Below are 102,780 nucleotides of genomic sequence, written 5' to 3' on the forward strand. Positions count from 1 at the left end.
GGTGCACTCTGCACGCGCTCAGGAACAGTGCTTTCCAGATGTTCCCAGAGCCAAGCAGGGAAAAGGCCTCATTGCAGATTGTCCAATGGGAAAGGAGTGCACTCTGCATGTGCTCAGAAGTCCTCTTCGCGGATTCCAAGGGAAAGATAGGGACCACCACCCGTCTCCTTACCTTCCCCCCTCCCATCCCCCATCCGCCTGCCCGCTGCTGGGGAAACAGAGCAATGGGTGTGGGCGGAGCCAAAGTCGGCGGGGCGGGGCGATTGGGTGGAGCTGCTGGCTCTGACTAGCGCTGTCCTCTGGGCTGGTTGCAGACCGCGCTCGGCTCCGTCGTTCGCTTGCTGTCGCCGCCGCCGCCATCCGGGCAGCCTCTATCTCCCGAAGGGACTCGGGAGCGATGGGCCCGGCGCTGCTGCTCGCGCTGCTTTCGAGCCTCGGAGCCGCCAAGGTAGGAGATGCGAATTCCAACGCGTTGACTGAGTCCGACACGCAGGCTGGCCGTGCGAAACGCGATTGCCCCGAGCGATGCACATCTGCGATCAAGGGAGCCAAAGATAGAGGGGGGGAATTGGTTACACGTCAAGTAGCCCATACTTTGGTGGTAGGCTAATGGGTGATTTCTCTTTTGTTTCCCTCCATCATTTTGTTTTTTTTTTTGGGGGGGGGTGTTAGTAGTCATCCCTAGTTTGTGGCTTGGCTTCCTTACTTGAGTCGTCTGTCAGCCTCTTTGTGGCGCATCTGTATTCCTGCTTCTCTTAACACGCCTCTGTCCAGATTGCCAGGATTTGATCTGGGGGATTCTGGGGGAATCAACGGTAGCGAAATAAAGTGGAGCAACGCTTGACCGTCTGTAAACCACCAAGTCCCCAATTCAGAGCTGGGCTCATCAGAAGTCTCAACCAAGGGACACTTGCGTGTTGTGATGGGTTGACTGAAGTCCTGATTTTTCAGAGGAAGCAGGAATTATGGAAGACCAGGTGTCAGTCTACATACAAGACCCTTCTTCCAGCAATTTCAAACTGCAAAGGACATCTGGCTGCACTTCTGTGTGTATGAGAGTGTGTGCGTGCGTGCGTGCATGGACATTTGTCGTAGGAAAGTAGAAAGCACCGTGAATCATGCATGTCTATTTTTCACCCACCTACCCAGCGAAGTCACTGTTGTGCAAGTGATTCACACATGTGCCTTCGGGAAGCAGTTGTGTTATGTTTCACAGGACTGCTGAGTGTGGGGTACTTGCGGGTGGGAGGATAAGCAAGGTTTGCAAATTGTCTGTGTGGCTGTGGCCAGGACTGAATTGTGTGTGTGGGGGGGGGGGTGGTGTTTGCAAAAGAATGGTGCAAAGCACTATGTGTGCAAAAAAAGTGAGCCTTTATTTATTAATGTGTTTGATTTCTATAGTTGCTCATCTCAACAAGTGACTCTTAAAGGGTGCAAAATGTGAGTACATCTGACTTTTATAGAAGGGGCGTGACAGGTGACTATGTAAAAAGCATTGTGTCCTGACACCTATGTTTCCCTGATAAGGGTAAGGTGTCCAGGTGTGCTCACAGAAAGGTGCCTGTTGTTTTAAATGAAAGGTGCAGCACGGAATACATATGTGGGATGGAGGAGCAAGAAGACATGTTCTGCGATGCCGTCATGGATGCTTTATGTAAGCACCAAGTCCCTTGCCACCATCCCTGCTCCTGGCATCATGACTGATTCATCATTGCCTGGGGGTGGGGTGGGGGGACCAGGGTGGCTGAAAGCAAAGGCAGAGCTAAGTAAGATGCTGAGCAAAACATCAGCTTGATGCGTGGAGGGCTGACTATTAACCTGAAAGGTCATGGTTTAATTTAACCATGCAATTCTTTGATGCGTTGATTTATCCAAGATTTCCTAATTTCCCTCCTGCGGGTGGGTGTGTGACTAACCCTGCAGGAGGACTGCAGAGTCTCTTTGGCGTCCTCACAGATTTCTATATAGTTCTCTGCAGAGATGCCTGACTGTCTTTTTTTGGGAAAAGAACTTCCTTCCCCATTCTCCCAGATGCTCTCTGCCCTGATTTTCGTTCTCTTCAACCATGCTGTGCTGAGGCTCAGGTTAATTTTTCTCATTTTAAAAACGGGTAGCTGTTTAGCTACAAATAGCTAAATGGAGCAGGACGTTTCTTTTATTTTCAAAGGTCTGGAGGGTTTGTCATAACTTCCGAAGAATCTAATCAGACTTACTCTACAGAAAAGTGGGCTACTGAATATAGAAAGGAAGATGATAGGAATGATGAATGGGAATTACAATAATGAAGATGCTGAGAGGAGCGTCTGTTTTTCGTAGAATCATACTGATATAGTTTGAGTGGAATCAGGCTTATATGTTTCAACATACTGTAGTTTACATGTGTTTGTGGGCATGTGTTGTATGTGTATGTAGAGAGAACAAATAGTTAATAAGATTAAGCTCTGTCTCTCTCTCTTTCTCTGTTTCTCTCTGTTTCTCTCTCTTATTGTATTTGTATTTTTTAAAGTCTTGATAACATCAACAGAACTTCAGTTATAGGGTTGCTTATAAATTGTATAATAAATAGACAATGCACCTCAGTCAGTGACAGTCAGTCTTCATTACAATGACCAATTAAAAATGATTAAAAGAGCCTCGGTGGTGCAGCGGACTAAAGTGCTGTTAAGTGCTAGCACTTAGCTGCCAGCTGCCTGCAATTAGTGCAAGTTCGAATCTCACCAGGCTCAAGGTTGACTCAGCCTTCCATCCTTTCGAGGTAGGTAAATTGAGGACCCGGATTGTGGGGGCAATAAGCCAACTTTGTATAGAACAACACCGCTTGGGGGGCGGGGGGGCGAAAGCCCTAATAAGCAAGTATATACAAAAAAGTATGCAGGCTATTGCTATAATGCATTGTAAGCCGCCCTGAGTCTACGGAGAAGGGCAGCATATAAATTGGACTAATTAATTAATTAACAAAAATTAGCTTTTGCCATAGAAATACTTACTGTTATTTTCAGTGGCACAAATAGAAACTCCTTTCTCCTCAATGCTTTGGCATTTGAGAGAGAAACAAAAGCATTGCAAATAGCTTCTGTTTTGTATTTCTGTGACTATGTTACTATGTGAAGTCATTTCTGTGATTGTATGTCACTACAAATGTTAGAATAAGCCAACTATTATCTATTATGCATCGGGGGGGGATGAGTTTGATCTTGAGGTGTCTGTATATCAATGATTTTATTCATCCATGCAGCCATCCTTCTATTTATTTATTTAAAATTAAATAAATGTGGTTCCATTTTCCAGTGATTACTTGCAAGTCCTCCTGCTAGGGTCTAACTGCTAGCTCACGGTCTAACCTACTTCAAGAGAATAAAATAACTGTGGAATCTCATGCCATTCTAAGCTCCCTGGAGAAGGATAGAATTAAAATTCATGTGTATATATAACAAAGATAAAAATACCAATTTATTTTAACAAGCAAGTTAAATGCTCTTCTCTGGTGAAATCAATAAGATTTAAAAGAGCTTTCCTATGATCAGATTGAAGCTTACCTTTATTTTTAATTAAACTTTTTGTGTGCTGAGCTACTTATACTTTGATGGGGGTGTTTTCTGTTGTTTTATATTGATGTGTAGTGAATCCATTGCCAAAGACCCAGCTCCAAGTCCACAGCAGGAATGATCTAATTATCTCCTTCCCTGCCTGGCCCCAGCCTAATTACTGTCTGTCCATATTTATTCACTTCCTGTCAATCATCTTCCCTGTTTCTTGCAGCCTCTGCCCACCACAGGCAGCTCCCATGGAGGGATGAATCACAACCTGTCAGGGGGGGGCCGGCGGTTGCGCCGTGAGCTTCAGGGGGCACCATATGAAGCTGTGGAGACCGCCTTGGCCAATGAAGTGTATTACCCGGAACTGGTTCAGCTGGCTGCCCTTGAAAGGGCCCTGTCGACTCCAGGTAACCAGCTACAAGATGATCACTTTGCCCAGGCCTTGGAACGAGCGTTGGCTTCTTCCGGGAACCAGCTGGCTGATGAGCGAATGGCCCAGGCCCTTGAAAGAGCGGTGTCCCCACCTAGCAACCAGTTCCAGCCAGACAAGCACCTGGCACGTGCTTTGCAGCGCCTCCTTCAGGATGGGCATCGCCGGGACCAGGAATCTGTCTACCTGGCAAATCTGCTGAGGCTGTGGGATGAAGCCAAGGGGGCAACCTTGTACCCTGAGTACGATGAGACTGGCTTGGCAGGTGGCTCCTCTCCACCCAGAGCGCTGCCGAATCGTTATTGGGCCCCCGAAGGAGGATTCGAACCCCAAGAAGAGCTGGGCGCAGAGGAGGAAGCTGCTGGAGAGGTGGACCCCGAGATGCTGAGGTAGACAGAGATGAAAAAATATCAGGGTTTGCTTTGAATAAGGATTTAACTCTCAAATGTTCAGATTGCAGCCATTGAGCTATAGAACATAGAGTGGGATGTGCCTCTGAGCCTGTGTCAATTCATTTTTCGCTGTTGAGTAAAATCAGGCCACTCTTGTACCTTAATTGAATCAAACTTTTTAAAAGAAAACAAAATGGTTGTTTGATAATCTTTCAGGGAGTAGTTCACAAAGGAAGCACAAATAACACGAAAGAGGAATTTTTCAGATTTGCAGCTCCTCCTCCTGCACTGAGAACCATCCACACTCTGGAATAAATGTTTAAGAGAGGGAGTTGCTGCAGAGGGAAGAAAGGAGCACTATTGTAATTCTTCTCACGCCCTGCATTCTTTGAAAATTTTCCTGATAATAATAATAATTATGATCATTATTTCATCAATAGAAAGGTACTTTGAACCAATAGGATATATTTGTTTGTTTGTTTGTTTGTTTATTAAACATTTATACAGCTGCCCAACTCATGCCCAGTGACTCCGGACAGCATACAACATTAAAAAATTAGATTCATTCAGTTATGATTGCATTCAGGTTTATTATTTTTTGCTTAGACCTGTGACGTTTTGCTTTTGACGGCTAAATCTCCTGTCTGGGTTAGTCCCATGATTTTCTATGCAGCAAAAGATTCTGTGAGACCTCCTGGGGCAAAAAGATGGCAAGAGCTGCAATTAAGGCACAAGCCATGTTTTGTGAGAGCTGGTCCAATACAACTGGTCTTGTGCTTTTGGAGCTCCCTAAGTTGGAAAAGACTACACATGAGAAGTGTAACAATCTCTCCAGAGAAAAATCAGGCTTGGGCAGTGGGTTCATGGGTCCAACTGACTGTAGGAACTGCAGGGAGCAGCCCCTCTCAATTTCAGCTCACAATAAAGGTATCACTGAAAAGCTGGCCGGTTTGGCCCTTTGCACACATTCAGACATTTCCACCCATGCTGGTCCTCTCCATTATTAAGCTCCAGCTACATTGCAGATAACCACACCATACTAATCGAGAGATGCCTCTTCACTGATGTCACCAGTGTGATTTGGAGAAGGGAAGGCTTGGTGCCCAGCGATCCCATGTTCAGTTCTCTGTCTGAATGCATCAGCTTAACAGGGAAAGGATCTACGCCCCCAATCCTCAGTTTACATATAGATTTTCCTAGATTCTGTTCTTGGGAAGGGAAGAGTTGGGACCTGTGTCTTCTTTTACATGGGGAATTGTAACAGCTTTTGAAATGGAGGTGGGAAACCTTCTAATGCGTTAAGAGTTTTGCTTGGCTCAGAATGAAGTGTGAACATGGCTGTTGTAGTTTGTAAGCCATGGTTTAAGAATATGCAGGAGCCCAGCCATCATAGCCCTTTTAATAAAAGCCATGTTTAATAAATCATAGCTTAGTATGAACTGAGTCTGCAAATCAATACCTGAGTCTGTTTCCTGCAAAAGGTGCTTGCAGATTAAAATGGTGGCGTGGTAAGTGGAGTGGTAAGCCCCCAATTCTATCTTTCTCTGTCCTTTTCAGGTATCTGATTGGCAGGATCCTGTCAGGAGCAAGCAACCTGCCTTCACAGCGCCTCCCACTGGCTCCCCGACGCCTGCGTCGTGCCATTTTTGATGGAGGAGACCTCCCCGAACCCCCCAATCTACTGCGGGTCAAGCGTCTTGGTGGGGAGAGTGGGGACGAGCTGCAGCGAGTCAAGCGGACAGAAGGAGAAGGGGTGGGTGGGAGACGGAGTATGAGTGGGGGCACCCAGAGGCTTCGGTATCTCTCTGAATAATGAGAATCGGTTTCTGTGAAAAGAAACACTGGGGAGCCCCTCCCTTTGAATGTCAATGGACTGTGAGTGACACCTCGTGTTCTTTCCTGCCTCTGTCCTACCTGTGACCCCAAAATACTGGGAAAGAAGGGGGATAACCTTGGACTGGGATCCCCAAATCCCAATTATGTTCTATAAAGTGTGTGCAGGGGACGGCCGCTTTTCTCTTCACTGACCTTCTCAGTGCCCTGATGGAAAGGTCTTTTCAGCTAAGGAGATGGTTTTTCACTGATGGCTAGTTCCTACTTCCCTCCAAAGCCAGAGCTAGGTATCACCATCCTCATCCTTCTCACATCTTGGCTTTTTTTAAAAAAAATTGTGGCTTAAACAAATCTCCAACTCCCCCCACCCAACTTCCAACTGCCTTAATATTCCTCCTTCATTGATGCTGCCTCTCACCCCTCCCTCCCTATTTCCACCTGCTTGTTTCTGTCTGGTTTGTAAGACCCCTTGTGTTCAAACCTCGTTGGCCTACATAAACACCAACGCTGCCCTTGCTGATTTGTTGCCATGTTCAATCATGCTTGTGGCCAGAGTTTTAATGTTGATTAATTACTGAATAAAAAGTCCCACCAGGTATTTTATTGTAGTAGTAGTCTTGTGTTGTCCTGTGGAAATTTTTGGGAAACCTTGGCTGTGGCCCTCAGAACTCCTCCAGAATTTGCCATGAAATTTATAGAATGATGACGACATACATGGGGAGGCATCATATTCCTTATATTTAGTTAATTAACCTTCACATGTTTTAGTTTCAGCTGGCTCCCATCTTTCTACTCTAAAGGTCAAGGGTAACTAAGTTTGAAAGAAGTTGGGCATCCAGGACTGGGTGAAGATAGACCATTATCTTTAGCTCCATTTGGGGTCCTAAATCCATCAGTATTAGAAATAAGTTGATTGAACCAGACAGTAAATCTAATCAAATCATCAACCTAAAAGTTACTTTCATATTTTAAGTTTTCCAGACACTACTGTTTATTGGGTTCTTCAATGAAGAAAAGCCACAGAAGAAAACAAAAATCCTTACACTAGAACTTGACGCTAAATCTAGGAAGACTTAGAGGGTACTATTAGAAGAAAGAGGTTGGTGCTGTATGAACAGTCTACCTCTGGGCTTTCAAAAGTCAAGAATCTTCAAAAACAATGATTTCCATGTCAAACTATATTGGTATTCTACTAGTAGATACTTGCCTTAAGCAAACAAGAAGTTCTGACAAGAGAAGTGATGATCAATCCACAGGGCACCACGAGTTTTATCTTTGTAAGCCTCTGGGAGTCCCTGAGAGTGAGTTGGGCAGCCCTATACATAAAGAGAACTTTGTTCTCTTCCAGATGTCATATTGAATGAGGAGTTCAATACAACTTGAAAATCACAGAGTCTTCTCCTGGAGGGACACACCTTCTCCTCAATTCTTTTCATGTCATAGAGGACTCTGACAACAAACAATTTCAGGAATTGGATACTTTTGGGGAACTAGGTCTTTTTTCATTTTCAACTGTATTTTCCGCCAAAGGCCTCAGGGAGTATGGCAGTCTTGATAGACCTGAAACACTCTCCTTCGTTTCATTTTGGAGCGGGGGGGGGGGGGACTTGGAGATTATTTTAAATACTAAAGTTTAAACTGGCTAATTTAGAGCCGAGGTGGTGCAGTGGTTAGAGTGCAGTACTGCAGGCTACTTCAGCTGACTGCTAGCTGCAGTTCAGCAGTTCAAATCTCACAAGCTCAAGGTTGACTCAGCCTTCCATCCTTCCGAGGTGGGTAAAATGAGGGCCCAGATTGTTGGGGGCAATATGCTGACTGTGTAAACTGCTTAGAGAGGGCTGTAAAAACACTATGAAGCGGTATATACTGTAAGTCTAAGTGCTATTGCTATTACTAATGTCTTTACCTCCTGTCATTTCCTGCTGAACATCATTTGGAAATCACCCAACTTGCTGGCAAATTTTGACTGTGTTTACATTTTTGACATATAAAAATCTAGAATTAGGAGGCCACATATTGTCTGTGAGCCTTTTGCTGTCCAGCCCTGAATGAGAGAAAAGGATTATGCAAACAATTTCAAAAAGTCATGAAAGATACTGATAAGACACCATAACATTAGCGTTTTCTAAAATTTATTGCAATGGGTACAGCAAAACCATGACATATCCAACTCTGAAGAATGTTTGCTGGTTGGGATCAATCTGGAGTCAGCGCTGAAGTCACACCTAAGCACGTACCACAAGCAGAAAAGGAGAAAATGATAAGATACTTTCTGAAAACTGTGATGCCCAAGGCATTTTGGGGCTTTGAAGCAAAGTCCAGCTTCTCTACTCACTCCCTCTAAAATAGCACTAAAACCCATTTAAAAACACTTATAAACCCTAAAAAGATTACATTATGAGGGAGGGAGGGAGGAAGGGAGGGAGGGAGGGAGGAAGGAAGGAAGGAAGGAAGGAAGGAAGGAAGGAAGGAAGGAAGGAACTTGTGGGGTACAAAATGATGGGCAATCACCCAGTCAGATAAAAGTGTTTCACTCATTTCCTGAAGTGTTTCTGAAGATAATTGTACTTTTTCTTTTTTTAAAAAAAGTGTTAGGCCTGATGTTTTGTCCTCTCCCTTGGTTGTCATGTGCGCACATGCGTGCAAGTCCTTCACAATGCATGTACATTGAAGAAGAAAGGGAATATTGAAAAGCTGGGAGTTTCAGCTTTGTCTTTTCTGACATTGTTTCTCAATTTACAGGCAAATGGTAAACCAGCAGTCTCCAGCTGAGGGCCCTCCAGATGCACTGACTTTAACTGCCATCATGGTTGAGCGATAATTAACCTTGCAGTCCAAGGAGTTTTGCTGGCTCTTTGAAGCTTTACGCACCAATCAGTCATGTGAGCTTCCCACAGCAGGGCTTGTGAGCAGAGCACTCTGCAAACTTGAGAGATGCCATCATGTTCTCTAACCTTAAGCCTTTTTTTGGCAGACTTAGCAACATTTTAAATTGGAACAAAATTGTGCCATTTTAATTTCCTATAATTGTCCTGACATGTCAGTCTGTAGTAAAATGGAAGATTAAAGGCCAGCAATTGGTGTTTGTCTCTATGTGAATTTCTCATTTATCATTCAAATGAGCCTTAAATAGTATACAAATGTATGTATATATGTTTGAGTAAGCCTCACTAACCTGCTGATATCAATTTTGGAGATATATTTAGGATTATCGTATCTGGGCTGCAAAAGATCAAAGAGAGGCAGAAAGCTCCAATTCTTCATTTCTATCAAATAATCGTCTGGATTTTTTTTTCCAGCCCAGCTTTATTAGTTCTAACATATCTCACAAATCAAGGCTAATACAAGCCCACCCTGAACAAATTAGTCTGGCCTTCCCATTGTAGTCAAAAGGGAGGCAGGTGAGACAAATACTTTGCCATTTGCTCAAACCATTTAGTCACAAGAACAGAATATTTTCGTATCTCTTCCAAAGACTAGCATAAATTGAAGAAGGCCCAGATTTTGCAGCTCCCAGTTTTTTAGGGAGTCTCTGCACAGAATTTGTATTCCTTGAGAACAAGCGGGGTTTTTTAAAAAAATCATTTTGCACATGTAAGACAAAGGGAGGGATATTTGTAAGATGCAAGAAAGAATGCACTTCATTCACATCACGGTCTGAACACCAGTGGCAGGACAGTTTCAATCCAAATTGCATTTGGGAGTCTCATTGCCTGTAACTAAGCAACGGCTCACGTGGCTGCCAGTCCTGCCTCTCATGCGGCTGGCTTTGTCGAAGCATTCGTTGGCTCCATTTGTTACCCAAGACAGAAGAGGCACAAGATGTGCCCATGCTTACCTCTTCCCTCTCGGGGTGGTGTGTAACCCGCAGGCAAGAGAGCGTCCTGCCTGTTTCCCAGCACAAAAGCGAGGGTGGCCAGAACCAACGCATCAGCGATGCCCAGCAAAGCGAGAGTAAAGGCCCAGTGGATCGAGCAGGTACCCAGGGTGTAGCTCCTGGCCTGGGGCCCACACAGAGCCCTCACCTCTGGCGCCCCCCAGCCATCTGGGAAGACCAGGCAGCCAAGAGCCTGACAAGTTGCTGCGAGACAGAGAGATGGGCAGACAAAGAAGAAAGAGGGGGGTGAGACAGAATTAACAGAGTCCATACAGACCAGTGGTGGATTGATACCGGTTCGCCCCGGTTCGTGTGAACTGGTAGTAGTGGCGACGGGAGGCTCCGCCCACCCACCCAGAAATCATCAAATACGCTCTGCGCATGCAAACCGGTAGCAAAGGTAAGTGAAATCCACCACTGATACAGACACTTGCTGTGGAATACAAACCCACTGACTTTTTCCAGGCTTGATATCCTCCTCCCAGTTCACACGGCAAGAAAAGAAGGAATGCTTTATGCAAAAATGAAAACGCAGTCAGCTCTAGAGCAGGAGAAGGTTGGTTTCCACTCAGGGGTGATCCCCAAGTTTGTTTGGGGTTGAACGGCCTCCCACAATCAGCCATGGAGACGAAACATGACAATGAAGCTTCCACTGGGATTGCTAGCCTCTTCCTGCTTCTGCACTGAACCTGGAAGTGAGAGTTTTCTTTTGCAAAAATGAGTCTCAAACTCTCTCTTTTTTGGAAGCACATTTCCCACCGATAGGCATAAAGGAGAGAGAAGGTGTCCAAATAAGTCTCCCCCCCCGGCTTGCATCCACGGTGGCTCTAACCTCATTAGCACGCTGCAGATTTCTATTTTAGTTTCTACATTGTTCACCCCTCCCCCAGCCTGGCCTAGCCAAAATCAGGTGAAATTTCACCATGTCTGCTGTCAAGGTAACTGGGGCAGCTTCATATTTGATAGTTCTCTTCTGCTCTTTTGACAAATAAATCAGCAGGCAGTATGATTGCTGACTGGGTGAGTGTAAATGACCCTAATGACCCATTTAATGACAGTTGGAACTGGCAACTCAGTCGTTAAGTGAAACTGTCACTGATTGCAACTGCGACTACCCTAAAGATCTTACTTCAACTGTCCTTTTCTTTACAGATCTGGGAAGGTCATAACGTGCGGATTGGCCACAAAGTTTCTGTACTAATAATAACTGCAAATGGTCGCTAAATGAGGCAGGACTCGATGCCTACTCTTTTGCATCAGAACCCCAGGGTGGGGAAAAAAGCAGTTTGGTTGAAAGCAGGTATCCTCCAACTTTGCAGTGCCGTGACTCCTAAAAGCAATAAATGAATGACAGTGCCACAAATACAATAACCTACCGGTATTTCATTTGATTTGAGGTTGTGCAAGAAAGAAACATACCATTTACTGCACTTTAATTATCAGGTTTTAAACTCTATATGAAAACTGTGGTAGAACTTTGCAACTTAATAATATAAAACATTTTTATTGCAAGTCAATAATACTCCCCTATCACATTTACAACCATATTTTGAACAAAGTTTGGCATAATTCCTGAAATCTGGATTTTATTTCTGAAAAAGACCTTCCTGCTGTACATTCCACATTTATCTCGGGTTTATGTTTGAAATGAAATAGCAAAGCCCAATTTTGCTTATACAGGCAGTGAGAAAATATGTTTTAACACTGTTCCTTCTTGGTGTGCACAAGCCCATCAAACTTGCTCTTGACCCCATAAGGAGTTGTTACCAACAGTTTGAAAAACCTGGTTTACAGAGTTGCCAAAGGTGCTACTTGCATGCCGTGTGAGCTCTGAGGTACTTTTTCCAGTCTGAATCTGAATTAATGCATGACCTTATCCACATAGAACTCATATCTTCTCTCCCAAGGTTGTATTTGAAAGGTAACAAAAATGATCATTTACAAGAGCTCTTAGATCACCAGGAATTTTTGTTTCACACAGAAAATTCAAGATAATTGGCTTCAACCTGTGGAAGTTTCTATCCCAGCATTTCCAAGTTAAAGGGGTCCATTGAAGATGCTTTCTAAAGGGCCCACAATTCTGAAGCCAGTGGGGAGAGATAAGAACTGGTTGTTTTTCAATTTGATCGGCCCCAACATGTTTTGGCATTTCAGAATAACAGAGTTGGAATGGACCATGGAAGTCCTCCAGTCCAAGCCCCTGCTCAAGCAAGAAACCCTATACCATTTCAAACAAATGGTTGTTCAATCTCCTTAAAAATCTCCAGTGTTGGAGCACCCACAACTTCCGGACACTGAGGGTACTGGACAGTGGTGGGTTGCCCCCGGTTCAGATCGGTTCTATAGAACCGGTAGTAAAACTGGAGGGAAGCTCCGCCCACTGACCCCGACGTCATCAGAACGCTTCTGCGCATGCGCCCCGTTGCGAATCTGTAGTAAAGGTGAGTAGAACCCACCCCTAGTACTGGAGGTTTTTACAAAGAGATTGGACAATCATTTGTCTGAAATGATATCAACATCTATGGCACTATCCTCCTACTAATTAATAAATGACACTGTCCTTCAAGAACTTATCCTACTGTACCCTAATTGAAAGGAATGAGACCTGCAGAAGAGAACTACATTCACTCAGGACTCCTGGGTTCATAATTCAACTGCCAAGTTAGTATCGGGGTAAAATCCAGCAGGTTTTGACAGGTTCTGGAGAACTGGTAGCGGAAATTTTGAGTAGTTCAGAGAACCAGCAAATACCACCTCTGGCTGGCCCCAGAGTGGGGTGGGAATGGAGATTTTGCAATATCCTTCCCCCAGGAGTGGGGAGGGAATGGGGATTTTGCAGTATCCTTCCCTTGCCATGCCTATTAAGCCACACCCACCAAGGCACGCCCACAGAACTGGTAGTAAAAAAATTTGGATTTCACCACTGGTTAGCATTCATTTCTAAACCAAGCCAGCAGCCTTTATTGCCACAAAGAATGATTGAAAAGAGGTGGGCAGCGACTGCCAAACACAACAACCCTTCCCCAGCCCTGCATGTTTTCTACATCCTTCTATAATCTATACTATTACACAAATAAATCGGGGCACACCCCACAAAAAAGTGAATACAACACAAAACAAATAAAATGTACATTCGCACAACTCGGACCAGTTTCAGAGTTTAGCTTGTTTAGACTGGTGTCTGGGTTACCTGGACGCAGAACTAACTTTTGCTTCACACTGTGCCTTACTCATGGATTGTATTCCACTTTCTCTGACTTGGTAACTCCAAAGCCTGGTAATTGGAATCACCTTCATTCTCAAAGCTCAGTGCCTGGAGGCTGTGCGGATCTGGATGGGGAGGAACAGGCTCAAGCTCAACCCTTCCAAGACTGAGTGGCTGTGGCTCCCGGCATCCCAATATAGTCAGTTGACTCCATCACTGACTATTGGGGGCGAGTCCTTGGCCCCCACAGAAAGGGCTCGCAATCTGGGAGTCCTCCTGGATATGCAGCTGTCCTTGGAGGAACATCTGACAGCTGTAACCAGGGGGACCTTTTATCAGGTTCACCTGATTCGCCAGTTGTGGCCCTTTCTTGATCGGGATTCCCTGTGCACAGTCACTCACGCCCTCGTCACCTCTCGCCTTGACTACTGCAATGCTCTCTACATGGGGCTCCCCTTGAGGGGCACCCGGAGGCTCCAGCTGGTCCAGAATGCAGCAGCGCGGGTAGTGATGGGAGCAGCATGGCGCTCCCATGTAACACCACTCCTGCGCAAGCTGCACTGGCTCCCGGTGGTCTTCCGGGCGCGCTTCAAGGTTTTGGTTATCACCTTTAAAGCGCTCCATGGCATAGGGCCTAGCTATCTTCGAGACCGCCTGCTGCTACTGACGACCTCCCAGCGACCCGTGCGCTCCCACAGAGAGGGCCTCCTCAGGGTGCCATCAGCCAAACAATGTAGGCTGGTGACCCCCAGGGGGAGAGCCTTCTCTGTGGGGGCACCTACCCTCTGGAATCAGTTGCCCCCAGAGATAAGGAGAATCCAAGACCTCAGTGCCTTCCGCCGTGCCCTTAAAACCCACTTTTTCCAGCAAGCCGGGCTGGCTTAGGAAGAAATTTTTTAAATTTTTAAATGTTTAATTGGTTTGTGGTTTTTTAAATTTTTGGGCCAAATTTATAGAGATTTTAATTGTTTTTAATATTTGTATTTCATGTTTTTAATTCTGGCTGTGCACCGCCCTGAGTCCTCAGGGAGAAGGGCGGTATATAAATTGAAAATAATAAAAATAAAATAAAATAAAATAAAATAAAATAAAATAAAATAAAATAAAATAAAATAAAATAAAATAAAATAAAATAAAATAAAATAAAATAAAATAAAATAAAATAAAATAAAAAGAAAAGCTGCTATTGCTGATCAGACCAGAAGAAGAGTTTTGCCACTTAAGATTCTCTAAGGTGAAAGGCCAGGTGTGCAGTGTAGCTTGATGGAGATAGGATCCCTGATAGTGAAGGACCTGCAGGCTCACTCAGGTATAAAAAAAAAACCCAAACAATTTTCTCTCATTGCAGCAAGTGAAGAACAATCAGCATACTCAGGGACACTGGTGGAAGGGAAACATAACCTTTGCATCTGAACATTCCTGTTTATTCTGAATGAAGCCTGCATGGTCTTGTCTGAATTTGACTGTTTCTATCCTCAACAAGAAGAGACCAAACTTTGTGTTTTACAAATTCAGTTACTAAGTTTACAGCGTGGCTTGTGTGAGACTTGAGCTTTGGCAGCATCTCCTTTTGGAGGTTCTTTCTCTATCCCACACTCCCTTCCCTCCCTCCTTCCAAGTTTCTTCCTTGTCTTTTCCAAAATGACAGCCCGACCTGGATTCTCTTACCTGCTGAAAGCTGCTGCCAGGCGCACACCTTGTAGACGGTCCCTGCACTGCAGACCCAGAAAAGACCCAGGGAGGCCACACTGCCCATCACCAACACCAGGGCCATCAGGACGAAGACAGCAGCTGCTTTGAAAGATGGGATGGGGGTTAGGGTGACCAGCGATCCCTCACACTCGAGGACCCCGTCCTGCTCCGTGCAGACTTGGTAGAGGCCGAAGGAGCCCACGGCGCTCACGCTGGGGTCGGAGAGGGCCCCGGAGATTGGCAGCTGGTAGGTGAGAGGTGCTGTCTGCACCCATGCTGGCTGGATAAGCACCACCACCTCCAAGATGCCAAAGCATAAGCTACAGCCAGCCCAGAGCGCGCCCACTGCCCTGGCATTGCGCACAAAATCGGTCTGGTAGAGGGCTGCTGCTTCTCGGGCTGCCAACATGGTCCACACGTCTCCTTTGAGGGACCTGCTGCAAGTGTTCTTCTGCAAGAAGTGTTTTTCTTTTCCTTTCTCCAGGGAGCCAAATCCTACAAGAGCATTCACGCCTGAAGCCAGTTGATGCACCCCTTTCTCTGGCCACTCTCCTTTCCTTTGCTCAACTCCTCCTCCTTCGGGGAAAAAAACCTCTGCATACCTCAGCTCCAGCAGCTCCACTTCTCCATTGAGTTGCTCAGGTTCTCCACCCCTGGAATCTGGCAGCAGAGTTGTGTCCCGTCCCCCTCACCGTCCCCCGTTCCTCGTAGGGATCTCCTGGGGTGATGATTGCTAAGCTCTTTTCCTCTGCAGTCTCGGCACTCCTCGGCTGATGGTGATGGAGGAAGGGGGGAGCAGTGCTACGTTGCCTCCTTCTCCAAGATTGGCTTCCTTCTTTTTCTGGGTGCTGTGAGGGGGAGGGGGGCAGGGAATTGGTTTCTTTTCCTTGCCAAGCTCATCACTCTCTACACTGCTTCTTACTTCTCCTGCCCGGGAGACAGAAGCAGCCACTTGGCCAAATGCCCACTGGCCTTGCCCCTTCCTCTCCCTCTATCTTTCTGAGCAACAGCCACTAGGAAGGAGTCGGACTGGATTCAGAGCATTTGCTGTCCAATCTTCCACACGAGAGAATGGATGCCGAGGCTCACCAGTTCTCCACTACTAAATTGTGCCGTGGCTTGATAGAACTGGAAAAAGAGATGAAGGAAAGACGAAGGGGACTTGGGTGGTGGTGGGGGGGTAGAAACAAGGCTCCCTTTCTCCTATTCGCCCCAGGCATGAGTTATAGGGATGCAAATGCCAGGGAAGGGATTAGAGCTTCCAGTAGGAGGCAGCAAGCACCTTTAAATAAAATAGGCAAGTGATTGGTGCAGGCCATTGCTATCCAGAACTGCTATATGTCAGTTTGTTGAAGCGGTGATTATCCTTGCCTGGACTATACCACTTCATACTCACTGTTTGTGCGATACGTCACATAGAGGGGGAATAAGGGAGATGGGTGGCAGCTCAGCCATCTGCTGCTCTGCTCTGAAAGAGCATTCAGCCAAGCCTTCTGCCACCTGCACTGATATATAGATAGATAGATAGATAGATAGATAGATAGATAGATAGATAGATAGATAGATAGATAGATAGATAGATAGATATACAGGCATATATGCCAATATAGACTTACCCACTGCAGTGAGAACTATACCTGGAAGACTGGCTGCTCATCTACCTTGCAACTTTCTTCTGCCAGAAATTCAGGAGTAATGAGATGAGCAGCATCTTTCTGTTTCTTTCATTTGCAACGTAGAGAGGATATGATAATTCTTAAATACTTTAGAGGATTTTTAAATGCATTTCTGAGAAATGCTTGGAATGCTTAAAGCTCCCTGTACAATGAATTTGAGTGAGTGTTACGTGTCAACGGAACAGGAGCATAAACAAGGCGCCCGAGAAACATACACGCTCAAGAAAAACTCAAGGTTTGCTGAATTAAAGAAAACTATCACTGTTATGGGAGCAAAGCTTTCCCTCCAAACAGACCAATAAGGACTAGGGCCACTCGTAGCTGCAGTCTGCCAAGTGCCATCTTGCTCAGCCCACCAGCATCCAAGATACCCTTACTAGACTGTGTTTTCTCAAAAAAAACAGGAACTCTACGAGCTATGGCAACCGAGAAGAGCGAAGAGAGGAACACCGGGATCAGGAGGCAAGTAAATATTGAGAAGGATAAAAGGAAAGTAAATGCTTTTGTTAACATTAGTTGGATGGGATCAGACCAAAAGGGGAGATTCAGGAATGGAAATGTCTGCAGACACCTGGGAAGAAAATGGGTAGAGATTGGGGAGGGATGAGGAATTTAAAAACAAGCAACAGAAAAAGCTATCTATGAAGAAAAAAATGTTCAGAGAAGTGATTGTACAGTATATAAAAGTGAGCAGCCTGTGCGGCCTTCAGAGAAAAATGGCACCCCTAAATTACATAGAATCCACTTACTTTTTCCACTGGCCATTTATCTTTATCTCTATCCCCACCCCAATTATCCTAGCAATCTATTGGTTGTCTGCTGCCATTAGCAGAAAGTAGACCCTCAGCAGACCATACATCAGCTGGCAGGAAAACAGATGACGGATAATGCTTGTCAGCATATCAGAAAATGCTGGGGCAGGCTGCCAAACAAATCATGACTATCAACGTTTGTAATGTTTTGTCTCACATCATAAATGAATAGATTAAACAGATCCAACGAATAGCCCAGCATTATAGGCCACAAAGGAAGGGAACAAGGGAAAGGGACTGATGCTTCCCAAATATTCGATGGATGTCATGTGGCTGCTGTTGTTTTTGTTAGCATTTGTCTCACAAAGTTGCAGAGCCTCATAGTTTTTGTACCCTGCTCTCCTACTTCTTAACAGCATAGCTATCAATACCTGATATGACAAAGGAGTTTTGTTTCTCAGCCAACTTGCTGCAGTCTGATATGGATCAGAGTGGAGAGGGCGTAACTAGCTCAAAATCAGTCAAGTGGCTTCTGTGACTAAGGCAAGATTAGAACCCGGGTTTCCTCCCTCTTAATTCAGTACTGTGGCCAATATACCAGCCAGGTCTCTCCTTATTGGGCCTACAGTCTCATACTGTACTTTTTGAAATGCGTACCTGTTATAAGAAATTGTGCGGAAGTAGGTACTGGCAGAAAGTGAAGGACAGTATAAACTTAGCTGCAAGCTGGGCCGAATCCTGGGATGAGGACAGATCAGTCCCACCCTCAAAAGTTTAACACCGCACCTCTCTCTTCTCCAAGATCCCTCTAAATACAGAGCCATCCCGAAATACACACACATATACAATTGCAGAGACGCCCTTTATTTGAATTAGAAAGAGTACAAATCAAGCAGAGGAACATACATTTTTTTTTCAGTGAAAGCTTACAATCCAACTAAATGTTCTCCAAGTTTCAATATCAACCCCATAATACCCATATCCCCTCCCCTAAACCACCAGGGCCGGCCCTGGAAAACGATGCACCCTCATGTGGAAGTTGGTGCTTTTTCAAACACAGTGACACCCCCCCCCCCATCTTTTTTCTTGCCACCCTCCCTCATTAACTCTTTTCAACAAATACCCTCTTCCTCCATCAGTTTTCAGGACAGGAAGCAAATTGATCCTCTCCACATAGATGCTTTGGACATGCCCTTCAACCCAAATAACATAATCAATTAAGGACAATGGAAGCTGTAAACCAAAACACATGAACAGCACCACACTGGCTGCTCTTATTTAAAGGCTGTGTGTGTTTACCAGTTCCCAAATAATTCCCTCCCCCCTCCTGATCACTATTTATCTTGACAGAAGAGAAGCTTGAAGGCTTTCCTCTTGTACATCCCACCCTCACAGCCCCACCACCTGGAAAGTGGTCAGGGAATCCAACCCAATCTTTCCCCAGTCATTTGCCGATGACCCCTAAGGAAGACCACCCTGCTGCTTGCTTAATAAGCCAACTACACCAAGTTATTTCCATTAAAGCTATCAAAGCCCAATTCTCACATTCTCTTTTGCCACAGGCCATTCTTATCTGCAGAAAACAACCTGCACATAAATGCAAAGGCTGCCATAGTGGTTGAAATAATGCCATTCTAGAAGTGTCATGACTCATCATAACCAGTGGTTTGGCCGTCGTGCCTCAGGTTAACCTGCTTCGTGTGGAAAGTGAGGTTTCCCTTTTTCTCTTTTACCCATACATGCATATACATCGTGTGAACCTGGTCTTAAAATTACAACACAGGTCCTTAACAAAGACAGATTAACATCTGGGCTGGTCACTCATCACATCCTACTCTAATCTCAAAGGAAAACTCTCTCATTCACTCCAATGTCTTGCAGATTATTTGAAAATCGACACAGGCTTTTCCCAACTGAGCAAGAAATCAGTGCAACACAGAGGAGAGAGATGAGTTAGAGGAATATACAGTAATATGGAGAGGAAATGCAGTCTTGGGCAATCAGACCAGTGGTGGGTTGCCCCCGATATGGTAGTAAAACCGGCGGGAGGCTCCACCCACCGACCTGGACATCATCATAGGTGATCTGCGCATGCGCAGAAGCACACACACACTCCCAATGTGAACCGGTAGTAAAGGTAAGTAGAACCCACCCCTGAATCAGACACTGGAAAAGTGAGTCCCTTGCAACTTTAGTAAAAAAGAATTGGCACGGTATCTCTTCAGCATTGAAGAAAGCAAAGTACTTCTGATTAGAAGCAAAGATATCCTTAGTGCGCCAACATTTGATTATTCCTCTTCGTGGATTGGACCAGAAGAGGATGTGGTCTTTTTTTGTCCTAGTGGAAGCAGTGAGGGTGCTGATGGATGATTTATGGCTGCTGGTGGTATTGCAATTGATGGTTGCTGGCTATTTTTGGCACAAAGAGCCCTTTTAAGAAGCCTCGGATTCACTTCAGTGAGGTCAAACGATGGTTGATTGTGCTGAGTTCAATCTTAGGACTTCCCTCTGGACAAAGTCACTTTAGGAAGGCAGGTGCATGTCCATGCCAAACTTCAGCCTGTGAGCCTGGCACTTGGCTTCAAGAAGGACCTGAAGAAAAAGAAACTCACACTGAACATCAGTACTTGGATTTGGCCACCCAAAAACACCCTGTGTTTTTTCCTTTTTAGTGAGACTAATGTAACTGCCTTACGTTGGTAAAACCGAAAGACAGAACTGTATATTGGTGAGAGTTCTGAATTTAGACAAGAAGGGCTATTATATTTTAATTCTTTTTTTATTAATCCTTTTTCATATATATGTCCCAAGAGAGTTAGTAAACCTGAATTCAAAACCCATTCTAGCCTCACCTCCCTACCCAACCTTGCTCCCCATATACATTAACCTGGGGACAACTGAAAGCAGCTTCCTTTATTCTCCTCCCCAGAAGGAATTGAGAAATATTGTTTTCCGTTTTTTCCTTTTCCCTCAACACAATGTACGGAAGCAACTTTTCCCTTGAATTACAGAACCCAGGCAGAAGAGATTTATTCTTTTCTTCCGCAGCAGCCATTTTTTCAAATTCTGATTCTTGCACTGTGATAAATAAAATCCTATGCTGTGCCCCATATTGTGTGGCCCTCAGCACTTTGGATTTGTTGGCATGAAGAAGTTTTACTCAGCTGTTCAGTTTGTCCACAATTCTTTCATCAACATCATATCTGTAATTTACCCCAAGTAACAAATGATACAATTGCCAGTAAAAGGAAATCCATTCCACACCAGCCATTTGCTTCATGCTTTCTTACAAGAAGGTAAGCTGCTTTGCCATTTGTATGAAAGTAATGGGGGGGGGAATGCCTTTCTCCTAACAGAGTAAGGTCTCCTATAGACATTAGTGGATATTTATTTGTTTATTCATTAACTCTATATCCAGCCTTTCATTCAAGGCAATACGCATAATTATTTTCCTCCTCTTATATGACCGTGAGATAGACTCACACTCTCTCTCTCTCTCTCTCTCTCTCTCTCTCTCTCTCTCTCTCTCTCTCTCTCTCTCTCTCTCTCTCTCACACACACACACACACACACACACACACACACACACACACAATGGTTAAACTTCTGTGACTGAGAGTGAACTATTTTCCCTACTTGTGGTCTAACTTCAATGTCCTTAAAATGATTATCAATCTAAAAAACAATCTAAAGGTTTCCCTAATCAAGTGTTTTGCTGATGTGCTGGCTGGGGATGATAGGGTTTATAGTCCAACATGTCCCAAAACACAAAACTGGAAGGGAACTGAAAAAACTATGTGATATACGGTTGGGCTATTTTGCAAACTTAGTGAAGTCTGATGAACACTGTCTGACAAGTTGGGGGCTGGAGAGTTGCCTGCCAAGCATCCATGATACATTGACTAAAACACTGTCTCTCAAAACACTTTCCTGGTCCTGGTGTTATAATCCAAACTCTTCTGGAGCACACCTGAGTTGAAAAGGTTCCTCTAAATCACGCTTCATAATTACTTCCTGTGCTTCCCACCACCCACATGCAATAAAATACGATAAACTCCTGTATATCTGCCAATCTTGAGATGGCCAAAGGAAGAAGAAAAGGTTGCATTTCTCTGATCTGATCTCAGATGTGCAGTTCAATATTCAATTTGGGGAGGAGGAGAAAAAGGAGGAGGAGGAGATGGAGAAGGAGGAGTTACAACTCACTGGGTGATGGATATAGGCTTGGCAGTCATAGCACCAGGCAGAGAGATCTGCAAAGCTAAGCACCAGCGGATGCCCAGATTCCTTATTGTGATCCAGCATATGTTGATTAATGTAGCGTCCACAACAGACCTGAAACAAATAGAATATTTCAGGAGGGCAGGGCTGAAACATTAAACATGATCTCCGCCCAGAAACATTTTATTGGGGAGATGGGCAGCACATAAATTTAATCAATCAATCAATCAAATGATCTCAACTCATCAATTTCCTTAAAGGCATACCCCCCCCCCCACCACCACCACCAAAGCAAATGGAGCATATTACAAAGAAAGTAACGGTGGAGAACCAACTCTGTTGTTATTTCATTCAAGCAGTCAAACTGTAAGATGTTAGGAAGCAGGTCAATGAAACGCCTAAAATAGCTCCTGGCCAAGAACACATGGAGGAACGTCTCCTTGCCTGCCACAGAGACAATGAGCCCCTGAGCCAGAGCTCAAAACTAGCAACTCCAGAAGGAAATATTATTGGAGTACAAAGAGCCACACCTTATAACATGAGCAATCGGTGCACGGTCAGCTCTCTTTTATTTTTTTTTACTCCACAGAGCTCTCGAAGTTGGTGTGAGTTTCTGCCAATTTGGATGGGAAACTTTTAAGAAACAGATATCATGCGCCCTCAGAGACTTAACAACATGTAAGTTGTCTGTTAAAACATGTTGTTGTAACAAACATGTTTTAGGCAGGTAGTTCGGAGAACCGATAGCGATGGCGGCACGAGGCTCCGCCCACCCACCCAGTTATCATTACTTCCTGGTTTTAACCAGGAAGTAACCTGTTTTTTATCCTCTGCGCATATGCAGAAGGGTTTGCGCATGTACAGAGGGTCCAAGCGCGCATGTGACACAGCACGTGCACTTCCGAACCGGTAGAGAAGATAAGTAGATTTCACCCCTGCTCTAACCCCAAAGCTGCACTTTCAGGACTGGTATCCTTACCTTATAGCACACCAGACAAACCCAGTTCTCCATCTCGCTGCCACATTCTGCACAAGGCTCCCACACATTCAAGCCCACAGGAGGCACAGGCAGCACTGAGCTGAGGTGGGGGCACCAGGGTAAAGGAGTCGTGACATAAAAGAGCCCCTGGAAAGAGATAGCAGAAGAATTCCTTTATCCTGACATCTAGCCTCGAGGTTGTCCCTTCTGAGCCTTGACTTTTTCTCTTCAAGTTAGACTCCCCGCTTCCCCTGTTCTGAAACTTTTGCTAAACTCAGAAATTCCCTGTTGTGCATCTTCAGCTCCCTGGGCTGTTAAATAATCCCCAGGCACTTCTACCACCCTCCTTTCTTGTCTCAGTGCTTTTAATTCAGAAACTGATTGGATTTGAGAGAGTTTGCAAGTACTGTTCAAGGACCACTTCTTCTATTGCCTCTGTCCTGGTTCTGAAGTCAGCTTTAATTCTAGAACTAGCAACACAGATTCTCTGTTCTAAAACTCCTTGCGCATCACAGGAGCATTCCTGAAATCTTTGCTGGTGTACATATGGAGTAATAGCACATCCATGTAAAATCACTTCCACTCTATAGAGACTCCTCCGTCTCTAGTTGAAAGTCTCAAGGCTTTTCCAGTGAGGCTCCAAGCCAAAGGTGCCGTTCACTCTTCCTTAGGCCACTGACATGCTACTGCAGCTCTCTCAGACACAACTTTCTCTAGACTCAAGAAATCTAATCCTGATCTCTTCCCCAATAACCTTTTCCCTTCCCAATACTCACACTGCCAGCCACATCATCCCCAAACTGCTCATCAAAGGAAGAACAACCCCCTGCTGCTTCATCCAACAGGACAACCTCAACATTCATTGGGCGGTGATGCTGAAAGTAAGAGGGGAAAAAGAGATGGATGGTTGAGATGATATGAGGTAATATTTTTCAGAAGCCCTTAAAATGTAGTTATTTAATAGCAGAGTTGCAGCTTCCCTATCTATTTTTCTGTTTAGGGCTTGTTTTGTGGCATGTAAAAGGGCAATGAGAATGTCAACCCTGAAGCTGGCCTGGTTGAAGCCATCTTGCAGCTTCAGTGCCGCCACACTGGAGCTGAGGGATAGGGAGGCGGGATTAGAGATAGCTGGGGTCGTGTAGTCAAAATAAAATACTTTCTCTTGGGAACCAAGGACGTTCTCATATCTGGCCGGAGGAAGGAGGAGTGATGTCATCAGACCACCGGACAGTGACTTGATTAGACCATGTGACTGATTGTTTGGGGTTGAGGGAAAAACGTTTACTTTTAATTAGGTGAAAAACCGCAGGACTCTTCAGAGCCGGTTTTCCCCAGATCTGTGCCAATATGATATTTTCAATAAAGCAGTTCTTTAAGGAATCTACTTGCATTAGAGTTTTGCTTGATATGGAACTATTACTTGGAACCCTGACAGGGAAGCAGGGAAAAGGGGCTTAGTTATCTCTTCCCCAATAGTTTAAATATTTCAATTGGGTTGAGCAGCTTTTAACCATCTGAATTCTGAAATGAGCTGCCTTTGTTTAAAGACTTATCATCTAAATCAACTTTACTTCCTTTAAATGTGGTCTTCCATTCTCCCAAACAGCATCACCACAAAATGCTGGCTGTTAGGTAGTAAAGTGAATTGTAGTCTAACCCAGCAATCTCCAACCTTTCTGGCTCCATGGATTGGCAGCAGAGGTGGTGGCTGGAGGGGGGGGGGGTAGGGGTAGGTGGGAAAGGATGGTTTTGCGCATGCAACCTAGCTCCTGTGCATGCGCAAATGAAACTTCACATGCTCGCCCGCTGCTTGCGGACCGGAGGTTGGGGATCCTGGCCTAATATATGCATGAGATTCTCAAGCGAATGCTACTTAAAATCAGATGTTATTTCTTTTAAAATAAGAGAATCGCTGACATGGAAGTTAGACAAATTGGGGGAAATGGAAACAAGAGCTTCCTATGCAGGGAAGGGGAGGAGGAGGAATAAATCAGAGATGCAGAGTAGTTTGGTGCATTCGTCTGAGTCCGTTAGGTTAATTCTGAGCTCTTCAGACAAGGAGGAGGGTGAGCATTCCCAGTGCTAACTCTCTTTCTCTTCAACATGAAGCAACACAAGAAGATTGGCTCATTCCTAAACCAATTCTCAGCACAATCACTGGAGAGGCCAAGAAGCCTGAGCTGGAACACACCTGGACTCAATGCAGTCTTTCACACAATAGCAATAGCACTTAAGACTTATGTACCGCTTCACAGTGCTTTACAGCCCTCTCTAAGCAGTTTACAGAGTCAGCACATTGCCCCCCAACAATTTTGCGACCTCGGAAGGATGGAAGGCTGAGTCAACCATGAGCCGGTGGGGATTGAACTCCTGGCAGTCGGCAGAATTAGCCTGCAAGACTGCATTCTAACCATTGCGTCACCATGACCCAAGCTCCCAATTGCTTTGCAACAGCCGTAGCTTCATGTGAAATACTAGCAGATGTGAAAAGTATTCCCTAAAAGAAAAGAACAGCTTGGAAAACCCATGATGTGTAATGAAAAAAAGCTGCGGTACTCACTTTTTTTTTTTTATTGAAAAAGTTTTTCAAATACAAATTTTTCCCCCTTTCCCACCCCTCCTCCCTAGCCCCCCCTCACCCTCCCCTCCCACTGTGGCTTCTTCAAAGTAAAACCCAAATTCATAACAGATTATATAATACTTTACCATTCCCTTACTCCATCCCCCATATGCTGACCCTTTCTTTCTAATAATATTATTATATCCCCCTTATACTATACATTTCAAAATAACAGTCTACTATAACATTATATAATAACTCCTAATTTAGTATAATAATATTATTATATCCCCCAGTTTAGCAATTTCTACTCATAATCTACTGTTTCTCCTCCCCCATACATATATCACTTAAATCAAATCTTTTTTATATATTAATATAACATTTCAAAGCAACCTTCCACTATAAAACTATATAATAAATCCTAATTTAACATTTATTCAACTCATAGTCTGCCCATTTCCTCCACCCCCATAAATATATCTCCTAACTCAAATCTTTTACATATATTCATATCTAAACATAATATCCCTTTTCTTCAACTAAACAGTCAATAAGCTAACCTATCTCCACCCACTTTCCTACAGGACTACCGTACATAATAATTCTTAATATCTTTATTCTTCTGCCCACACCACTAAAAAGTATTCCCTTATGTAAATAAAATCCTCAAATGATTTTAAGCTTGTAGTCCATATAATATCTTCTGTAGTGTCTTTCAACTGGATTGTTAACTCCATCACCCATATTAGGGTAACATCACATCCTAATTCCAACAGTATGTTCGGTATCTTCAGTTACCATCTGCCCCCATCAACAATAGATGTCTTGATATATAAAAAACAACCACCCGAGTGACTTTATATTTGTATTCCATATAGTGTCTATAATAGTGTCTTTCATCTAGATTATTAATTCCAACCACCGTAATAGGGTAGCAACCAGATCTTCTGCGTGCCTCAATCTCATAACTCTCTTGCCTTGTAGCTCAGCATAAACGTAGTACATTTATCAAAGAATCCAGAATAGATAGTTCCAATCCACTCAGTTTAAGGCCCTTTTCACATCCCAAAAGTACAACACTGCAGAAGTCTGACACTCTCCTCAGGATAATATAAATCAATACTTTGCCTCAACTATCTTTTCATATATTCAATCATCTCTTAGATAACTGGCATTACACTGTTGTTTAGTTTAAAAGTTTTTGTTTTTGTTTTTGTAAGACCTGCTTCTTCTTTTCTTGGCTTTTTGTGAGTTAGATCTCCATCCTGATTTCCTTTCTATAAGTTGTGTATCAACTATTTGGTTTTCATGCTGATCTGTAACTTGATCTTGTTGGTTTTGCTTTTGTGGTTTAAATCTCCACTCTGGTTTCTTTTCTATAAGTTGTTTGTCAACTGATTGATTTCTATACTGGTCTGTAACTTGATAAATCATCACATTAGCATCCAAAGCCGCCTCTAAAGGAGAATCCAGAAGCGGCTCATCTACAAAGACCTCTGTAACTTGTGCAGTACTCACTTTTTTGTCAGGAGCCATCACTTCACCAGAGAAGCCCTCTGCCGATACCCCTTCCTTTGGTGCATCCTCTGCTGCATCCTTGGTGCATCCTTCCTTAGGGGATCCACCGACTTTTGGCTGAGCTTCCTCATCCACTGGACTAGAATCAGGAGAGAGAGAACTCGAAGCCGTTTCGGCCTCTTCCATGAGATTGTCTTCTAGCTGGAGGGAGCCCAAGCCCACCACAGCATCATCTATCGCTTCCGCTACAGGTTGAGCTACAGGGTTTTGGAGCAACTCCTGAGGGGCTTGTTCAGGAATCTCATTTGGAATGGGAGTTTCCTTCCCAGCCCGAGTCCTAGGCTTCTCCCACAGAGTGGCAGGCACTGGGGAGGAAAAATAAAAGTCGCCTTTCAGATGCTTAGTTAAAATGATGGGAATGGAAAAGGTGAGAACGTGAATTCACGGTGTTACTAAATGGGCAGGCACTCAATACAACTCCGATCTCCCTTTATTTGCGCACTTATTCCCCTGTGTTTTCCCCAACTTCATCCTATTCCCCTTGTCCAAATTCTTACATCAGGCCTCTCCCACTCCCTCCCTAGCTTTCTTTGCCCTGTTCTGCTGCAGCCCATCCCTGTGTCAGTGCTTTTGTAGGAAAGGGCCTTTTGCGACATCAGCAGGAATTCAACCAATCTCTTATCACTTTTTTCCTACACTGTGTAGTTGCTAGGCACCCTCAAACATCAAGTTGAAAAGCCTTGATGCTACTACTAATGGCTGTGAAGATCAAATGTATTTTAATGCAGGGGTCCCCAACCCTGAGCCACTCCTCAGCGTTAGCATCACCACTTTAGCTCCATCTCAGATCAGGCATGGATTCTCACAGAAGCATGAACCCTACGGTAAATTGCGCATGCGAGGGATCTCGGTTGTGCGCTCCTCCCCCCTCCTCCCCTGGTCCGTGGAAAAATTTTCTACCACAAAACAGATCCCCAGATCAAAAAAAGGTGGGGACTGTTATTTTAATGGATTCGCCCACTTTTGTCACTTCTTAGGAGTTTAGGCTCCTTGCATGTTTCTCCAAGGGCAGATGTGTTCAGTCCCACTGGATTGAGCTGAAAGCAACTATATAAATAATGTAGTCTAACTCTCTACTCACGATAGCAAACACCTGACCATCCAGCTCCCTATGAAAATTAACTTTTGTGGCCTCTTGTCTTCAGAGGATTCATTCTTTTTGCCTTCTCTTTGAACACTATTTATGTGATCTTCACCTTGATGAGCCTTAAAAGGAGGAAGGCTGGCTTCCAGTCCTTTTACCTTCCTCTCCAGCAAAGAGACAAGTCCGTAGGTGTAAAAAGCAAGCTCTTCTGATAAGAAGACAAATGCCCTGCAAAGTCATACAACTGCACCTTCTTCCTTTTGGCAGAATCTGAGTTTCTTCTTTCCCCTCCTAAATTGCCTCCAAAACTTCCCTCTTCTGATTTGCTATGTCCCTCTGTCTAAAGAGCATCATTTGAGAATAAGCTCCTCGCTACGAAATTACTCCACCCACTAGCTGGTTGCCTGATCAGGAAGTCTGCTATAGCTGTAAGCTTCCATACCTCTTATTTAGACTGTGTGGAAAACAAGGACGCACACAACCTCTCAGCCAAAAAACTACACAAAGCTCACCCAATCAGCCTGCTCTGCAATTCACAGGCTCCCTTGCAAAACTCAATTGCTCTTGTTGCCTACCTGTGGCTCATTCCGCACAAGACTGTGGCACATTCCCATTTTAGAAGTGTCCCAAATGCATGATTCAATAGTAGTAGCCTCTTATGGAATAGAAGTGGGGGCAAGCTAAGAAATACTGACACTACAGCTTCACAGCAAGAGGTAAATTGCGGATTCTGTTTTGGTGTACAGCCACTAGGCTGTAGCAGTTGTTATGAAGTGCATCAGCCCAGACAGAACAGAGATACTTTAGATAAAAAGAGAATTATTCACCTTCCAGTCGGAGGCTTGCCCAATATTTGCGGTGCATAGCAGTGACACGGGCCAAGGACTGCAGGGCACTCAGATGGGGGGGCTTTAGGCGTCCGAGTGGGGGTGGAGGATCCCCCAGAAGGCTGCGCGTGCACATGGTCATGGACTCTGAGATAGATTCTAGGTTGTAGCCACCCTGAAGGGAAAAAAAAAATACAATTACTCTGATGTCAAAGTAATTGGTACCAGCCTACATGCAGGTTGGTGTGCAAGAGCAGAGCTGCTACTGTAAAAATTCTTCACTGCAATCTCAAACAGAAACAGCAAGCTTCTAGTCTTCAAGTCTATGCTTCCAGACAGCAAAAGCAACTCAGCCTCTCCAGGGAACATAAGCTACCAATCACACTTGGGGGCTTCAACTTAACACCAAGTCTGGTCTATTGGTGAAGGATGGAAGATTTTGGAATGAGGAAAAGAAGGAAGAACGGTAATTAACATAGGGCTTGAGCACTCACAATTCACAGACAGGTAATCCTGGCTTAACCAACACTTCTTCAGCAATTGTTCACGTTACAAGAGCACTGAGTGAAGGGGACTCATAACTGCATGAAGTTTGCCTAACGATGGCAACTGGGACCGCCAGAACTACCATCGTAAGCTGGTGCAGTCACGTGATGTCGCGCCTTCTGACTGCATCACTTAGCCATGGAGGTTCCTTGTCCCAATTACTGTTGGTAAATGAGGACCGCCGATACTATACATATTACTGTCAGTTGGATGACCTCTGTAGACACATTGGCAACTCTGAGAACATATTGTGGGCCTTCTCATAAAAAGAGTTTCACCAGAGTTAGCAACTGTGCTGGCCGTTATGGCCAGACTCTACGCTCCAATTTAACAGATGAGAAGCTTGTGGGGATGCTGCTTCCTGGTAGCTTCTGCAGCTTTCCAGGATATTCTCTCCCTCTTTAGTTAATCTTTGTTGTCTCAGCAGGTCCCCTCCTTCCAAATAAAGCACAGTGTGATAAGTCATTGTGCTTTTTCCTTGATCAGAAACCTTCTGGAGCCCACATGGAGCCCAAAGGCGTTCTTGCAAACAATGCTGACATGAGAGCCTGGTGCTTTATAGCTTGCTGGCTTCTGCTTCATTTAAAATGATAGCAAATAAAAAAGTTAATGTCACTCTGTGTACCTACCCACACTCAAAACTAGCTCCCGGAGCTCTGCCAGATAATAAAGACAGACTTCTGACCTACCTCAAGGACAACAGCAACTTTCCCTCCTGCCAAACCCAAGAGGAGGTGGGTCATATGGGCGTAGCATTCTGGGGTCACGAGACACCCCCCCAATGGGTCACCTCGAGCAGCATCAAAACCAGCCGACACCAGGACTAGCTCCGGGTTGAACTAGAAAAAAAAAACACACATGCTGACTGAACCTTCCGCTTTTCCTGCTAAATCCCTTTGTCCGGCTTTTGTACCACTGGAGGCCAGGTGCATGCATCTTTGTTCTCTTCAGATACTGTGATCCCAGAATCCTCAAACATAAGCCAGGATGGGTTGGGTTCTTGAGAACTGTAACCCAACCTACCTAGTGGTTACCCAGTTATCTTAGCCAAATGGAACATGCCTACAACCTCTGGATCAGTGGCAAGGAATCTCAATGTCTGCATTTCCCTGCAAAAGACCGTTCGGGCTCTAAATGCCTTGGATATCTCAGTAGAAAGTTTTAATTGTTGCTTTTATTGTACACCACCCAAAGTTACTTGTGTGAGGTGGGTGAGCATATACATTTGATTAAATAAATAAATAACGCTACTTCCCCCCCCCCCATTGTTTTCTCTCTCTTTTAATAACTATTTAATAATAGTTAATAGATGGCATCCAATAACTGCCGTCATGGCACCATTCGAGCCACTCCTAAATTTCCCATCATGAATATTCAGTGCCTACCTCATAGCTAACAGGCATGATAATCTGATGGAAGGCAGCCAGATATTCAGAGTCTCCCATCCGGGAACAGTTCCAAGGCACATTAAGGGTGAAGCCTTCCCCAGGTCCCACACCCACTCGGTCATAATCTGCATCCTCAGAAGTGGGGAAGAAAGTGCCATTGTCGTACCGATGGAGGGAGATGTACAAAACACTAGAAAGGAAGGGAAAGGAAAGGTGATCAGAAAAGAAAGTGCAGAGGCAAAGGCCTTGCTCCTCCTAATCAAGATGTGGAGAACTGCAGATCACAATTACATATTTTGGCTTCTCAGACTTGCTGGTTCCATTCTCCCTTCTTTCCCTTTCTCACTCTCATTAAAACCTTGAGCAATTCATAGGACAATGGCTTCAAGGAATTGGAGGACAATGTCTGCCTTGTCTTGTCTTACTTTATCATATTATCTTGTCTGTCTGTCTCTCTATCATCTACCTACCTACCTACCTACCTACCTACCTACCTACCTACATCATCTATCTATCTATCATCTATCTATCTATCTATCTATCTATCTATCTATCTATCTATCTATCTATCTATCATCTATCTATCATCTATCTCCCTCCGTCCATCCATCCATCCATCTATCTACCTATCTATCTATCTTAAGGAGAATTACATCTCTTGAGTATTTGCTGCCTATGATCAAAACAAAGCTGATATCTGATGTTACTTTAAGTAACACTAATCTTTTTGTTCCAGCAGCTGGTTATCCCAGTTCCTTAGTCAGAGAGATGCCATTTTTGATGGCCTTCTAGATACTGCAGTGGCAACCAGGGAGGGGGGAAGAAGAAAGATAAGTCCTAGAAGGGCCCAGCTACTCTCTGCTAGCAATGAAAAAAAAAGGTTTAACTATTTTGGATTGTACATATGGCAGGGAGAAACAATAGAGAGACAGTTTGGGAATTAAACTAAATCGTTCTAACACAGCACTGACTGATCTTCAGATGAGACACTACTTCTCTTGCTAGGTATGTCTTGTGAACACAATCACAGACCAGATTTTTATGTTAACAGGAGAATTGAACGTATAGCCTTTCCATACAGAAATCTATTACTAGTTTCCTCCCAAAAGTTATCTTTATTTCAACTGCCAAAGTTAAAAGCCAGAAGATCAGAAGATCCTTTTTATTTGATAATAGGGCGCTAGAAACCCTTGTCAAATTTTTGCAATTTAACCCTCTATTCCTGTTTGGAGACATGCCATCATGGTATGGCTATATTTCTGGAATTTTATAAGGAAGGATGGAGGCTTTTTCAGCCAAACAATTCTACATGTATTTAAAACTAAAAAACGATGAGGAGTCTCTTTTCAGTCTGAGCATGCATCAAAATTAATGCAAGCACCACAAGCGTGTTTAATTTTATCCTTTATTTTAGTTTGAGCATAGGGAGAAATTGGTTTCAGGGTCCAATTTCCCTTCCCTGTTTTAATATACTTGAATTATTTCATATCTCAAAAAAAGGAAACATTTTGATTATGAAACAGGGGTGAGCGGGAAGGAGTGTTACTGCAGAATATTTTAAAATGTCCCCCTTTGGTAAAAACTGATCCTTAACAGTGACCTCTAGCTGAGCAGGGGAAAAAGAACCCTGATTCCCTAGTCTATATAGGGTATAACATCACTATTTCTTCAAATGGGGAGAAATTATAGACAGCACCTGGGATCATCTTCAAATATGTGCTGTGTTCCATTGCCATGGTGAACATCCCAGTCTAGTATCATAACCCTGAGAAATAAAACCAAAATTAGATCAGTAAATCAAACTCCCTGGTTCAGTTCAGTTAAAATATATGTTAACTGTTATGGAGCTCCCAGAATTACAATCCCCACTCCCATGAGACCTCTTGGGGAAGAAAATTAAAGGACTAAATCTGCTTTAATTAGTCAAAAAAACCTGTCATGTTCTTATTGAGTATATTCACCTCAACCGCCTCTGGGCCAGGCGCTGGGCATAGCGTGCTGCCAAAGCCACCGAATTGAAGAAGCAGAAGCCACAGGCAGTATCTGATTCTGCATGGTGTCCAGGCGGGCGGACAATAGCCACAGCATTATGAGTCTAAGGACCCAGAAAAAGAAACAACAGATCAGTGGTGCTGTACTGAAAATTCAGGAGAGCAATGGGACCTGTGCAGAGAATTTCTGAGAAGCTAAAAAGAGATCTACAGAACATGCCACTTGCTAGAGGCGGGCCTGTTCAAAGGCCTTAGGAAAGCAACTGGATAAAAAGATATCATTTGCAGCAGATTGACTGAATTAATTGCTGCTCACTCTCTGCCCTGGCATTTACCTTCCCAGACAGCACAGCCTCTACTGCACTGAATGCGGATCCGGCCGCCAGCCGGGCACACTCATAGGAGCTGGCACAGATGTAGACAGAATTGTACTCGTCACCCTGGCGATGCAGGTCACGGGGTTTCATGGTGGCTGTGGACTTCAATGTCTCCACATAAGGCAGGCTGCAGAGAGGAGGAGGAGAAGTGGCAATGAAGCAGCCTTTCTCAACTGGATGCAGGTTAAACAGGTTGGGCTTCAACCCCTAAAAGTCTGTTAGCAGATCTAGCTGTGGAGCTAAAACCCAATGCCTCTAGAGGGCATCTGATTGGAGAACACTGTAATGTGGACTACACTCCTTCTTTATATTTAAAAGAAGAAGAAGAGGAAGAGGAAGAGGAAGAGGAAGAGGAAGAAGAAGAAGAAGAAGAAGAAGAAGAAGAGGAGGAGGAGGAGGAAGGAAGAAGGAGGAGGAGGAAGTGAAGCTTCAGGCATCATCAATGGGCACCACTCCCAACCCTGCTTTGTGAGATCTCCCATTCCTCTCCTTGTTGTTGAAAAGGCTGTTGGAATGGAACTCATCAGAACCTGTGGCACATTTGTAGCTCTTCTTCAGAGGCAAGACGGGCTGGGAGCCGATAGCACCTTTCTGTCAGATGCAGCTCCCTGTGGCGCTGGAAGATCCTGGATACTCTCTGAGGCAGCTCTGGATGTTGGCTACGAAAGAAAGGTAAGAAACGAAGAATGGCAGAAAGTCACGATTCCTAAGGAACATTTTTATATGGGGGAATCCTCTGCCCTTCCAAGGACAGAGTCACACTAGATTTCAAATCTGCTTGGAGGCCATGTGGCTGAATCATTTGATAATATCATTTGATATTTTTGGTTTTTGGTGAATATCTTAGAAAAGCATAGCCCTTAAAGTCTGTGTTTCCAAAAATAATTAGATGTTCCCTTGAAAGAAACTCAAGTCAAAAGCAGGGTTATCAGCTATGGTGACTTAGTGGGGAACTGGTGCTTAGGTGTGTTCAAAAACTTTCTCTTTACCAGCTGATTCATGGGGTTGTATTTTATTCTACTACACTAGCTGAAGCAAAACCACATGTATGCATTATACATAGAGAGGGGATGGAAACATTCAACAAACCTAAACGATATCTGAAATTCTTACCTGTCCCACATATTGTAATGCTCCATCATCTTCTCATCGTAGACTAGCCCCGTGCAAGAAGGGGGCTGAGGCTGTATCAGTTCAGCTGCTGACCTGGAGAGGGGATCAGCTACAGAGAGAGGGCTGGCTGGTGGCCAAGCTACGCTGAGCTTGCCATCCTCCTGGGGCACATCAGCACCTGAATTGTGTGGAAGAGGCAGAGAAAGATCCCGTGAGTGTCCTAAGCAGTCCCGATTATCTGACAGTCAATCAGAGTGGAAAGGAATTGAGAGTAAAGATGCCTCCCCCACCCCCCAGACTACTTGCTTTTGAGGAATGGGAAAAAGAGAGCTACATTCACTCACTGATCCTCCGTAGGTTCTTCCAATACTTGCTATGAATTGCAATGGTCTGAGACACTGAGCTGAGAGCACTGACGGGAGGAAAAGAAGATGCTTTAATCAGACTGCTGCTCAGAGGAGAGAGGGTTGGATTTGATCCAACACGTTGATTATAAAAGCATCCGGCAGCAGGGAGCTGTGGGTCAATATCATTTTTACCTGCTACATGGGAGGGAAGGTGATTCCATCAGCGGACAGGGATCTCCTAGAAGAGTCTTAAGGGCCATGCAGGTTCCCTCAGCCAAAGACTGGAGATTGTACCCACCCTGTGAAAGGAGAGGAGCTAGGTGGCTTCCTTAAGAGACAGCCCAACCCTATCCCCAGTCCAAAAGCGGAAAGTCACCCACCTCCAGAGATAAAACCAGCTTGCCTCCAGCCAGTGACTTTAACAGGTGTGTCAGGTGAGCAAAGCATGCTGGAGTGGCAGCCATCTCCCCCTAGAACGGGCAAAGATTGATCAATTTCACTCTCCTGAGTCACTCTTGGAAAAAGGAGCAAGGCATGAATCAGGGAGGGGATAAGGTAAAGGTAAAGGTTTCCCTCGCACATATGTGCTAGTCATTCCTGACTCTAGGGGGCGGTGCTCATCTCTGTTTCAAAGCCGAAGAGCCAGCACTGTCCAAAGATGTCTCCGTGGTCATGTGGCTGGCATGACTGTGCACGGAACACTGTTACCTTCTCACCAAAGGTGGTCCCTATTTTTCTACTTGCAATTTTAATGTGCTTTAGAACTGCTAGGTTGGCAGAAGCTGGGACAAGTAACGGGAGCTCACCCCATTAGGTGGCACTAGGGATTCGAACCGCTGAACTGCCGACCTTTCAATCGACAAGCTCAGCGTCTTAGCCACTGAGCCACCGCGTCCCTAGGGAGGGGATACATTAAATTAAATGGGGGGAAAAAACCGAGGCATTATCAGACAGATTATTTCTATTGCAGCAGTCTCCTGGAAGCATCTCTAAGGCTGTGACAAGAGAAATGGGAATGTAAAAGTCCTTGTTCCTCAAGGTTGGTGGAGCTGTTTCTGCATTGACTAATTGAAGCTCTAGGGCTACAGAGAAATATCTTAGATCTGTCCTTGCCACCGGCAGTCCCACACTTCAAAGTCCTCTTTCTAAGTCAGGTAAGTCCAGCCCTCGTTCTCAGTAAACCACCTGTGGCTTCAGGGATGGTCTAAGGTGGGCAGCCAGCTTAATCATCTACTTCACTGAATTATTCATCAAAGCTACCATCAATTACCTTACCATACATAAAGTTAAAGGCATGATTAGTTGTACAACCTTGTTTTTACTTCTCTTACAACAACCTGGAGGTTTTACAAGCAGGACAGGGGATTAAACATTGTCAACCCCCCCCACTTCCAAAAATATTAGCCATTAATCATTCTTTCTTTTTCTTGCAGAATTGGTCAAGCATGTTTATCAAGAAGGCAGCTAAGTGAGTTTTGTCCTATTTTACGACCTTTCTTGCCACAGTTGTTAAGTGAATCACTGCAGTTGTTAAGTTAGTAACACAGTTGTTAAGTGAACCTGGTTTTCCCATTGACTTTGCTTTGTCAGGAGGTCACAAAAGGGGCTCACATGACCCTGCGACACGGCAACTGTCGTAATATGAGTCAGTTGCCAAACACCTGCATTTTGATCACGTGACTCTGGGGATGCGGCAACGGTCGCAAAGGTGTGAAAAACGGTCATGTCACTTTTTCAGTGTTGACGTAAGTTCGAATGGTCATTAAATGAGTTGTTGTAAGTCGAGGATTTCCTGTACTTGCCTACTGACGCCTGATGCAAATATGTAAGTTGTGGCAAGTGTTTGAAGTTGCCACTGAATTGCAATTTTAATCCGATGAAGGGGAATTTATTAAAAACACAAAGAATAATCAAATTAATGACTGAATTATTTTTTTATTGAATTTCAATTAACGTTAGTATTTTCTTACTTCTTGCCTAGTCTATTTCTTTACCCTAGATCTCCACAGTCCCTGGTTCCCAAAAGGTTGCCTATCCCTGCTCCAGAATGTAATTGTGACTTTAATCTAGGGTACCAGGAAGAAAATAGATTGTAACATCTAAAAATTGCTGAGGAACGCTCTGGAGGGAGCAAAAAAAAAAACACAAAACCTTACCTTAGGGTCACCAATTACAGCATCAAAACCAGCAGCGACCAGGACTATCTGGGGTTGGAACTGCAAAGAAAGTACAATAGAGCCAGAATAAATTATCCAATTGGAACAAAAACCAGGAAATTCCCAGAGTTCAAGAACAAGACTGGGGAGTATGCTAAGGATTGTTTGCTTTGTGATACTTTTATATAGAACAATGTTCACTGGCATGCTACTTTATTTTTGTATTATGACATGACAGAGAATGAAGCTGCTTTAGAGGACTGCAGTGGACAGGGGAGAAGGAAAGGGAGGAGAGGAAAATGCTGACTTCACCGAATTTCTGCTCCATGAAGCAAGAAGAAAAATTTTGCAAAGGACTCGGGCAGACCATACAACTCAAATAGATGACAATGCCATCCCCAAATTTATACAGGCTGCAAATGAGCTGTCAGCCAGAAGAACAGAATGCCACAAAAAAAGAGATTTTCAACTGAAGTTGCATGGGCATCTCTCAAAGATTCTCTGATGGATCCTGCACTGAGCAGAAGGCTGGACCAGATGACCTCTAGATACGTTCCAACTCTATAATTCTACAAATTTCACACAAACAAGTCCCAATTCTGCACAATCTCACCTGTGTTTCAATTAAAGCAGAAAATCAAGATCATTTTTTAAAATTAAATTTCTACACCACCCATCTCATCTAAGTGACCCTGGATGGTTTACAACATTGGATTGAATACAACAATATAACAAGAGAAAGAGGAAGGCATGAAGGTCAAGACCAGCTCTTGAATATTGTACTAACAATGTTAAATAGCATGCCATCCAACAAAGGATTAAGAAATGCTTCCATCAGCATTTCCTATTGTATGAGCCTGGATTACAACAAGCTGTTTATAATCCTCGACTACTTTTGTGGACAATTATAACTATACAAATAAAAATAAAAATAAATAAATAAATAAATCAAGAAATCAAGAAATAGATTGGATTGTCCATACTTTCAAAATGCTATATGCCTCATTCCTTACCTCTAAGGCCACCGGTAGTAGGACATGTAAAAAGGCAGAGAGGTAGTCAGCATCCCTCATTCCTGTCTAAAGCGATAGAAAAAACATCAAAGGAGTTTAAAGCAAATCCCCAAGAAATATCTTTATATGCACACATACAGCATGGTCACTCTATCTAAGATAGCAGCTATTGTTGATGTAACAGAGGAACAGTAAGGAAGGTCATAAACGTTGATGGATCTGATATTACGTACGCTAAAAGAAATCAGATCCAAAACCTCTACTTGTTTGTTTTGACATAGTGTGATGTGTAAATCCACCTTAAGAAAAAACCAAGCTGTAATCTGTAGTCATGGTTTGTAATAGATTTCTGAATCTGAGCTCATTTCTAGATTCTAAAACACAGTGGATGGATTCATGAACTACACTGGGGTAGGTGTGTCAAATTTGCGTCGTCACATTGTCGTATTGTGACTTCCCCCTTCGCTAAAACGGGGTGGGCGTGGCCAGCGCATGATGCATCCAGCCCACGGGCCGCAAGTTTGACACCCTGGAACTACACTAAACCCCAACAATGTAAGTGTTCTGAAGTTGGTTTACCACAATGAAAAAGCACACTGTATTTGTGAATGAAAGCTTGACGGTTTATCATTCAGTGTGAACCCAACCAAGATTTATTCAAGAACAAGGTCCGGAATGATATGTGAATTTGATTTATTAGGTCTATAAAAAGCTGAGTAGCACTGGAAGCCTATACTAACAGGTCCTCATACCAGTGGCTACTGCAAAGGGAAAAGGCCATTTCCAAGCAACTGCAGAGAGTGGGGAGCCTTTTCTCATCTGAAGCCTACCTCACAGCCTAAAAAAGCTACAATATGAATGTAGATCCACATGCAACTTTGATTCCCTCTTGTAACTAGGCTACTATATATACTAGCAAAGTTAGGGATCTGTCTATTTGTAAAAGATGTTCAGCTCCCCCCATTTTTTGCCCCAGCAGCCAGGAGAGTCATTTGGGATACTGAAACCATATTCGATAGCTAGCCAAATGGCTCTATTTGTAACTGCTCTCAAGAAAAACAGGGCAACATGCAAGCAACTTTAGCCAGAATGGAGAACTGCTAAATTATCACTCCCGGCAATCACAGCCTACTGTGTCCCTACTCTTCCCTACCTGGTTCCAGGGCACGTTGATGTTGTATCCCTCTCCCCGACCTCTGCCCACTGCGTGACTGTCAGATTCTGGAAGGTGGGGCCAGAAATTCCCTCCTTCGTAGCGATGGATGGAGAAATAAAGGACGCTAGGAAAAGCAGTCACGGCAGATTCAGCAGTGAAGAGAAACAAAGCCACTAGCCAAGCCCCAGCCCTCTGAACCCAATCTGGGTGCAGCCTGTATTTAACCCCAAACTGATTTGCTCTGCTTTTGCCAGCTCTCCTCATCCACTATAGAATGTCCCAAGATCTCCAGTTAAATAAAGCTCATCCCTTGATTGGGCACCTGGGATTCTCCTCAAAGAGGTATTGAAGGCCTTGCCCGTGGTGCACATCCCAGTCAACGATAAGCACCCTGGAAGAGAAAGAAATGTAAATGTAATGAACGAAAAAGGAAGTACATGAAAGGCAGCATCTGAAAAAATATGCTAGCATCAATCCGGTTGCTAGCATCTCTTCAAGGAGTCATGGGAACTGTAGTCCTACGGTGGTTGGGAGACAACTCCGCTTTCTCATTAAACTACTATTCCCAGGATTCCTTATAAAAGCAGTGATACTGTCATGACCAATGATACAGGCATGGATTTCACTACTTTAAGTTCTAGGCGGGGCAGTAACAGAATAGAAATGATAGTTTAGTAAATGTTCAATGGAAGACCAAAATGGATTGTAACTGGGTATTGAGACACATCCTCCAAAAATTGAGGTGTGTGGAATGACTATGACTAGTTGTTCAAATATCTAACACTTTGTATTGATTCAGCATCTTGGCTTATCCTCAATCAATCAATCCACATAATGTAGAGGAATGGAAGAACATTGGCTCATGCTTGTGGCAAATTGTCCAGAGGTGGGTTCTACTTACCTCTGCTACTGGTTCGCAACGGGAACGCGCATGCGCGCGCTTGCTTTGCTCGCTCGCACACGCTTCTGCACATGCACAGAAACTTCTGCACATGCACAGATTGTTCATGATGATGTCCGGGCGGGTGGGCGGAGCCTCCTGCCACCATTACTACCGGTTTGCAAGAACCGGACCGAACTGGGAGCAACCCACCACTGAAACTGTCCAACAATCAGCCTTAACTGTTATCTCTCCTCTTCATAGCTACTCACCGCTCCACCCCCAATTTCTGTCGGGCATATTGTGCTGCAATGCCAATGTTGTTGAACATGCAGTAGCCATTCATCTTGCTGCGGTGAGCATGGTGTCCTGGAGGCCTGAAACCCAAAAGATACAGTGGCTCAATGTAGAATTAGATAATCATAGCCCAGCCATCGAGGAAAAAAGAAAAGTGTGCCTAAATGTTAATGTGACTACAGTGCACATTCAATTATCAATTTTGTACCTTTTGCTCTGAATGCTAAAGAAAGCATGCTTGGGCCATCATTCCCATACGTTTTTAAGGACATAAAGTTCAAAAATTGTGAGGAGTCACTCTGGCTACTTTCATATAAGGTTCTTACAATACTGTGTAAGTGAAAATGTTCTCATATGAAAAAAATTACAGAGATTAAGGTATGACTTCTTTTTGATTCAATCATTATTTTCCTCACATCTTCTCACATTTTCATTAAGAGAGGAAGACAGCGACACAATACTTTGGTTGTTAATTCTAAGATGGGTGAATTCCATCACGTATTTTCCTTCTGGATCGGCTGGACTATCACATCCATCCTCCATAAACAAGCACATGTATACACACAAAGTCAAGACATTGACAATCCTGCCTTTACAAATATTCCTCCATTTACAACCACAACTGGGCCCAGAATCTTGGCTGTTGACTGAAGTGGTCATTGAGATGCCACATAACCACTTTGCTTAACGACCACAATTCCATTACTCCCTGCTGCGGTCATTAAGCATCCCCTCCAAAGGGGAAAATGTTTGCGAACGCCAGTGCTGTGAGGTTTTTAGAATGCTGGCATTCACCAGCATTTTCACCAGATTTGAGGTCCATTCCTCAAGCATACAGGAGGATTTCCCCTCTCCTGCATGGAAGGGGAAATCCCTCGGCTTGCCAGGGGAATGAACCTCAAATCCAATACCTGTTCTGCTTGCAACCTTCTCTGTCAGCTTCCCTGCTGACTTTCTGGACAAACAAGCACAGAACATTGCAAATGATAATTACATGATCGCAAAGCACTTAACAATCACTCATAAACATAAATATGTTACCAAGTGTCTGAAATGGGATTATGTGACCGGAGGGGCAGAAACACAATATTTTACAACGTCTAGAAGTACTTTACATTCTGATGCTGTGGTGACGATAAAGGGTTGTTAAATGACCGGCTGTAAGTCAAAGACTACCTAAACTGGGTTATCAGCTAGGAATATTGCCCTCATTTTTCTCTTCCATCTGCTTTACTGTAGTTTTACCCTGTTGCTATTTAATGCAACCTTCACCACGTGAGGCCCTCTGGATGTGAACTGGTTCCCAGAATGGCCTAGCCAGTATGGTCAACCAGATTCTGAGAGTTAAATCCAACACATCTGGAAGGCAGCGGATTAGAAAGTCTGTTTTGTAGATAAGGGAAATCTCTTCTCTACTGGCTAGCGGGCAAGAAATAAGAAGATAACAAATACAAGTTATGTTTCTGGGCTTGTTGTGTACACAAACCACTGTGAGAATGTGCCCCTTCCCTCACTGCCAAGGGAGCTATCAAATGGTAGATATACCATCTGACAGGCATGGCAAAGGGCACTGCATTACTGTTTTGAGTCAAGCAAAAATGAAAATAATAATCTATTTGCACCTTACCTGACCACAGCTAGACCATTACGGAGTTCTCCAGACCACACTTTCTCCACGAGTTGCAAGACAGAACCAGCAGCAAGGCAGGCACAGCGGTAGAAATTCTTTGGCAGGAATTGAAAATCAGGTTAGCAAAGCCTACTACAGTATCAGGGTTTCTCCTGATGCAGAAGAACAGATGGAATCCCATTAAATTGCTTGTTTTTAGCTCCACCCCCACCCCCCCCTCAGAAAAAGCAAAACAAAACAGGACATGGATAGATGTGTTCGTCTGGAGGTGCAAAGAAAAAAGAAATCCAAGAAGCCCCAAATCCAACAGCAAGTTATATTTAATAATGTATAATTAGTTATGGAAGAAATTATAGGATCTGAATAATTTATTGTTCTAGCTACTAAACTAAATTTTTTGATTCCAGAAATGGGTTTTAAACGCACTCCCTTCCCTCTTTAAGTAACGTCAGAGGAAAAATTATCTAGAATGGAGAACTTTATTTACAAGTATCAGAAAATATATAGCAATGGAGAAAAAAAATATAAGATATGGAAAATCTTACAATATCATTTATATTTCCCCCTGTTCTCAGATCTCTCTTCCCCAAAACTGTGATGCCTTATTTCTGGAGAATTTCACCCCACGTGCTCATTTCTCCAAGAATCCTCCATAAGAAGATGCCAGAACATGACTGCAACACATTGTTCCATCAGATGTGCTGCTATGCAAAGTATTTATACAGTATAAATTCTACCCATTACCTTGGTTTTGCCTCTTGGATATTAGGTAAGTATATGTGTAACACAGCCTTAGAATGAGTGACATTCCCCAATTCAGTGCTGTTTGCAGTTCAGAAAAAAATCACTAGAAGTTTCCAAAGAGTACAGCCTGCCAACTCTGCACCAAGTATTATAGTTACAAACGGTAGACATTTCTGCCTTTAAACATAACTCTGAAGATACTCACTGGATGCAGGTAAACAGAATCAAAGGTATCTGCCAGAGACCTTAACTCAGTCTCACTCATTGTTTCAGTCGATTTCATGAGGGTCAAGTATTCTTGACTGTTAAGAAAGAGATATTCACGTGTTCAGCTGCAGCTCAGTCACTGCCTCCCCACCCCTCAGCTCTGCCACAACTCCAAGATTTGCTTTCACCTGTGAGCCAAGAGGATCTCTTTCTCAGAAATTTCTCGGCCCTGCAAGGAGAGATAAGAATAAAGATATTTCATTCTCTACTGATTGCTTATCACATGTCCATTCCCTGACTTCTTCAAGGACCTCAGGACATGTTGTAGATGTCTAACTCATCTCTCTCCAAATATTGATTCTATAAGCTGGGGTAGGAAACTTTTTGGTGGCTAGGGGCACCAAATGGTTTGAGGAGACATTATTAGGTGGGCTGATGATTCAAATGCGGGCAACCACTGCCAGATCATAGCCTTTCCTATCGGTTTGGGGGTTTTTTTGGGAGGGGGAGTGGGGAGATCAGGCTAAGGTTTTGCTAGATACTGAATTTAATTTATTTATTTAAAATGCCTTATCTGTTAGGGGAACCTGGCTATTTTTATGCTTCCCACCTCACAATAAAGAGAGAAATAAAGCTCAGAGGACTAAAAAAAAAAAAGGAGTTGGGTAGAGCCACAGGTTGCCTACTTCTCCTCTAATTACTGCATCACTGCAATGTATCCTGAACCTGTCCACAAATTCTTGCTTGTTCTCATCTGCTCCCTCTCTTACCGTCACTGGGACACAGCGTTCCAACAGTTCATACTGAAGTAATTTGTCCCGAATGGTCACCAGTCGCTCCGGGCACTCTGGGAAACTAGAAAAAAAAAAGACAACAAAGGGCACATGTAGAGACAGATCAACAACTCATTAACTCAAGAGGCAAATAATGGAGTTGAGATGGTTTGGAGAAGAAAGAAACAAAGGTGGGCTGGCATTCTTTCTCCAGAACCCATTCTTTATCTGGATAATTCAGGAATGCAGCAAAACAAGCAAGAAGGGAGAAGGAGAAGGAAGTGTGAACTATGGTTGTAGTGGGAGAATGGCAGAGGGCATTTAAACCATTGTAATAGGTATCATCATAACAGGTGGAGCAGAATTAAGGGCTGAGAACAGGAGGAAATAAAGTGGAAGGGAGACAGTAGGGCTACAAAAGTTAGTGCTAGGGAGCAGAGGCCACATTCTGGAAATCATCTGGGAATGCTTGTGAGAGCAAAGTCCTTTGAATCTGCATAATTGTGCAAAAGATGATAATTTACAGAGGATCTGGAAGTTCGCACACAAAATTAACAGGGCTGAATTTTCTACAATGAAAGTTTCTAGACCCATGATGGCGAACCTATGGCACGCGTGCCACTGAGCCATATCTGTGGGCACGTGAGCGTTGCCCTAGTTCAGCTCCAGCACGCATGCGTGCCCCAGCCACCTGATTTTCAGCCCTTCTGGGCCCAATGGAAGTTAGGAAACGGGCTGTTTCCAGCCTCCTGAGGGCCTTCGGGGGGGGGAAGGCAGTTTTCACCCTCCCCAGGCTCCTAGAAAGCCTCTGGAGCCTGGGGAGGGCAAAAAACGGGCCTACCAGGCCCACTGTGCCAAAAGCGGGGGAGTGCGGGGGGGGTCCACACACATATGTGCGGGGGGGCAGGGGGCATTGAATTATGGGTGTGGGCACACATGCACGCAAACCCCCTGAGCTCCCCCCACTTTTGGCACACTATGGCAAAAAGGTTAGCCATCACTGTTCTAGACCATATGGTAAAGATGCACTGTTTTGGGAATGTCCTGAAGCCAAGTATATAGCTATTTCTCTATGACTTCTACGGATAAGACCTTCTACACACTTGGCTGAGAAGCTAGCTCTGCTCTTTTCACCCTTCTCTTCCTCAAAACAACTAAAGAACTGTAGAATCGGGTTCATCTGCTGCTCATGCAGCACTTACACCAACACATTTTCCTTCAGAGGCAGAAGAATAAGACAGCTCAGAGTTTCTGGGCGGTTTACTGGAGGCAACGTCGAACAATCCTAGCAGAAGAATCCTGACAATTCTGAAGGACAACATATTGGGAGAAACTGCTCTGTAGAATTTCTGCGCTCTTGTCAAGCCCAACCACAGGCATTGGATTTGTTAAAACGCCTGGAAAAACTCCCTCCTAAAACTGACCTAGCTAGGCATATTTTCAAAGTGTGGTCCAAACAACATGCAAAATCTGCTGTGGCCTTTGAGCCAAAAGAAGTTGTGTGTGTGTGCCTATTATAGCTGCTGTGAAGCAGGGACATTATTTATTCATTTAGAAAATTTATATTGCCCCCTACTCGCACATGGCAACTCAAGATGGTTTACAAGGATATAAAAACACAGTACAAAAATAAAAATAATAAAAAAGAAAAACAATAAAATAATAAGCATTAGCTAAGCAATCCCAAGCAATACTGACAGACTCTTCATATATTGATAGTGCTGTCTTTTTTAGATTCTCCATGGAAATAGAATTTTGGAACTAGGCATGAAATCAAAAGACTAAAAAAAATCACTAAACAAAACTGAAATCACTAAGCCAAAACTGAAACCCAACCTCATTGAATGCAATAGGAATAATTCCTGCTACATCTGCTGGGACTGGAAGCCACCTCATGCTTAGCCAACAACTCTCTATGTGCTATATGGCAGCTTTAACATGCATCCTTCCAATCCTCGAGTGGACAGAAAAATATGCCAGCATGATTTGGGCTGTGCCAATTGCCAAGCAACAATCTGCATCAATAATAAATCTGGTGAATAGTCCTGCCCTCAAGAGTTTTATTGGAGGAGAATTTAAGGACAGTGATTGACGGATTTCCTGGCTATGTTTCCTCCCGCTCACCCGGCTGGTAGGAAAAAATACCACCAGCCTTCTTAAATGGGAACTGAGCCTGGGTGACTGTGGGCAATGGCTTGGGACAGAGGTTTTGATCGCCTTTCAAAATGTCCAACTCCCTGATGCATGTCACAGATGTGCCCACATCACTCAAGTGGTTTCTTAATATGGTCTGCTGGTCTTAACATATGCCCAAAGGTAGCCTCGTAGCATAAAGAAGGATGTGAAGTGGAAGAAGGGAAGGAACCTATAAGACACCTTAAGAGAGCTCTCTACTTCATCCTCCTCCCAAGCCTGTTAATCAGCTTGGTTTTTAAAATATATTTTTATCAGTTTTCTAAAAAGCCAGCAGATCTAAGTTCAGACATAGATTGGGCGAGAGGTCATAGGTATAGTAGAGGAACTGGAAGAGGCATATGGAAGCACATCCTTCCTTCTGCCTCACCCTGCACCTAAAAAGAGAAACTGACAGAATTCTTATTAATTTCATGCTATTTTCCAAATGTCCCAAATCAGTTAAGTGCTGACAATGCTGACAGGAAATAGTTGCAAACTGAGAAGTATCTTAAAAATTCACATGTCACTGGAGTAGGTAATTGGTACCTCCTATCCAAAGTAATAAAAGCAATAAGAAGTTTTTGTCAGCAGAAGTATTGAGAAACCTGTAATGTACTCATGAGGCTCAAAATCAGACACACAGCTGGTAGCCAAGCTCACTTCTCTGATTTTAAAATCAACCTTGCATGCAGAACACATTAGCTCTGTTTTTTTTAAAACAGGTTTGCTGGTCTTTCAAAAGACCAATAAAATATATTTTTTGTTTTTAAAAGAAAAATCTGTCGCTCTTCCAGAAGAACACTAGCCTTATGTTGATGCGTCATGAAGCATTGGTCAAATATGAAGAATGCTAAATGTGGTGACAAAAGAGAGCTAGTTCTCAGCCTCTGATCACATCACCTCAAACACAGAAAATGAGGCAATGAAGAATATTTGTATGGTAACATTTGTGTCGAGAGAGAAAGAAAAACACTACTTTAAAATCAGAACAGCTAAATATGAATGATAGCTATCTCCACAGGTGACCAAGATAAGCATCTTTGTGTTGAAATTAGGAACGTAAGGATGAGTCCTCTCTTGTATGCCCCGAAGCAGACTTTTTAGAAATATTTCTAAAGTTTGTCAAAGTCAGTTCTTCCTAAACTGATGCTCTACAAATATTACTAACTCTCATCATCCCCTTCACTACGTGGTGATAGCTGACTAGGAAATAATGGAAGTTGTCCAATACATCTGGGGGCAGTTTGAAAAGGGCTGTTACAGGGCTTGTAAACGTAGACCACAAATTCACTGATATTATGAGGAGAGAGGAAGAATGATTTACAGCTGTACAGACTGGAAATGAAGAGTCAACTGTTATTGCAAATACAGAAGTGCTGATGCAGTGTTCTCACAAATTTAGAACACCTATATATGGAAAGGAACTTTTAAAAGGTTATTAACTCCTTTCCTATTTTAGTAGAAAATAACCATTTTCTAGAAGCAGGGAAATTCTTTTCATTTATACTTTGGGCCTATTCATACTTGCAAAGGACAAAATAAAACCTGACGTAGTATATTATTTAAAAAATCATTAATATAATCCCTTTCTTTGTTGATTTTGCAAAACGACTCCTATATTATCAGAATGGAATAGACATCACTTTCGCATATTTTAAGATTTTAAGATTTTAAATATCAGCTCTTTGAGATAGTCCAGATAGGAAGCCAATGCCATGAGTACTAACATTACCTTTATTGCAAAAAATAAGTGTGAAAGCACATTTCTCTCTCCTCACCTTTACAGTCAAAGAAACTAGAGAGAATCTCTTTGGAGACACTTATCATGTCCCCATTTTTTTTTTTTTAAATTTGATTTATATGCCGCCCTTCTCCGGAGACTCAGGGCGGCTTACAATGCGTTAAGCAATACCCTTCATCCTTTTGTATATTTATACAAAGTCAGCTTATTGCCCCCACAAACTGGGTCCTCATTTCACCTACCTTAGAAAGGATGGAAGGCTGAGTCAACCTTGAGCCTTGGAGAGATTCGAACCAGCAGTAATTGCAGGCAGCTGCAATTCTGTGGGCTTATCTGGCCTTTCTCCTGGCTTCGGTTCTTCCTTCTCCCGTCTTTCAAGGACATTCCCACAGACCATTACATCAATCGATATTAAATTTATGGATGTTTTCAATGTGACCGGTTGTAAGCCACAAATAATCATTCAAATATGCAGCATATTGTGACTGATTGATTTCTCCTGTTGCCCATCTAGAGTGAGTCTCTTCTGCTTCACGGTCCCCACAATACTATTAAATTAGAAAGGGCAAAATGGATAGGATCTCTATAGGAAAGTTAGTTTCTGAGTCTACTTAAGTATATCTAATCCTGTTCTAGATGAAAGCGGATAAGATCCAATATGAATTTATTAGGAAGTGAATTTGTTTGTGGTCACTGGGGCTCCCTTTCACATAACAGGCATTAGGATTCCAGTCAGCATTACCCAATGGCATTTCTTTCTCCAAATTTAAGGATGATTGCATTTAACAAAGAAGAATATTATTTTAAGATGGAAACTTCACAATGAACAAGGATCAAGGGTATAGGGCTGCTATTTAGGGCTGGAGATGAATCCAATGAGGAATCAAGGAAGAAATAAAAGGATTATGGTCATCATATCCAGGGAATTACACTGAGATTACATGGAAAAGTGAGCCAAGTGGGTGGAATAAACACACACACCACAGAATTACAGGCAGCACAAAGGGAAATAAGAACAGAATTATATATTTACCCACATCCAAACCAAGGTTATTCTTCCTCCCTCTGCCAGGAAAAAAAATCAGTGGTTTGGAATGATGAAACATATTCACTTCAGACTTTAATGCTGCTTTCAATTAATTACAAAAGGGAAAAGCAGTCCAGCAGGAACATAGACTATTACATCCTCACATTTCCTGCCATGTGATTTTACACAAGAACCTTTCTTCCCTCCTATTTTCTTATAAAATCCGGAGTATTCATCATCATAAGGCAGGTCAATACTACAAAATGAGTGAACACAGACACAATCAAAACTGAGAACACACTTTCTGGAAGTGCATTCACATACTGGCATATTGAGACCAGGATTGCCATCATTAAGGAATGCAGTCTTAAAACCTTTACTACTTTACTGTGCTTTACTTCCCCAAGATATGCAGGTCATTAATTGGGAAGAGACAGAAGTCTCAGGTAAGCAGCAAAAGTGTTCAGCAAGGGGGTGGGGAAAATTGGGGATGGCCTAGGACAGCTGGCAAGAAGCTGTGCATGGATTGCGCGGGACTGGAGCAGATTGGTGCAGGAGAGAAAAAAGATGAGAATGACTTACCCGAGTAACCTCTCACTTTCCCTGCTGGCTTTCCCACTTATTTTGTGAAAAGCCTGCAGGGAAGGTTGCAAATGGCGATATGACTGCAGTTCCCTAATTGCAAATGAGACACCTGAGCGCCCAAGTTTGCAATCACGACTGTGGGGATGCTGCAATATCTGGAGTTTCAAGGATTGGCTGTACATCCATTTTTTTCAATGCCATCATAACTTTGAACAGTTGCTCAATGAACTGAAATAAGCCAAGGACTACCTGCACAGTATTTTGATCAGATACACAATGGTGTTTCCAAGACAGAATATTGAGAGGGGAGGGATCTATAATCATTTGCAGCATTTGAAAGGATTCATTAACCATTCTAATCCAATTCTCTGATCCTGAGAAATGTATCTCCTATCCATATCTTTTTATTTAGAAGAGAGTTCCACTGCTTTCATGGATATTTCAAGTAAGCACCGTATGGCAGAAATCACCAACTCTGGAAGTTTGTAGGCATCTTTCAGTATCTAAACAGGTACCCAAGGCAATCACAAAATGAATTCAGCAACGTAAGAATAAATGAGATATTGGTTTTAGCAAGGGAAGTCCCACCCCTCATTCCAATGACTAGAGAAAAGTATCTCCATGCTCTAAATGGAGGGAATCCTCCCTTTACAAAAAGATCCTTGAGGGAGGAATTCTGCAACCACTTTTCACCACTGTTATTGGTTTTTATTTTTCAAAGCAAATAAAATAATGCTCCATTCAGTACAAGAGTCATAGGAGGGTACTATAGTTACAAACACCATGTTGGTGTCAGCCTTTGAGGTAAACCAGGTGTGAGGAAAATCAGTTTTTAGTTGAATGGAATGGGCTAGATCAAATTGATAAATAGAGATACAAGGATTTTGACTTTGAACCACAGCCTGTTATCTTATTCAAAAATTCCCATTGATTTGTCCTTAAAGTACCAATGGGAGATGTTTTCCTTTTGGTAACTGGCATTCCCAAACTGCCTCATCTTGATTTATGGGAGATGCTTTCCTCTCTTGTTTCATTGCTTTATTCTTCTCTCCTCTTGTTTTATTGCTTTGTTCCTCTTTTTTGCTTAACTGAAGGTAAACAAGCACAGGAAGTAACCTGCAATCCATTAATTATGAATATGCATGATTATCTTATCTGTTGCTTATGCATTAAATTCTCTCTCCTTTCTGAGATGTATAAATATAAGTGGGTTCCTTTGTCGGCTGGCATCTTTCTCAATATCCTTTAGAGGGAGTGCCACCAAAACAAACCATGCAGTGACCCTTGAATTTGCTTTGGGTTTTGTGTTGAAATCCATACAAGTTAGGAGTTAGGTGCCATAAAATTATTGAAACTTTACTTTGTTGTTACAGGATATTATAATAGAATCCTGAAATCCTGACAGTTTCCCTCTCTTTTTCCTCTTATACTAAAGACAGTCAAGATGGGACAATCTGGCATTTTTTTCCTCAACCCCTCCTGTTTTTCCAGGCTAAGATGCCTTCATAATGGCTATCACATACCTCTTCAAGATCATCTTCATATTCCTCTACTTCATATTCTTCTTGCTATATTAGGATAGCTAAGGCAGTGGTTCCCAATCATTTCCTTCACGTTTAGCAATATATCATAACTGATTTTTTTTTCTAAGTCATCATGTAAATCAAGAATCAGAAAGACACTACCACAGTGCATGGGCAAAGGCACCACTCCATAAATACAATTAAAATTACTTAAAATTTATGTTTTAAAATGGCTAAATTTCATGGCATTTTGATTTTCCCCTGGATATTATACAATAATTTTGGTGAAAATATCATTTTTCCCCCCAAGGCTTTGAGTGAGATTGCAAAATCTCACAAGATATTAGCCACTATAATATACATTTTTATTTTGGCATGTACTACATGGGTTACCCGCAGTAACTTGGCAGAAGTTGAAGGGAAGTACTATGACTTGAAAGGTAATGGTAGAAGTGAGGCTGACTCTACAAAGTGAGTTTTTAGGCATGTCTACACGTACTACACATTATATTAGGTTTTCTGAAAAAAAACAGAATAGAACAGAAAAAGTAGGACTAAATGTATGATTCAGAGAAACTACGAGGGTTGGTGGTAGTGATTAAAACTAGGACAATATTTGGTCCCTGACTGGTCATTTGGTAAGGATTACATATCATACAATAGGTTCAGATAAATCTACACCAAGGGAGACAACTTGATATTCTGATTTTGGACTATAGTTCCATTGGTTATGCTGGTTAAGGCAGATGGGACAGGAACTCTGAAATTTATAGAAGGCATCAGGTGCCTGGCCCTACCTTGCTTGCAGGAAGCAGGAAGATTAACTTGGCTTTTCCTCATTAAATGAGACAGTTTTATTCACACAACCAATACATTTTCTTTTATTTAAATAAACCCAAGCAATTACCCAGTACAATTGATCAAAAACAAAACAAAAGCTCCAAATCCATGATTACTGAAATGAGGTTCTACATTAAAGTATGTATTTGCACCTTAGAAGAATTTATGAAAATCACCAGCAAATCAGAGTCACATTCACTTCTATCCTAACTGTATTGATTAAGAGAGCTCTGTTAAACTGAGTGCTGAAGAAACAGACAAATGTAGGTTCTTGTTCACAGCACTTACTTGCTATCTGCCTGTGGGAAATCCTGAAGCAAGACAGAACGGTAAAATCATTTTCATTTCATTTAACTTTTCAGCATGTGGGATTCTAAAGCCCATTGTTTCTGAATATGGCCATCCTGTGTGGTTCCTTGTTGAGCTACCAATCCTTCATTAATTTGTCTATTAATACTTGTTTAAAAGCAGCCGGCTGAACTTCAAGAAGATTCTTGATGAAATATTATTTGTTAGGCAAGCAATTCATTTTATTTGTAATCTCTGGGATAGATACTGTTGAGATTTTCATTTACCCCCACACCAAGGACTTACAAATTGAAATACCTACTTTTCTTTAAAAAACTTTCACTGGGTGAAAAATGGAAAGGCAGATAAAGTCTTTTAGGATTAAGCACATGTAAAACTGAGATTAAGAGACTGTAATCTTGAAAAAAAAATCCTGAAAATTAAAAGACCTATAAATTAAAACAATACAGCTCAGCTATTACACTTAAGGCTCAAAACCCCATCCTTTCACCCTAGATACCTTTCATCCCATGGGCAGCAAAATTCTGTCATTCGATTATCCCAAATCAGTCCAGTTCCTAAGGGAGCAGCACATTCTGAAGTAAGATCCTATTTAAGAAAGAACAACACAAAAGTGGTGCATGCAGGAAAAACATACTAATCCTAACCCTCCCCAATAAGGCCATACCTTAATACTCACTCCCTCTCATTCTTGCTCACAGGAGCAAAATTAGATATGATATAATATCCTCTATTAGCTCTTCCTAACCTGACACTCTTCAAATATGTTGGACTAAATGCTACTGGTAGATGGGGCAATAGTTTAACAGTTTACATTTTCTGCTAGAGAAAAGTTCCCTGAGGATGGGCTCCAGCCTGAGTCCAAAAATTTGGAAGAGTAAACTCTGGTCATAGTGACCGAGCCAACTGGATCTTGCAACATTATCCTGGGACACATATATTTGCCTTTATTCACAATAGTTTAAATTCAATAAATTAAGGGAAAAGAGAATGTGCAAAACGACAATAGATGTGCAGAAGAGGATAAATTATTATTATGGATGATTGCACAGCCAGCCAGAGGTTTAGATTGGATTTGGCATTTTTATTCACCTACTGTACAGGTGTCAAACTCGATCATGTCATGTGACATATTGTGATTTTTTTTTTTTTTTGCCTTTGCAGAGCCGGGGTGGGCATGCCCTGCGCGAGACACATCCAGCCTGTAGGCCACCAGTTTGACAGGACAGACCTATTGAGTCTGTCTCAAAGACATGAGATAGGTAGATGTTATTGCTTCATGGTGTTAAAGGTATCATTGCAGGATGAAGCAGTGATGGTAGAAATGAGGTTATCAAGAGTGGCACTTTTAAATAGTTTAGGATCTTTTTTTTTTTTAATTTGATTTATATGCCGCCCTTCTCCGAAGACTCAGGGTGGCTTACAATGCGTTAAGCAATAGCCTTCATACTTTTGTATATTTATACAAAGTCAGCTTATTGCCCCCACAATCTGGGTCCTCATTTTACCTACCTTAGAAAGGATGGAAGGCTGAGTCAACCTTGAGCCTGGTGAGATTTGAACTTGCAGTAATTGCAGGCAGCTGATGTTAATAACAGTGCTTTAGTCTGCTGTGCTACCAGGGCTCAGTTTTGTAACTGAGTTGCTGAGAGAGAGGAAAGTACTACTTAAGTTTTGTTAAGATGAATGGCTAGGACTTAAAAGAAGCTAGGACTTTATTCCTGCAAGAAGACTTGCATCTTCCAGTTCTCTCCCAAAACCAAATGAAGAATTCATAGCTGCTTTTTCAGCCCAGAACTTGGGAATTGAAGGGATCTACCTACCAGTCGCTGCAGGCCCAAAAGCAGTTCCTCAGCATTTTTGTTCATCTTTTTTGCCCGTCCTTTCCGTTTGGCCTCTGGAAGCCCTCCCTTCTTGTTAGCCTTTTTCTAGGGAAACCAAGAGGACATTATTTTGATACACCGACCAGCAACAGAAGTAGCAAAACTCTCCTCTCTTCCATGGGACAGAAAGGGAAGCTCAGCTAACCATACTCCCAGGGAATGATTGATTCCCACAGTCTCTATCACAACAACAGGTTTACTTTACCAATGGAGCCTGAATGTCCAAAGCAGGCACAGATATGGGATCCAATACTGAGGCATTTCCCAAATCAGAAGCCATTGAGATATTGCTTCCTTCAATCCTATGGAAGAAAACCAAACACACATTACAGAAAGTTCCATAACAGATGCTAGAGCATGGCTGTCAAACTTGCGGCCCATGGGCCAGATGAATCACACACTGGCCACGCCCACACCGTTTAGCGAAGGGGGGGAAAGTCCCGATATGTCATGTGACGCCACCATGACGATGCAAGTTTGACACCCCTGTGCTAGAGCATTCAATTCTAAAATCACCCTATGTCTAAATATCTTGTTCTCTGAAATAATCACCAAGAAAGTAGTTGCTTATGTAGGGAAAATCTTAGCTGTCAATGAGTGATTTCTCTTGACCTATAAAGTCCTTGTCAGTTGGTATCTAGTTATCTCTACGGTTATCTACTCCAGTTGGAAATGTTTAACAAATAATGTCATCAAGGAAGTAGTTTCTTGCTTCTAGTAATAAAGAGCTACTGAAGCTAAACAATGCTGCTTTTCAATAGCAATGCTGATTCTCAGGAACAGCCTTGCAGTGGGAATTAGATTAGTCCTCTCCTTAAATTCATTTCCAAAAAATGAAAACAAACACAAAACAGATTCTTAGACCTAACTGTTTATAGGTGGCTTAACATGCCAGTGTGTACTTTGCCTATCATATCTATTTTTGATGTTTTGTTTAAGGTGACCAGATTTTAACATTGGTAAAGAGGGACACCTTTTGGGCGTGGCTTATTTTGTGGGCGTGGCTAGTTGGTCATGTGACTGGGTGGGGGTGGCTAGCTCATCATGTGACCGGGTGGCCATGGCTATGTGTATAGGGACTACTCAGAGGGCTGAAAAAAGTCATTTCTGACAGGTCCTCGCACTTTTGACTGGTCCTCACACTTATGACCATCCTCACATTTATGCCTGTGCAGCATTCTTAACAACCATGTCACTCATTTCACAACTGCTTCTCTTCACCATGGTGATAAGATAGGGCAAAAAATGTAAAATGTGAGGACAGTCGTAAGTTTGAGGACTGGTCAAAAGTGCGAGGACCAGTCAAAAATAACTTTTTCAGCCCTCTGAGTAGTCCATATGTACAAAAGGACTAACCAGAGGGCTGAAAAAAGTCATGTCTGACAGGTCCTTGCACTTTTGACTGGTCCTCACACTTATGACCATCCTCACATTTATGCCCGTGCAGCATTCTTAACAACCATGTCACTCATTTCACAACTGCTTCTCTTCACCATGGTGATAAGATAGGGCAAAAAACATAAAATGTGAGGACAGTCGTAAGTTTGAGGACTGGTCAAAAGTGCAAGGACCAGTCAAAAATAACTTTTTCAGCCCTCTGAGTAGTCCATATGCATAAAAGGATACAGCAATAGAGAGGATGAAGGAAGGGAAGGGAAATTAGAGTAGGAGTGAGAGTAAGAGAGGGAGGAAGAGAGGAGGAGAAGGAGAAAGGAAGAGGAAGTAGGGAGGAGAAGAAGAGAGTGGGGGAAAGAGAAAGTAAGAAGGAAAGAAAAGAGAGAGGTGGTAGGTTTGAGGAGAAAAATTGCTGTACAATAAAAAAGATGAAAGGGAAGAAAGCCAACCCCAAACAAATATAAAGATATTAAGATAAAGAATGAATTATTAAACTTTAAAGAATAAAAGAGAACAAATATGAATAAATAGCAATAATTAGAAACACACATACAAACATACAATGTATTTTCTTTGAACAGAATATTTGGCTGGTTCACAAATTTAAACACTGTTTAGTCATTTCAATTAAATTTACAATTTCTATATTTCCTTTTTGCCATATTTATTTCTCATCTATTTTTTTAAAAAAAATTACCCTTCATCCTCATCTCTAATCTTAATCAAATTCTATTTTTCCCTTCTATTTTATATTATACCCCTTCCCATTGTCATCTATTTTTATATCCATCCTCACATTGTTTAATTATGTAATTATGTAATAGTTGTTTAATACAAATTCAACATTTTAATATAAATCAATTAGTTATATAACTATCTTTTTTGTATATCAATATGAACATGAATATTCCAATTATTTCCATGCAATCCAATTTCTTACAAATCAATTAATTATATTTACCAATAATAATAAATCAAATAATTTCCCCCATATATTCCTCCAAACCACAACTTAACCATTTCTGCTTTCAACACAATATACAATTAATAGTATCTCAATTATTACAATTCCCTAGTTAAATAGAGCTTTTTTTCTTTTGTGTTTTAAAATCTTGAACTCTCCTCCTAAATTTCCCATTGTTTGCAGTTTTGTACCTACCTTTTTTGGTGAGGAAAAAGAAAAAGAAAAAGAAATCTCTCTCTGCCTCATTTTGTCACGTTGCAGCAAAGACCCTGCTTTCGCTTTTGTTTCTTCAGCATAGCTAGGGGGAAAAAAATCTGCTACAGGAAGCCCCGCGGCAAGAGTTTAAACAGTTTTTTTTCCCTCTAGCCGTCAGCTGGGACACAGGAGGCAGCCGGGACTCAGGAGGCAGAATGAAAAATCGGGACTTTTTTAAAACGCCGCGGGACGCGGGACAAATTGCTAAAAATCGGGACTGTCCCGCCAAAAGCGGGACGTTTTGTTTGATTTTAGATATTTATAGTTTAGATTCACTGGAGATATTTCAGATACCTACATGTGTCATATAAGCTTTCAAGAGTTTTGTTTGATTTAATGGAATATAAATGTATTAAATTAATCATGGGGGATTCACTCTTTGTGCTAAGCCATAATACAATTCACTCATTTTAAGCATAGCATGTTGTATGAATCCAGCCACTGTGGTTTATAAACTATTGTCTACTATGGCTTATTGTTATCTGTGCAAAACAGTTCTGGTTTATTTAATACACTGTAATTAACAAAATTATGATTGGTGAACCCAGCAATACACAAACTCCTGTGTAGGCTTATCAGTTAAAATGCAAACTGTGCCCCAATATCTATGGAAACAAATAGGGCTCCAAAGAACAAGGTGTCAAGAAGAAAGATACACTCAGTGGTGGGATTCAGCCAATTCGCACCACTTCGGGAGAATCGGCTGTTAACTTTCTGAGCAGTTTGGTGAACTGGTTGTTGGAAGAAATCATTAGGGCAGAGAACCCGTTGTTAAATTATTTGAACCCCACCACTGGATACATTGTTTTGTAAATCAAAACAAAATTAGAGCTATATTTTATCTTCCACACAAATGGAACAGCAGCAGAAAGGGGTTCAAATGTGCTTAAAATAACAAGGACAGAAACTGTCCTATTTCTACCCAAACATCCAGCTATGATCAGAACCAAACAATGGCCTTTCTTTCTTTCTCCCATGGGCAGCATCATCATCATTCTCTGAAATAATTTTCCTCACTAATAACGTTGCTATTTTGCCTTGGAACCATCAGCTTTCATTTTGACAGAACTTTTTCTCCAGCCATCAGGCTTACCTAGCTGGCTGTCAAACTTGGGATGACCTGAGTGGGATTTACTTCGGAGTAAACCTGGGAGCCCCGTCAGAAGCAGATCTTTACAGACACACCCCCTGTGCCCCCAACACCTTCTCCGACCCTTCTGATGCCCAGGTCTTGTTTGCAGAAGGCATGGCAAAGAACGAACGCCCCCCCCCCCTTTTAGAAACGGGTGCGGTGACGCCACCCTTTGAAAACCACCCCCCCTCGCCTGTCCGCGTTACCAAGGTGACAAGGACCACACCCACCCTCCCTCCAAACCTGCAACTGAAGGACCACTTCCCCACCCTTGGAAGGCAGGGCGGCTCGGAAGGACGCGGTTCCCCGCTGCCCCCTCGACTGCGGGCTGGGGCGACCTGCTCAAGACCAGCTAGCTGGAGCCAAAGACAACCAGGACCTTGCGGGATCGTCCGCAAAAAAAAGAGGGCTTGAAGGATGGCAGGACTCCAAGGGGGCGGGGCGATCACCACGCTCCTCATGATCAACTTGCATGCCCCCCCCCCCCAATGTCTCCAACTCACCTGGGGCTAAGCTGACCGGCCACGCTCTTCCCACGTTCTGAGCCCGGTCTGTCTGTCTGTCTGTCTGTCTCTCTCTCTCTCTCTCTCTCTTCCAGGGCGCTGCCTGATGCTGTCACCTCGGCGCCACTCCCACTCCGCGAGGGAAACCGTTTGTCGCCCTCGGCAGAAACTGGGCGAGACCATTCTGGTCGCGGCGGGTGGGTGGGTGAACCAACTGGCGCGAACCGTTGGGCGGGGCTGCTGGAGAGCGGTCTCTCTGCGAGGATCGCAGGAGGGGATTAGGCGAATCCACTTGTCTTTGGGGCGGGGGTAGAGAACGGGTTAAAGGAGGCGGAGGCGTATAGGCTTCTACATTAGCGTCCCTTTTTCTTTGTTTTCCTCAATGTGTGTCGCTCTTCCTCCATTCCGGCTCGATTATGATTTAGGGTTTAATTGAGAAGCTATGAAATATTTCTAACCACAGCCTTCCGGAGGGTTCACCCTGGCTGCTCAATTTTTGGCCGTGGGCACACGCACTTGGACTGACTGCTCTGAACATGTGCTCAAGTTGTGACATTAGGAATTGCCCTGAGAAGCTGTTAGATAGGAAAATTAGCAGCCCCGAAAAAAGTAAAAACGAAAAATGAAACTTAAAAGAAAAGATGAATGAAAAATGATGGAAATGACTGTACATGTAAATGTGTTTATGAAAAATAAAAACTTTATAAATAAATAAGAATAAAATAAATTAAAAAAAGGAAAATTAGGGCTGGAGGTGGAATGCAACCATTGAGCATCCCTTTGCTGCAGGGCAAGCTATTATACAGGCAACAAATGCCACACTCAGTCGCCCTGAAGATTTTAAATAGTTGGGTAATGAAATATCTGCAACCCAAACAACCAAACTCAGCGAGTAGCAAGGACTCCACAGTTCAACCCTGAGCTACAGATATTCTCTTTAATATTTCCTGTACTGTAACTACCCACATTTTCCACACAGACTGCGGCTTCAGTGATTAGACTCCCCCATCCACCTCCCTTGATTATTTGCCCAATAAAACATAAAACATTAAAATAATTCAGCCCAGTTTCTGGTTAGATTAGTTTTATTATAGTATAAGTGTTAATGGACAAAACTCAGATGAATTAGACAAGCATTAATGAAACGTGGGCTGTATAAATGGTTTGTACAGCACTCCAAGACTTCTTGGACATTGGCTTTCCTGCCAGCTTGCATCATTGGGCTACTTCTAATTTACATTGGTATTAGAAGTTATGAAATTGTACTGTTAGAAGATAAAAGCTTCCATGATGCCTTCTAGCCAGATCACACACTAATCTTGGCCATGCCTGGCCCTAGGAAATCCCAGGCCACAAAACAAAGAACAACTTGAACCTTTCAGTCAAGTTTCACACTGTATGAAACTAATAAGAATTTGGCAGACATCTCAATCAAAACCATTAGAAAGCCCATTCAGACACAAAGAATCAATTTGTATAGGTTGCAGCATAATGATTTATTGAAGGCTTTACACAAGAATCTGGTCAACTAACGGTCAGCAGTAAAATGGTGCTACATAAGGGTTCACAGGATGGGGGGGAGAACTTGGATTTCTTGTGGCAATCCAAGGACTCTAAACCAATGACATGTTTAACTCTGCCCCCCAGCTCTGCTTGCTCTTCTACATCCACTCTGGATATGGACATCCTTTACACACAAAGAGGATAAAGTTGGCTACAGATTGCAAATCCATTCAGATAAATATCAGGTATCACACCGTATTAATAAACAAAAGATCCCTTCTCTCCCTTCCTTCTGATTGCTACAATCACAATGCTAATTAAGCAGGAAGGCAGTTGATATGGTAAATGAGTGGGGGGGGGAAAGCTCAACAGTGCACCTAAGCAACAAATATCTGTTTTGGGGCATCTAGCTTATTGCAATTCCCAATAATTCCTAGAGGGCAGGCTCTATTCCCTGGGAGGAGCAAAGGGATTTGCTTTTTCTATAAAGTTAAGCATCTCAAATCTGTGACTGTAGCCTATAGAGCTGCACTGCACTTTATATTGCCAAAATAAACTCAGCCTCTGTCCTAGTTTCCAACCCAGAATTTTTATTCTAAAAGTAGAAAGATATATCTTTTTTCAAGGAAAGGAGAGCCCATGTCATTCCTTTTCCTCACCTTCAAAGTATCTGCAAATGGTACAGAAGTGAAATACTTTACTTGGGAGTAATATGCTGGCGTTTGGAAAAGTGTTGGTGTGAATGAACACAGAAAAGTGATACAGACTGCTATATACTATTCTGGAAGGAGGGGAGGTGACAAGAATGGACCTGGGTTGTGATAGCTGATTGTGAGCAGGTCTCACATGTTTTAAAAATAAGGCAGACCTGTGAATTGGGCGGTAGGCTGAGAGAACAGGTGAGAAGGCCAAATTGCAGTGAAGAATATCAAAGGCAATCAGCTTATCTTCTCATCTTCCATCAGATCAGAACTGATATATATCATAGAATCATAAAATTGGAAGATAAGGTTATCTTTGGAGGGACTCCAAGATGATGAGCATTGTATAAACACTGTGGTGTTGAAATAAAACAATGTGCGATGTAAGTTTTACAGCAATATTATAATGGAAAAAGTCAAGATGGCAGCTGCAATCAAAGCCCTGCCCCTATTTACTGTACATGGGTTGTGCCCTTTCCCACATAGGTCATGCATGCACATTTCTTTAAAAGAGGCAAGACTTTGATCTTTCATCTGCTTCTTCTTTGTTTTACCATGCACCACATTTCCATGATGCTGCTGGAGTTGGAAGGGACATTAGTATGTTGCCCTCAGTTGTATAAAATAAAAGCATGAAAAAAAACCTAATAATAAATATCTTCTGCTGAAAATATGCCCCCAAAACCTCTCCTTAAAAGACTTATTCCCAGCCCCAGATCATCTAGATTGCTGACTTTTACATCTGTTTTTCAGTTTCTTTCATTCCTTCTCAGAACTTGACAGGCCATTTAAGGTGGGTCCAACTACTAGATGCAACAGAAAAATTACTTCCCCTAATATGTATATTTCTATTGATACAGCCAAAATTTTGCAAGCCATATCATACTAATGACTCTTACTCAATTGTAATTAGCTATAGTTCCAGAATCCAAGATACAATTATCCTGTATCTATACATGGCAGGTCTTCCTAAAGGAAGACCTTTCATGTGTATTTTTATTATTATTTTCAGCTAGCCTATTATTATCATTATTTTTTCTACCTTCCAAGACAGTGAATGGTGTTGGAAAAAATACTCCTAAGAATACTGTGGATAGGCAAGAAAATAATCAAAGGGGCATTGAAGAAATCAAATTCTGAAGAAATCAGAATTTTTAACTCGAGATACAAATGACCAAATAATTACGGATAAATTATTTGGATACATTATACAAATACCTTGCCTTTTGGAGAAGGCTTTGATGGTGGGAAAGGTAGAAAGACTGATGACCAGCAGCAAGGTGGATGGACTCAGGTACAGCAGCAATGGCTGCATCAGTGGAAAACATGAAGGAAAACATCTTGTAGTCACTAAGAGTCAACGCTGACTTGATAGCACATAATCAGAACAGCAAATCTGAAACTTTGAAGAACTATAATCTCTTAAAGTGATACATACAAATTTGTCCAACTCTCACGTATAATTAACTTATTTTTTTTTATTTGTTTACTGGAGTTTACAGGTAGTCTTCCTGTAGCAGTCATATTTGGGACCAGCAACTCTGCCATTAAATGAAACAGGGGTGGGCTGCTGGGGGTTCACGGGGGTTCAGGAGAACCTCTAGCTAAGATTCTGTGCAGTTCAGAGAACCCCCAAATCCCACTCCTGGCTGGCCCCGCCTACCCCACCCCGCCCCTCCCAGGAGTTCCCATGCAGCCCGTTTTGGATGCAGGTAAATGCAGGGCGCATGCAGAGGCTCGGATAGGGTGACAAACGGGCCTACCCGAAGTTTGGGTAGGCCCTGGGGAGGGCAAAAGGGTAGGCTCTATCCTGGGCTGGGGAGGGCAAAAACAACCCCTCCTCATTGTGGTGCAGGAGGCCAACTAGGCCATGCCCACCATGGCCACGCCCACCCAGCAACCAGCAACCAGGCAGAGAACCCCTTGCTAAAATTTTTGAAGCCCAACCCAATCATGTGACTTATGGTATAGCTTCCCATTCAATCATTAAGCAAGCTACCATAGGTCATTAAGGGGGACATCATGTAATGACAACCTGCCTCTCTATTGACTCTGCTTGTTGGAAGCCAGTTGTGAATCATGCAAATAGTGATCATATGACTGTGGGATGCTATAGTTGTCATAAATATGTGCCATTTTCAAAATACCTAAATGTTAACTGTGACTGGGGGATGCTGTGATGGCCATAAGTGAGAAGACTGGTAATAAAGTTATTTTTTCAGCGACCTCATAACTTTGAATAGTCATTAAACAAGGCAGTTGTTAAGTGAGGTCTACCTGTATTTGCCATTCCAGTCACTCCCAACTCTGAACAGTTTATATGGATATGGATATTAAAGTTGGGCAAGACATACCACCCATATATTAATTACAGATTAATCTATCTGTCTCAAGTTGCCTTCTGAGGGCTTATGAAGGCAAAATAAAGCCCAGAATGAATTCTTCCAATCCTTCTGCCCCCACATAGCATTGTTACAAGGACAGCCCAAAGCTTGCACAGATAATGCAGGGACCAAGGCCCAGGTTAAATTTTGATAATACTCCCATTTAACCAAGCAAGCCTGAGTAATTTTTTTTTTATGTGATGCCCACCTCCAACTCCTGGTGGTCCCAACCCAGAATTTGAGAGTCTCTGATTTAGAGTGCTATATTGGTTACCCCATCCAGTTATTGTGGAATTGCTTATATAATTCTTCAAGTATATTTTTACTGTCTTACCAGTCTTTAGGAAAAGTAGCAGGAATTCTTAGCACTTTTATTTGCCCAACTATTTTATTGTTATCCCTAACAATAAACTGTTTATTCTAGATGGACTGATCAAGTGATGACAAAAACACTGGTTTTTTTTAAAAAAATCCTGCTAATTAAGTAAATATGGACCAGTAACACTGAATCATTATAATTAGGACTTTCAAATGTCAACCTGAACCAATATATCTGATTCTGGCATCTTTTAACCATCACTCTATATTTTATAGTAATTCACAATTGTGCCTATGGAAAGACAGTTCATATATGCAAAAAGAGAAAAAGAAAGAAAAGAAATGAGATATGCAATCTGGCCCAAAATGCTTCCAAAACAAAGGCACCTCATAGCCAATTATAAAATGTAAAATATAGAAAGGAAAAACTCAATAAGTTAAAATTTTCTTCAGAATGAAGATTTCTACTTCTTTCTTCTCCAAACAACTTCTTCTTTAGCTTCTCCTTAGGAATTAGAAGGCAAGTGGATTCAATACACTTATCTCAATGCTGAGGGTGGCTGTGGCTATTATGGTAAATTTGGCTGAAGCTAACAGAATTTATTTGTTCATTTTTTTAGGGCTTACTAACATTTGCAGATTTCTTCATGAAGGAAAGAATGTAAGATTATAAAGGAATGAAAAAGCAAGAATGGTAGTTTTTTGATGATTCACGATAGGAGTTTACTCCCAGGATTTTTGTCTCTTCATTCATAATCATATGCACTGGCAATATGAAGCATCCACTCCCACACAGAGATGCAATTGTTTTAGAAATTGTGGAGAATGATGGCTCATCTTCTCAACCAGCAAAGAGGCTATTAAATGTTCCCCCATGGGAGCTGCACATATCCCCCACATTTCCACATTAGAAGAACATTTGGGATGCACCATTTTTGCTGGGCATGTAACTTTTACTTAAATTTCCATGCATGCTATTTTATATTGTTGTTATTTTGCTAACAATGTTAACCTGGAGTACTTACTTGAGAAAAAAAAGCAAGAGAATTCATTAATTAATTTAGTTAATGAATTCATTTGCTTTCTTGCTCAAATAAGTACTCCAGGTTAACAATGTTAGCAAAATAACAAAAAAATTAATTAATTAATTAAGTGATCATTTCTTCAAAGAAAGAATCAAATAGATTTATCAGAAGTAGATATTAAAAAATCAGGCATTGTCTCTGGCCTATTGGAATACTTTGAATCTCTTTTACTGTTTTTCATGGTCTTGAGCTTTAGCATTGCTTTAACTGCTGATAGCACTACCTGAAACATGGTTGTGCTACTTGGATGATGAGAACTGAAGTTAATATATCAACAGTGCATGTCATTGCGTACTGTCCTGTATGCATTTTGTTGTTCAGTTTGTGAACTAGTTATCGGTAGTGCTTGAGTTGACAGAGAATTTATGGTAATGACTATGGGGAAAGTGGAAAAAATCTAAGTGTTCAGAGCTGCCTTTGGGCACAGGTCTGGCAGTGTATCATTTTCATCATCATCATCATCATCATCATCATCATCATCATCATCATTATTTTCTAATCATTACTATTTTTCCTATTATGTATTAATATACTTCCTTCTGGAGGAACTCAGAGTGGTTGTATAAAACAAAAACTAAAAACAATGTTTAGTATTCTTAAAAGACTTTCCAAACCCAACATTAAAACAAGGTTCATTTAAGAACCACAAGTTGATACAGGTGCCAAGTATTTACAGTGTCTATGTCAGAATTGGACCCAACTCTGATTAGCAGGTAAGATCATGAATTTGTGCTCTCAAATCTTTTGGCTTCTCCAGCTAATTAACTTCCTTTGGTTAGAAGGATGTGCCTTAGTAAGGCAGTATAACACAGCCATGAACTTTTGCTGGATGGATAAATGAAGCTTATGTGTGGGTGGGAGGCAGGAGAGGGGGAGAGATGCCCGCCAATCTGCATCCTTCTCTGTCTTTTGCAACCCTGGAAACTTTGTTCCCAGTTGCTCTGCCAGCCCTTTATCCAAAAAGGAGAGGATTGCGTGGGGGAACAAGTAATGATCTCATAGTGACTTGATGGGCAAGATAACATCCCACAGCCTCCTTTGATGGTTCTATTGAAGCATATGGGAAAAAGAGAAGCAGAGATGTTGGGTGATAAGACTCTTCACCACCCGTGCTTCAAGACAATCTATGGTTGACTTTGGAGGGATTCTCCTAAATTTTAGTTACAACTTAAGGAAATCATCTCATGATCAAAACAAGATGAGAATCAACAATCAAGTAAATTTGCTGAAGTTCCACCTCCATGGTTAACTAAATGGCACTTTCTTGAAGAAGCAAAGCAGAAGGAGATAGCACAACTCTACCCCATCTAAGTGACAGCTCCCTAGCTATCAAAAAGCTAGCCAAGGTGGATGATTGTTACTGGGATAAAAGGAATTGCAGGGATATAAAGTAGACTAGGATTGGGGGGGGGGTGGAACATTTCTGAAGAAGTATCTCAGACATCTCAAGCAGCAAGCAAAATCAGAAAGATTCAAGGAGCAATGTTTGAGCTGGACCTGCCCACTGTGCACAGCATCATTAGCAAGATGATCATCAATGAAGAGTTGATGGCCTCCTTAGATCAGCCAACCCAGACGTTGTGGTGCATTGAACAGAGCCCACCACCCAACAAAACCTGTCTTTGCAGCTGGCTGAGAAGCTGGGCAGCCTTGTGGAAAACAATGAGAGGGTCTTTGACTAGAAGCAAGGCACTTAACAGTGGCTACTTTCAGGACCAAAAGGATGGCTATCGTAACAACGAAGGGGGCTACCTGCGCCGGGAAGGATATCAGCAGCAATAACATCAGAGCAACTATTAAACTTAGAACCACTTTTATTCAGTTAATTTGGAGGGAGAGAGATTACCAGCAACCATAATTCAAACACATCCCAAAATTTTTTTTTTTTGCTAAAAAGGAAGTCTATTTAGTGTCCTTGGGAACAGGCCAGGTAAATTAATTAAAGAGAATGACAAGAATCATCAGGCTCCATTGCATTAGTAACTAACCTTGAGTATTAGTAACTAACCTTCAGTAGTTACTATCTGGCCTTAGAATGAAAGAATGACAGTAGCATGGGATCTTAGACTTCTGTTCATTTTCAGTCTTAATAGGATAAGAAATGCAAAGGCAAGGAATTTTTCCTCAGAAAACATTTGTTAAAGATGGTGTTCTCAAAAATCATATCTGAAGAAACAATCCCAAGTAACCCTTGCTGGACCATTACTTGTGTTGGATGTATCTGAAACTAAATAAACCGTAAGTGTGAAGCATGCCTGTTTGGCTGTAAAAGAAAGGAAGGAAGGAAGGAAGGAAGGAAGGAAGGAAGGAAGGAAGGAAGGAAGAAAGAAAGAAAGAAAGAAAGAAAGAAAGAAAGAAAGAAAGAAAGAAAGAAAGAAAGAAAGATTGATTCAAGGAGCAAAGTCTGCCTGAACGCAGGCAGATTAATAAGTAATATAGGAAAGGAGTAACAACAAGGTTATTTTTTAAACTATTAACTCAGGCATTCTGGCAAATACTTTTTTATTGAAAATACTTTATACAGTAGAAGCAAATCAAAGCAATTGGATTCTTGCTCTCTTCCATCTCCCTTTTTTTAAAAAAAGACATATGAAAAGAGGCCTCCCATATAGTTTCCTAAGTAGGTACAAATTTTGCAAATTTACATGAAGTTGAATTCATGTGAATTATTAGCTGTACCTGCAGTAGAGCATAAAAAGTAAAGTCTCCTTCAAATCAAGCTTGACCCTGACAAGGTCATGCACAAATCCCTGTGCTGTTCTTAACCGAAAGATTGAGATGTTGTCATTGTTTTCTTCCACAATATTTCTTTACCCTCCCAGTCCCCCTGCTGTGCTTTTAAGCCATTTTACTAAATCTAAACAAGCAAATCCATCTTTAAAAAAAAAAAACTTGCACATGTGATTGTGATTAAATCAGTGATTCAGAGGAAGACTTTTCATACATGCTCAGAAAACTCTTTTTATGGGTTGTAGAGATCCGGCTGCTGTGGGTAACCCTGGAAGACAGCCTTGAGAAATAAATGTGTGGAATGTACTCCTGTCTTTGGCTTCCATACTGCTATGTCAGTTTCCCATCCCCCTTGCCTATGGCAACTCAAGAGCAGGCCAGGAATGCTTTGCGAGTTGACATCTTTCTTATTAAGATACATCTCAGTGCATTCAGAACTCATTGCAAAGCTGAAGCCAATAACATACACATAGTCCTTGACTTACAACAGTTCATTTAGTGATTGTTCGAAGTTACAATGGCACTGAAAAAAGTGACTTGTGACCATTTTCCACATTTACGACCATTGCAGCATCCCCATGGTCACGTGATCAAAATTTAGATGCTTGGCAACTGATTCATATTTATGACGGTTGCAGTGTGTCCCGGGTTATATGATCCCCTTTTGTGACCTTCAGATCAAGCAAAGTCGATGGGGAAGCCAGATTCACTGAACAAGCGTGTTATTAACTCAACAATTGCAGTGATTCATTTAACAACTGTGGCAAGAAAGGATGTAAAATGGGGCAAAACTCACTTAACAACTGCCTTGCTTAGCAACAGAAACTTTGGGCTCAATTGTGGTAGTAAGTCAAGGACTACATGTATAACCTACGGGGTGGGGAAGGAAGATGCAGTGTTCTGATGCGTGTCAGTAAGTTCAGTATTGATCACACTTCCAATGATGATTGTATTCAATAGCACTGAACTTTGAACTGTGCTCCCCTCTGAATTAAAGGAAAATCTGAGTTGGAAGATACCTGGATTTGATCCTTGCTCCACTAAGCTGTATTTGCTGGATTCATCACTGGATTTCTTATCCTTTATTTTAGAGCTACCGTATGCCAGTTGAGATCCATCAAGCAGAGTGTGGATAGCATTTCTCTGAATTTGCTCTCAGTGCTTAGTGCTCAGGAAAGATCATTCACCTGAAGAGCTATAGGCTGAGTGACCCCACAATAACTAGCATGTTTTCCTACCTACCCAAACCAATTTATCTTGCCAATAACATGATCACTTACCACAAATCAGGGTGTGCCAACTAACATTTTCAACCATCTCCAGTTAAATTTGGTCAAGGAGGCTGGCATTAAGTCAATTTTCTGCTGTGAGAATATCAAGGGCTAGCATTCTTTTTGCATCAGAGAGAAGACAGAGAAAGAAAGAAAAAGTACTTCCCATTTCCCCATGAGATTTTATTTAAAACATACATTTAATGGTACAAATAATTTTCAAAGACACTTAAGCGAAAACGGTCATTCTTTGGGGGAACTTTCTTCATGTCATGTTGAAGTCGCCTCTGAAGAAAATGCATTTCAACCTTGCCCCTCTGTTGTTAATATAGAAGGGAAAGTCCATAGAAATATATAAACCCAGCAAATATGTAAATCTGGCAAAAAGATTGGAGTATAAAAAAAAAAGGCAAATCCTGTAAGTATCTTAACCAGAACACGATATGTCCTCTCTTTTCCTCTACTGCAGTGTTTCAGAGGTGAGAGTACAGTAAAAATAACTCATTCAAGGGAAGAATATAGTGATATTGGACAGATGTGTTTATGAATGGGCTGGCATGATAAGAAAAAGATGAAAGCAAAGACATAGAAAGAAAAGGAAAGGAAGGAAGGAAGGAAGGGAAAAAAAGAAAAAGAGAAAGGAAAAAAGAAAGAAAGAGAGAGAGAGAAAGAAAAGAAAGAAAGAAAAGAAAAGAAAAGAAAAGAAAGAAAAAGAAAGAAAGAAAGAAAGAAAGAAAGAAAGAAAGAAAGAAAGAAAGAAAGAAAGAAAGAAATGACTCTATAGGAGAATTTGAGGGGATCACATAGTTGCCAGCTAACTGTTGGGAGTTAAGATTCTTGCAAATAATCCTGAGCAAGCTTTGGTCTAGTTTATCTAAGTGAATTTTCTATTCACAAAGAAAGCATATATTTTTCCCATTGGTAGGATATGGGCTAAAAAGAAAGAACTATTATTCAGATTAGTTATGTTTAAACGGTTAAGAAATGTTTCCTTCTTCATAGATTCAAAACATATCACTGGAGCACCTTTTAAAAAGGGCTATAAAAAAATCACCAGACCATTTCTTGGTGCAGAATTATCGCTGGGATAAGCAGTTTTAAAGTGGAGCCCTATTTCAAATAAAGAAGGGAGAAAACACACTGCTGATGCACAAAACGTGCATTTGAGAAGCGAATCCTTGGAACAAAAATTGTGAGGACAAATAGGCTTTAACCTTTGGGAGGATGTTCCTTCAAAATGGTCTTTCTACAATGTCCAAGATTTGTCACATATGTAAAGTATCACAGGCTTGATCGTATAGAGGGAAGTTAAAATAGAACCAAAGTGAATGTCTAAATGAAAAAGGCAGGATCAGTTCTCCATCAGGTGGCAACTGGAGTCAGTAAGACCCTAATTTTCACAAGCAACAGATTGGAGTTCTGTATCTGTCAGCCTTCCAAATATGAAGTCAATGGTGGTGTTCAAAATGATGCTTCCTGCTGATGATGGACCAATTCAATGAGCCAAGTGGTGACAATAGTGGAGCTGATGGTGGAGAAATTCTTAGGATAGATCTATAGCCATGCAGTCAGGGTGAAACATCCACTCACATCCACAGTGCTTTCACAAATGTCATGTGTCAAGAAATACTTAGTTGTAAGGCGAAGCAGGTCCAGATTGTTTCTGGGGTCAGAAATACTCATCTGGGTTACACTTCATATCTTGCAGAGTGGATAGGAAAGAAAATAGTCATGGAGCTGGTTATTTACAGATTGGAGGGGGGTAGCAAGTTGGATTATTAAAGCATTATTACCTTACTTCAGTCTGCATTCAAATTGGTATGAACAGTTGATGAAGGGGTATAATAAAATGGCAAAACTTTGAGGACTTTCCGGATTAAGAAACTAACAAATAATTCAACTTTCACACATAAAAGTATTGATCCTGGGAACCAGAATGTGAGCCTAATTTTTCCCTCATGGTTTTTTTTTTTTTTTTTTTTTTTTTGTATAGTCAGCAATTGTTTTCTCCCCAGAGGAAGCTTTCTACATTCCATCCTGGCCCTTCAAAATGATCCCTTCACAGAAAAGAGTTTTGCCCCTTTATCATCAGCTCTTCCATTATTTATATGAATTATCCCACTGTTACTTTCTCTCTGCTCTGATAACTTGGGGGAATCTCAGTTCTCACCCCCAGGGACCATTTTCAAGGGACCCAAACTGTTAATGGAGTTATGCCGAAAGGCTATCCTTGTTTAGGAGATTCTTCTCCCTACTGACGTTCCCAAAGTCTCTGTACATAAAAGTGTGTGTGTGCGAGCACAGGCTACAAGGCTGTTTACACCAGAGCGGAGACCGTACCTGGGGAACCATGTGGGAGAGGGGAAGCCTGTGAAGGAAAACTTGCTGGAGATCCTAGAAAGTGAGGATTGGCCCCAAAGGGGAGCAAATGTCCTGGTAGCATCATGGGGCTGAGAGGATAGAGGGCAGCAGCTTCTTCCCCCATCAAGGAAGAGGACATCATCTCCAAGGGTGTGTTTGTGGGGATTGTGGTTTCCCCAGGATTTCCTTTGCGCTTTTTCGATTTGGCGGAAGAAACCTTGCGATTCCGTGTTTGGATCCCATCTTTGCGCATTGCCAAGGGGCGATTCACCTGTATGGTATCAATATGAGAAAAAATGAAGGTGAGATTAAGATCTCAGAGAAAATTCATCTGGGGATAATATTCAGAGGTATTACGTTATTGTAATACATTTAAAACAATATAATTACATTATGATAAGATGTTATTCTCTCAGCCTAAATCTAAGGCCATGCCATAAATGGTTGATGGTATGAGCAAAACAGTGTGGAACTACATGACATATAAGGACAATAAGCACCCAGATCTTTTCCCCGAACTATTCAAGGATGGCTTACATATATATATATTAAATGCCTTTAAACCCGTGGGACCTTCTCCAATATATTCCTGGAAACAACCAACTCCCACTCACCCACTCAAGCACCTCTCTTTCATGTACATACACTCTCCTCCACTCTCTTCCTATTGTCTTACATTGTGCAGTTTGTAATAGAGGCCACAGGCATTGCATACGGGTTCTCCATTCATGTTGCGGCGCCAAAGAGTTGTGGTCGTAGTTTGGCAATTACTACACTGGGTTCCAGCTCGCTTGCTGACAATCTGCATCATGGAACAAGGAGAGAAATAGATACTCGCATAATTAATTTTGGAAATGATACCCAGGGCCCACTATGTTTCCTTAGAGCAACATTTCTTAAAGTGTGGTCCAAGGACTCCTGGGGACTCTCCCTCTCTCTCCGTGAAATCAAAATTATTTGCTAGATCCTAAAGATATTTGCAAGAATTTTAAATAATTTTAAATAATGTCACTTTCTTTTTATTGTTTTTTTTTATTTTTTTTAAATATAGGCTTTTTTATGAAAATTTATTTATTTATATTTGACACTTCTCAACCACTCATCCTCCTCAGAGAGTTTATGTTAACATCTAATGGGTTTAATTATTATGTTTCAGTAGTTTACCCTTGAAAAGAGCAATTGTTATAAATATTGAATCATTTATACTTTTTTTTCCTTTCAATGGCTCTCTCTTCAATATTTTTTTCCCTATTCCAAAGTTTAAAATAGTAAAATCTAAAAGTTTGGAATGTGTTTTGTATTTAAAACTATTGCCAGGAGGAATTTAGTCAGTTGCATTTGTACCCAACAAATCAAAACAGCTGACATGTAATAGGTGATCAGATCCCCTCCCCTCCCCAATTTAATTACAGTCTCAGTTGCTGTATTTATTTATTTATTTATTTATTTATTTATTTATCTATCTATCACATTTCTATGATGTCCAACTCCCAAGGGACTCTGGGCGGCTTACAACAAAAGTAATGTGACAATGAACATAGAAAATTATTAAAAACATTATGAAAACATTTTAAAACATTAAAAGCCCATGCACACCATTCATGGCCGGATCTCGCAAGATTGCAACAGCGAGATCAACGGCCCCAGGCCTGCCGGAAAAGCCAGGTCTTCACCGCTTTCCGGAAGGCCAATAGGGTGCAGGTAGTCCGGATCTCAGGAGGTAACTGGTTCCAGAGAGTGGGGCAGCCACAGAGAAGGCCCTCCCCCGCGGACCCGCCAGCCAGCATTGTTTAGCTGACGGGACCCAGAGGAGACCAACTCTGTGGGATCTTACCAGTCGCTGGGAGCTATGTGGTAGAAGGCGGTCTCGAAGATAGCCTGGCCCTGAGCCATGTAGGGCTTTAAAGGTAATAACCAACACCTTGAATTGTACCATATTGTACAATTGTACTGTAATTAATAGTACAACTTGAATTCTGTTAATAAAGAGATACAGTAAGCTTAACCAGGGAATTAGACATAAACAATGGTGATATATACAGTATATAGGAAAAGGTAAAGGTTCCCCTCGCACATACATGCTAGTCGTTCCCAACTCTAGGGGGCGGGTTCATCTCCGTTTCTAAGCCAAAGAGCCAGAGCTGTCTGATGACAATTCCATGCTCACGTGCTCATGTGCAAAGGAGCACAGAACGCTGTTACCTTCCCACCAAGGTGGTCTCTATTTTTCTACTTGCATTTTTACATGCTTTCGAACTGCTAGGTTGGCAGAAGCTGGGGCAAGTAATGGGAGTTCACTCTGTTATGTGGCGCTAGGGATTCGAACCGCCGAACTGCCGACCTTTCTGATTGACAAGCTTAGCGTCTAAGCCACTGAGCCACTGCATCCCCGATAGATATGGATATGGATATGGATATGGATATGGATATGGACATGTACATGTACATGTACATGTACATGTACATGTACATGTATATGTATATTCAAATTGTAAGCCACCCTGAGTCATTGATTGAGATGGGCAGCTACCCTGTTTTCCCCAAAATAAGACATCCCCTGATAATAAGCCCAATCAGGCTTTTGAGTGTATGGCAATAAGGCCAAGCGCTTCAAAAAAATATAAGACGGGTCTTATTTTTGGGGAAACATGGTATAGAATTGAATAAATACATAAATGCACATGCCTGTGAAAGCAAGAGACTGGCCACTCTATTGCCAGCCCTAGCCACTAGATGACACTGAACTTTATTGTATCTGCTGAGGTCAGAAGTTTCCTGTTCCTGTTCTGTTCCTTTGTAATAGAGATAATAAAAGTTCTTGTCTCACTTCCTGATTTATTTGTCCCCAAACCATCCATGACTTGCTGTTAGAAGTTAGGTTTTTAAACCCACAGATTCCTAACGAGATGAGAAAAGTGACAACGTTCTTTGTGCTAAAAGTCTTAATTTCTAATAATACAGCAGGGCAGTAAGACTTAGGTGGAGGGAAGACCTCTTATGCAGGGGTGAAATCCAGCAGGTTCTGACAGGTTCTGGAGAACCGGTAGTGGAAATTTTGAGTAGTTCGGAGAACCAGTAGTGGAAATTTTGAGTAGTTCGGAGAACTGGAAAATACCACCTCTGGCTGGCCCCAGAGTGGGGTGGGAATGGAGATTTTGCAGTATCCTTCCCCTGGAGTGGGATGGGAATGGAGATGTTGCAGTATCCTTCTCCTGCCACACCCACCAAGTCATGCCCACAGAACCGGTAGTAAAAAAAATTGGATTCCACCACTGCTCTTATGCCTAGCTAAGATCTCAAGGAGAAGCCAATAGTACAATTAGGTTCACTCATTTACATATATGTTATTGGGAAGAAAGCCAGCAATGTCTATAATGCTTTTCTCCTTCCAAAGAGAGGCATATACCTAAGTTTGTGATTGTTCTCTCCCACGGAGAGGGCGCGCAATTTGGGTGTCCTCCTGGATTCACAGCTGTCTTTAGAAGAGCACTTGACGGCCATGACCGGGAGGATTTTTTATCAGGTTCGCCTGATTCGCCAGTTGCGTCCCTTTCTGGATCAGGACTCCTTACGCACAGTCACTTATGCCCTCGTCACCTCCCTCCTGGACTATTGTAACACTCTCTACATGGGGCTCCCCTTGAGGAGCACCTGGAGGCTCCAACTGGCGCAGAGTGTGGCCGCACGGATGGTAATGGGAGCGACATGGCGCTCCCATGTAACACCCCTCCTGCGCAAGCTGCACTGGCTCCTAGTGGTCTTCCGGGTGCGCTTCAAGGTTTTGGTTACCACCTTTAAAGCGCTCCATGGCTCAGGACCTGGGTACTTGCGGGACCGCCTACTACCACCAATAGCCTCCCACCGGCCGGTACGCTCTCATAGAGAGGGGCTCCTCCGGGTGCCGTCAACAATGCCGTCAACAATGTCAACTGGCGGCCCCCAGGGGGAGAGCCTTCTCTGTGGGGGCTCCTACTATCTGGAACGAGCTCCCCCCGGAGATACAGAGGATCCCGGATCTGCGCACCTTCCGCCACGCTCTAAAGACCTTTTTATTTCACCAGACGGGCCTGGCCTAACTTTCTCCTTCTTTTTAAACAATTTTAATAATTTTAATATTTTTTAATATTTTTAATAGTCAAAGTTTAAATTTGTTTTAAATTGATTGGGGTTTTAATCTGCCTGGGCCAAACTATTTAATTTGATTTTATTTCTGCTTTTTAAATTTTGTATATATGTATTTTATTGTTGGCTGTTCACCGCCCTGAGTCCTTCGGGAGTAGGGCGGTATATAAATCAAATAAAAGTAAAAGTAAAGTAAAGTAAAAGTCTAACATGAAATATATCCTCAAGAGGAGGCATTGAGATTTTGTTCCGTTGATTGGAAGAAAACCATGGCAGATCATAGAAACTACATAACACTCTTTCAATACCGAACTCAGAATATTTAATTTTTAAAAAAATCTAAATATCTACAGAAATTTCTGGTGCTTGAAGCCAAAGTCCCAAGTAGACCACAGGATGGTTTATTTATTTATTGGTTTGATTTATATGCCGCCCTTTTCCGGAGACTCAGGTTCCTTAATCCATAAAGAAAATTCACAACAGAATCTGGTAAAGTATATTTCTCAACTAGTATTTGAAAACCCAGTTCTGTACTGGTTGTCAAAGATCTTGCCGGTCCAATTCATAAAGCTGGTTATTACCTATAAAGCCTCTGCAATGTGGTATCAGAGGACTTTAGCTATCACTGCCCACCTTGTAAGAGCATCAAGAGAGGGTTGGCTCAAGGTTCCATCATGATGAAAGGTGAAAGGGACATGTGGCAGAAAGTAGCCAGGCCTTTCCTATGGTTCCCAACACAGGAGCACATTGCCCTATAAAAGCAGGATACTTCACTCCTGAGACCAGACGATTCTCCGTTTCAAGCAGATATTTATTCTGAGTTGAGGATGGATGGGCAACAATTTTTAGCTTGGTCGGGGGGTGTCAGGTTTTGCTGCAACCATCTACTGTATTTAAAAGAGCATATTTTTAAAAAACAAAACAAAATTATGACACTGTTTAAATAAGCAGAGAGTTGCAATGTTAAGACGGAATTCTTAAGAAGGTGAGCAGGATCCACTTGCTGGAGAGCGAGTGTTGACTTACCAGGCGTTTCTTGGGCCTAATGAGGGGCCGGTTCTGGCCATTCATCTTGTGGTAGAGCCCACAGGCATTGCAAAGATAGTGGCCAGTGCCATCTCTTCTCCACAGTGGGGTGGCTGTGGCTCCACAATTCACACACTCACGTGCCTCTGCGGAAAATAGTGGAAACAGACATTCAAGGAGAAGATAACATGATAGTTCAGGTGGAAGGATACGATATGATTTTTCACTTCTAGGAAAGATTGTTGTTCTTATTGAAACAATGTTGTGTTGGAGAAGGACAGTTTGGGAGAGGGCAAGAAGCTGGTAGGACCTATTTTGTAGAATGAGCTGTCAAATCAGGAAGAAGAGTCTGCTTTGAATGTACAAGGCTTAAATAGCACTTAGCAATAGCACTTAGACTTATATACCACTTTACAGTTCTTTACAGCCCTCTCTAAGCGGTTTACAGAGTCAGCATATTGCCCCCAACAATCTGGGTCCTCATTTTACCCACCTCAGAAGGATGGAAGGCTAAGTCAACCTTGAGCCTGGTGAGATTTGAACTGCCAAATTGCAGGCAGCTGGCAGGCAGCAGAAGTAGCCTGCAGTACTGCACTGTAACCACTACGCCACCGTGGCTCATCACTCAGAACTAGAATCCCTAGTTCATGATTGAACAGAGACCTGTTCAATCATGAAAGCCTTCAGAAGACATCCGGCTGCATTTGACAGGCGTCATCTTGCATTTAGCTGCAGATGGATTTTCTCTGGAGTGGCATCTGCTCTTAATGTTGCAATATTCATGAAGCACCTTTACTACAGTAGAACAAGAAAGGTCTGGCCTCATGAGATTCCAGGTGGGAGAAATCGCATTGTGGAGCTCTTGTGTAATCCTATGGACTTAATAGATTTAATTTCAAAAAGATTGGAGTGCACAAGGTTATGAAGGTAACAGCTGTTTGCAAATCTGTTCAATAGCTGAATCTTTGCCTAGAATAGGGATAGCTATGGGTTAATAGCCATCTCTTTCAAAAACCCAAAACAAGATTAAGATTGGGAAATGTGTATTTTAATCTCATTATATAATGTAATAATTAGTGACACTAGGCAATTATACTTGGATAGAATTTGGTGTTTCAATCAGTGGTGAAATCCAAATTTTTTTACTACTGGTTCTGTGGGCGTGGCTTGGTGGGTGTGGTGTGGCTTGGTGGGCGTGGCAGGGGAAGGATACTGCAAAATCCCCATTCCCTCCCCACTCTGGGGCCAGCCAGAGGTGGTATTTGCCGGTTCTCCGAACTGCTCAAAATTTCTACTACCGGTTCTCCAGAACCTGTCAGAACCTGCTGTATTTCACCCCTGGTTTCCATCACTGTTCTCTTTTTCTTATTCTTACTATGCTGCTATTGCTATTAGAGAATCCAGTGCCCAGTCCTTGGAAAAGACACAGGTTGTAGATAGGTGTTAGGTTTATTTCTCAGCCCGTTCCAAAGCATCTTTTTGGAATCAAATCCAAATTGCTGCATAACCTGATTTGTTAACATTTGTTAACATTGGAAAATTAAAATCCATGTCCATAGCAGCCAAAAAAATGCACTCAAGTTTCTTTTTTTGTATGTTAGTGCTGTGGATACAGCACACATTTTTAGCATAAGGTAAGTGTGTGATTAGGGATCTAGTATCCCAAACCTGCAATTATTTTATAACATCAAAGATATCCAACAGAAGATCTCACCACTGGGGGAGAGCTGCATTGTCCCTCGGAGTTTGGGGGAATATCCAGCTGACAGGGGGCTTCCAGGCATTGGGAAATATCCATACTCCTGTCCCATAGTGTAAGGACTTAGGGCTGTGCCAGTCGAGGTCCCGAGGGGCATCAGTTCAGCATGAGTGGGACTGATCCGTTCTGTCTTCAACATCTCCAAATATCTGGGGCTGCTCTTGCCATCCGGGGAAAGGTCCTTGGGAGAGGGTGGTGAATGCAGGGTGTGGTAGGAGGACGTGGCAGAGGTGTAGATGGGAAGTCCAGTGTGGGTTTTCCCAGAGGCACTGGAGACCCAGGCTGCTGTGCTGTAGGGATGGCTGTCCCCCCATTGCAAACCATTGAGAAGAGGGTATAATTGCCGCACTGTTGTAGACATGGAACATAATAGTAGTAGATGTACCGGTAGTGGTGATGATGATGATGATGATGATGATGATGATGATGATGATGATGATATAATTATATGCAAGAAATAACAACACTATAGTGAACATGTGTGTGCACACATGTAGACTAAGAAAAAAATACACTGCCTAATGAAAGATATCTAGTAGATAAGGTTTTATGCATGGTTTCGACCGTCTAATCTGAACAACAAACACACCTGCTTTTGATTGCATTTGAAGAAAAGCTTGACAGATTTCCATACAGGAAATGAAAAGAAAACATGGTTGCCACACACACAAATATATATACACAAACATACAAACGTATGTGCATGTGTATCTCTACATTTCTATGGTATTTTATTGAGTCTAAAATTCTTTATATTAGAATTCCAGGTTTTTAGATTCAGTATGATGAGGCTTTAACAGTTAGTTATGTTTGGAAAAGTTTGCAGCAGGAAAACACAATAACAGTTAGGATTTACACATGATACTAAGCCACAATCTTTTTTAGTGTGGCTTGTTGAATAAATCACATTTTCTGGCCATACACAGCATACTTAGCCATAAACTCTGGTTTATAAACAATGGCTGTGTTTATACAACTCACTAAACTGAACATAGTGTGTGAACTTAGGTAATATCAGCCAAGCAGCCAGAATTTCTCAACAGTGTTGAGACTAATGTAGAAGAGCAAAAATATTATGATAAAAAAAGAGCATGTTACAAAGAGAATTTAATCTAAGCCAAGGCTTACAAGTGCTAGACTCTAGATTCATTTGTAATGCTGGGTCTCAAATCTAGCTTGTAGCATAGAAAGACATAGCAAAAATACATTTGAGAATTTAGTGAGCAATTTTGCCAACACAACAGATTTGCACAACCACCCGTGATTGAATAGAAGAGTATTTTCTAAGATGATATCCTCCAATGTGTTAGGCTACAATGACCACCATCACTGGCTTTAGTGTAAACCTCTGTATGACTTTAAATTGGGAAAAAGCTGCAGACGAAATTGAGGTGTCCAAGCCTTTCTTTAAAAACTGAGATCGGTTTCCAAAAATCACAGCATCCATGGCTTCAATGGAGCAAAGCCTTCCAGTTGTTACATTCACACCTACCTGGAGAGTGTCTGTAGGTTTCGGGCATACGAGAGAAATATGTGGGCACAGCATTGCAATCAACTCCCTCAGGACTCGCAAAGAAAAGGTCTGAATCGTCATTTCCTTGCAAATGAGAGGACTCTATGTATTGTGGGGCAGAATCCTGACTGGAGTAATCCATTGTCTTCTCTTAGAACTTTCTTCTGCAAACGATAAAACCTACATTAAAAAAAAAAAGAGGCTGTCAAACAAAACAGAAAATACTAGGTATAACAATACTATTGTTGCAATCAAGTATTATTATTTAGTATGTGTTTCTCAGCCTTGGCAACTTTCACTCATGTGGATTTCAACTCCCAGAATTCCCCAGCCATCCATGCTGGCTGGGGAATTCTGGAAGCTGATGTCCATACTTTTTAAATTTGCCAAGGCTGCAAAAACAATTGCTTAGAGGGATGATAGGACCTGGAACTTTGGAATCTGTTTCTTCACTTATGAAACATTGGATTTTTAAGGATTTTAATTTTAAATTCCCCTATAGAACTTGTAAAGCATATGATGAGGTAAAGACTAATTTTCCCTGAAAACTCTTCCATTTCCTTGGGTAATATGGAATTTTCAAAATAAATGGTTTTCAAAATGTCTCCCCAGATGGCACAATTTACAGGCTATAATGTTTGAATCAGCAGTCTCTTGGGGCATTCTGCTAGTCTAATCATGGGTTCATTGTTGGAACAATCCATTGCAGAAAATTTACTGATATCATATTTATTAGCTACCCGGTTTCTCTCTCTTTTGTGAGAAAGGAAAGTGTACCATCACCTACTTTTCTCGCACTTCTCTCATACTCTACACTCCTTACCATCGTTGTCACCCTTCTCTGTCCTCTAGACATATTCCAGCTTGTTATTATTGTTCCTGAACTGTGTTTTAAATTTCCCATTATTCCTTATAAGGTCTGCTTATATTTCAACAAATGAATCTACCAGGTGAAATAATTCATATTCTTGATAAACTTTCATTCTACTTTATCAAAACCCTTTCTCTATTTGAAAAAAATAATTTGAGAAATTGCTCTTGTCTCCCACTATTTTATTTATAACATGATTTCTCATTAATCTTTTCTTTATTCTCATCATTTTATATCTTCTGATAAATATCTTCAATTTATATGCTGACATTGCAAACAATAGTTTGTGTGATTCTTGCTTTCTGTAGGTGATTGTCATAGACATAAGATGTGACAGTGAAATTTTGAACTGGCCAAGCCTTTTTGCAGTAGTTAAGGATGCAAGAACTAATTAAAAAAGTAAAAATGTACCCAATATTTCTCTCTTTTGGATTATCCCAATTTTATCAGTTGAAATGATGCTCTTAATAAGTTGATCAGAAAAATCCCCTTTCCATAGAACAATATCCTGCCTGCACAAAACAGAGGAGACAGTAGCATTACTCTGGTGGATTAACAATACTGCTTTCAAAAGACTGGATAATAAATGATAAGTACTGTATATCATGGATACTTCAGGGTAGAAATATACTTTCCATATTTATGTATCATCAGTTAGACATAGCCATGCCTGTAAGAGAGCATTTTATGTGTGCAGTTGTCTTCCCTGATCCTAACAACAATATTCCTAGTCTAAAACTACTCTGAAATTAAGAAATGGAGGCATCCAAATTACTTTCCTCTTTCTTTCTATCTTTCTCTCTGATCTCTTTCTCAGAACTGACAACTCATTTTATAGCGTGCTTTCTTCTCAGATAACAATATACACATCTGATTATGTTCCTTCCCCCTAAAGTGTGTTTTTCTGCACTAGCATTGTGGGTGTGTGGGTGTCCATGTGTGCAGTAATGAAAATTTACTAACGGACTCCCCTTATTACACTGAAAGTAATGCAGAAAGGCAATGTGTCAGACACCGGGAAACCCCGGTTCAAAAATCCCCATTTAGTCATGAATTTCACAGGAAGATTTGTTGTGCACATCACCCAGAGTTGCTTTCAGTAAGATGGGCGCCTGTATAAAATTGATAAATAAATACATAAATAAATGCCTTAGGGTCAGCCTCTCTTCTCTGCTCAGACTTCTTTCAAAAATTGGTTAATAGTAATGACGGTGATGCAACCATGCAGATCAAAAATACCCACCTTTGGCCTTAACCATGATCAACCTTTGAGAAAGCCATCAGTGATTTTTCTGCTTATGATGGGACTGAAACTGAATTTCCTCAAGCATGCTTTGGATGGGTTTCATAGCTCATTCTTAGCCATGTTTATTAACTAAGTCAAAAACTGGCTGAGTTCACTTAACATGCTAAGGGTCTTTCCTGTACTGATTAGAAATACTGTTTCTCCATCCCAGAATCAGCAAAAAAAACTCTATGGGCATGGAATGGGCCCATTCCCAATTCCAATCTTGCCTCTGGCCTCAGTCACAGCAGCTGCCTGGTTTCCTTTCAGAGGATCTGAGAATGCCCTTGGTAAGGTAGCATCCTAGGGGCTTCGTAGAAAAAAATAAATGCTACCAGCCAGGATATGCTTTGTCCCATAGTTAACAGCAAGGGGAGGAAAGACCCTAAGTCCCTGTAAAAACTCACTTAACAAATTTCTCACTTAGCCACATAAATTTTGGAATCAATTGTCGTAAATTGAGGACTATCTGTATTAGGTAACATCTGTTAGTGCTCCTGGGGGAAGATGGGAGTTATGCTCAAAAACGCCAACCTGAAGAAGGCTATTTGAAACCAAGTAACAAAATCAGAGCAAGTAAAATGAGGTTATTATCTCTGATATCCCTGTGGCTCCCATCCGGCTGGCATTTCAGAAAACCTTGAAGACCGTGCTGTTCTAGGCCTTGGGCTGGGACACTTGGGACTCCCTGCCAATCTGTGTGGGTATGGTTAGTCGGATCCACGATCAGTTCTTGTTTTTTCTTTCTTTCATAATTATTCTACTTTTATTTTGCTTGGTTTTATTATACACTGCCCAGAATTGGTTAAGAGTCGGGTGGTGTAAATTAAATAAAACTTAAGCCCCCCCTTGTGTATAAGCATCCTTATCTTTGGTAGCTTCCTGTGTAGCTGTAAAACCTGACAACCTCAGAGGAACTGAATATAGGCAACATATAACCAGAATCGCCAGGGGTGGGGTTTTTTTCCCCCCTATTTTGCTTCTGAACTTCCAGAGGCACTTGGTCAGTCACAATACTAAACGGATTAGACAAAGATCCACTTAAAAAGTTCCATCTGTTTCTCTTAAACCAGGACAGACACTTTGCAGCTAAGGACCACATGCAGCCCTCAGCCTAACTTCATCTTGACTTTGGTCTAATTTAGCACTGTTGGGAGGAGTTTAGAGAGAGAAAAGCAAAAGAAAAGCCGAAAGTGAGCCGTGGAGTGACGCAGAGGAAATAACTGTTTGCTCACAAGCCAGATAATTGCCACCTGCTCTTTCTGTGCAGTTCTGAAGCTTTAAGAGAAAAGTTATGGCACATAGAAATAACAGGAGGGTGCTTCTGCTCATCTTTGGTTCCAAACCTGCCTGCCTCCTCATTTGTGGCAATGGGGGGGGGGGGATAGGTATTTCCCCACTCCTGTTTTAAACCTCTTCTTTGTCAGACAAGTAGATGCTGCTTCACCCATCAAAGTGTCGAAGCAATGAGTTCCAGGTAAAAATATTTCCTTTAAATGATGAGGCCTCCTCTGCATCATCCCCTGGACTTCTTTAATGCACACTAATCTGCTTCTCTAATAGCCAGGACAATGTTTTAGCATAATTTGCCTTCTGAGGAAAAATTTCCAAAGATTTTTGAAAATGTTTATAATAATAATGATCCTTTTTTTAAAAAAGGACGTATCTTTTCAAATAAATACAAAGCAAATGCATTTACTAAGAGTATGAATGTATAAACAATGTCTAGGTATCTCACCAACTTCATAATCTGCTTTGACCAGTCAAATCTAATTTGGGATGCCATCTGGGGTATGATACATAGGCTTGATTCTTGCAACATACCATCATGGGCTAGATTAAAACAAATATAAATTTCAAAGACCTAGCATCGTGATGGTGAACCTATGGCACGGTGCCACAGGGGGCACACAGAGCCCTCTCCGCGAGCACACCAGCTATGCCCCAGCCCAGCTCCACTGTGCATGCGTGCGCGCCTCCCGCTGGCCAGCTGGTCTTCAGGTCCCTGCCACGCATGCGCGGGGGGGCACATGCAGGGGATGTTCACATTGTACTTTGGGGGTTTGGGCACACGCGTGGGCATTCGCCCCATTTTGGGCCTGGAAAGCCTCCTGCATCAAGCTGGAAGCCAAAACAGGGCACAGGGGGGTGGGGTGCATGCAAGGGGGACATGCGTGCATGCACAGGGTGAGGCGGGGCGCATGTGCGGGGGCGCTTACATTGCATTTTGGGGTTCGGGCACACGCGGGAGCATTCGCATGCGCGCATGGGTGCTTTGGCCACTTGGCACCAAAAAGGTTAACCATCACTGACCTAGAATGTTGATCCAGTTTAGACAACATGTTATAACCAAAACCACACAGAATCATAAACTTGTCACCCATTTCATTCTTCAAGTGTGCTGTGCAAGCCTGCCAGAGGAATATTAAAGCCATGAACATTCATTAACCAATATCCTATTATCCGTAATGAACAGAACTTTCTCCAGTCAAAGGTAGACACCTGATTTCCTCTAGATGTCCGAACTATGCTTCCCATCAATCCAACCATCATGGTAAATGTCAAAGGTTATGGAATCTGCAATTCAAAGTATCTGGAGGACACCAGCTTGTCAATCTGCCCCCAACTCTGGTGTTCTCTGAATGCTGGCTGGGACAATTGCTCTGACAATTATAATCCCTAAATATTTAGAAGAAACCTATCAGGAAAGGCTGTGCTACGTTCATTGTATTTCTCTAATAGAGGACATTGCCCCCAACCGCAAACAAAAGATCACGAATAAAATTCTGACAGTAAAGTAATACTAAATTGATACAGCTAGGACAGCGGTCCTTTCTGATAATCTGACAGGCTGCTGCAGTATCAAGACAGATGGATCTAACCAGAATACTAGATGATCTAACTTCACATTGTTCAACTAAAACATTTTTAATGGATGTTTTCTGGGAAGAGAATAGGAATACAACAGTGGGGAAATTTAGGATGAAGGTAGAAAAGGCACACAATTTGCTGAATAAGGCAGGGAAACTTCATGATCAAAATTTCATCTCACCTTAATTTTAAGGCAATGTTTAAACCTGATGCTTAATCTCAAGTCATTTTTTAAACTCAAGCAGTAGCTGTCTCCCTCCAAAGAAGTATCAAATAATAGAATAGAAGCCTTTTAATCTGGTGTCAAAAAGTACAAGCTTGAGCTTTGTCTTCATTTGAGAATTCCCAACAGCAATACAAAATAAAAGAGACCTATGTGGAGGGAATAAGAGAAGGAAGGCGTGTTGGATATGTTGTCACCTTGAGTTATTTGGAAAAATAATAAAAATGGGATGCTAATAAATAAAAATAGCAGTAGCAGGTGTCCAATAACTAAGTTTAGCTAAGGCTCAAGAAGAGGCATCATTATCTTTGTGTTAATCCTGCTCTCTGCAAACCTTTCTTCATGTTGATGAAGACTTCTGAAACTAGGGCCTTTGTATTCCTACGGGGATTCTAACATCTTGGGGAATTAGGGTTTGCACAGCATGAGGAGCCTACATGGATCCAAACATCACCTTGTTTTTGAAGTTCAGAAGAAAATGAGGAGGTAATGGAGAATGTAAAGCAATGGAACTGAAGTTCAAAGTAGCTTTTGTCAATCATGAAAGGGCTGGAAAGTTAGTTAATTTGAGGTTAGAGATACAGCTTGTTCTCAGTGAGATTGCACTTCCTTTGTAGTCTGGGTATGTTCTTAGGCTCCTTATTGCTCCTGATTGAGAGCTGTGGCCACCAGTATCTTTGTAAGTCTTTATTTGGTACTCTCTCTGGAGAAAGAAATCAAACCACTGTCACATATGCATAGATAACCGTAATACATATAATTTACAGAATGTTTAGCTGGGAACTTTGATTGATTCCAAATGCAGACATTAAAAATGGGAAGAATACAGATCACTGAAGCTCTAGTATCAAACCAACTAGACAAGTTCACACTATTTCACAGACTCATTGTGGGACTGAATGCAATTCTCAACCCAAAAGTTATTCAACTTCCCCCTTAACCAAGATGACTGTGAGACCAGGAATGAAATCTGGGAGGTGTTCAGGGACTGGGGTGAAGAAACAGTTATAGTAATAGAGGTCTATAATTATCCTTAGTCTGAATAAATTCCTATTCTGATTTCAAAAAAGAAGTGAACCAGCTCATGATCAACTATATAGATAAAAGTTTTACCATTTTAATTATAAATGGGGTTGCTCAGATTTGTGAAGGACATGAATCTCCTTCCAACTGTATCCACCTACCCAACCAGGAAGGAATGTTTTTATGGTTGCCAGGTGTCCACTATTTGAGCGGACAGTCCACTTTTTTCACATTATGTTCACTATTTTTTTTCACAAAATAGTGGACATTTTTTTTATTCAAAAGCTTTATGATGAAATGGTACGTAATCTAAAGCTGCACAGTCTAAGAGAATAAGGATAGGAGAATCGCCTTTTGACTTTTTTTTCATAAGTTAGAATGAGACAAAGATCGAATGCTCATTGCAATAATCACATTTTACACAACAGCGCAAAAAATGCATTAAAGCAGTTATCTTTTGATATCGAAAATGTAGTGCTGAAGGTTTTTGCCGAATTTTCGAATTCTGCGAAGAAACGAGAAGAGTTGAAATCATTTTTTGAGTTTTGCGAGTCAGAATTCCGTGAAGTTTTGCGCCATGTTCCAACACGTTGGTTAAGTTTGTTTAAAGCGGTCGAAAGACTTCTTTTAAACTGGATACCTCTAAAATCGTATTTTATTTCTCTTGGATCTGATGAGTGCCATAAGGTTATCTGGAACCTTATTTCGGATCAGGAAAATGAACTCGCAAAGGACGATGAACCAACAATTTCAGAATTGTATTTATATTTCACACACTTCTTCATGTCAATAATGCAAGACACCCTACTGAAGCTGGAAAGCAAGAAAATTCTTGCATGTGATCTTCACATTATCATGTGTAAGCTGTGTGATTCTTTGCAAAAAAAATACGATGAGCAGTTTTTTGGAATGAAAGTTTTATTTGCCTTACGTAAAAAACATTTGCCTGAGAATGCCGTGCAAAAGTTCAAGAAAGAAGCCATCAACGTGTATCAAAGAGCCATTGCATACCTGGAAAAGTGGTATAATTTCACCGATTCAGTATATGAGAAGCTAAGTTGTTTCAATCTAATTGATCGCAATAATCTCCAACTTTAGAAAAAATGACGAACATCTGGTTATTATCACCATGGCGAGAAGAACTTCCACCCAACACTCTCTTCGATGAAATTTCTGCCTTAGAAGAAGTTTATGTTCATCTGCAGGACGATTCATACCTTGATAAGTGGACGTACTTTTTCAAGAAAGAGCCAGCTCAGAGTTTACTGAAACTGTTCCAGTATTGTGCATCAATTCCGGTATCAAATGCAAATGTTGAACGAATTTTCAGCGTCATGGGAAATTTGTGGACTGACGAACATAACTGACTGCTTGTATCAGTTCGAAGTGAATTTTGTATATTTTTTAATATTTCTCAACGTTGTACTGAAATTAAAGAATTATTCCTTAAACACAAAGAATTGATCAAAGCTGCGCAGTCAAATAAAAAATACACACAACAGCAAAGTAAAATGTAATTTAATATTTTACATATTATTATAATATATTTGATGTTTTGAATTTTAAGTAAAGTTTTGAAGTGATTATTTTAATACGTGTTAAAATGTTTGTAAGAAAATATATAATTTAATTGTAATTTTTTTTTTACTACTTAACCCCCCCCCTCCCCCCCACTTTTCTGCTATTTTTTGGAAGCAGACCTGGCAACCCTAAATGTTTTGGGTTCCTCCCATCAAGGTGGGTGTGTACCAGAGGGAGGCCTTCTCAGTGGCTGGCCTACCCCCTAGGGAATATTTTTTTGCAGGAGCCCAACCTATCCCAAAGTCTTTTATTTCATAGGGCCTTTGGGTGTCTAGGAAGCTGCTCCTATTCTTTAAGTGGAAAAGGGAGGGGGAGTTTTATTTTCCTGTGTTTTTGAATTTCCACACCAACATTCTCAACCAAGAGCTTCTTCAAAAATCAGCAGATTAGTAAAAAGGATGTTGAAAAAAGAAAAAAGAAAAAATTCTCCAAAATGTTTGGAAATTATATCAACAAGAGAAAAGAATGGGAAGATTTATCTAAATGAGAAGAATATAAAGGAGTACAATCCCATGTAAAAGAAATGCAATTTCATAATACGATTTAAAAACAACAAGTTATATTAAAAGACGCAATTTAATATATCCAAAGATATTAGAAAACAAAAATCTTGTAGGAGGATGGTTGAAATATAGAATTAAAAGAATAACGACGACGCAGAAAATATTTGTGATGAATTGAGAGCTTTTCTCATGACATAAAATGTAAGAGAGAGCTCTAGTCTCAACTTAAATTTTCAGGAAAATACTTCAAGATAGTGTGATAAATAATGGTGACTGGAAATGCAGTTCTAGGAGTTGACAAATTGATGGCAGGCAAATTGCTTGATCAAGTCTCTGCTCATTGGTTAACGAAATATAAGATGCTCTGAAAGATTGGAAAAGAGATCAATGTAATGCTATTTTTAAAAAATGATGGGAATTTAAGGGAAGGAAATCCAAATTAAGTATCTCATGTTGGCAAACTGGTGAAATCTGTTCTTAAGAACCAAACTATACCATATAGAAGAAAAAATTATCTTGGCTTATACACACATTACTAATTTTGAGTTTTTAGGGAATATCAAAAGGAGGGACAGCAGATTAACTATGATATTTATTTTCTTAAAGTTTTGAACTAAATTATGGAATTTGCTACTCAAGACAAAGGAAAAGGAACAGCTTTAAAAGAAAAGTAAGAATTCTGATGGAGGTTCCCAAAGGTGCTTTTCTGGATTTTCTTAGGGTTTTTTCCTTGAAAATGTTTTCCTTTCTCATCCAAGAAGTTTCTTCAGTTCTGAAGTGAACTGAACAGAACTGAAGAAGCTTCTTGGATGAGAAAGTGAAACTTTTTCAAGGAAAAAAACTATCCAAGTCCAGCCGCTTTTTGGAATAGCACCTTTGGGGCAACCTGGATAATTGAGAATCTTCATAGATTCTGAGGGAGGATACGGCTATCAGTCAGTGATCACTACTGATAGGTAACAATTGCTCAGAGACAGGATCAGTGGCAGCCTGCCTTTTATGAGTAAAAAACAGCTTTTCCACTCCTGCTTGCTTCTAGGCTTATCAGACTCCTGTTAGCCACCATGGATACAGAATACTGGACTGGATAGGTCTTTAATCTGAGCTCACAGCACTCTTCTGATTTCTTAAATTTCATGTTGTTTTGTGAGTTTATGAAGAATATTACTGAAGTACTGCTCCCTGATATATGTTCTGGGTTATTTTATGTCCCCATTTATATAGGGACATATAAATTATTTTAGTATCTGGCTCAACAGTAATACCTGTGAGAAGGATCTAAGGTGTCTTGGTGGACTACCACTTAAGTATGAGTCAGTAGAGGGATAGCATCAAGATCACAGGAAGTGATAGTGCCACTCTATACTATACTAGTGAGGTCACATTTGAAATACTGAGTCCAGTTCTGGTTACCATGATACAAAAAGATGTTGAGACCCTAGAAAAAGTGCAGAGAAGAGCAACAAAGGAGGTAAGGGATCTGGAAGCTAAATTGTATGATGAACAGCTAATGGAACTAGGTATATTTAGCCTAATGAAGAGAAGACTTAGGGGAGACCTGATAGCCATCTTCCAATACTCGAGGGGCTGTCATAGGGAAGAGGGGTTGGATTTATTCTCCATAGCACCTGAGTGCAGAACAAGCAATGGGTAGAAGCTTGTCAGAGGGAGATCCAATCTGGAAATAAGAAGGAATTCCTTGACACTGAGAAAAAATGATCAGTGGAATAGCTTGCCTCCTGTAATTGTGGGTGCTTCACTCCTGGAGGTTTTCAAGAAAAGATTGGACAACCATTTGTCCAGGATGGTATAAGGGCAGGGAGTTGGATTAGAAGGCCTCCAAGATCCCTTCCAACACTATGATTCTATAATTACTTATTTCTTCTATTTTATTTGAGCCATTTGAGAGGGCTTTTTAAAATTGCATATTTACAGATCAAAAATTCTCCAGGTTGTGTGTCCCTTCTCTTGAGTTTCTTGAGAACTTAAATCAGTAAGCAGACAGAGGGTGAGATGCTGCCAGCAGACACTGTCAGGAAATTCCTCCTAATTTCCAGATTGGATCTCCCTCTGACAAGTTTTCACCCTTGTCCTGCAGTCAGGTGCTATGAAGAATAAATCCACCCCTTCTTCCCTATGACAACCCTTCAAGTATTGGAAGACAGCTATCGGGTCTCCCCTAAGCCTTCCTTTCGTTAGGCTAAACACATCTAGTTCCCTTGGCAATTTCAGTACAGAAACATTAATTCTGCAATCGTGCCTACAATGTCACAGAATCAAATCTTTTGAGTACAGTGGAGTTTCATACTGGTTCATGGAAGGAATGGGCAACGTGATCCTTAACCTATTCCTTGGCAGCTCATGGGCTAATTCCAACAAGCAATTATTCTGGATCTTAGCTTATCTCTTGACGCTTATCTACTATGTGGAGTCACAAGCAGGGAAATTGAGAGAAAAAGAGAACAAGTGAGAGAAAGGGAAGAGGAGGAAGTAGAAAAGAGAAACTGCAGGAGAAAGAGGGGTCGGATGAAGAAAAAGCATGGGTCTCCCTTCCTCCACCAAACCTTTTTGGCCCTACTTATTTATTAGCATGCAGACCTCCAGGCCAGGTGAATTCTTAACAGAGAAAAAAGTTGCTCAGGCCTAAAATTATAGATTGCAGAACACTTGTCAATTTAGATGCTAGCCAGGATTTGGAGTGTTTAAAGAGCAGGTTTTTATTCTGCAATTATCCTTGTGGGGTATGGGGAGGTGTGCCCATTTTCCAGCAGCTACCCTTCAGTGCATCCCCAGGACTTCTGTTGTTTTCCCCACACAAAAAAAGTTGCTTCATATGACTTCTGACTGGTAAGTCTAGGATCTGAGAGTGCAACATTTTTTTTTTGGCTGTGTTTTTTTTTTTTTTTGGCAAGGGTAAGCACGTTTGCTGACATCCAACATAGACCCAACAGTAAAGAGATTTCCAGGTTTTCTATTCCCTCCCCCCACCTCAACAGTGATATATCAAACCAACTCTGTCACAAACATTGGAGACATCACCTTATCTTTCAGCCGCACCAGCTGTTATCAGCAAGAATGAAATTTCCTTTTTAATATTTCATTTTAGCCCAAAATTACAGTTGATGTCCTACCCATATCAACCTGCTGTTTCTGATCTACGCTGGGAAAGAGAAGAAGGGATGTGGGTCCCAGGGATGGTTACAGCATTTTATCACCGCCAACCCCAGATAATTCAGATAATTATCTCTAGGGCAGGGGTGGGCAACTGTGGCCCTTTTACAACCTGTGGACTTCAACTCCCAGAATTCCTGAGCCAGCTTGGCTGTCACAGGAATTCTGGGAGTCAAAGTCCACAGGTTGTAAAAGGGCCACAGTTGCCCACCCCTGCTCTAGGGTATTTGTTATTGGGGTGCCTGGGCAACTAAAGCAGCAATGTTAATCCACCTTGAAACAGATCAGATGCTCCCTACAGTGAGCCTCTCTCAACTCACTGCATCTCCATCAGAAACCTTGCAGGACCACGGAGCCTCAGCCTTTGAACGAATCCAGGAATTTGAGAACCAAGGCTGAAAGTAAATCAACAGCTTGGAAAGAGGGTGTGGAAATATTGGGTATGGGTATCATACTCTCCAAACAGTTTCAGCAGCATTTTGAACCAGGATGGGAAGAGAACCACTTCCCCCCCCCAAAAAAACCAAAGAACACCCAGGCAGGGAAAATCTAACCTATTTTCTGAACTTTGCATGGATTCTTACCAGGACAGATACTAAATCAGACTCAAGGAAGTTGGCAGGGAGACTTTACGGAGGGAGACAGAAACAATAATAAGAATTTCCTCCCTTTCACTGCATTCCAGATTTGCGTATATTATCAAGCCAAATTTTCATTGCTAATCTATGTCTTCATCTTTATTATTCATCCATGCAATTTCTTATAACATTTCTTCATATACATGCTACAATGCTACTATTTATGCTACAATTATTTTCTCTTTTTCTTCTTCTTCACTTTATTTCAGACTCATTCTTAAGTAGCGTTTTCTTCCCCAATTTCATGTTTTTAGTCTTTCCCAGTAGCCCTTCTTAGTAGCAGCAAATTCTTTTTGTAATGATGGAGAACAAACTGTCATTATAATGACGGCTTCTCTTGACTCCTTTGGTCTCCTTTCTCTTTTGTAGCTGTCAGGTACTTTATACTACAAAAAACTGTGGGAAATTCTGGCCGATGAACGAAACAAAGCCATTGTCAGAAGGACTCAAGATAAGGCCAAGGCTGACAGAACATTCTACTGACAATAACTAAAGATGAGAGGGTTTTTTAAAAAAAATTTTTAATAAAACTTTATTATTTTTATAAAACTCAAGATGGCAAAGATATCTAATACTCCTTCATCCTCCTATTTTCCCCATAACAACAGCCCTGTGAGGTGGACTGGGCTGAGAAAGAGTGACTAGCCCGAAGTCACCCAGCTGGCTTGTATGCCTGATGTTTTCTAGCCTGCAGCCTTAATCACTAGACCAAACTGCTTTTCTTTTTTGGTTCTAAGGAATTTTAATTAGAAGTATAATTCCTTCTCTCCTTCTATTTGTGTAGGTAGCAAACATGTTTATATTTGATGTAGTATAGTTGTAAAGAATATAAGTTTGAATGTTCTCAGTTCCAAATTGCCTCTGAAAGTAACTTACTGGGTGGAAGGAGGGGGGGTGTCTATTTTTTCTTAGCCCATACACCCACCACAACATGGGAATAATAGCGGCCTGCATTGTGAGATCATTGCAAGGACACAGTGCCATGAGAATTGTGATTATATCTTGCTAATACACCAAGGGGTCTTGTGGCTCTGTTAAAATTCAGATTAATTGTAGCATAACCAATTCTGTTTAGCATAAAGGAAAGCATAGTCATAGGGTCCCAGCGTCAATATGCTTCCCTTTCTTCATTCTTGGATTGCAGACTTTTGAGGCATTTTTTTTTCTCCTAAGAAAGTTGTTCAATTAAAAGTAAACATACCTGTTTATGTATCTATCCATGAGCGTAACTCGGGATATTATGTCCATTTTATAGAAAAGGAATCAGTGTTTAAATCATGGCTTGAAGTCAGGTTCCCTGTCTCTTAAGGCTCATTCAGGGAGATTGCACAATTCCAATCTTACGTTAAGTGCTGGCTCCATTTTCCCCCAGGAAGTTGAACAGCCAGATTTTGGATATAGTTATATGAAACTACTGTTCAAGTACCTTCTGACATAACCCAGTTTGCCTGATCACTTGATTCTAAAAATGGCTGAAAAGCATGGGCGCGGAATTATAGTGTAGGAGGGGGCTTCATATGAACATAAAGTTTCTCTGTAGAGGAACTGGTTAGATTGATATGTCTGGACCATCTACCATATTTTCCAGTATTGTGTAGTGAACATGATTGATGCACACTTTGGGGCGAGTGGGACATTCTCTATTTCATAACATTTTGTTAGCATGGTGCCTCTGCTCCTTCCACTATTTCAGCAACCCCACACTTTCATTTTGTGTGTATTTAAGAAAGGGCAGTTGTCTTCCTTCCATTCTTTACTCAATACGGTCATTTTACAGTATGTCAATCTCTCAGTCCAGGCTTTGTAAAAACGACGACACAACTCTTGAGCGCCTGTTTCTTCATTTCCGAGCAATGCTCTCCTTTCGCCATTCTGTTCTGACAGCCATACAGTCTATTTTCTTTTTAAATTTACATTTTGCTCTCTTAATAACTTGCAGCCTCTTTACTGATCATTAGCTGCCAAGCCATTTTTTCTCACACCTGATGTTCTCCACATTAATTTTTCATAGTAATTGGACAAAAAAAATGCCATGTTTTCTCTGATTTTCCCCCCCACTTTGTTTCCAACAACTGGAATGCAGAATGCTTGTTCGCTTAATAAGAAGAAAAACTCAGAATCCCAACCCATTGTGGAAGAATTCAGAATACCAGCGCACTCTACCTGATCCTTTGTATATTTTGGCAAAAGCAAGTCTTACAGCATTCACCAGGTCCCAATGCCAAGTATGAATCTTTCCCATCTATCTGTTAAGACTTATTCTCCAGATATAGAATCTCATCTTGCAAGAAATTGACAAGCATCGGCTATCTGTTACTTTATGCATCTGTTATATCCTGCTCTTCAATTATTCAATTGGACCTGGATACCTTCGAGACTGTCTTCTGCCACCAGTAGCCTCCCACCGGCCACTCCGCTCCCACAGAGAGGGTCTCCTCAGGGTGCCATCAGCCAAATTATGTCGGATGGCGACACCCAGGGGGAGGGCCTTCTCTGTGGGAGCCCCTGCCCTTTGGAATGAGCTGCCCCCAGAAATTCGTAAAATCTCTGATCTCCGTGTATTTCGCTGTGCCCTCAAAACCTTGTTGTTCCGCCAGGCTGGGCTATCAAGGTAAAGATTTTAATTGGGTTTTTAAAAATGGGATTTTAAATTTGGGGTTTTAAATTGAGCCTATCATTTAATGATTTTAATTATTTTTAAATTTTGTCTGTCTTTGTGCTTTTAATCAGGCTGTACACCGCCCTGAGTCCTTCGGGAGAAGGGCGGTATAGAAATAAAATTAATAAATAAATAATAAATAAATTATCAAATCTATTTTATTTGTATTTTTTACAAACATCTTTCTGAATCACTGGTAATCTATCCACATTGTCCCCAAAATGTACAGCTTTAAAAACAATCTCAATTCATTAAGATACTTTTTTTTGTTCACTTATTTGTATGCATCATATATTCTAAGACCACTTCATATGTTCTTAGAAGTACCGTAAATATTCTCTTCCACTGTAATCAGTAGCTTTCTCCAATGGTTCTATTATTTCTAACACATTTGGTTGGAACACTATCCCTTAATTTTTAGAAAAGGAAGAAAGCAGGCAGGTAAACCACCCGTCTTACTACTTCCAGCAGAGAAGGCATCTCATTTTTCCATTGCCTACGACTGGGGTTATGCCATACATAAATGCAAGAAGCCGCCTTCAGCATGAGAAATTGACAAAACTGCCTGAGAACCTGTTTTCTTTATCAAACCCAAGTATGCAAAACAAGAGCTAAGATAGGGTACCTCTACCCATGTGCCAAATGCATTTCCCTTACAGACGAATACAACCAGCCCTGTTTTATGTTTCAATTTCAGCAGACCAACTTCAGCTAGTTAGAGCTTATTTTCAGCTCTCTAGCCAACTATGGTGCCATTTCTTTTTCCAGCTTGTATTTTTCAGTCTAGTTTTCTTCTTTAATACTAGTTTCCTTTCTTAGCATTTCCAGACCATCTCTCGATCATCAAAATCCCAGCCATAAAGCAACAGGCATGTTTTAAACCACAGCATTTGGGCCACATAGTGGATCAAACTGACCTGATGCTGAGGACAAACCTTCTCTACGTTCTGAACGTCTTTTGGTCCACAGAATTGAAGAATAAGAAAAGTTGGACTGACCTTGGAGAAAGTGTTCCCACTTCTGGCTGCTGATCTGTTCAACTGAGCCCTCTTAAAAGATCCCAGCCTGTTGATGACAGAGGAGACCGAAGAGAAACAGGGAGGGGACCAAAAGAAAAAAAAGCAGACACCCAAGTGATGTCTCCGCCTTCTCCAAAGGGCCCTGACAAGGAGGATGAAGAACAGGGAAAAGGACTATATGTCTGTTTATATGTGGGGGAACACTCATACAGCTTCCATATGAACCCAATGAAATTAACACTTTCCTACTGCAATCAATTCAAGGATAAGCTCCACAGTCTGAAGTTGGAGACTAGAAATCTAACTTCGGGGAACCTGTATTAAAGCCTGAAATGGCCACTGCATTTAGTAAACTGAGGATAAGCATGGATGACAGAACTCCAGACCTCATCCAAACATAACAGGGGAATTTAAGTTTCTGCAAATTAAAAACAAAACAAGGAAGTTAATCATCAAAGTAACATATCTGTTGCGGTCTTATCTCTTACTAGTTGAATCCAGGAAGGTAAGATATCGTTTGCACAGACTTTCATGGTGGGAAGGATGTAGCCTTTCCCTCCCTCTCTCTTTTCTCCAGCTTCATATTACTGTTCTCCAGAGCTTTCACGTAAAGAAGGTGGTATAGACAGCGGGTGGTAACTTCTGGGTTTGGATACTGAAAAGTATAGAGGGCACAACAGTGGAGGTAAAAGTAAAAGAGGATAGTTATTTAGTGGAGAACAAGGTTATCAACAGCTGTACAGTAGATCACAAAAGTATGAGTGACCTGCACTGGAAGTAAGGCATCGATTTCTGGGAGACATAAAGAGGCGGCTGCTTGGGGCATCTTGAAGGCATCTAGTTGGCCATTATGGGATGAGAATGCTGAACTGGCTGGTTCTTCGGCTGATTTATTTATTTATTAAATTTATTTGTCGCCTATTACACCAGGTGACTGGTCCAGCAGAGCTATTCTTCAAAGCAGAGCTCTGGCTTTATTTGTAATTAGTCTTGATCAGAAAAATGAATCTGAGAGTGATGCTGAAGGACAGAGAAGTAGAACCAATAACTGGCTTCTTTGGCTCTCTAAATTAGTCTCAGTTAAAACATGGGTGCTGTTATCCTGCATTTAGGGTGGTTTTCTCCAGTGCCTTTTACAAATGGAATTGTCACTTCACAATTCACCCTCCCCGTTCCTCTCCCCTCCAGCTAAGAAATTAAATGCCTTTGAAATTAGAGCTCAAACACCTCTTGACATAAGGAGGGATGTCTACAAATAGGTATTTATGGATGCAAAATGGCAGTGCACAATCTCCCCTTCCCCTCCTTGCAACTGTAGGTCTGCCTGTTTAGATAGCGAATTGCAGCAGGTGCTATCAGGTTAAGTTCCAGTGTTTGAAAAGGACAACTGGATTTATTAGGAAGCAACTGTCATATTTAGTTGACCAGTCCATTCTCATTTTAGAAGACCGTGCAGCACAGACGATAGCAAGGTAAAAATTCTAACCTGTTGTATTATTTTAGTTGGTTGCACAGTCACCCAGATGTTTAGGCTGAATATTATTATCAATTTTTCTTTGATTCAATGTATTATTATTGTTCTTGTTTGTTACTGTTATCGTTGCAGAGAGTTTCCAGGTCATAATTTCATCTCAGGGAAGGCTATATTTTCCATGCATTAAAATTCTGCCTTTATTTGTAATTGGATCAGGATTTACAAAAGCCACCATGCGAAATATTAAAATGTATTTGGAAGCAAGATGCTCTCCTATGCTATGGAAAAAGCCCCAGGAGACTTCTACCCTCTTCCCAATCTTGCTTGATTTCACTTGGAAGAATATATACAGTATGTCTACTTCCACCTTTAATACAGCATTATAGTATAAGAATGCAAATGCTACAGAAAATATAGGTCTTGCTTGCAGTATTGTTTGGAAAGTGGGCTTAGAAATCAGCTTGCCTGACTGGCTGCCCTACAGCCCTCACAAGTGGCAATAGAAGCTGGGGACCTAGTGAGGCTATGTTTCTGAAGGGCCCATTTCACTGCAAGGATGTGAGGAGAGGGGAGCAACTATAGGATTGTTTGCAGGATATGATCATTTCCATCATTCACTGCAACACTGAGGAGGTCTGGGATTGCCTCTCTTGAATTGCCTGTGGGTTGCTTGGGACCAAGCCAGCATGGTTGCTCTTCCTCCTTTTAGCAAGCTTGTTTCTGCAAATCTTGCCACCATTTCACAGGTGTCATTTGGTCTGGCTGAGTCAGGGAGCAGAGGGGTGCCTGCGAGCCAATCCTTTCAGTCACCCCCTTGAATTTCCCAGCCTGTGCATCATGCAGCTTGCCGCTTACCCCAGCCCAGCTCTTGGGGTGGTGCGAAAGCTGCAAGGCATAGTAGCTCTGAGTTAGCAGAGCTGGGCAGCTCTGATAAGGCCTTATCAGAAGTCTGAACTGACGGTTTGGGCTCTGAGTGACAGGGCAGAGCTGGGAAGCAAAACATTCATTGGTTGCGTGGGTGACTGCTGGGGAGCAGCTTCTCTGAAGACTTCGGAGCAAGAAAAACTGTTGCAAACTGTAGTCTACTATCAGGCATCCTAGAAAAGGGCAAAACTGGGAAAGGGCCCAAAACCCGAACATTTCCTCAGGGCAAGTCAGTGCTCATTCCTCATCTCAGTGACAGAGACATGAGCCAAAGTCAAGTTGCTAGTCCTCACATTTTAAATTAATTAAAAGTGAAGCGCTTTAGTTATTTTCATTATTTATATCCCACTTTCCTCATTGTTGGACAATCATGTTATAATTATGGCAGACAGACATTGTACACATATATTATCAAGAGGAAGGAAGGTAGAACCGCCTTTGGGAACTGGGAAAGAATGAGGGAATCATTAAGAGGGCATTTGAGAAAAGATTACTCTGCCCTGAGAAAAGGAAAGCATAAGGAAAAAACTCAGAATATCCCCTTTTTGTATGTTATGACATGGGACAGAGAGAAACTCTTGCAGGTTTCAAAGTTCTGTTACTTTAGAATAGAATAGAATAGAATAGAATAGGAATTCTTTTTTTTTTATTGGCCAAGTGTGATTGGACACACAAGGAATATGTGTCCAATGACACATGAGAGCATGGTGCATATGCTCTCAGTGTACATAAAAAGAAAAGATACATTCGTTAAGAATCATAAGGTACAATACTTAATGATAGTCCTAGGGTACAAATAAGCAATCAAATCATACTAAGAAACAATCTACTCAAAAATAATGAAGAATATTCCTGCAATATTTGCCACGCTTGTTTCTTGACTTGGCCTACCTCAAAGAAAGCTTGATCAACGTAGCCTTTTCAATTCCAAGTTTTCTTACGGAATGCTCTTTTTCTGTTGTATTTGTTTCTCCTCTTCTGCCTATTACAGCCTCATTTCTCATTCCCATGATTTTCTTCCAAATAATAATAGCTTTCCTGAAAAATTCTTGACTTTTTTTTTTCTTTGTTTAAAAAGAGGGTATAAACTACAAACCAACTGTAAAACTATGCCTACTGAGTTTGGCACCTATTTCAGACTTTCATTTCATTACAAACATGAAGGCTAGAAACTTGAAACTCTTGTCCTTTTTGAGAATGTGTTGAAGTTGTGGGACATTTCTTTCTTTCTGTGTAATGATATTGTGCCAATCCTGTGTTAATTCTTGAAAGGAGTGGCGGACAGAATCAGAGTAGGTTTCTGATGCAAAATTCAGTTGAGGTGTCCAAGCAGTTCACTGAATATTGCTTTATCTCTGGAATCACATGAGAAGAGCCTCAGCAAGGCCACTTCTGTTACCCCATTTGCGCAACAGGTACCCTCTAATCCTGAGAATGAGACAGATTGTAGGTCTGTAATAATAATTTTAAAGATTTAAAGGAGAACCCCCATTATCCACATTAGCAATTTCACCAATAATACCACAATGAGTAAAATTATATCTTTTATTCAACAATTTGCACAAAAACGTTCCATTTATTTTTTTCGTGTTCACTTTTTGCTTTACTTCCTCAATAGCTACCCATTGAAATAGGCCAGAATGAGTGTGACTGGTCAAAATTTATCTGGTGTGTTTCCACAGCCAATAATGGACTTAAAGTTAGGTCTATTTCAGTACTCTAGTTACTATACCATTATATAAAATTCAGAGATCCATTGATGGCCCCTTTTCTTTAAGACAGTGGCAGTGGCAAAATTGGAGCCACTTTAAGGTATCAGGTTAGAAACTGGGAGATTGTGAGTTCTAGTCCTACTTAAAACATCAAGCCAGCTGGGGGACCTGGACCAGGACTCTTTCTCAGCCCTAGGAACAGGCAATGGCAAACCACTTCTAAAATCTTGTCCAGACTAGCTCACTAAGTGAGTACAAAATCTCTCTTTCCTGTTGGGAGTGTCAGTCAGACAAAGCTAAGAAAGAACATCAGATGGCTTCCTAATAATGGCAGCCACTGATCTATTGAAAGGCCTTGTTACTGGGGGCGAGAGTAAGAGGGATTGGCAGAAACTCAGTCCTACACATGAGACGCTCTTTTGGAAATTCAAAAGAAATCTTTGCTAAAGCTATTTGGGGACAAAATATTTATTTTGTGGTTTCAAATGTCCCTCCCCTATCTTCACTTCAAACCCTTACTCACTGCATGAGAATATCTGGAGATGGAGATTGATAGAGTCTTAGTTTTAAAAGAAAGTGATGGGGTGAGAGCTAGTCTAGAGCATTACAGAGCATGTAATGAGGAAATCAGCCATATTTATATATCTTTCTCTATCCAGACACTTTGTAATAAAATACCAGCTCTGGATGTTCCTGCCATCTCAGATGAGGTAGGAAACTTCCAAAGAGAAGGCTTTTTCCATGGTGGTTTATGGTCTAGGTCAGTGATGGCTAACCTTTTGGCTGTTGCGTGCCAAAAGCGGGGGGAGCACAGGGGGGTTGCGTGCGCATGTGTCCACAACCATAATTCAATGCGCCCCACGCATGTGCACACAACCCCTGCACTCCCCCCGCTTTTGGCATGCAATGGCATGGCAGGCCCGGTAGGTCCGTTTTTCGCCCTCCCCGGGCTCCAGAGGCTTTCTTGGAGCCTGAGGAGGGCGAAAATGGCCTCCCCGCCCAGAGGCCCTCCGGACACTGGAAATGGCCCATTTCCTGACTTCCAGTGGGTCCGGAAGGCCCGTTTTTTGCTCTCCCCAGGCTCCATAGGCTTCCCCACCGCCTTCCCCACCCCCCAGGAGGCCCTCCAGAAGCCGGAAACGGCCCGTTTCCCAACTTCTGGAAGGCCTGAAAATCAGCTGGCTGGCATACATGCATACTGGAGCTGAGCTAGGGCTTGTTTGCCCACAGATATGGCTTCACGTACCACCTGTAGCACGCATGCCATAGGTTCGCCATCACGGGTCTAGGTATTTCTCTCCTCTGAGATTCTTAACTAGCACAACTTCATGGATGTTTATGGAGATTCTCAATTATCCAGGTCATGGTTATCCCAAAGGTGCTTTTCCCAAAAGGCAACTGGACTTTTTTGGGGTTTTTTGTTTTTCCTTTGAAAACATTTCACTTCTCATCCAAGAAGCTTCTTCAGTTTAAAGAAAGGCTGGAAAGGCTACTTAAGACGACATATGTCACAGCCTTTCTTGTGTAAGAAGGCTGTACAATCTGATGATATGGGTGAAGGAGCTAATCCATGAGGTTGATAAATCATCAAGTATATTAAAAAAAACCTGAATCAAATGGGAGCTGGAAATTGATGTGGCCACTAAATTGCAACCTTTTAAAATTTCATGTGTGGGATACCTCCCCAGTTCAGGCATTTCTTCATCCAAATTTACCGTGTTTTCCCGAAAATAAGACCCTGTCTTATATTTTTTTAAACCCTGGAATAAGCGCTTGGCCTTATTGCCATGCACTCAAAAGCCCGATTGGGTTTATTATCAGGGGATGTCTTATTTTGGGGGAAACAGGATAGTAAAAAAAAAACAAAATAAAACAAATCTCCCGGATCAACATTTCACCATCATCCATAACCTCTCCCTTGCCTTATTTGATCTTTCAATTAAGAAACCTTAAAGTAAGACCTCCGGTCAGAAGTACCCCACAGTATCATGATCTCTTTAGTCAGTCTCTGGAAATGCAGCCATATTGTTTTCTGATTGTATTTGGTTTGCTTTATCAGGCTAAGATGTTGCAGCACTATATTCTATACAGCCAGTGGCAGGATTGGAAAAATAGCATTATGAGGTATAGATGTATAATTTGAGAACAAGAGGGAATATGTTTCATAAATTAGCCCTCTGAAAGAGAATAATTCAATATCAATAATACACATTAGTATTTGTAGAACACCCTTTCTCTTCCTTCTTAGTCTAGTGTTGCTTAGCAACATCTTAGCATAACAGATGTTGCTTAGGAGGAGAGCACCTATTTTAAATTTCCAGAGGATGGTTCAGATGATCCTAGAATGTGGAAAGTTCCTTTCCTTCAAGTAAAATCAGATGTACAGCATATACATGCAAAGAGTGGATTTTGAGGTGGGGTACCTCTCTCTCTCCCCCACACCATCTGGGCAAAGTTGAAGTATTAAGTCTCCCAATTCTGAAACAAGAAATGCCAGAAGCATTTTGCAAAACTAGTAAAAGCCCTTATGCAAAACTAGTAAAAATGTAAAGCAAAGAAACATTCTCCAAAAATGCTGCCTCTTTGCCCTTTAGGCACCCCAAGCTCCACCCATAGGCTGGAAACAAGCAGCTAATCCATGATGCAGCAGGATAGACAAGTAGAGATAAAGTTATCTTTAGAAGCCAGGCACTGTGGTGAAAAGAAGCACCAGCCAGGATAATGACCAAGGAGTTCCAACGGAGTCTCAAGATCTTTGGCCCTGCCTGCTTATCCATCCTAGTCTATTCAACTCCACTCTCAGCAATGAAAAAGAAAGAATTTCCATCTGCCCATCCTAATCTTAAAGAGTTTTTCTCGTTCCTCACTTAAGCTGTAAACTCTTTTCTACACGGTTGCAGCTATGTAGACGTAATTGACATCATCAATATTCTTTAGAGAGGAAAAAAACACTGTTCCTCCTTACGGTTAAGAAAACTTCATGGTAGTGAAGATACAGTTGAGACACTTCAGGATAGTTGCCATAATATAGAAACAACTACTGCATATAGCACCAAGACTCAAATGTCTAGAATAAGCCCAGGTACATTCAGTCCCATGTTATTTAATCAATGATTCATAGCTAAATTGAGGATTGGATCATTCCCCATATGTAGAGTATTTTTGAAAAAGAAAATAGAATGCATGGATGGATGGAACTCATATGTGGAGATCTTTGTAACAATGGACCTACTCGATGGAGACCAGGTGGGTTTCAGCAGATTCTAACCAGTTCTGGAGAACCGGTAGTGGAATTTTGAGTAATTCGGAGAACCAGTAGTAAAAATTCTGATTGGCTCCGCCCACATCTATTCTCTGCCTCCTAAGTCCCAGCTGATCGGGAGGAAATGGGGATTTTGCAGTAACCTTCCCCTGAATTGGGGACAGAATGGAGATTTTGTAGTATTCTTCTCCTGGAGTGGGGTGGGAATGGAGATTTTACAGTATCCTTCCCCTGCCACGCCCAAGCCATGCCACACCCACTAAGCCACACCCACAGAACCGGTAGTAAAAAAAAATTGAAATCCACCACTGATAAGAGACCTAATCTGAGCATTACTGTGGTGGAAAGTGTAGTAAGGAGGTTGATTTCCAAGAGGGAGAGGGTGCATAGCAGAGGAGTAAGAGTCAACTCAGCCCAGATACTATGTGTGTGAGAAAGAGGATGAGAAAGAGGATGAGAAAGAGCCCCTCCCTAATAGTTCACAGAATATATTGTAGATGCAGATAGTAGAGTGCTCAGCCTGGCCCATTAAAAAAAAAAGTCTAGTTTTGTGTGAAACAATAAAGAACTCAGTTTGGGAGAATCATCATATGCCTTTCTTGGTTTTGGGCCTAATGGTTACTAAAGGTTCTGAGAGGCCCAACAGAAAAAAAAGTTCTTATGAAGAGTATAGGTAGTTCTCAATTTACAATCACAATTGAGCCCATTTCTGTTTTTAAGCAAGGCAGTTGTTAAGTGAGCTTTGCTCATTTTACAACCTCTTTTGACAGTTTTTAAGCGAATCACTGGTGCTGTTAAAGAGAATCATGCTTCTCCCATTGAGTTTGCTTGTAGGACACCAGCTGGGAAAGTTACAAATGGTTATCACATGATCCCCAGGACAGTGCAACTGTCATAAATACATGCAGTTGCCAAGAGTCCTAATTTTGATCATGCAACCTTGGCGATGCTGTAACAGTATGAGAACCGGTCATATGTCACTTTTTTCAGTGTCATTGTAATGTTGAATGATCACTAAATGAATGGTTATATGTCAAGAACTACCTGTATTTACGGTTCTCCTCAGATGTGTACCATTATTATAACTATAATGCTTACCTTGCTTTTCTTGCTTCCTTTTATTACTTTCATGTCCCATTCCACAGTCAGACACAAAGCCCAACTAAATTTGCACAAAATCAACATTATTGTTACTT

General features: G+C 41.7%; 4 protein-coding genes and 1 long non-coding RNA gene across 9 annotated transcripts; 2 read left to right on the forward strand and 3 right to left on the reverse strand.

Annotated features, from left to right (window-relative positions):
- The first annotated feature begins 242 nt into the window (after window positions 1–242).
- On the forward strand, window positions 243–6,789 carry PCSK1N (proprotein convertase subtilisin/kexin type 1 inhibitor). The gene is made up of 3 exons (XM_034434081.3): window positions 243–448; window positions 3,760–4,355; window positions 5,916–6,789. Exons 1-3 carry the CDS (start codon window positions 398–400, stop codon window positions 6,169–6,171), a joined length of 903 nt encoding a protein of 300 aa, XP_034289972.2. The 5' UTR covers window positions 243–397; the 3' UTR covers window positions 6,172–6,789.
- Window positions 6,790–8,306: 1,517 nt separating this feature from the next.
- Window positions 8,307–16,203, reverse strand: LOC117675447 (LHFPL tetraspan subfamily member 5 protein-like). Its single transcript, XM_034434079.2, has 3 exons — window positions 14,942–16,203; window positions 10,030–10,272; window positions 8,307–8,416 (listed from the first exon to the last, which is right to left on the reverse strand). Exons 1-3 carry the CDS (start codon window positions 15,372–15,374, stop codon window positions 8,388–8,390), a joined length of 705 nt encoding a protein of 234 aa, XP_034289970.1. The 5' UTR covers window positions 15,375–16,203; the 3' UTR covers window positions 8,307–8,387.
- A 2,038-nt stretch (window positions 16,204–18,241) lies between these two features.
- On the reverse strand, window positions 18,242–57,815 carry HDAC6 (histone deacetylase 6). 2 transcript variants are annotated; one of them, XM_087888692.1, is made up of 29 exons: window positions 57,596–57,815; window positions 53,552–53,648; window positions 53,287–53,391; window positions 51,963–52,051; window positions 43,261–43,345; window positions 42,679–42,719; window positions 42,489–42,585; window positions 41,537–41,634; window positions 39,885–39,989; window positions 39,055–39,123; window positions 38,730–38,856; window positions 37,577–37,642; window positions 36,564–36,623; window positions 34,788–34,877; window positions 34,600–34,706; window positions 34,405–34,472; window positions 34,061–34,238; window positions 33,478–33,606; window positions 32,906–33,074; window positions 32,541–32,674; window positions 32,276–32,344; window positions 30,577–30,769; window positions 29,881–30,030; window positions 28,646–28,820; window positions 26,675–27,039; window positions 23,370–23,468; window positions 22,594–22,740; window positions 21,600–21,728; window positions 18,242–19,985 (listed from the first exon to the last, which is right to left on the reverse strand). In XM_087888692.1, the coding sequence occupies exons 2-29, from the start codon at window positions 53,624–53,626 to the stop codon at window positions 19,917–19,919; spliced, it is 3,288 nt and encodes a 1,095-aa protein (XP_087744818.1). In that variant the 5' UTR covers window positions 53,627–53,648; window positions 57,596–57,815; the 3' UTR covers window positions 18,242–19,916. The 2 variants fall into 2 exon arrangements, with proteins under 2 accessions (XP_087744818.1, XP_087744817.1); XM_087888691.1 differs by lacking the exon at window positions 57,596–57,815 and adding an exon at window positions 57,336–57,591.
- Window positions 23,438–36,890, forward strand: LOC117675446 (uncharacterized). The gene is made up of 3 exons (XR_004594206.3): window positions 23,438–23,515; window positions 35,841–35,875; window positions 36,802–36,890. It is a non-coding gene; the product is annotated as an uncharacterized LOC117675446 (long non-coding RNA).
- Window positions 57,816–67,755: 9,940 nt separating the features above from the next.
- GATA1 (GATA binding protein 1) lies at window positions 67,756–94,289 on the reverse strand. Of its 4 annotated transcripts, XM_087886598.1 has the most exons (7): window positions 84,073–84,331; window positions 82,263–83,767; window positions 78,348–78,548; window positions 76,811–77,203; window positions 75,097–75,242; window positions 70,625–70,750; window positions 67,756–70,219 (listed from the first exon to the last, which is right to left on the reverse strand). In XM_087886598.1, the coding sequence occupies exons 3-7, from the start codon at window positions 78,508–78,510 to the stop codon at window positions 69,905–69,907; spliced, it is 1,143 nt and encodes a 380-aa protein (XP_087742724.1). In that variant the 5' UTR covers window positions 78,511–78,548; window positions 82,263–83,767; window positions 84,073–84,331; the 3' UTR covers window positions 67,756–69,904. The 4 variants fall into 4 exon arrangements, with proteins under 4 accessions (XP_087742724.1, XP_034289968.2, XP_034289964.2 ...); XM_034434077.3 differs by lacking the exons at window positions 82,263–83,767; window positions 84,073–84,331 and adding an exon at window positions 94,192–94,289; XM_034434073.3 differs by lacking the exons at window positions 82,263–83,767; window positions 84,073–84,331 and adding an exon at window positions 94,111–94,245.
- Between the last annotated feature and the right edge of the window lie 8,491 nt (window positions 94,290–102,780).

The sequence above is a fragment of the Pantherophis guttatus genome, chromosome 2, assembly GCF_059756535.1.
Source record: "Pantherophis guttatus breed Tessera chromosome 2, ASM5975653v1, whole genome shotgun sequence".
Taxonomy (NCBI): domain Eukaryota; kingdom Metazoa; phylum Chordata; class Lepidosauria; order Squamata; family Colubridae; genus Pantherophis; species Pantherophis guttatus.

Bases quoted from the DNA above. Each gene is read 5' to 3' on its own strand.
- LOC117675447 (XM_034434079.2), bottom strand. From the start codon at position 15,374: ATGTTGGCAGCCCGAGAAGCAGCAGCCCTCTACCAGACCGATTTTGTG. The intron at 10,273-14,941 runs GTAAGAGAATCC...TCTGTCTCGCAG, and splicing joins CTGGCAGCAGCTTTCAGCAG to CAACTTGTCAGGCTCTTGGC. The intron at 8,417-10,029 runs GTAAGCATGGGC...GTACGTGCTTAG, and splicing joins ACCACCCCGAGAGGGAAGAG to GTGTGACTTCAGCGCTGACT.
- PCSK1N (XM_034434081.3), top strand. From the start codon at position 398: ATGGGCCCGGCGCTGCTGCTCGCGCTGCTTTCGAGCCTCGGAGCCGCC. The intron at 449-3,759 runs GTAGGAGATGCG...TGTTTCTTGCAG, and splicing joins CGAGCCTCGGAGCCGCCAAG to CCTCTGCCCACCACAGGCAG. The intron at 4,356-5,915 runs GTAGACAGAGAT...TGTCCTTTTCAG, and splicing joins GTGGACCCCGAGATGCTGAG to GTATCTGATTGGCAGGATCC.
- GATA1 (XM_034434077.3), bottom strand. From the start codon at position 78,510: ATGGATTACTCCAGTCAGGATTCTGCCCCACAATACATAGAGTCCTCT. The intron at 75,243-76,810 runs GTGAGATCTTCT...TATTTTCCGCAG, and splicing joins AATGCAGCTCTCCCCCAGTG to AGGCACGTGAGTGTGTGAAT. The intron at 70,220-70,624 runs GTAAGACAATAG...GATACCATACAG, and splicing joins TCTATTACAAACTGCACAAT to GTGAATCGCCCCTTGGCAAT.
- HDAC6 (XM_087888691.1), bottom strand. From the start codon at position 57,553: ATGAGGAGCGTGGTGATCGCCCCGCCCCCTTGGAGTCCTGCCATCCTT. The intron at 42,720-43,260 runs GTAAGAGAGGGA...CTCTCCTTGCAG, and splicing joins AACGCTGTGTCCCAGTGACG to GGCCGAGAAATTTCTGAGAA. The intron at 28,821-29,880 runs GTAGGTCAGAAG...TTTTCCCTTCAG, and splicing joins AAGTTGCTGTTGTCCTTGAG to GGTGGCTACAACCTAGAATC.